We start from the raw sequence: 144179 nt of genomic DNA, 5'->3' as shown, positions 1-144179 counted from the left end.
ATTCACAGATGCATGAGTGAGCCCAAATTGCCAGCCACAGAATCTTGTGCTAAAATATATAGCGGTTGTTTTTAAGTTACACGCTTAGGCTGGTTTCTTAAACACACTAGATACCTAATGCAGCCATGGATTGGTCTTATCAGTCTAATCTCTCTTCCCCTTTCTGTTGGTACTAGCAACCTGCTTTTATATTGACCAACACCCTCCATTCTCAGTCTGTGCTACATAATTCTGCTGAAGCTGACCTGCTCTTCTGACTCCAGGGATGGTCATTCAGTGTATCTCTGGCCACCAGGATGGGCACATGGCTCAAATGGTCTAAGAAGACTTAGATCTTGGATTTTGTTGTAATTCTTGGAATAATGCTGTTTTTCCAGCAGGGTGGCTAAGCCAGGAGAAGGTCAGCCTTGAGTGCACACACAGCTCACACAGAAGAGAGAAGGACTAAGACAGTGAGTCCTGCTGACAGGAGTCCCTGGATCAGCCTGTGCCTGCAGGGAGATTCATCTCTCCCTTGATTCTTCAGTTATACAAACAGAAAAAAAAAAATCCTCTATTTCTATTTAAGCCAGTATGAGTGGGGTCTCTGTTATTTACAGTGCCAAATTTCTGACTGAGACACTCTTCAGATACTCAAAGAAACTTCATCTCCTGGCAAGAATGGAATTTCCTGTAGATTTGTGTGGGTGGTCAAGAATACTAACTTCGGGCTGGAGAGACTTGACCTCAGACCCTGGGTTTTTCGTTTGCTACACGTAGGTACCACATAACCCATGTTACATCTCCAAGCCTGGATGGAATGTCTGCTTTAACATCACACACCACACAGGGTTGTTGTGAAGAGTAAATGAAACTCTGTGTGTGAATCACGTGGTACACGTTTAGCAATTGCTATTTTAAAAAAACCCTGAAACTATTTCAATTATTCTGTACTCTCCTGATGGCAAGAATAATGGCTTCAATGGCTCTGTACACATTATTTGTTATGTCTTACATTTCTCTCTGTTCTCAGACCAGTGCACAGGGCTGTAAACATAGTCGATACATATATTTAATATGTGCGTTCCTTGGGCAGAGAATTTGCTGTTTCATCCAAACACTCGTGATGACTTTCTTCCTGGTCATCCAGTCATTCTGAGGTAGGAAAATGGCTGATATTTAGAAGGTGTCAGGCTGGAGGCTCAATCACCTAGCATAATTTTCCAGTTTTCTCCTTTGGAATCCAATGGGAACATAAAATATTATCATCTTTGCCAGTAGGGTAGCTTGGTGCTGGCACAGAATGGAGGCTCCACAAGTGGTCATGTTCTTCCTTCCTCTGAGCTCTGGGAGTGGGGAAGGCAATCCCTATCCCTTTCCAGGCAGCAGCTCCTCTTCTGTTGGCCAGCTGACTAGAAATTGCCCAGAAGGCCAACAGCCTTCTTTCCTTGTTGCAAATAACCTCATTTCATCTGGGTGGACAGAGGAACTCAGTGGAATGTATATTTGTCCCTGATCTCTGGTTTCTGATTGTCACTCAGGATGTGCCCAGCAGGCAGCCTGCTGTGTTCTAAGCACCACAGCCAGATGATAAATCTTTGATTTTTGCTCTTCTCTTTGGCTCGGGAATAATGGGTCCATAATGAATTGCATCCATAAGAATAGCTGTAATTGTAATAGTGTTGCAGAGGGAACTGGCAAATCAGCTCGACCGTGGAAATGTGCCTACTTTGTTCCTATCACTTTCTTTGGAATGGTGACCAACTTGGTTTTTCCATCCCAAACTTTTAATAAGCAGCAGGCTTTCTGTGAGAAGAGGAAAATAAAAGCCATACATCTGGGAGGTTTTATTCTTGGTTTGTTTGCTTAATTCTCTTGTCCGCACAATTTCCCTTAGAAAAAAATTTCCCTCAGGGAAAAAAAAACTCACAAAAAACAAACTTCTGAGGCCCTTCTTCCCAAATATCTTACCATCCTGACATTGTGTCAGGGAATTGACACCTTCCTGATATCAGCTGATATCTGGAGGTGTGGAATCATGTATATGCTGTCCAAGGTGTTGATAACTGGTATATATATATATTTTTTGTCTTTTTGTCTTTTCTAGGGCCGCACCCGTGGCATATGGAGGTTCCCAGACCAGGGGTCTAATCAGAGCTGTAGCCGCCAGCCTACGCCACAGCCACAGCAATGCAGGATCTGAGCTGTGTGTGCGACCTACACCACAGCTCATGGCAACACCAGATCCTTAACCCACTGAGCGAGGCTAGGGATAGAACCTACAACCTCTTGGCTCCTAGTTGGATTTGAAAACCACTGAGCCACAGTGGGAACTCTGATAACTGGGATAACTGGTATTCCTATGGAAATCCCAGAGGAGATCTCTCTCCTTTTTTTTTTTTTTTTTTTTTAATCTTTTTAGGGCCCCACCTGCATTTATGGAAGTTCCCAGGCTAGGGGTCAAAGCAGAACTACAGCTGCTGGCCTACAGCACAGCCACAGCAGTGCAGGATGTGAGCCACGTCTTTAACCTACACCACAGCTCATGGCAACACTGGATCCTTAACCCATTCAGCGAGGCCAGGGATCAAACCCGAGTCCTCATGGATACTAGTCTGGTGTGTTAGTGAAGAGCCACAACAGGAAATCCTCAGAGGAGATTTCAAATACAGTCAAGGAGATGAGTAGGGCAGGGGCAGGGGGCTGGGGGAGCAGAGCTGCATAGATTGGTAGAGAAGGGAGGTCCTTGGACATTCTGAGTTTTTTCTCATCTTGTCTTCTTGGAAGTTCATAGCCATCTTGACTCTCTGAGACCCTGGGATCCAAACAGAACAAACTAATAAGCAATAAAGAGTCAGGGTGGTAAATGTAACTTCCTAATGTTCAACTGGGGTTGTAGGTAAATATAAGAAGAATCGGTATTAAATATATTTAGTAGCTACTATTTTTGTATGCTTCCTATATGTCAGGCACAGTGCCAGGTACTTGGTATCTATTTTCTCATTTAACCCTTTTTTTTCCTGTCGCTCTTTTTAAATTTTTTTATTACTCAAATGAATTTATCACATCTGTAGTTGTATAATGATCATAACAATCTGATTTCGCAGGATTCCCATCCCACAGCCCGAGCATATCCCCCCATCCCCCAAACTGTCTCCTCCGGAGACCATAAGTTTCTCAATGTCTGTGAGTCAGCATCTGTTCTGCAAAGTTCAGTCTGTCCTTTTTTCAGATTCCACCTATATGTGATAGCATATGATGTTGGTGTCTCATTGTATGGCTGACTTCACTTAGCATGATAATTTCTAGGTCCATCCATGTTGCTAAAAATACCGGCTATTTCGTTCTTTTTAATGGCTGAGTCATATTCCATTGTGTATATGTACCACATCTTGATCCACTCCTCTGTCGATGGACATTGAGGTTGTTTCCATGTTTTCGCTATTGTAAATAGTGCTACAATGAACATCGGGGTACAGGTGTCTTTGTGAGTCACGATTTTCTCTGGATAGATGCCTAGGAGTGGGATTTCTGGATCAAATGGTAGTTCTATTTTGAGTTTTCTGAGGAATCTCCATACTGTTTTCCACAGTGGTTGCACCAATTTACAATCCCACCAACAATGTACTAGGGTTCCTTTTTCTCCACACCCTCTCCAGCACTTACTGTTTGTAGACTTTTGGATGATGGCCATTCTGGCTGGTGTAAGGTGGTACCTCCTAGTGGTTTTGATTTGCATTTCTCTAATAATGAGTGATGCTGAACATCTTTTCATGTGTTTTTTGGCCATCTGTAGGTCTTCTTTGGAGAACTGTTTAGATCTTCTGCCCATTTTTGGATGGGGTTGTTTGTTTTTTTGGTATGGAGCTGCAGAAGGTGTTTGTAAATTTTGGAGATGGATCCCTTGTCAGTGGACTCACTTGCAAAGGTTTTCTCCCATTCTGTGGGTTGTCTTTTTGTGTTGTTTAGGGTTTCCTTTGCTGTGCAGAAACTTTTCAGTTTGATTAGGCCCCACTGGTTTATTTTTGTTTTTATTGTCAATACTCTTAAGAGGTGGATCTGAGAAGATGTTGCTGTGGTTTATGTCAGAGAGTGTTTGGCCTATGTTTTCCTCAGAGTTGGATAGTGTCTGGTCTTCTATCTAGGTCTTTAATCCATCTGGAGTTTCTTTTTGTGTATGGAATTAGGGAGTGTTCTAATTTCATTCTTTTCCATGTGGCTGTCCAGTTTTCCCAGCAGCACTTATTGAACAAGCTGTCCTTTGTCCATTGTATATGCTTGCCTCCTGTGTCATAGATGAGTTGGCTGTAGGTGTGTGGGTCGAATTCTGGGCTTTCTATCCTGTTCCACTGATCTATATTTCTGTCTCTGTGCCAGTACCCTACGGTTTTGATGATTGTTGCTTTGTGGTCTAGTCTGAAGTCTGGGATCCTGATTCCTCCAGCTCCATTTTTCTTTTTCAGGATGTCTTTGGCTCTTCTGGGTCTTTTGAGCTTCCAAATAAACTTTAAAATATTTTGTCCAAGGAGTTCCCGTCATGGCGCAGTGGTTAACGAATCTGACTAGGAACCATGAGGTTGCGGGTTGGATCCCTGCCCTTGCTCAGTGGGTTAACGATCCGGCATTGCCATGAGCTGTGGTGTAGGTCGCAGACGTGGCTCAGATCCCGCGTTGCTGTGGCTCTGGCATAGGCTGACAGCTACAGCTCCAATTAGACCCGTAGCCTGGGAACCTCCATATGCTGTGGGAGTGGCCCAAGAAATGGCAAATAGCCAAAACAAATTATTTTGTTCAAGTTCTTTGAAAAATGTCTTGGTAATTTAACAGGGATTGCATTGAATCTGTCGATTGCCCTGGGTAGTATAGTCATTTTGATAATATTAACTCTTCCAATCCATGAGCATGGTATATCTTTCCATCTATTTGTGTCATCTTTGATTTCTTTCATCAGTGTCTTCTAGTTTTCAGAGTACAGGTCTTTTGTCTCTTTAGGTAGGTTTACTCCTAAGTACTTTATTCTTTTGGATGCAGTGGTAAATGGGATTGCTTCCCTAATTTCTCTTTCTGATCTTTCATTGTTACTGTATAGAAATGCCATCGATTTCTGTGTATTAATTTTGTATCCTGCGACTTTGCCAAATTCATGAATGAGTTCTAACAGTTTTCTGGTAGAGTCTCTAGGATTCTCTAGGTATAGTATCATGTCATCTGCAAATAGGGATCATTTTACTTCTTCCTTTCCAAGTTGGATTCCTTTTATCTCTTTTACTTCTCTGAGTGCCGTGGCTAGGACTTCCAGAACTATGTTGAAGAGTGGTGGTGAGAGGGGACATCCTTGTCTTGTTCCTGATCTCAGTGGGAATTCTTTCAGCAGCTTTTCACCATTGAGAATGATGTTGGCTGTGGGTTTGTCATATATGGCCTTTATCATGTTGAGGTAGGTTCCCATTATGCCCACTTTCTGAAGGGTTTTTTTTAATCAGAAATGGGTGTTGAATTTTGTCAAAGTCTTCTTCCCATGTCTTTTGAGAGGATCATATGTTTTTTTTCTTCAGTTTGTTAATGTAGTGTATCACACTGATGGATTCGCGGATATTGAAGAACCCTTGCATCCCTGGGATCAATCCCACTTGATCATGATGGATAATCCTTTGAATGTATTGTTGGATGCAGTTTGCTAGTATTTTGTTGAGGATTTTTGCATAGATGTTCATCAGTGAAACTGGCCTGTGGTTTTCTTTTTGTGTGGTGTCTTTGTCTGGTTTTGGTATCAGGGTGATGGTGGCCTCATAGAATGAATTTGGGAGTATCCCTTCCTTTGAAATTTTTTGAAATAGTTTCAGAAGGAGAGGTGTTAGCTCTTCTGTAAATGTCTGATAGAATTTGCCTGTGAAGCCATCTGGTCCTGGACTTTTGTTTGTTGGAAGTTTTTAAATCACAGTTTCCATTTCAGTACTTGTGACCGGTCCATTCATCTTTTCTATTTCATCTTGGATTAGTCTTGGAAGAGTGTACTTTTCTAAGAATTGGTCCATTTCTTCTAGGTTTTCTGTTTCATTGGCATATAGTTGCATATGGTAGTCTCTTATGATCCTTTGTATTTCTATGATGTCCATTGTTACTTCTCCTTTTTCATTTCTCATTTTATTGATTTGAGTCCTCTCTTTTTTGCTTGATGAATCTGGCTAGGGGCTTATCAATTTTGTTGATCTTTTCAAAGAACCAGCTTTTCGTTTCCTTGATCTTTTCTATGGTTTTCTTTGTTTCTATTGCATTGATTTCTGCTCTGATCTTTATGATTTCTTTCCTTCTACTAACTTTAGGTCTTGTCTGTTCTTCTCTCTCGAGCTGCTTTAGATGTAAATTTAGCTTGTCTATTTGAGCTTTTTCTTGTTTCTTGAGGTGGGCTGGTATTGCTACAAACTTTCCTCTTAGAACTGCTTTTGCTGCATCCCATAGGTTTTTGAGTGTCATATCTTCATTGTCATTTGCTAGTAGGTATTTTTTAATTTCCTCTTTGATTTCTTCAGAGATCCGTTAGTTGTTTAGTAGCATGTTGTTTAGTCTCCACTTGTTTGTGTTCTTTTTGCAGTTTTTTTCTTGTTGATTTCTAGTCGTATAGCATTGTGGTCGGAAAAGATGCTTGATATGATTTCAGTTTTCTTAAAGTTACCGAGGTTGGACTTGTGGCCCAGGATGCGATCCATCTTGGAGAATGTTCCATGTGCACCTGAGAAGAATGTGTATTCTGTTGCTTTTGGATGGAATGTCCTGTAAATATCTATTAAGTTGATCTGGCTTAATGCATCATTCAGGGCCTGTGCTTCCTTATTGATTTTCTGTCTGGTTGATCTTTCCATTGCTGTAAGTGGGGTGTTAAAGTCCCCCACTATGATTGTGTTATTGTTGATTTGTCCTTTTAAGGTTGTTAGCAGTTGTCTTATATATTGTGGTGAACCTCTGTTGGGTACATAGATATTTAAAATTGTTACATCATCTTCTTGGAGTGATCCTTTGATTAGTATATAATGTCTTTTGTTGTCCCTTAAAATATTCTTCATTTTAAAGTCTACTTTGTCTGATATGAGTATTGCTGCTCCAGCTTTCTTTTGATCCCCATTTGCATGAAATATTTTCTTCAGTCCTCTCACTTTTGAATTTGTATGTGTCCCTAGAACTGAAGTGGGTCTCTTGAAGACAGCATATATATGGGTCTTGTTTTTGTATCCATTCAGCCAGTCTGTGTCTTTTGGTTGGGACGTTTAGTCCATGAACATTTAAGGTTATTATTGATATGTATGTTCTTATTGACATTTTATTAATTGCTTTGGATTTGTTTTTGTTGCTCTTTTTTCTTTCCTTCTTCTCTTGTTCTTTTCTGCCTAGAGAAGATCTTTCAGTATTTGTTGTAAGGCTGGTTTAGTGTTGCTGAAATCTCTTAGCTTTTGCTTATCTGTGAAGGTTTTAATTTCTCCTTCACATCTGAATGAGAGCCTTGCTGGGTAGAATAATCTTTGTTGGAGGGTTTTTCCTTTCAATGCATGAAGTATATCATGTCACTCCTTTCTGGCCTGCAGAGTTTCTGCTGAAAAATCTGCCAGTAACCTTATTGGGGTTCCCTTGTATGTGACTTGTTTCTTTTCCCTAGCTACTTTCAAGATTTTCTCTGTCTTTAATTTTGGTGAGTTTGATTAATATGTGTCCTGGTGTATTCCTCCTTGGGTTTATTTTATATGGTGCTCGTTGTGCTTCCTGGATTTGAGTGAGTGGTTCCTTTCCTATGTTAGGGAAGTTTTCAGTTATTATCTCTTGGAATATTTTTTCTGTTTCCTTCTCTCTCTCTTCTCCTTCTGGCACCCCTGGTGCATTTAACGTTGTCCCAGAGTTCTCTGAGACTCTATTCATTTCTTTTCAATCTTTTTTCTCTTTTCTGTTCTGCATCCATAATTTCCACTAATCTGTCCTCCACCTCGCTTATTCGTTCTTCTGCCTCCTGTAGTCTGCTGTTAGCTGCTTCTAGTGAATTTTTTATTTCAGTTATTGTATTTTGCATCTCTTCTCGTTTAAGTTGTATATCTTGTATCTCTTTGCTCAGTGTTTCCTGTAAGTTACCCATCTTTGCCTCCAGTTTATTTCCAATGTCTTGCATCATGTTCAGCATCAACAGTCTACGTCTTTTTCCTGGAGGCTGAGAATCTCCTCATGGCTTAGTTGATTTTCTGGGGTTTTTCCTTTCTCCCTCATCTGAGTTATAGTTCTCTGTCTTTTCGTTTTTATAGGTTTTTGGTGTGGTGACCTTTTTCCAGACAATAGAGTTGTAGCCTCTCTTACTTCTGGTGTCTGTCCCCCTGTGGCTGAAGTCAGTATGGGGGGCTTGCTGTAGGCTTCCTGCTGGGAGAGGCTGATGCCTGCCCACTGGTGGGTGGAGCCGATTCTAATCCCTCTGGTGGGTGGGGCTTAGTCTCTGGATGGGATTAGAGGCAGCTGTGTGCCTGAGGGGTCTTTAGGCAGTCTGTTTACTGAGGGGTGGGGCTGTGTCCCAGCTGGATTGTTGTTTGCCCTGGGGTTTCTCAGTGCTGACTGATGGGTGGGGCCAGATTTTCCCAAAATGGCCACCTCCAGAGGAAGGCACTGCTGCTGAATATTCCCAAGAGCTTTGCTTTCAATGTCCTTTTCCTCATAACAAGCCACATTCACCCCTGTATTCCCAGAAGCTCCTCCAAGAACTGCAGTCAGGTTTGACCCAGATTCGTATGGAGACTTTGCTTTGCCCTGGGACCCAGTGCACGTGAAAGTCTGTGTGCGCCTTTTAAGAATGGGGTCTCCATTTCCCCTGGTCCCGTGGAGCTTCTGCGCACAAGCCCCACTGGCCTTCAATGCCAGATGCTCCAGGGGCTCTTTCTCCCAGTGCCAGATCCCCACACATGAGAGTTTGATGTGTGGCTCAGGACTCTCACTCCTGTAGGTGAGTCTCTGTGAACCAGTCAGTTTCCGGTCTGCGGAGCTTCCTACCCGGGAGGTATGGGGTTGCTTATATCGTGAAATCACCCCTCCTTCCTCTTGATGTGTCCTCCTCTTTTTCTCCTGGAGTAGAATATCTTTTTTAAGGTTTCCGGTCCATTTGAGTGAAGAATGCTCAGTCTTTGGTTGTGAATTTTGTTGTTTTTAGGAGAGAAGTTGAGTTCCAGTCTTTCTATTCTGCCATCTTAATCCGTTCTCTACTGGGGTTGTGCGGCTTCCTGGTGCTTTGGCTCCTGGAGCCGCAGCCCAGTGCTGGCTCCACTCTCCTGTGGCTCGCTGAGGGAGTGCATGGCTGGCCAACCTCCGCTGTGCTGGGAATCTCCGCTGCTGCTGCAGATTTCCTGGCAAGAAGCAAACTCCAGCCAAGACTTCACTTCTCAACCTCCCCCTCTCATTTAATCCTTACAACAACCCCGTAAGTTCAGTATCACAGCAACACAGGATTTGAGCCATGTCTGCAACCTACACCACAGCTCATGGCAACACCAGATCCTTAACCCACTGAGCTAGGCCAGGGATTGAACCCACATCCTCATGGATACTAGTTAGGTTAGTTACCACTGAGCCACAATAGGAACTCCCAGTGAGTATACTCAAGACTACATTCTAGAAGACCCAGGAAGATCAGCCTCCAGCTCACTGGGTGACTTAGAAGAAGCAAAATTTCTCATCTGGGTTTGAATTCCCCAGCTCAATTGGTGGATCAGCTCTAAATCCTCCAATGAACCAGGTAGCCCTGGTTCAGTGGGCAGTCCCCTATCATTGGTAAGCCTGAGTCATAGCCAGGCAAGTCCATGGCAACTCAGGGGATTCAATCACAGGATAGCAAGATGGGTCCCCATGACCTTTACAGTTCTTTCCTGCTGAGAGTCTGAAGCCAATATGTTTTTTTTTTCATCTATTTTCAAATCTAAAAGGCCAAGATTTGTGCCCCCTGAAGCTTGGTCGTGCCAATTGCAAGGCAGTTCTCTTCGTTGGCTGCAATTTGCTCTGGTGACTCAGCAGGAGGTGGGAGGAGGCCCCCATCCACTCAGCCTTCCAGCTGAAGACCTTGCTTGGCCGAGCACAGGGCACTGGGTGGGAGAGCCACAACATAATTGCTCAAAATATGTTTGTTGCTGGTGCTCCCATTGTCTCGGTAGGCACTGCATTTTCCCACCCCTCTCAGGGTTCTCACTTGGTTGAACGCTGAATGCCCATTAGGGAAGCTTGTCACTTTCTTATTTGTGGGAAATGTCTGAAACAGAAGGGCAGGTACCACTTAAAATGTCAAGGCAGCAGTGCAACTGGCAGGTAAATTTCTGCATAAAAATCCACCTTCTGCTTTGGAGCAAGGAAATTCTGTAAGATTCTCTGATGGGAGTCAGACAAGAGGACTGCCTTCAGCCAGAGAGGAAGAGGTAAACAATTTCAGGAATTCAGCCAGTTCTTTCACCAGCTGAAGATTCCCATGCTGGCTGCCTCCATCCTCACATTCCCAGTCTTCATACAAGGCAGCCATCCCCCTTGCCAAGCCCCCTTCTGTGTTCGCCATTGATCAACACCTCCTCCAGCATGACTTCTCTTCCATCTCTGCTGCCCTGTCCTCTTGGAATAATGTCCTGACTTATCTTCCTGCCTCTAACATCTCCATATGACAATCCATTCCATAGGGAGATACCATGCGAAGATTTTTCAAGGGGAATTCTGAGGATCAGATTCCCAGCATGTAAAATTCCCATGGCTGGAGTTCCTGTTGTAGCACAGCAGCAGAAACGAATCTGACTTGTATCCATGAGGATGCAGATTTGATCCCTGGCCTCGTGCAGTGGGTCGGGGATCTGGTGTTGCCATGAGCTGTGGTATAGTTTGCAGACACTGCTCAGGTCCTGCATTGCTGTGGCTGTGGTGTAGGCTGGCTGCTATAGCTCTGATTGGACCCCTAGCCTGGGAACTTCCATATGCTGCGGGTGCAGCCCTAAAAAGAATAAAAAATAAAAAAAGAAAAAGCAATTCCCATGGCTTCTTGAGTGAAAACTATTAAACACCTATACTGCTCAACCCCCAAGACAACACTTTCCGTGTACTTACATGTGATAGTTGGGTCTCCCAATTTTTTTTTTTGTCTCTTTGCCTTTTCTAGGGCCACTCCCACGGCACATGGAGGTTCCTAGGCTAGGGGTCTAATCGGAGCTATAGCCACTGGCCACAGCCACAGCCACAACCACTCCAGATCAGAGCTGCGTCTGCAACTTACACCACAGCTCACAGCAACGCTGGATCCTCAACCCACTGAGCAAGGTCAGGGATTGAACACAAAACCTCATGGTTCCTAGTTGGATTTGTTAACCACTGAGCCACAATGGGAACTACGGGTCTCCCAATTTTTAAGTGCCTCACCCAGACTTAAACTAATGGTCGGCATTTCCCCCCCTTTTATTATTACTTTTGTTGTTTTTGTTGTTGTTGTTTTAGGGCTGCACCTATAGTCGGCTTTGTAACTTGCTGAGCTACAACGGGAACTCCTACTATTACTTTTAATAGACTTTATTTCTTAGAGTAGTTTTAATTTATAGAACAATTAAATGAAAAGTATAGTGTCCCCATATACTCATGATCTTTGCCCCTCCCCTAACAGTTTCCCCTATTATTAGCATCTTGCCTTAGTGTGGTACATTTGATGAGCCAATATTGATTCATGCTTATTAACTACAGTCCCTGGTTTACGTTAGGGTTCACTCTTGCTGTTGTACCTTCTATGGGTTTTGATAAATGTACAACGATAAGTATCCGCCATCCAGCATGCAACAGGCTAGCTTCACTGCCCTAAGAATCCCCTGTGCTTCACCTATTTATCCATTCTTCCCCCCTCTTACCCCACAATTTTTGGCAACCACTAATTATTTATTGTTTCCACCTGTAGACACAGCTGCCTAGAGACCCTCAGTGGTTTCTAGCTTCTTCCACTCCCTGAAAGAATAATGCAGGGCAGGATTCAACAAAGCCAGACCTTACTACTGCCACCATTAGTGGGAAAGGGCTTCTTCTTCCTTTGATTAGGAAAACTAATTGGGTTCGCGGGTGAAAACCCAGTGTCCATTTACCTGTTTCCACAGATTTGGTAGGTGGCTGGGGAGAAGAGGTGGGACTGAGAGTATCATCAGCAGAGTCAGGGAATTCCGCATCTGGAGCAGGTGATGAGATGTGGCAGCACAGAGCTGTTGGGTCAGGGGCTCACTCGGGCTGTGATGGAGAAGCTAATGCTTATTGTCCCTGCCTGTGGCGAGCATACCTGTAGCATGTCCTTTTGGAAAGCGCCACCTCCACCAAACATGTAGTGCAGCTTTTCTGAAGCTTTAGTATAAGGATTTTCTGTTTACTAAATTATAGTATACAGATGTTCTGGGCATCTTGTTAAAATGCAGATTCTAATTCAGTGGGTCTGAGGTGAGGCCTGACAGTCTGCATTTCTAAGAAGTTCCCAGGTGATGCTGAAAGTAGCAAGGATGTAGGAAACAGAAAATTAATTTATCTTGAGCTCATTACCTGTTTGTCATTGGGCTTGCTGCCTGATTTCCTTAAAATCTCTGATTGTTCCTTTTGCTTCAGAGAAATACTTGCACCTGGCTGAGTTCAATCCTAAGTTCCACCAGTAAGTATGGACATTTTCAACCTCATTGTGCTCTGATTGAGGCACCTGGGATGGATAATGAGGCCAATTATCCAATAACCAATTTAGTCTTTCAATAAATATCTTCCAAACTCCTAGAATGTGCTGGACACTATCCTCTTGGGACTTCCAGTCTAGCAGTCAAAGCAACCAACTCTAACCAAAGTCATTTAAAGTTGTGATAAATCATAAAAGGATGTTAGCAAAGGGCTGAGATGGAAACTAATGTGGGGAAGGGAGTATTTTGGAATAAATGGTTGTATAGTTTTCCTATCGGTGCTCTAACAAATCGACACAAACGGTGACTGAAAACAACACAAGTGTATTTTCTTATGCTACAGAGGTGAAGTTCAAAATGAGTCTAAATGAGCTAAAGTCATGTCTGGGGGCTGCTTTCCTTCTGGTGGTGCTAGAGGAGAATGCTTGCTTTTTTCTTTTCTTCTTTTTCCCTTTCTTCCTTCCTTCTTTCCTTCCTTCCTTTTCTTTCTTTTTTGCTTTTTTGGGACGCACTACCAGCATCTGGAAGTTCCCAGGCCAGGGGTCGAAACAAAACCATCGATGTCAGCCTGCACCACAGCCACAGCAACACAGGATCCAAGCCATGTCAGTGACCTACACCACAGCTTACAGCAACGCCAGATCCCTAACCCACTGAGCAAGGCCAGGGATAGAACCCGCATCCTCATGGAAATTAGTCGGGATTGCTACTGCTGAGCCACAATTCAGAGAATGCTGTCTCGCCTTTGTCAGCTCGTAGAGGTTACCCACATTCCTTGGCTCATGACCTCTTCCTGGAATCATGCCAACGTCTGTGTCTGTTGTCACATCTCCTCTCTGACTCTGGTCCTCCCATCTCCCTCTCATGGGGACCCTGTGACTGCACTGGGTCCACCAGAATAATTCAGATAATCTCCCCATCTCAAGTTCATCAATCATACCTGCAAAGTCCCTCTTGTCATTTGAGGTAACATGTTGACAGGTTCCAGGGAGTGGGACATTGGACATTTTATGGGGGCGGGGGTGGTAAGCATTATTCTGCCTGCAGCAGGGTCGAGAAGGCCTCTTTGAAGAAATAACACTGAAGCTAAAGATTCAGCACAAGTTAGAAGCGAGAAGAGTAGAAGTGGCAGCTTTCTCAGTGGAGCAAACAGCAAGGGCAAAGACCCTAAGTAGAGAACTTCTTAAGCGCAAGCACTGCAGACACCCCAGTATGGTGGAGCCCCAGAGAAGACAAGATAAGGAGGCAGCAGGCAACAAGGAGCAGGGCCTGCAAGGCCTCTGGGCTGGGGTCAGGACTTTGAGTTTTATTCCAAGTGTCATTAGGAGCCATTGGAAAGCTGAAGCCTGTTACTGACGTGATCTGATCTGTGTCTGAAGGGCCATACTTGCCACGCAGAAAAATGCATACAGCCCCAGGTGGTCAGATCTCCTGACCTCTCAGGGAAAACTGGAAACCTGGGCGTTTTTAAGGTCAGATTCCCAATTTTAAATGCCTGACAATATGTTGGAAAATTTAAAAACACACATACAAGTAAGATTTGACTGAGAGCTACCAGGCCACTATCTCTGAAAAAGTTCACTGCATGACCTGGGGTGAAAGATAGACACCCCTGGGCTTCAGGATCCTGGCCTCTACAGTGGAAAGGATACTGGTGGCTATCACAGACGGCTGTGTGGATTCAAATCTATTAATGAGAGAATCCATATAAATATTTAGTACAGCACCTGGAAGCATTCAGTATGTATGTATCCATGTATATATGTTTTTTCATTTGAGGGGACGAGATGAAGGTTTGAAATAGATGACCTTTAAAATTGCTTCTGGCGCTGAGAGTCTATGATGATAAAAGATTCCTCATTAATCAGACCATGGACTTAATACCAGAAGACCAGGGTTGTCTTCCTTTGCTTAGACTTAATTTCCTTACCCAGACAACGCGTGTCCAGGAGGATGACGACAGGCTCTAACACGACTACTTGATGCCCCAAACTGCCGTGGTCAGGAACAAGGCCCCCCCGCTGCTGATTATGCACAGTGCCAAGGAGTTAGAGCCCCGGCAATCAAGGGTTAGAGACCCAGAGCTCCTTTTTCTCAAGAAGTTTTTCACGTTAATACTTCCTAGGCTTCTGAAAATCCAAATGTGGTTTCTTCCTTTTTTCTTTTTAATTGAAGTATAGCTGATTTATAATGTGGTGTTAGTTTTAGGTGTACAGCATAGTGATTCACTATTTTTGAAGATTATACTCCATTATACTTTACTATAAGATAATGGGTATAATCCCCTGGGCTATAGTATATCCTTGTGTTTATTTTATAAATAGTAGTTTGTATCTGTTCATCTTTACCCGTAATTTGTCCCTGCCTCCTTCCATCTGCCCTTTGGTAATCACAAATTTGTTTTCCTTTTTTTTTTTCTTTTCTTTTCCCTTCCTTCCTTCCTTCCTTCCTTCCTTCCTTCCTTCCTTCCTTCCTTCCTTCCTTCCTTCTTTCTTTCTTTCTTTCTTTCCTTCTTTCTTTCTTTCTTTCTTTCAGTCACATCTATGGCATACGGAAGTTCCCAGGCTAGGAGTCAAATCAGAGCTGCAGCTGCTGGCCTACGCCATGGCCACAGCAGCACCAGATTCGAGCCGCATATGAGACCTACACCACAGTTCACGGCAACACTGCCTCCTTAACCCACTGAGTATGGCCAGGGATTGAATCCGCATCCTCATGGACACTATGTCAGGTTTTTAACCCACTGAGCCACAACGGGAATTCCCATAAGTTTTCTTTTTTTTATTTTATTTTTTTTTATTTCTGTGAGTCTCTTTCTGTTTTATGTATACATTCATTTGTATTATTCTTTAGAGTATACATGTAAATAATATATAGTATTTGTCTTTCTCTGACTTAATTCACTAACCATAATATTCTCTAGGACTATCCACATTGCTACAAATGGCAGTATTTCAGGAGTTCCCATTGTGGCTCAGCAGAAACAAATCTGACTAGCATCCATGAGGATGCAGGTTCAACTCCTGGTCTTGCTCAGTGGGTCAAGGATCTGGCATTGTTGTGAGCTATGGTGTAGGTCGCAGATACGGCTTGGATCTGGCATTCCTGTGGCTGTAGTATAGGCCAGTGGCTATAGCTCTAATTTGGCCCCTTGCCTGGGAACCTCCATGTGTCGTGGGGAGGCCCTAAAAAAGCAAAACAAACAAACAAAAAAAACCCCAAATGGCAGTATTTCATTATTTTTATGGCTAAGTAATATGCCATTTTATATAAAAACATTACTGCATTAAATTGATATTAAATATTAAATTATATATACCCCATCTCTTTAACCCAACTGTCTATTGATGGGCACTTAGATTGCATCCTTATTTCTACTCAGGGGAGTAAAATCTGGGGAGGGAATGGGAGAGTATAGCTTGCTGTCCCTAGGCAGGTGAGCCTGGAGATTGAAGGAAGGCTTTTGCTCAGGGGAGCCTCATCCTAGGACCATGTCATAGGTCACCCCACCTTCACGACCCTATTTAGAAAAGCACAGAGCAGAGTCAGGGCAAGCCTGGTCCCAGACAGAGCTCTAGAAAGGAGCGCTTGTCACCAGGCTCCAGAGGGTGCAATAGGTTTGAATTTTGTTAACAAGAGCAATGCTTGAAAATGACAATGACAAATAAATGACCCCATCCAAGGACACTTTGGCATATATACACACTCCCACATGCATAGATACCTCTGATTTCTTTATCAAGCATCATGGGCAGTGTGGAGTCAGAAGATAAAGAGACATCCCTGATCACCAACACATCTCTCTCTAATTGAACATCCCAGAAGGAGGTTGATGGCACAGTAGTGGCTGGGAGGGACCCCCTCTCTGCATCTCAACTTTATTAAAAAGCCCCCCTTCTCTGAATCTCTAGGGTGGGCAAAATGTCCCAACTGTGCAACTTTAGGGGGACCATGTGGGGAAATTGCCCAGCACTGTACAGATGGAGGGCATGGATTCTGGTGCTAGTTGTGCCTGGAGCTGGCAATCTTTTGCCTCAGCCTGGCATTCAAGGCTGTCTGGTAATGCTCTTTGAACACCAGGTTGACTCAGGCTGACTCAGGCTCACAGGGGCCTAATGGAAGGATGTGGGACTGAGAGAATTTTTAAAAAGAGGCTGAGGCCTTGGACAGGGCCAGCAAAGGCAGCCCTGGGATCCAGGGCAGAAACAAACTCCCTCTCTGGGAACTTTCTCTGGTGAGCTGGTGTCACAGTTGTCAGTCTTTGTGTCACTCTGCTCCTGGATTTAAATCCCCGAGAGATTCTGATGGTGTGCATTGCTCCTGGCCAGTTTATTTCTGGACCGACAGGCCCACCACTCTGCATGCTATGGGGAAGCAAGTTTCCCAAAAGAAATATTGATGTCCTGCTACCAGGAAAAAAGGGAAGAAAGCAGTCAGGCAGCAACAGCCACTATGTCTGCCACAAAGGCCCTGCATGCAGCAGTTCCAGCCACCCTGCTGGCCTACTTCCCAAGATTCCCAGCACACATTGCTCCCTCTTCTGTACCCCTCTTCTGTACCCCAGTTCTCCTGGTTCGTGTCCTGCTCACTCTGGGACCCCCTTCCGGCCTATATCTGTATGTTCCTCAAACCCATATCATGGGAGGTGGACCTCTCCTGGTCTCTGCTTGCCATGCATAGAGGTTTGGGTTCAACTGCATGTGGATTAAGAAACAGGTTTTACTGGGAAAAGGGAAAAATTCCATAGCTGGTGCTTCCATACCCTACAAAAAGAAACTATTGCTGGGCTCACAATTAGGGTCTAATTTCCAGAGGGACATGCTGACCCCTGCACACCTCTTACATACCGGGCAAAAGTAAGAAAACAGCTTTGGTAGTGGAACACACAGACTACTTGGAGCCATTAGTCCAAATGTGGAGTGCCAACCACTTATTGGAACAGTCAGGGATACCAGCTGCTCTGCACTTGAACTTGGGATTGATAGAGAAAGTTAGAGTCCTCCTTTCCAGTTGAAGGAAGCCATCAGTACTGTGGAGAGCTGAGTTTGGGCACAGCCCCTCTGGTTGTGTACACGGGGAAGAATCCTGGTTCTAACTAGCTTGTTCCCAGGCAACACACATACCCAACTCCAAAGCCACTCCCTTTATAGTTCTTTCACTGGTCCACACTCTTCTTCTTCTTCTTTATTATTATTATTTTTTTTGGCTTTTTAGGGCTGCACCCTTGGCATATGGAAGTTCCCAGGCTAGGGGTCCAATTGGAGCTGTAGCTACCAGCCTTTGCCACAGCCACAGCAATGCCAGATCTGAGCCCCATCTGTGACCTACCACAGCTCACGGCAATGCTGGATCCTTAACCCACTGAGCAAGGCCAGGGATTGAACCTGTGTCCTCATGGATGCTAGTCAGCTTTGTTAACTGCTGACCCACAATGGGAACTCCCTGGTCCACACTCTTAACATCCAAATCCCACAAACTAGACATCTCTCATTTCTCTAAGCTCTTTGATGAGGCTGCCTTGAGTATCTGACCTCTTTTTCCTGTGTCCATTTTTACCCATCTCTGCCCAGGTGCATTCTCTTGATTTTAGATGTCCATATCCCTGTCTCTTCTACAAAACTGTCTTCTCTCCAACGGCCTCTTCCATACCTCTCTGTCTCATATCTTTGCATTTCTGGCACTAATTGGAAACTTGGCCTAAATAGTCCCTCCATACAAATTCCTGTTGTGGCTCAGCAGATTAAGAACCTGACATAATGTCCGTGAGGATGTGGGTTTGATCCCTGGCCTTACTCGGTGGGTTAAGGATCCAGCGTTGCCACGAGCTCTGGCATAGGCCTGCAGCTGCAGCTCCTATTCCACCCCTGGCCCAGGAGCTTCCATATGCTATGTGTGACCCTAAAAACAAAACAAAACAAAAAACCAACCAAATAAAAATCTATATATAGGGTTAACAAACAAATGGTTTCAGCTGCAAGAGGGAAAACTACTCAGGTACAATATGAAGGTGAATGATCCCAAGCAGCTCCCTAGAAACTCAAAGAGGTGGCATGAAGGACAACACTACCTGGAATGGACTAATAGGGAGAAAGCCTGCATGGGGGTAAAGGATGGTAGAGGCGGAGTTAAAACCATTGATTCCTTCAACAAATGTATCTGAGCATCTAGGCAAAGCTGTGGAATACATCCATCCGTGGATAAGACATTAAGGGTCCCCGCCCTAAGAGAGGTAACTAGATGTTCTTCAACTTCCTCTAAACCCTGAGAGTGAATTTTCTTTGCTTCGCTAAATCCTTAATACTTCAAGGTAAACTGGGCTCTTCTTACACCCGGGTTTACTGGTGCAGAGCATTGAGTCAGAGAGAAAACTGGACCAAACGGTCCCTGTGTGTGTTAAGAGTTTTTTTAAGAGGAGAGAAAAAAAAAAAAAAAAAAAGAACCCCCCGTCTTTCTCTCTCCTTTAATCCCCATAGGTTCACATGGTTGCTTGGTAGTTGAGTGAAGATTTGCCCTGCTCAAGCCGGTTATTATGCCAGAGACACAGCAGGGGGTGGCATTGTTTTGACAAACTTCAAAGGCTTCAAAACCCAAATGGCTGAAATGTAACACGCTGTCTCTGTGAGCTGTCATTCAGAAATTGCTCCAACCATTGATCTGGGGAGAGTGAGGACGAATCAATGGCTGGGTAGGGAGAGGTCTGGCTTTCAAGTCCATGCTTCTTTTACTTGCTAGCTCCGGCCTTGGAGAGGGGTGGGGGGAAAAGGTATTCAGTTATTTTGAAAACCTTGCTGTAATGTTTTAAGGGAAACAAAAAACCCTCTTAGAGGCTATACAGCACAGAACCCTCACTCTACAGACATTAGAGTGAGGAGCCTTATTCCTGAGTTCCCTAATCACTTCCCTGGTCCATTCCCTCCTCACCTCGCCTCATTTGCTCACTGGGATTAAGGAGCCCCAAAGGAGGGGAAGCTCCTTTTCCTACTGGGTCAGTGACCTACAGAGGGAAAAGCTGAGGGTTATACAGAAGGGAAGAGGGAGATAGAAAAAGAGGAGAATAAAAAGGAAAGGACAATAAAAGAGAGGGACAGACGGCAAGCCTCCAGGAGGGAGACACAAACCTAGAAGGCAGAAGCTTGGTGGCTCTGAGTAGGATTCCAGGAAAACCTTGATCCTACCCTGCTGTTCCCTGGGGCTTAAAGCTGCCTAGTGGATTCCTGTTATCGCTTCTCTCTGAAGTGCTAATTAGAAGATTAGCCATTGTTCAGAGCTCTTTAGCCACTCTGTCTTCCCCAGTTCCACTCTGAAGGGGACAGCTGCAGGGGAACTAATTTTCCGTACTGCAGCCTAAAAGCCGGGGTACTAGTACAGCACTGAATGAAACCAGATTTGGCTCCTTGAGCTGGCTCACAGGGGTCTTCTTTGTCTCTCAGGTTGAAAAGCTAGGTTTTTTGCATCTACTCTGATCATCCATAGAACTGGATTTCATTCTCCGTACTCAACCACATCTGTCACACAGGAAAAGGAACTACAAAGGCAGAGGATTAGAAAGGGAGTTTTGGGGCCCCCATCTTCCATTTATTGGACGCTTACTCTGTGCCAGGCACAAACCTCAGGAAGTTACATGCATTACTTGCACTTAATCCTCACCTTTGCCCTAGGCACTTTTTTTTTTTTTTTTTGCTTTTTAGGGCTGCACCCAAGGCATATGGAAGTTCCCAGGCTAGGTATTGAATCAGAGCTACAGCGGCCAGTCTATGCCACAAACCCAGCAATGCGGGAACTGAGCCACATCTGTGACCTATGCCACAGCTCACAGCAATGCCAGATCCTTAACCCACTGAGTGAGGCCAGGGATCAAACCTGCATCCTCATGGACACTAGTCAGGTTCATAGCAGTTCATACTGGTTGCTGAGCCACAACTGGAACTCCTGTCCTAGGTACTTTTATCATTTCCATTTACAGATGAGGGAACTGAAGCTGAGAATAAACAATTAGCTCAAGATCAGATATCAGGTCCCCGTTAGAGCCCATATTTGAGATTCTTCGAGATGATATGCTGAACCCCACTCACCAGGAGGCACACGATCACAGGAAGGCAGGCGTGATGGTGATGCTAACAAGGACACGTGAAGCTAAGCTGGCATTACCGAGGGTTTATTTTGCGCCCACCCCTGTACTAAGTGATTCACATGACATCGGTCTACCTGACAACCCAGCGAGGTAGCCTTCATGATTTATTTGTAGAGGAGAAACTTGAAGCCCAGAGAGCTTCAAGTTCATTCAACGTTGCCCAGCAAATTTGTGCAGTGATGGACCTCAGAGCTGAGACAGGGCTACCTGGCTCTAAAGACGATGCTAAGGCTCGGAAGTGTTAAACTAGAGGACTTCCTCATGGACTGGACTTCACTCTGATTCTCCCTGGAGAAAGGAATCTTCAGGCGTCTTCTAATTCACCCCTCTGGCTTTGGGTAGGTAAACCACCATTATCTGCTTCTGATAGGTGCACTGGGGTTAGAAACTTTTTTTTTGTCTCTTTAGGGCCACACTCTCGGCATATGGAGGTTCCCAGGCTAGGGGTCGAATAAGAGCTAGCTGCCGGTCTATGCCACAGCCCTAACAAGGCCAGATCTGAGCCGCATCTATGATCTACACCACAGCTCACGGCAATGCCGGATCCTCAGCCCATCGAGCGAGGCCATGGATCTAACCTGCGTCCTCATGGATGGTCGTCAGATTTTTTCCCGCTGAGTCACGACAGGAACCCCTGGGGTCAGAGCTTTTTAAGGGCTTGCTCAAGGTCACAGCTCGTTTGATAGCATATCGATTCCCCCTAAGACTGTCAGAAGTCAGCTCCATCTCCCCGTGTTCTCTTGGTCTCTCTCCATTTCATTCCCCCACCTGGTACCCAATGTCCATTTGATGTTCCTGGGGTCCTTGGTGCCTTATTACTCCTGCCTTAGCTATATTTTTTTTAAACTCCCTTTCTCTCACTAGAATTTATCTTGCCGTGTCCCTCCTGACCCTACCAGGTGGCTAAAGTCATTTTGATCAAACTCATTTGCACTAAAGCATTAATGCCTTATTATAGCCATCCTTCCGGGTAAGTGCTGCATTTTAAAACACCTCATCTAAATCCTGGACCAATGCTGTACACTGCAGCATAGTGGCAGGCAGCCTGAGAGATGTTTCAGTGAAGTTTTCTTTCTGCTCAGGCAAATCACTTGATCTGCACACCAAGGCAAGTCTCCCCAGCATCTGCCAATTCAGAGACATCTTTCCTGGCAGAGCTTCAGTTGCTTTCATCTGTAAAATGGGAATGAGGATTTTTTTTGCCTGGTAAGAGGGGGTTGGGTCTGTCGCTCTCTTGTAGCGTTAAAATCAGTCTAATTCCAGAAATCTAATCCAGGAAGGCAGAGGCTGTCAGGCAGCCAGCAAAATTAATGAGAAAATTGGAGTAAACACGATGTGGGTTGAGTCGACTTGGGGTTGGGAGAAGGTGACTTGGTGCCAGCCTGCAGAGCCAGGCTCTCCGGGGTATGTGTATGTGGTCTACGTGCCTCTTCGGAAGTGCTGTGCTCCAAGCTAATGAATTCAAAGACACAGATAAGGACTTAGAAAAGAATGCCTACACCTGGATAGCTTTTGGAGAACCTTTCATTTACTTGAATCACATCTTAGATCTGCCCTCTGTGATCAAATTAATGAGGAGTAGCGCACACACAAAGCCCCTCGGTGTCGGATAAAAAAGACATCATGCTCAATAGGAATGGCAAGAGAGAAAAAGCAGTAAGTGATTGAAGAGCTCCTGTGATTCTCTGCCTGGGCATAAGCTTCACAAAGAGGGGTTTCTTCTTTGCTCTGGGAGATGCGAACGCAAGGAAGGAGAGAAAGTTGCCATTTGATTGAGTCCCTTGTAATGGGGAGATTCTTTGATAAAGGAGGTACACAGGAGGCACTGCTGCTTATGTGACAACCCATTTGCTTTCATCGATCAAATATTTTTATTTCTGGCTCGTTCTTTCAAGAGGAAATTTGCTTGGCAGAAAACAGGTACAAGGTGGGTGATGGGGACCCAGTCCATGGGTCTGTGCTCATGGGAGTAGAAAATCAGGGACAAGAGGAGTTTAGGGTGAGAATGGCTCAGATGTCTTAATGACTTCATGGTTTTGGGTGACCTAGAAGGTCATGTGTTACCTTTTAATCTTTATTATGGAGGAACTATAGTATAATGCAAGGTTGCAAAAGCAATGCCCACAGGGAGAAAACAAGTAATATAAATAAGGAAATAGGGCTTTGTAGAAAACTCAACAGGCTGAGCCCAAAGACTGACCCTCGATGTCTAGGATATAATAGGAAGTGGTAGGTACTGTGTTGAGCTGTAAAGCACTTGAACTGTCAAGGATCAACCCTGGAGACTAGTTGAAAGTATCCTCTATTGAATCAGAAAAACCTAGATGAGAATTTCAGTTCTCTCTCTTACTGGTTTTGTGACCGTGGGAAAGTTATTTAACCTCGTAAAGTGAAAATAGGAGGTTAAAAAGCAGCACAAGAGAGTTCCCTTTGTGGTGCAGTGGAAATGAATCTGACTAGTAACCATGAGGATGTGGGTTTGATCCCTGGCCTCACTCAGTGGGTTAAGGATCTGGCATTGCTGTGAGCTGTGGTGTAGGTTGCAGATTTGGCTCGGATTTGATGTTGCTGTGGCTGTGGTGTGGGCCGGCCACTGTAGCTTCGATTTGACCCCTAGCCTGGGAATTTCCACATGCTGGGGGTATGGCCCTAAAAAGCAAAAAACAAACAAACAAACAAACAACAAAAAAAAAAGCAGCATGAAAAAGGTTAGTGCTTTCTTGGTCAGCTTAAGCTAAGATGCATTGTTGTAACAAACATCCACTGTTATAGGTCGAATTATGTCCCCCTAAACGTCATATGTTAAAGCTGTAACTCCCTGGTACTCAGAATGCAACCTTATTTGAAAGTAGGGTCATTACATTTATAATTAGATAAGATGAGGTCATTAGGTGGGCCCTAATCAAATATGACTGGTGCTCTTATTAAAAGGAATACTTTTTTTCCCTATGGCCACGCCTGTGGCACATAGAAGTTACCAGGCCAGAGACTGAATCCAAGCTGCAGCTACAACCTACACTGAAGCTGTGGCAACACTGGTTCCTTTAACCCACTTCGCCTCCACAGAGACCCAAGCCTCTGCAGTCAGATGCTTAACCTACTGTGCCACAGTGGGAACTCCCTAAAGGGAAGACGTCTGGGCACAGACACGTACACTTGCAGGATGCCAAGTGAAGATGAAGGCAGAGATCAGGATGATGCTGCTACAAGCCAAAGAATGCCCAAGATCAATAGTAAACCACAGGCATCTAGCAGAGGGCATGGAACAGATTCTCCTTCACAGCCCTCAGAAGGCACCAAGCCATGTCAACATCTTGCATATTTGATCTTCTAAACTCCAGAACTGTGAAGCAGCTAAGCCACCTAGTTTGTGGTACTTTAATATAGCAGCACTAGCAAACATGTAATCACTGAATTCCAGTGGCTTGAAACAACAGTTTATTTCTTGCATAGGCTACATGCCCATTTTGGGGTAGGTAGGAGGCTCGGCTGTCATGTCATAATCTTTCAGGTACCTAGAATGATGGAGGAGCCAGCATCTCAACTTGAAGCTTCAGGGTTCACCTTAGCGACAGAAGGGCACATGGAGAATGGCACACAAGTTCCTTTCCTTTTTTCCTTTTTTTTTTTTTTTTTGGTCTTTTAGGGCTGCACCTTGCAGCATATGAATGTTTCCAGGCTAGGGGTCCAATGGGAACCGCAGCCGCTGGCCCATACCATGGTCACAGCAATGGGGATTCAAGCCGCGTCTGTGACCTACACCACAGCTCATGGCAACCCTGATCCTTAACCCACTGAGCGAGGCCAGGGATCAAACCTTCGTGCTCATGGATACTAGTCAGATTCATTTCCACTGAGCCACAACAGGAACTCCAGCAGACAAGTTCTTAAATACACTTGCTCACATTTCATTGACCAAATCAAGTCATAAGACCATGTCTAATATCAAGGGGGAAAGAAACCATAATAATTGTCCCACGTATCTGGAAGGAGAGGAGAACGAGGTAATGGGCATGAGTAATGCTGAATTTTGTTTATCACAATTATATAAGAATATCTGCATAGAAAAACAATTGCGTAGAGATTTGCCAAAAAGCACTTGTTGATGTTTGGATAATTGGATTATAATTTTTTCTAAATTTTCTATTTTTTCCACAAAGGATATACACACACACACACACACATTTTGCTTTTTGAAAAAAAAAATGAAGGTTATATCACTTAATAAATGGATGGACAAAAAAAAAAAAAAAACCCAAAACAGCTCCAACTCTAAATTTTTCACTTTTTCTTGCTGTAAAAGAAATGTGATGAGGTCACCATTATGTGCAGTGAAATTTCCTTATTTAAAAGGCTTTATCTGGAGTTCCTGTCGTGGTGCAGTGGTTAATGAATCCGACTAGGAACCATGAGGTTGCGGGTTCGGTCCCTGCCCTTGCTCAGTGGGTTAACGATCTGGCGTTGCCGTGAGCTGTGGTGTAGGTTGCAGACGCGGCTCGGATCTCGTGTTGCTGTGGCTCTGGTGTAGGTCGGTGGCTACAGCTCCGATTCGACCCCTAGCCTGGGAACCTCCATATGCCGCGGGAGCGGCCCAAGACACAGCAACAACAACAACAACAACAAAAAGACAAAAGACAAAAAAAAAAAAAAGGCTTTATCTAAGGACTTCCCATTGTGGCACAGCAGAAACAAATCTGACTAGTATCCAGGAAGATGCAGGTTCGATCCCTGGTTTCGCTCGGTGAGTCAGTGATCCGGCGTTGTCATGAGCTGTGGTATAGGTCACACACACGGCTCAGATCCCGCATTGCTGTGGCTGTGGCGTAGGCTGGCAGCTGCATCTCTGATTTGACCCTAGCCTGGGAACTCCCATATGCCATGGGTGCAGCCCTAAAAATTAAAAAAAAAAAATTTTAAAAGGCTTTATCTATAAGGTGAACATGAATACCGCTAGGTTGAGTTTATTATTGCCTAGAAATCTTCTGATAGAGTAGATAACTTTGAACAGTGACTTTCCTATTTACCATGCTTACATTCATGAGACAAATGTCCATAAGGGAGACTGATGCAGATGAAGATGATGTTTATTTAAGGGAGAAAGTCTGTGGGCATAGAGGAAGAGAAGGTAGATGATGGATGAGGGATGGTGTCTTAGGGCATGTTTCCCAGAAGGTGACCCTGAGATGATCCTGTTTTTGCATGTGATTTATTAACGGAGAGCTCCAAGGAGAAACTGGTAAGAGAGTGTGGGCAGCCAAACATGATGAGGAAGAGGCCAGGCAAAGGTGTGATTTCAGGCTCAATCCCAGTTTGCTCCCAGGGGAAGGTCGCATGTAAATGACACCTTAGAATTGGCCCTTACTTAATGCAATAGCTGGGTTTTCATCCTCCTGCCCTTGTCAGCCACTGGCTCCCGGGCACTTCCAGCTCTCTGAAAGTGAGGGCAGTGCAGAGCCAGCAGCCCAAGGCAGCCTCTGCAGAGAGTAGCAGGTGTGAGTGATCAGAAGCAGAGTACACAGAGGCTGCCAAGGGGCAGAGAAATGGTGAAGGGGACCTGAGGGCTCTGGGTGGAACACCGACAATGCCCACTGTGGACGAAGGCTCCCTGCAGACAGAAGTCCTGGCGTTTCTGGTAACATGGGCTTCACAGATTGTGTATGGAGCTTAAGTAAGAGCCCGAGGGGCAGGATTCTCATCAAGACAGACCACATGGCTCTTAATCTGCCCATTGCTGGTAGTGGTGGGAGTGACTTGTGGCTTTTGGCCACAGTCACCTTCATCAGCTGTCACTGAGAAGGACCGAAAAATGGTTTTAAATCTACATAGATGGCTGGGGAAAAAAATATGCATTGTACTGACCATGTAGGAATTTTTACATACGAGTAGAATGAAGAGTGACAATGTTGTTGAGTGGAGTGGGGGCCCTTATGAGGACGTGAAGGAATCAGGAAAAACCTGTTACCTTCTCTCAGTGTCATTTCCACCGGAATCCAGTCAGCCTGCTCCCCCCCCCACCCCGCCCTCCCTTTCTCCTGCCAAGTGCTAGAAGGTCGTAAGTCCAAGTTTCTGGAGGACCAAAGGAGAGGAAGCACAGGGAAAAGACCTGCAGAGAGTCAGCACAGGGTTCAAAACCTGACTCTGTCGCTAACCCTGAATCTCAAGTTCCTTAGACGTAAAATCGGGAATGATACCACCTATACCTATTAGGACTGTATTGAAATTGCAGACTATTGCCTTCGGGATGGATCAGCAATGGGATCCTGCTGTGTAGCCCCAGGAACTCTGTCAAGTCACTTATGATGGAACATGTAATGTGAGAAAAAAGAATGTATACATGTATATGTAAATGGGTCACCATGCTAGACAGTAGGAAAAAAAATAAAATAAAAGATTAAAAAAAACAAAAACAAGAAATTAGAGGGACTGCAACCTTTTAGAGTCGTAATTGCTTCATTATACCGTAAAGTGTAATACGATGTTGACCACTCCTGCCTCTCAGGATTGATGTGGGAGTGGGGATATTAAAGAACTAAATACGGCAGAGTGCTATAAATAGGCTACTGCCCTTGGCCCATCTCGGGTTCCCCTCCACTCTTAGTCTCCGTAAATGAAAGAAGAATGGCTCTTTCCACTCTTGCCACCACTGATCAGAATATTTTTTATATAGGCTTGGAGCCCATTTGAAGGGCTGCCTCTTGTGTTTTCTAATAGAAATGCTAGTCTTTTCCTTCCAGACCTTTGTGAGCTTATGACCATGGTTGTCTCTGGGTGAGCAGACACGGAGCCCTCCAGAGGGAGAGAGCGCCCACTGGGCTAGAGGGAATAACTAGAGTGAGAAGATTTCGAAGCCTTTCTCTTTCTCCTGGTAAACACCCTGGACCAACCTGGACCTGTTTAATTTCTAGGCCAGAAACACAATCTGATTCCCGAACCATATGCCTCTGTCTCCTCTCCTTTTTTTCTGCAGGAGTCTAGATGGGGATTAATAGGCTCACTCCAAGAGGGAGAGATGTAGCAGTGCCATCAAGTCTTTTGTGTTTATAGGGTTTGAAAGGATGGATCTCTAACAAGTCTAATTTAGTCTTGGCTCAAGTGAAGGTATGGTGAGTTCCAGGCCAGGAAGAATAAACTGAGATGTCATAGAACGTTAGAGATAATTTGATTCAACTCCCTCACTCAGTAGACAAGGAAACTGAGGCTCAAGGGGTGAAAGGGGGGTACAGATGTGTCCATGGCCACACCAAACTGCTCCTGGCTGGGACTAGGGCCAGGTTGCCTGAACCCTGGGCCAGTGCTCTGGGCTCTGTCATTCATTTCTGCGCTGTTGTCATGATTTTTGCCATATTTAATACTATCTGTATCTTTATCAGCATGATTTCTTTAATAATTTGACTTTTATTCCTTCCTAAATTTATTTTGGAAGGAAAGTGCTATAAAGGGAAAGCAAGGATCATTTGCCACAAATAGAAGGCAACCGTCAAAATAAATTCTATGAAAGGAATACGGTTAAATTTTAGCAAGGTCGTGCTATATGTGAAGAGGCCACTCTTTCTTTCTTTTAAAAGGGAGAATTGTAATGTTAAAGAGAATTTTAAAAGGAATAGCTTTCTTACCATAGGAGAGGATTTTTTTTTTTTTTAATGTGCTGTGGACCACCTAAAATTCTCTGTCATATCATGAGTGACTAAGTTTATCAGGAAAGAAAATTGGGGTGAAAGTTTCTACTGATGTTTCTATGGAAGTCTAATACTTCACACTACCTCTGCTGGAATCTCAGTTGTGTCATGTACCTCGAGCAAGTTTACTTAGCCTCTTTCTGCCTCAGTTTCCTCACTCATAAAAGGAATAAATGTGTGTGCATGTGTGTGCACACACACCATGATTATTGCAAGTATTAAAGTAGACAGTACACATAAAGTCCTTAGAACAGTACTTGGCACAGAGCAAACACACAATAGCATCAGGTATTACTGTAATTACCATTATTAAAACCTACGTGGTATTTACTCTCTAGTAGGATTACAAAGTTTATTTGTAAAGGATCGTATAGTAAATATTTTAGCCTTTGTGTTCCCTTTGGTCTTTGGTGCAACCACTCAGCCTCTGCCACCGCAGCGAGAAAGCAGCCATAGGTAGTACATAAACAAATGGGCAGGGCTAGGCTCCAACAAACCTCAATTTAACAATTAGGCCGCAGGCTGGATTTGACCTGCAGGCTACAGTTTCTGCTGGAGGCTTATAGGCATGGAAAACAAAAATAGGCCAAATGCCTTGTAGATTATTTTGAATAATATCTTGAATATCTACCACACGAGGTACCATCCTATCTCATACCTTACCCAAATCCCAAAAATTTGAAATCAGCTTCACACACCTGAACTCTAAGTCCCATTTTTACTTCCTGCCATCATTTTAACTGTTCCCTAAATGACATGGGACTGGACAGCCTCTGAATCTGAGGTAGGATCACAGTTAAAACTACAGGCTTGGGAGTCACAATGACTTTACTTTGCTGCTCACCCTGAAAGGGGTGTCATTTTCTTTTTACACAGGAGGAAATTGCAGCTCAGCAGGGTGGAGTAATTTGCCCAATGTCACACAGCCAGCAAATTGGTATCTATTCCACAAACGCAAAATTTGGTTCTAATCCAGAAACCCCAGGGCCAGCTGCATTTCATCATGAGGCTTCCTTTTCCTGTTTCTAGTCTCCACCATAAAGGAGGGGAGATCTTGAGACGGATTGATAGAGCTTTGGAAATGATGCTGATGGCTTCAGGCATGAATGTGACCCCAGGCAGAGGGAGCATAGAGTCCTTGGAGACCATAAGATAGAGTGGAAAGTGCACAGGGCCAGATGTGCTCTCTCTCATCAGGGAACCCTAGTTGTGTACCTGGGCAGTTAACTTCTCTCTGTGTCTCACTTCCCCCAAATGTAACAATAAGAAGCAGCATTGACTAGCTTTCCAATACCTTTGTCTCATTTTTTCCTTACTTTTTTTTTTTTTGGTCTTCTTAGGCCACACCCACAGCATATGGAGGTTCCCAGGCGAGGGGTCGAATCAGCTGTAGCTGCCGGCCTATGCCACAGCCATAGCAACTCTGGATGTGAGCCTCATCTGCGACCTACACCACAGCTCATGGCAGCGGCCAGATCCTTAACCCACTGAGTGAGGCCAGGGATCAAACCTGCGTCCTCATGGGTACTAGTCAGGTTCATTTCCACTGAGCCATGACGGGAACTCCTCTCAACCCAGGACACTCTTGAGAGGGAAAGGCACTATTAATAATTCTGCCAGGAACCAAGCAGGAAGAGGGATGTGTGGTCATCCCAGCCATGGATCCCTAGATTCTCTGTCCCTCAAGACCACTATGGGTCATGATGACATGGAAAGGAAATCTACTACAGCACGTAGCACCACCATTTTTATTACTACACTTATATGATCTTAGGAAGAATTTTAGGAAAGAGGTTAAATCCTATGGAAATAAAGCATTTGGGGTTTGGTGCCTAAGACTTTTGGAAAGGGTGAACTGCCTCTAGAGTTGCTACAAGGAATAGTCAGAGAAGATTCCTTCCCTGACAAACCTTTCCTTCACTCTCTGACTGCCGGCACTGAGTGAAAAGGGGAGACAGATTAAAAGAGTGCTCCAAGGAAATGGAGATAAACGACTTTAGATTTGGTACGATAAGAAGACCAAGGACTTCTTAGATCCAGAAATGAGACCAGACCATTATCAGGCTGTCGCTTGAAACCACACAAACCTCTAACTCAAGGCTGGTATGGCATGGGGCAGTGGGGTGGCTGTCTCCACTGAACACTGGGAGGCATGCTGTGGAGAACTTTCTGCATCTGAATTCTACCATAAGGGCCTTTTCCTGTTGGGTAAAGGTTTCATTCCTCTAGGAGCCCAGTTTTAAAAATAAACAAACTTTGGACCATCTGAGTTCATGATCCATCATAAACATGATGCTCAGCAGTGATGGGGAAGATGGCACTAGGAGGGGAAAGTCTACCACAGCAAGCCTTGACCATGCAAAGCTCCAGGGTAACGAGCCCAAAGGGAATAGCAAGGTCATGGGAGTCAAAGAGGCAAGGGAGCCAGGACCCTGAGGTGCTGCGGCAACTCTCCCAATATGAGACTCCAGGCAAGTTAATCACCCTATGATGCTTCATCTACCAAGTGCAAAGCCTGGCTGAAAATGAGACGATCTCTGAGGTCTTTCAGCTGTGATACTAAGTGCGAGTCTAGACTGCATCGCTAAGTGAATCTTGCTGTGCTGATGTGGGCTGGCTTAAAACTGGAGGCTCTTGACTGGAGTGCAGGCATGACCCAAACCATGGATCTCTCTCCTCCGTGTTTAATTCTCTCAATGACCAAGGGAGATTTAACTTCTTGTACTATTCTTCTCTTTGTTCCATGGAAAGGGGGCAGAAAAAAGGGCCACCAAGAGAGAAGGGTAGCTGGGCAAAGGCTTCTGATAGGACCTGCCTCCCAGGATCCTGCCTTGGGGGGATCAGGAATTGGCTCAGAGGGAACTGAGAGAAGTTAAGATCCTTGACTACCAACTGCAGCAAAGATTAAAATCTTATGTGGAGATGGCCCAGGGACTGACCACAGAGTCTGGGAGGACATGTTGGGAAATGTCAGCTGAGACATTTAGCTTCTCAGTGCTTTGGTTTTTCATCTTTAATAAGGAGTCAGAGCTGGAGTAATATTTAATAGACATCTACTTTCGTAGGAACTGGCTGGGTGCTTTATATGTTATCTCATTTAATCTTCACAAGGACCCTTCAAGGGAGATATTCATTTCACAGAGGAAGAAACAACAGCTTAGAGAAGACAAATCATTTGCCCGAATGTGTACAGCTGAGAAGTAGCAAAGCTGGGATGCACACCAGGGCTCTCTGACCCTAAGGCCCAAGGCCAGTCCACCAGGATGATTTCAGTGTCCCTTCAGGTCACTGAACAGGCTCTGGTGTAGGAGCGGAAGGGAGCAGGCTGCCTGGGTCCTAATCTCATTTATGAGTGTGTCATTTAGGGCAGGTTTCTTAACCTCTTCTTAATTTCCTTATCTATATATATAGTGGAGGATTAGGATAGTTCTTATCTTTTAGATTTGTTGTAAGGATTAAATGAAATGAAGTATGTAATGGATTTACTGTCCCCAGGCAAATGTTTCATACTCTTTATCTATTATTAATATTGTTCTTAAATTTTGTGCAAACCACACACGACTAAGCCTGTAGCTCACTTGGATTCCACACTGGATGGGGGTCTTCTGATGACCCCTTGCTGGCTTCAAGTGCCATTTGTGAAAGCAGCCCCACTTTCATCAAAAAAATCATCCTGACATTTAAGTGGTTCACAAGGAGCTTTCACAATATTTTATCATTTGATCTGCACAACTAATCCATGAGACAGAGAACACAGATAAGGTAAGACTTGAGTCACACAGCTGGAGGTGGGGCACTTTTGCATGTGTGTGTGTGTGTGTGTGTGTGTGTGTGTGTGTGTTTAGAGCTGCACCCGCAGCATATGGAGGTTCCCAGGCTAGGAGCTGAATTGGAGCTATAGCCGCTGGCCTACACCACAGCCACAGCAACGCCAGATCCTTAACTGCTGAGCAAGGCCAGGGATTGATTCTGCATCCTCATGGATACTGGTCAGATTCGTTTCCACTGAGCTATGATGGGAACTCTTTTTTTTTTTTTTTTTTTTTTTTTTAGCTTCTAAGCCCAGAGCTTTTACAAACTATGTCATAGAGAATGAAAATGGGTTATCACAGGAGACTTCAGGTGCATGCATATATGTGTGTATGTATGTGTAGGTGGAAAGAGAGATGGCTATGTTAATGAGGGTGGAGGAAAGAGTGGCCTCTGGAACACCCCAGATCCAGGAAGGGATGTATTCAAGCTAGGCTCCTTACCTCCCCTCTCTGGAATTCTTGAGGATTTGGCTTTTGGATTTAAACTTGGAGTGACTACTACCCCACTCTATCTAATTCTGACCCTGGGCTGTGTCTACCTGGATCAGGCCATGTTTACTCCCTCCCTTCATCCTTTCCCCAGGAGCTAGTATCCATTAAACCCCCTTGGGGACTTGTTCAAATGTTTTCATCCTGATAGGTTGCCTTGCAAAAGCTTTCCAGATATGGCCTGCAGCTGATCTCCAGAAACGGCTCAGCTTGGTGTTGGGCATGAGGCTTTAGGAGGTGATAACAACATGTCCATGTCCCAGCTGGGCCTGTGTGGCCACCCAGGGGCCACTCGCTCTTCTATGTTAGGCACCTGGCTGTGGGGAGCAGAGCCCCTGTGAAGCTTCCCTCCATTCTGCGACACAACAGCGGCCTCTTGTGGCTATCAACAGAATAAGGCTCTCTGGTCTGGTTTTCTCAGTAAGTTTTTGGGTTTTCTTCATTTTTTTTTCCCCCCCGTTTCTATGTATTGAGACCTACTGTGTGCCAGCCATGGTTGTAGACACTCTGGTCATATCAGTGAACAAAACAAATTCCTTTCCCTCATAAGGTTTACATTTTTGTGTGTGAGTTAGGGAGGACAGAAAATATACACACATAGGTATAAATATATGTTGGATGTTTAGACGAACTATGAAAAAATAAAGCAGGGAAGAGGGTTCTGGAGGGGGAGGAGGATAGCACTTTTCAATAAGGTGCAGAGCCTCACTGCTTCGGTGACATCTAACGGACTTGAGAGAGATGAAGGAGGGACATTCAAGCAGATGCAACAGCAAGGACCGAAGGCCTTGAAGCGAGAGGGCACCTGGCTGTTTTAGGAACAACAAGGTGACCAGTTTGGCTGGAACGAACTGAGTAGGGAAAGAGCAGCAGGAGATGCTGTTTGAAAGGTTGTGGGGCCAGGTCATATAAGGCACAGGGCCTCCAAATGTGGCCTCAAGTCCAACGGCATCGATGTCACATAAGAACTCGCTAGAAACGCAAATTATTGGGGCCCTCCCCAGACCTACTGGGTCAGAAACCTTGGGAGCCAGTTCCAGCTGTCTGTGTTTGAACAAGCCCTCCAGGTGAGACAGATGCTGTGGCAGTATGAGAACCACTATTGGAAGGCCTCCTGAGCCATTTCATGGACTTTTACTCTGAGATGAGAAGTCATTAGAAATTTGGGGGCAGAAGAGGAACATGATCTGACTTAAAAGGAAAACAAACAAACAAACAAAAAAACACGTGTGCCCTGTCTTACCCCCAGAGATTCCAATTTAATTAGTTTGACATATGGGCTGGGCATTGAAATTGCTAAAACTTTCCAGATGATTTTAATGTGTAGCCAAGCGTGATGTCCCTCTGGCTTCTGGGTTGAGAATAGACTGCAGGAGGTCAAAGGAAGAAGAAGGAAGCTCAGTCGGGAGGCTATTGTTGTAATACAGGTGAGGAACGATGGTGGCTTAGATCAGAGTGGCAGCAGTGGAAGTAATGACTACTCAGATTCTGCAACTATTCTGAAGTTAGATCTATCAAGACTTTCTGATGGATTTGATGCAGGGTGTAAGAAAAGGAACTTGAAGGATGCAGTTTCCATTTGCTAAGGTGGGGGAGATGTGGGGAGCAAGACGTTTCCCCAAGGAGGGGGATCAGGAATCTGCTTTGGAGCACGTTAACTATGAGATGCCTCTTTGAGATCTAAATGGAGATGCTGACTGGGTTCAGGGGAAAGGCTGGACCTCTAAGTGCATGAGCTATTGGTGATAGATGCTGTTTAAAGCCCTCACATCTCTCTCTCTCTTTGGTCACACCTGTGGCATGTGAAAGTCCCCAGGCCAGGGACTGAACCCGAACCACAGCAGTGACAACTTTGGATCCTTAACCTGCTGAACTCCCATAAACCCCTCAGATCTCTTAGGAAGGGAACGTAGATGAAAAAGAGAAGTTCAAGGGAGACCCCGGGGCACTCCAATATCAGAAGGAAGTAGAAAGAGTGGTAAAGGATTTCAAGAGAAAGGGAGGAGTCAGCTGTCCAAGTGGCTGACTGCACAAGGAACGTGAGGACTGAGAATTCACTGCGAATTTAGCAGCATGGAGGTCACGGTGGACCACACTGACTGAGAACAGTGTTAGCAGAGGGGTTGGGAGGGGCAGAGGCCTGTTTGTGGAATGGGAAGACAGGAATTGGGGACACAGGACAAACAATTCTTTTATGAAATTTTGCTGTAAAGGACAGGTGTTGGAGAATAGAGTCAAGAAAGATTTATTTTTAAATATGAGAGAAATAATCACATGTCTCTGTCTTTGTTGGGAAAGTTCTTCCAGCACAGGAAAAGATTAGTAGATATTTTAATAGCAACAAACATATATTAAGCACATTTTTATGTTCCTGGCATTGTTTATTATCACACATGAATTACTCTCATCCCATTTTCTCCTCACCACAATCCTATGAGGTTTCTATTATTATCCCCAATTTATAGCCAAGGAGCCTGAGCTCTGAAAAATGAACTAATGTTCCCAAAGATACACAGCCAATAAGAGGGGAGAGCAGAGTTTTCATCCTGAAATTGCCTCCAGAGCTAGAGCCCTCGATCCTTGCTCTGCAAAGCCCAGCTATTGGCTGTCCTACATGTGGGCCACCCTTTTTAATTTTTTTCCCCTTTTTTTTCAGCTGCGCCTGTGGCATATGGAAATTCCCATGCCAGGGATGGAATCTGAGCTGGAGCTGTGACCTGCGCCACAGCTGTAGCAATGCCAGATCCTCAACCCACACTGCCACAGAGGGAACCCCAGGGCCACCCTTTTAAATGGTTGCATTTTGGGTGCTCAGCTAGGAGGGAAGAAGTGACTCAAAATAGTGCCAAAGAAACTGACAATTAATTAGAAGTCATGCCAACAGTACTGCTAGAAAGTCTCCCAGTTATAACGGGGGGCGGCGGGGAGGGGAGCTTCCAGTTATCTTTTCCTTTACACTGTGATCCTTGACATGATGTTGCCGTTGCTCAAAACTGTTTACTGCTTGGAACGTCCTGGGTGCACAACCTGGCTGTGCTTTTCCTGTCGTACTTGTCTGCAAGGCACAGTCTCTGTCTGCAAGGCACAGTCTGTCTGCAAGGCACAGTCTGTCTGCAAGGCACAGTCTCACAGATTCCATTAAACAGGTTTCCTTCCTCGGTTGCCAGCCCTGATGCTCAGATGTACTCCTTTCGTCTTCCTCACAAAGTGCCCTCTCTGCACCAGGCTGCGTGACCTCTCCAGCTCAGTGTTGGTAGACCCTGCTGTAATGGTCCATAGCCTTGGTGGAAGCAAAAGGATATAGGATCCATACTAGGTTGAATAGTGTTCCCCCCAAACTTTCTGTTGACTTGGAACCTCAGGATGAGATCTCATTTGAAAACAGGGTCTTTGCAGGTGTAACCTAGTTCAAATTAGGTTATACTGCATTAGGGTGGGCCCTACTCCACTGTCTGTTGTCCTTAGAAGAGAAAACGGAGACACAGATGGACCCTCAAGGGAAAGGCCGTGTGATGACCGAGGCAGAGGTTGCAGTGATGCAGTAGGGACTGCTGGCAACACCAGAAGCCAGGAAGAAGCATGGAAGGATTCTTCTGCAGACCCTTCACAGAGGGCATAGCCCTGATGACCTTGACTTCAGACTTTAGTTCCTGGAACTGTAAGAGCATAAATTCCATTTGTGATAATTTGTTATGGTGGCCTGAGGAAACTAATATCATACTCACTGGTCAAAACTTGGCAGTACTTCTGTGAAGATTTGGTGGTACCCCCATGTGCCATGCATAACAATTAGTGCAGCACTGCGCTGAGATCACCATGAAGAATGCATTGAGAGGCACAGAATGATCCATCTGGGAGGATCCTTGGAGATAATGTAGTTCAGCCAGCTTCTTTTAAAGATGTGGAAGATAAAGTCCAAGAAGGGCAAGAGTCTTGTCCAGGGTCACATGGCTATTTGATTGCAGGCCCTGTATCTGTTTGGTTTGCATTGCATCCCCTGTAACCTGGAACCCTGCTTGGTACCTAGCAGGTACTCAATAAACATTTGTTGAATGAATGAATGAGTGGATGGATGGATGCACCCTAAACGTCTGATTATGTTCTCACGGCCTGCTATGATTGAAACCGACACTAGTTTGTTTAAATTGTCAATTCTTTTCCTCCAAATGCTTAGATTAATACCTACCAACTATGAATTGATTTTTATTGTTGAAAATGTCAAGGCTTCTTGGAGATCTAGCGAGAGAAAATTTCCAAAATTGAAGTATATTGCTCCATAGGGTTTCTTTCACTACCCAAGAAAATTTTCCTGTTCCATTGGACATTCTTCTTCAATAAATGGTTGAATTTCATAAAAATAGTGCCACCTAAAATTTGCTAATATTATACTAAACTATTGACTCTAGTTATACTTGGCTTCAGGCCTTGAAGATTGCTCCTTCACCTGTTGTTCACAAGCATGAAAGCATCATGACTAAGAGCCATCATTTATCAGGTAACTACAGCGTGTCAGATATTCATTAGAAACTTTGCTACATTATCACCTATCTTCACAGTAAAGATTACAATAAAGATAACACCTTTCAAGGTATTGATTGTACCTGTGTTGTCCAATAAGGCAGCCACTAGCCTCGGAATGAGCTTTTTTTAGAGGTCTGACGGTAGCAGTGACAGGCTCATGGCTTGGTGAACACACAGGAGGATGCTCTTCTGAGTTTTAAAACTCCTACTTATCTTACAGATAAAATTTCTCAAGTGTGCAAAGAAATATGTCCAAGAGATATTTGTTACAAAATGTTTGTAAGAGCAAATGGTTGGAAACACCTAAAATGCCCAACGACAGGGATTAGTTAAAGGGTACAATCCATTAATCGGAAGCCAGAAAGCCACTCAAAAGAATGAGGCAGGAGTTCCCGTCGTGGCGCAGTGGTTAACGAATCCGACTAGGAACCATGAGGTTGCGGGTTCGGTCCCTGCCCTTGCTCAGTGGGTTAACGATCTGGCGTTGCCGTGAGCTGTGGTGTAGGTTGCAGACGCGGCTCGGATCCCGCGTTGCTGTGGCTCTGGCGTAGGCTGACAGCTACAGCTCCAATTAGACCCGTAGCCTAGGAACCTCCATGTGCCGTGGGAGCGGCCCAAAGAAATAACAAAAAGACCAAAAAAAAAAAAAAATGAGGCAGATCCACAGGTATTCATATGGAAAAATATCCAAGATATAAGGTCTAAATGGTATCATCCCATTTGCGTAAAATAAATAAAATGATATACAAACGTACAGTAGGAAGGTGAGAAAGAAGGATGGTACAACCTTATTTGTGCAAAATAAAGATAATAATGTAGAATATATGTAGAAATGGAAGAAGGGAGGGAAAACATTTCTGAAAGAATGTATAAAATACTGTTCATATAATGGCATGTATAACTAGGGAGGAGAGGGTGGGAACAAAGAAAAGGTTTTTTTTAACCTAAAACCCTCCTCTACTGTTCATTTTTTTTTTTAACAATGTGCATGTATTAAGCTTATTTAAAACCCAGTTATTTAAAAATAATGACAAGTGGAGGGTGTATGACTTGTTATTAACACCCTTGGGGTCAACAAAGAGACCACAAAGAAACCATGCAAGCCTATTTCTGCACTGATGCTCAGAAATTAAGAAAAAATGTTGGTTTATAGAAGAATTTATACTAATACATGCAAGCTCAGGTAATAACATGCTCAGAATTAATAGACCAGGGATGGTGTCACTGAACACATTCAAAACAGAGTTTGGCCAAGCTGTCAGAGGAAAGATATTCTAGAGCACAAATATTGAACAGATGGATGGTGCAAGATGCTTCCCAAAATGTTACTAAGTCTCAAAAGGATAGAGAAAAATGTAATATGTGGCATGAGTTCTTAAATCACAAGGGGCCTCTTTTTTTCCTGCTTTAGTGGGCTAATGTGTGAGGCAACAGATATTAAGCTGTAAAATTACTGAGTCTTAATATTTTCTGATTGCTTTGTCTGTGCCAGGTGTTTAGCCCTCACAACCACCTGTGAGGTAGAGTGTTCACCAATGGGTAAACTGATGTTCACAGAAGTTAAGCAACCTGTCTGAGGGCGCTTGGTGAGTAGGTGATGGAGCATCCCCCCACCTTTGAGCCTCCTGCCTGCTCAGCTCTGTGCATCTCAGCATTCCAGGGGGAGGGGCTTGTTTATGCATCCTCTTACTCGGCAGGAGAGGAAGCCGAGGTCCATGGGTGAAGAAACATGCCTGAGACCATGGTCCAGGCAGTGGCCAAGGCAGGCCTGGAACTCAGGTATCCATTCCCAGGGCATGTTCATCCAGCTTAACAAACTTTTCTCTTAGGTCTTGGGTGTATGGCAGGTGTTTCAGACAATGTTGAACTGAATTAAATCTAGCTCTTACATGTACCATATTGTACGAGGCCTCTGATAATAAGGTTCCTTTGTGAAACCTGCACTTTCCCAGATCTGAACATCCTCTTCGCAATTTTTGCACTGTTCCTATGGGTCGTGAGCACCACCTGTCAATTCCGTAGTTTGTGGAGTTGATAACTATGGCACCGCTTAACTTCATCTAAGCCAAAAATATGTGCAAAAACATAGGTTTAGTGGTTTTCTTTTAGCACATATATATTTTGAAGTGTAATGATGATCGTATTACTCCCCTTTTTAAAAGAACTTAATTTGATTTTAGAATAACGCCTCAGATACCTAGCCTGGGCCTATGGGAGGAGGGGTCTGCAATTTGGTCTCTTGATGCTACAGGTGACTTTTGAGTCTTATTTTTTCTGCTCAAATGCACATTTGTCTCAACGTTCACACCCTTTGCACATGCTTTTCCATCTGCCTGGAGCATTCTTCTGGGGAGCAACTTGTCTGGGGATCAGCCTAAAGGCCCGTCTTTTGGGGAGGTGTTTCCCAAGCCCCAGGGCAGTCCCTTGAGATTCCTGTCACACTTGGAGTTCTTTGGTCACTGTAATATTTCCCAGCAGACCATGGGCTCCAAGAGGGCAGGAACCACCTTTCTCTTGTTTATTGGGGTAGAATCCTCAGAAGCCAGCCTACAGGTACTAGCTGTCTTATTGATTAAATCAATGAGAAAAGAGGAAAAACCCTATGCAATACAGAGAAGACATCTCAGGAAGTATAACAGGTTATACATAAGTGATTTCAGAATTTATCACTATTTTATACTCAAATATGAATGTAAGCTTCTAATGATATCCCCAGGTTATTGACAAAAGGCTCTGTTCAGTGTGCCGCCAGAAAAAGTGGCAGTGAAATTCATTTGAAAACTATTTCCTTTAACAGTCAAACTGAAAAAAATCTTACAATGGGGACATTAACGATCTGAAAAAACAAAAAACTTAGCAAAATACCTACTGATGCCAGAAAAACAAAGTGTTACCATACTTCGAGTTAATGTAAGTTGTATTTATGAATCTTTATATTACAAATGGGTATATTTCATTTCCCCCCATCTTATTCAGTCCCCAGGAGGTTCACGGATAATAAAACAAATGAATTTCTTTCTCCATTAGCCTGTCATTGCCACTTTCAAATGGCTCCTTGCCCATACACTCTAATATTTTTCTCATAATAAGTGGTAAAGTCTTCAGACTACTCATTTATCTTAACCACGTCCTTTGTGTTCCAGAAAAGACAAATAATATATTACCGTCTGTCTACACCAGAGAAGGAGGTAAATTGAGGCAAAGATGTGAAATAATTTCTTTAAGTTTATGCAATTAATCAGTATTTACTCGTCCATCTATATCAATGACGCAACAACTGTATAGTGATTGCCTATTTGGTACCAACTTCTGTTTTAGTTGCTGGTAATACAATAGGAAATAAAGTGATGTTCCAGTTTTCAGGTAGCTGCTATTCTAGCTGGGGGAAATAGACATTAAACAAGTAAATAAATAAATAATCATTATCTAATGGTGATAGACTGAATGTTTGCCTTCCCTCAAGTTCGTATTTTGAAATCTAACCCCCAATTTGACACTATTAGGAGATGGGGTCTTTGGGAGGTGATTAGGTCATGGGGGTGGACCTTCATAAAGGAGACTAGTGCTCTACTAAAAGAGACCCCAGAAAGCTCTCTTACCCCTTTCCACCACATGCGGACACAGCAAGACAGCCATCTGCAAGCCAAGAAGCAAGTTCTCACCATACACCAAATCTGCTGGCATCTTGGTCTTGGACTTTCCAGCCTCTAGAACTGTGAGAGATAAATTTGTCTTTTTTTCTGTTGTTGTTTTTTTTAGGGCCCCACCTGTGGCATATGGAGGTTCCCAGGCTAGTGGTCTAATTAGAGCTGTTGCTGCCAGCCTACACCAGAGCCACAGCAATGCCAGATCTGAGCCGTGTCTGTGACCCACACCATAGCTCACGGCAATGCCGGATTCTTAACCCACTGAACGAGGTCAGGGATTGAACCCAAAACCTCATAGTTCCTAGTCAGGTTCGTTAACCACTGAGCCACGACAGGAACTCCCAAATTTCTGTCTTTTCATCCACTCAGTCTATGATATTTTGTTATAGCAGCATGAATGGCCTAAGACAAATAGTTACAGGAACTATAGTAAAAATAACATTTACTATTAGAGTTATTTAGCTCTAACCCCAACCCTGGGGGCACCTACTGCTGTGTGGTCAGGGAGGCCTCTCTGAAATGGTGACAGCAGAGCTGAGAACTGAATGCCAAGAAGAAGCCAGGGAAGGCTAATCTGGGGGAGGATATTCTAGGCAGAGGCAACAATAAGACCAAAATTTTCAGGTGGGAGCAAGCTTGGTATGTTCAAGGAATAGCAAGGAGATCATGGTGGCTGGGATGTATGAGCGACACAGGTGGGCGATGAATGTGGACACAGGAAGGAGCCAGCTCAAACGGAGTCTTGTAGGCCATGGCGAGGAGTATGGATTTTATTCTACAATTTTCTTCTAGTTATGGTGACACTATAAACAAAAGCAGAGGATGACATGCGATTTATGCTCTTGAAAGTTCACTCTGGTTACAGTGTTGAGAATGGATCATCTGGGGACAACAGTAGGAGACATCAAGTGGTACAGACAAGAGATGAGTGTCTTGGGCCAGGATGATGTCAACGGAAGTGGAGGAGAGTGGATGGATTGTATACATGGTTTTTGAGCAAAACAAGAATTTGCTGATCTACTGGATATTGAAAGTAAGGCAAACCGAGTCAAAGATGACACTGATTTTTGGCTTGAGCGAATGACTAGATGACAGTGCCATTTACTGAGTGATGGTGGGGGTGGAAACTGATGTTTTCTTTTGGTATCAAGGGCAGGGAGTCAAAAATTCTGTTTTGGACATATTAATTTTGAGATGCCTTTTAGAGATGCTTGGCCAAGTAGTGATGCCAAGTAGGGAGGTGTTAGATCCACAAGTCTGGATGAGAGCATTTAGAGCTGGAAATCACCAGTGTGAAGTCACCAGTGTGAGGATGGTATTTGGAACTTGAAAGTCAATGATGTAACTGAGGAAGACAATGCTGTTGCAGAAGGGGCAGCCTCCCCTCCCAAGTTTTCTCTTCTAGGTCCCCTGTTAACCACTGTGGTTAACAGAGGGTGAATCTGTGGGCCATAGCTCAACAGATTCACCCTCCCATCCCATTATATTAAATAAACATTTACTGCTTCTTCTATATGGAAGATGTTACCCTAAGAAATAAGGGTCGTGGCTCAGCAGAAATGTATCTGACTGGCATCCATGAGGATGCAGGTTCGATCCCTGGACTTGCTCAGTGGGTTAAGGATCTGCTGTTGCCATGAGCTGTGGTGTAGGTCTCAGACGCAGCTCAGATCCCGCATTGCTGTGGCTGTGGCTGTGGCCAGCAGCTACAGCTCTGAATGGACCCCTAGCCTGGGAACCTCCACAGGCCGTCATGGGTGCGGCCCTAAAAGACAAAAAGAAAAAAAAAAAAAGAAAGAAAGAAGGGGCTACAAAAATAGGTGACTAAAACATGATGCTGTCGCTCAACTTGTTCATAAATCTGTAGGTAAGAGTAACTCTAACATAAAAGGTAGAATCTTAACATATTTCCAAGAGAGTGGAAGGGTCTTTAAAATGTAAATTTGGAAAGACAGGCTGGGAGCAGAACACAGAGGGTCAAGAAACTGGATTTTTTTTTTCTTTCTGCTTAGACAGCAGGATGCCACTGAAGATTTCTGAGTTCCATGACCAGATTAACACCTTTTCTTACCTGTCCAAGGATTATTCATCCTCCCTGGTCTAGCTCAAATCTCATCCCATCCACAAAGTATTGCCCACCCTCTGCTACCACTCACTTTTCTCTTTCTTTTTTGCTTTTTAGGGCTGAACCTGAGGCATATGGATGTTCCCAGGCTAGGGGTTGAATTGGAGCTGAGCTGCCGGCTTACACCACAGCCACAGCAATGTGGGTTCAGAGCGGTGTGTGTGACCTACACCTCAGCTCATGGCAATGCCAGATCCTTAACCCACTGAGCAAGGCCAGAGATCGAACCCACATCCTCATGGATACTACTAGTCCAGTTTGTTTCCACGGAGCCACAAAGGGAACTCCTACCACTCACTTTTCATCTTTAACTCCTTCAAGTTTTATTCTCTAGTGTTAATCCACTTAGCACTGTCTCTTTCAGGTGGTTTATTTGCAGGAACATCTTACTTTTCCAACTGGTCTATAAATTCCTTTTAAGCAGGGCTCATGAGTTAAATTCATAGTCTCTGGCTCAGGAGACAAACACAACAAGCCCTGAAGCCATGCCTGCTGCTTCCAGTGTCACTTCTTTGGGGAGGCTTCCATGACCTCTGATTAGATCAGACCCCTTCGTTCCAGGCTCTTATAGAATCATTTTCCAGCACACCTCTCAGGTTTTATCTATCCTATATGTGACTATTTGAATAGGATCCATCTTCCCATAGGCTGGCAGTTCCCAAGAACAGGGATCACCTCTGATTTTGCTCATGATATAGTCTTTTGTTTGTGTGCAACATCTGTTGAAAAACTGAACAGGCGTGGTCTTATGTGTTCAAAGGGTCAAGGGTCAAGGGGCTTGAGCAGAGTAGTTCTAGGCATGGTCCAACTGCCTGCAGTTTCTGCGGGAGCAATGAAATTCACACGGCAAAACTACCCCTCAGAGGAGGTTCCTCCTGATAAACTTCCCTTCTGCTTCGGGATAAACTATTTCCCAGAGGGTGGCTCTTCTATGGTAAGGAGATCCCCTTGAAGGCTGATTTATCATCACTTAGGACACTTGAGTCCTCCTTCTCATACAGCTGAGCAGGAGGCAGAGCAGTGTTCCCAGCTGTCAGGAAGCAGCAGCACGCTGGCAGCAGCCATGGTCATCCAGGCAGATGGAGCGACATGTATACTTACATATATAGTTCCTAATCAATAGGTTCCAGTGAAAACATGAAAACTCAAGAACATTATTGGAACTTAAGGGGCTCTGAAGGAGTTTAATTCCTTAAAGCAAATTAACACAATCAGGGTTTTTAGCTGCAGATGACTTCAGGGCAAAATGAACTGAATGATCCAACTTTCCTCCCTAAACTGGTAAATCTCTTCCAAATTAGGTACTGCTAGCAATTTTGCTAAGAAATGCATTTCTGGGGACAGCCAAGAAGAGCCCTGAAATCTTTCAATCTTAGGCCCCTGCCTGCTTCTTGCCACCCCGCCGCCCCACACACTTTTATAGCTACACGGGTTTCTTTCTTTCTTTTTCTGGGACGGGGGTGGGGGTGGGGAACGCTTTCAGGGCTGCACCCATGGCGTATGGAAGTTTCCAGGCTGGGGGCTGAATCGGAGCTGCAGCTGCTGGCCTACACCACAGCCACAGCAACGCCAGACCTGAGCCCCCTCTGCAACCTACGCATTTCACCGCAACGCTGGATCCTTAACCCACTGAATGAGGCCAGGGATGGAATCCGCATCCTCATGGTTACTAGTCGGGTTTGTTTCCACTGAGCCACAACTTCCTTGTGGCCCAGGCTTCTTTCTTCTCTTTCTCTAATAGGCCAAACTTCTTGTCCTCTAGGAACTTTGTTATTGTTTGCTCATAGCAGGTGGCCAGTAAATATCTGTTAATCAATAAATAGACTGATAATCTAATTATGTCCCTGTAAAATCCCATAACTTGTCTGTCTGTGCTTGAGCCACGTGTATTAGAGACAATATAAGTGGTGGCTTCAAGATTTAACCTAAGATTTATTATTTCTGATTCTTGCTTTATTCATGCATGTGTCAGCTGGGGAAAAAAAAGCACAAAACCTAAAAGCTGAGAATTATGTTTCATTCTGTGGATGTAAGCCTGGGAGACAGGTTTTCAGACAGCTCTGAGGGACTATTTTGAAGAAGGGAGGAGCCAGGGCACAGAGGCGTTTTTGCAACCAAGACCAGGTAGTTGGAGTATCAAAAGATTACTGTTAATTAAAGAAAAATCAGACATCTCGAGTTAATGAACTTAACACTTCTCTGTGTAGGGGAAGATGCAAGAGTCTGGGCTCATTGAAAGCATTCCTCTGACAGGCATCTTAACCAGCCAGGGCCAGTATCCAATTTTTCTCCATCCTCAATCCCCTCAGGGTGCGGTTAGGATGGCTGCGATGGCTGATGGCTCACTGGCTACAACATCCTTTGTTTATTGATATGATAGTGACATTCTTCATCCACACAGGTGGATATCTTCAAGGAACATGACTAGCCATTTTATCTAACACAAACCACATTTTGCTCCGTAATTCATGTGAAGATGGCCTTGTTGCCCATTACCAGTTGCCTACAACTTCTGTTCTTCCCTGCTTGCTTAGTACTAGAACCCTTTGGGGCAATGTATCCAGTGAAAAAATAGACAGTTTCATCTTCCTAGGCTTTCTCACAGCTACTGCAGGTAGTGCTGTAACCCAGTCCTGGCAGCTGAATACTGAAAGTCAGGTCAGGGTTCTGGAAAGCTACAGCCTTCTTGATAAAAAGGTACAGACTCAGCTGGTATGTCTTTTGCCCTTTGACCTTCTACCCTTTTCCCTGCCTGGAATGCAGACGTGGTGCTGAAGGAGAAGCAGCTGTTCAGTGTAGCAGGTGCTGTCAGTGCTCTGTCCGTAGCCCCTGGACACTCACCATTGTTGATATTCATCACAGGCTTCCTATTGAAGGCTCCTGTGACTCTGTTGGAGGGCTTGAGCTGGCTACAGGATCGTGCTTAGCCTATGTGTGTGCGTGTGGCAGGTTGGAAATGCCTTAAGAGTTAATGACCCTGGAAACAGCCTTCAATGACAGATGGCAGTTGGTGCGTAAACATCCAAGCTTCTTGGCTTTCAGGTGAGACAACTTTGAGGCATGAGCTACACATGCTGGGGGCAGAGAGAGTGCCCTGAGGTCCCTAGAGAGACTGAACCCCAGTTGCCCGCAGCAACAGCCCACTCATTAAAGCATCCTGTATTGGCTTTCTTTTCTGTCTCACTTCCATACTATCCTACCCTCCTGGGTTCATCTTCCAAATAAACTCCCTGCACATGAATCCTTGTCTCAGGGCCTCCGGGGGAACCCAACCTAAGGCGCCCTGCAACTCTGCAGATAAAAGCCACATGCTAAGGGTGGAAGCTCTGACCTGATTTTCTGTGGATTTCTTGTTATTTGAAAAAAAACACCTCTTATTTGGGTAGGCCACCACAATTGGGTTTCCATGGCATGCAGCCAAATGTAATTGTAACTGGGATCTGGAGGAGTTTTTAGTTGAGTTCAAATGCAACCAGTCATCAGCTGGATGTGGGTGCTAATAGAGCTGACACTACCAACGTGATTACCAGCCCCAGGCCACATTGCATGTTACAGCTTGCACAGTGCTTACTTACATGTTGCTACAGTTAATCCTCAGGTTACTTTTGTGAGGTAGGAGTATCACCTCCACTTTATTGCAGTCCAGAGAGTCCCACTGTTACATGGCTAGTGGCAGAATCAGGCCTCCAAGCCCAGTGATCTTCCACCATAGGGAGACAGGGGCCAGGTGTTCATTCTAAGGAGTCTGTGGCATTTCAGCAACAAGTTGACCTCTGCCTGTTCTTCTTGCCTGTCTCCTGAGATCCTGTGCCTTTCCATGCCTGCTTTCACTTCCATGGCGCTGCAGACATTTTTTCCTACCAGAGCTACCCCTCCCAGTGCCAAACCTCATCACAAACTTTATATACTTATCACAGGTTCTCTAAAACATGAGCTAAATCCTCTCATCGCTAGGCCTTTGCTCAAGCTCTTGCCTTTGCCAGGAACACTTTACTTCAGCTGTATTTGGGCCTAGTGAGGATGGTCTTGCTAGCTGCATCCTCATGGTAACTGGGCAGGTCAGCCACCTCAGTGCGGCTCATAGCACCAAAACCACATAGGTGTTTACTAAATATAAGCAAAATTTACATGGGTAGCCACAGGAGAATCCACATTGAATTCAAATTTACTCCTGTTTAAAATCATTAACGTCAAATTCCATCACACATAAAAATGAGTGTATCTCTATAGAAGACTTCGGACAAATGAAATATACTCCATTGAATATTTACTACATTACATTCAAGTACAACTTTAAAAAAAGAACAAAATTACAATTAAAATGGTAATCATTTAAACCATCATCTGAACCATATCAAATAATACTCATTTACTTGTATGAAATGTGTTGAGATCCTAGGAGCTTATTAGCACTTTTAACATTTCTGGTCTAGATGAGAAAAGATTGCTCTCTTAATGGTGATTCAGGAAATGTGATATACTTGTGTTAGAATGGCTGGTGTGTGGAGACAAGGCTAGCACCTATGACAGACTGGGCCCTGGAAAACAAGCATGCCATGCTCCCATGCTGCTCTGGGACACGGAATACAACGTCAGATCTAGGGTGGAACTGCATGCAGGGCGTGGAGAGGACTGTGCCAAGGGGTTCACTGAGGTTGGAGGACAAAGGGGAAAGCTGTGTATTTTGACTTTAAAAATAGGTGTGAAGTGAGGTGAAGATGCCAGGAGCCTTCTCACAACCATCGAGGTCAGCAACTCTCAAGATACTTATATCAAGGTAGTTGGTAGGAAAGATAACTGCTCATTGGGTCCGACTCAAGAATTGGTAGGAAATTCTTGGTAGGAAAGATAACTGCTCACTGGGCCAGTCTCAAGAATCAGAACAGATGCATCTTTGAGGATAGGCTTCTCAAATTGCCTATAAACAAGTGGCATTCAGCTCAGAAAATGCCGACCTGTCTGGTTTCAGCTGGTAAGGAATCTTTAAAAATGTTTACATGTCTATTTTTGGTAAATTTATTTCACAAAGCCACCATTTCATTTCATAAGGACAATAAGGTTCATTAAATCACAATACAAGACAAAATTTATAAATAAGATGACAGAACTATTTCAAATACATTTTGTTGAGTAAAGGCATTTTCACTAACTAAAAACTCCAGTGAGACAAAAGGATAATTACACCATTACTGTCAAAAGACTGTTAGACTGTAGTTTAAGTTCAAAAGGTTAAGGATTCTACAAAAAGATAACATGACTATTAATTACATATGAAGAGTATTTGATTAGCTACAGAAAATGTTAATAAATGTGGTTTTCTTCCTGTGAGAAATGGGCTTTAGAAAGTAATACCAACTCCACTTAAATTTTGACCTATTTTAATTCCTTATCAAGGGTACCATAACTTGCAAAATTCAAAGTAATCCTGTTACTGTGGCCACCAACTTAAGTCACAATTATGTTTCTAAAATAATTTATTCAGGATATACTGGAGTGCATAAAAAAAAAAAATCCCAAACCTGCTATACTGGGATAGGTCTGGAGGTGCTATCTAAAGCTCTGAGGGATATTCAGGGGACAGACGTCAGACAAACGATTTTGAAAATTTTTAAATTTTCAAGAGAAACATTCTGGGAAGGAAAGAAAGAAACATTCCTGGGAAGGAAAAAAGTGTTTTATAATCTAGGGCATGTTCAACAGCCCTTGCTCTCATAGCTAAATGTATGAAAACAGTTTTCTTTAAAGAGATACAGGTCTATGAGCCAAGACAAGCTTTGGCTAAATGATTGGTAGCTTTTGTTTGGCTCTGGAGGTTTCCATGGAAACAGCCTGAGAGACAGAAAAGGCAGCATTATCATCTTTATCTGTAATGCCATCTGATAAAACTGCACATTGATTCATTCATGCTATCCAGAGCAGATGTATCACTTCTGATAAGCCTTGACAAAGGGAGGCAGGAGTTCTATCCAGTCACACTTTGAATTTCCTGCCTTCCTCCATTTGAAACCTTAAATTAAAATCCTGATAAAACCTCCTCTGAACAGTTCCCTCAGGAACCTCTAGTTCAAGTAATGCTTCAGTGATCAGAAGCCAAATGAAGAAACGTGAAGCACATGGAGCTCCACTGCCAAGTTCTTAAAATTATACGATGCCAAGCTTGCTGTAGCTAAAGAAATTATTCTGAAGAGTATTTACAATTCCATTATATCAGCTCTCAGCCAGGCAAGAAATACTGTCTTAAGTGTTTATTATACACAGTGGAATCAGGTGGCATCGTTCATAATTTTTCTCCTTCTTCACATCTAGTTCATTTGTATGTGCGTCTATGTATCTATATATTTAATATAGTAACACATACCACACGCCAGTATCTAGTCTTATTTCAGGTTAGAGCTTCTCCGAAAGGCCACAAAAGCAGCTCTAGCTCAGAATTCTACCTCTGAAGTACACAAAAATAAAAACCTCAACAGGAATAAAATATAAACGAGACAAACAAGATACGGAGTCATGCATCCTTTAGCACCGTATGTAAGACCACAGAGGGCAAGAGTGTTGATGGAGATCTCAAGAGGAATTCAGCTGTGGGTTTTGCCCTGGAAGGGCATCCCAAACACAGAACCATCCTGTAAAGTCCAGTACTTTCAAAAAGGAAAAGCCTGAGAAACTCTATTAACAGAAATGTCAAAATCTGTAATTTATCAGACAGATGATTTGACATTATTTCTTATTCTAAAAACACTGAAGACACTACTCTTTAGGAATAAACTGTTCACTTGCGGGATCAGTTGGGAAATCACTGCCAGCTCAATGAGCTAAATGATGCCTCAGTAAGTTAAAAAGACATGAGAGACCCCCAAAAGGACCAATTTACTCACGGAAAACAGCTCACTAATGAGCAGTTAGCTCCCTGATATCTGCATAACACAGACATGGGCTACCCTGGGAAGATGCAAACTAGCACATACAATTGTATGTTCCATGAGCAGGACAACTGAAAAACACCCACACCCCCTGCACACAACTTTGGTGTGGGAATCCAAATCACAGAATAAAGTCTCAGCTTGGTCCTTCCCATAAAAAGGGACTGAAAGTCTAGGGAAGGGCTTATTTAGAATGGGGCTGAAGATCTTTGTGGTGTAAAGATAGCAGGTAAGAAGTTATAGGGCTTCGAAATGACTTTAGATATCATCTAGGGCAAATCCCTCAGCTTATTGGTGGGGAAACTTAGGCCTCAAATAAGTGTCAGCCCTAAACAATGGAAAAACCATGAGTAGAAGAGAAGCCATGAACTCTTGATGTGGTATTTTCCCCATTACACTGATCTCTCAGGCTCCTTTAAATCTCAGTGTGTATCATTTAATCAAGCTGGGGAAAATGACTGAGAAAGATCAGATAGGAAAAACGCTGAATCTTTAGAAAGATTTTGGTAATAATTCATTTTCTAGCATGCTTAATACTAACAAGGGGGAAAAAAAAACCCCACTTGTCTTTTGGTAAAAATGTTATTTCCTGCACGAAACAGGTTCCTTTTCTGAGAGCTGATTTTGTAGGTATTGGGATAGCTCACAGCTGGCAGTTTTCATATGCCCCATCCTTGTAGCTGGAGTTCGATCCGGCAGATCCTGTATCGTCAGGCGGGCTGAAATGACTGCTATCTTGAGAATCTGTGTCGATACTCTTGGTCTCTGACTGAGGGTGGACAGAAACCTGAACTGCTATCTCCTGGCCTTGTTCACTCAGAGAACCATCGTCCGAATCGCCTCCTGGTGAACTACTCCGGCCCATCTCCGTGTTAATGACGTAGATGCCGTCTTGAGCATTCAAGGCGGGTCTCTCTTTAATCCTTTCTCCCATGTCATCAGGGTCATCCACTCGCACAGCCTCAAACATCTCCTCTACGAAGGCCCGACAGTTCAGAATAAGGGGTGGCAGAGGGACACTTCTCGCCAGTTCTTCGATGTAACGGGCGAACTCCATGGTTTTAAACTGCGTGACTTTGGCCAGCTCCAGGGTCTTAGCCGAGGTGATGATGGGGATGCGTTTCGCGATCTCAAAGGCCTTCTGAAGCTTCTCTGCCCCTTCAGTTCGGAAGAATTCATTGATGGCTTTCTCGGTTTTACGAAGGTGGCTGCTCATCATGCACAGCCGTGTGACATTCAGGATGAGAGTGATTGTGAAGGCAATCAGGCAAACGATCATGTAGTACACGCTCATGTCTCCTGAGGTGAAGATAACGCGCAGGGTGACCGAGTAGGAGGCACGGATTGGAGAGGTGATAAAACATGTATAGAGCCCACGGTCCGCAAAGGCTACCTTGGTGATATTCAGGAAGTTATCAGAAACCAACCATTTTCCACCTGATGACCCAACAGAAATAAAAAATTACAGCATAAAGAATACTATCACTAAATATGCCCACTGCCTTATCACTAGTCTACCTTTTCATGAGACTACTTTAAATCAACGCATCTATTAGGTTTTGCTATTTGCTTAAATCACGTTAAGACAGGGGAGACTTTTATGTCCAGAGTCAGAATCAAGATCTTCCTTCCTGACACAAATGATTATCATAGCTGCCTTTTTATTGCTAGATGTTAAGAAATCTTTCAGGGAGACGGGTGTGTTGACAATGTTAAATGACTAATTTTTTTTTCTTTTTAGGGCCGTACATGTAGCATATGGAAGTTCCCAGGCTAGGGGTTGAACTGGAGCTGCAGCTGCCAGCCTACACCACGGTCACAACGACGTGGGATCCGAGCTTCGTCTGTAATCTATGCCACAGCTCATGGCAATGCCAGAGCCTAACCCACTGAGAGAGGCTAGGGATCGAACCTGCATCCTCAGGGTTCCTAGTCAGGTTTGTTACCACTGAGCCACGATGGGAATGCCCCTAAAAGACTAATCTTAAAAAAAGATGCTTATGTACATGTGTGTCTACACCACAATCTTTATCTATACAGTCTCATTAATTAGAAGGGTATGCCTCAGAAATAATAAAACAATGGTTATTTCTGGGGTAATGGGTATGAGTAATTTTTATTTTCTTTTAAACTGTTTACTTTCAATACAGAACTTATTAAAGAAGAAACAAAACCTTACTTTAAAAAAACGCTACCAATTTAAGGCATTTGTTTAATTTAAGTGGCTAAACTGGCATGCCTTGCACATGTTAATTTGTTTTGTTCGAAAAGTTGGTTGATGATATCTTGATTTTCTGGCAAGAGTAAGTGAAGCATGAGCCAAAGATATGTCTCACAAGTCAGGGTAAATGAACAGCTTGGCAGAGAGAATAAAGTTGCCCTTAAGATGTGTAGGCTTCTGTTTTAAACCTAAAACATGTTGCCTCTCTTTCATATATGAAGGTATCTTTGTTGGCAGAACATGTATACAAAAGTTTATGACTATGAAAAGCAAAGCACACTGATTGGTTCAACACAAGCCCCACCTTGATTCAATATCGTTTAATAACCTGGTTCTGCTTGCCCAATCCTCACCTTTTAAAAGTTCTGAGTGTACTCTGTGTTTTAACTATGAAGATCATTCAAAGATGAGACAGACGAGCCAAATATATACATATTTTGGCCACACTCATGGCATGGGGAAATTTCTGGGCCAGGGACTGACTCCATGCCACAGCAGTAACCATGTTAGATATTCAACCACTGGGCCACCAGGTAACTCCCTAGATGGGCTAATCTCAGGTGAAGGTGAATCCCAAGGACTAAAGGTCGTATCCCAAAAGAGGCTGGGTGACTGCTGTTAAGCATCACTTCACAGTCTAATCTTCCAGATCTCTTTCATCCCTGAGATTCTAGGATTCTGGACTATTTTAGTGACACAGCAATTAGTAAGTATTGTGGATCATGCCCATTTTAATTATCATCAAAATTTATCTAAATTCTACAGTTATATTTAAGAGCCATCACTTCACTAATGTAAAAAGAGGAGGAAAACACGTGGCTATGAATATAGTCATTGTTTTACAAGCTTCTGATCTATAAACTTAGAACTATGAAAAGGATACCCTGTGAAAGCATGGTATGGTGAACTACATAGACTTCATTAGTCAACCATTATACTATAACCACAATCTAAATTCTCTAGTTCACTTGCTGATAACAGCTCAAGATTTATGAACCTTATACTAGACTGACATGCTCTTTAAACTCTTCTGACTTGAGAGCCATAAAATTTAATACAGTTGTCCAGGGCTGCTGCTGAAAGCATCAATGATAGATGTTAATGGTTTTCAAAGTAAAGGCAAAATAGAAAAATAAAATGTCCATTCCACTTGGCTGGTCTCATTCTAATCTAAGCTTTGTTTGTACAGTCAGTCTGTAATAACCACACTGATTAATTCACATCTTACATGTGTTTGGTCAGGACCCTAGAGCCAAAGGAGGCTGGGAATCTAGTTCAATGGATCCAAACAGGGAACCCTAAATCATATGCAAAATTCACATTTGGATACCACTCTGGAGATTCTGACTTAATAGGCTATATTCTAAAGAAGCTCTGTTCTTTCTAACATTCAAATTCAAACTCTTCAATCCCTTAGTGGCCACTTAGTTTGTAAAAGGTTAAAATGTTTAGCATACACTTTATTTATTTACTTATTTGTCTTTTTGCTATTTCTTTGGGCCGCTCCCGCGGCATATGGAGGTTCCCAGGCTAGGGGTTGAATCGGAGCTGTAGCCACCGGCCTACGCCAGAGCCACAGCAATGCGGGATCCGAGCCGCGTCTGCAACCTACACCACAGCTCACGGCAACGCCAGATCATTAACCCACTGAGCAAGGGCAGGGACCGAACCCGCAACCTCATGGTTCCTAGTCGGATTCGTTAACCACTGCGCCACGACGGGAACTCCAGCATACACTTCACCTGTTTGCTTTTCTGTTTTCTATTCTAGTATGAATAGTCAAATACCCTTAAATTCCAAGAGATTAGGCTATTTTTCTACCAAAAAATATAAGGGGCCTTTTCCAAAAATGTAGTCTGTGAGGATCCCAGAATCTAATCTTTATCCCATTAATTTTTCATGGAGATGTCTTCTCTTTCTTTTTTTTTTTTTTGGTCTTTTTAGGGCGGCACCCTTAGCACATGGAAGTTCCCAGGCTAGGGGTCAAATAAGAGCAATAGTTGCTGGTCTATACCACGGCTCACAACAACACTGGATCTTTAACCCACTGAACAAGGCGAGGGATCAAACCCACATCCTCATGGATGCTAGTTGGGTTCCTTACCGCTGAGCTACAAAGGGAACGCCTGGAGATATCTTTTTAAGGTATTTTAATACCTTTCAAAAAAATCTTCCTAGCAGAACACTCTTAAAGTACACGCTGGTCACATTATCATGTTGGTATGGTTTTTAATACTGAGAGACAGGAGTTCCCGCTGTGGAAATGAATCTGACCAGGAACCATGAGGTCTCGGGTTTCATCCCTGGCCTCGCTCCGTGGGTTAAGGATCTGGCGTTGCCGTGAGCTGTGGTGTAGGTCACAGACGCAGCTTGGATCTGGTGTTGCTGTGGCTGTGGTATAGATTGGCAGCTGTAGCTCCGATTAGACCCCTATCCTGGGAACCTCCATATGCCGCGGGTGCGGCCCTAAAAAGCAAAAAACAAAAACAAAAACAAAAACTGAACATTTCCACAGAAAAGAAAATCATGGACTTGGAGAATAGACTTGTGGCTGCCTGGGGGGAGAGGGGGAGAGGGAGGGAGTGGGAGGGATCAGGAGCTTGGGGTTATCAGATGTAACTTGGAATGGATTTACAATGAGATCATGCTGAGTAGCATTGAGAACTATGTCTAGATACTCATATTGCAACAGAACGAAGAGTGGAAAAAAAATGTATACATGTAAGTGCAACTTGGCCCCATGCTGTACAGCGGAAAAGAAATTAAAAAAAAAAAAAAATCCTTATCAACTCTTCTTAAAAGATCCAAATCCAAAAAAAAAAAAAAAACCCCTGAGAAACAAAGAAATGCAAGAGAAACCCTCCTGTTTTAACTAAGGTATAGAAGAAAGAAATGAACTGGAAAGGCTTATAAAGTTCCTCCCCAGTGTCCTTCTGATTCTCAGAGGGACTTAAGTTTTATACACAGATCTTTATAACCATTTTAAAAACCATCCTGGATTTCTTCCAATATTTTTAGTAACTCACTTCTGATGAAAAAAAATTTTAGGAGTTCCTGTCGTGGCTCAGCGGAAACGAATCTGAAATGATCCATGAGGATGCAGGTTCGATCCCTGGCCTCGCTCAGTGGGTTAAGGATCTCATGTTGTGAGCTGTGGTGTAGGTTGCAGAGGCAGCTCAGATCCCACATTGCTGTGGCTGTGGTGTAGGTTGGTGGCTATAGCTCTGATTTGACCCCCCCCCCAGCCTGGGAACCTCCATATGCTGCAGGTGTGGCTCTAAAAAGACCAAAAAAAAAAAAAAATTATTTATGACAAGTTTACTTAAGTCTAGCCCAAATCCTTCTTGCTGTATTCACACAGGGCCACTACCCCTCCTACACACATTACACTTTAGGTGGGTGGAGCATCTGGAGTTGTGCAGTACATAGTCTGCATGGCTGTATGCAACAGCCCTGATGGAGTCTACCTTCAATGAAGAAGGAAATTTGCTCACCAGGAGGAGAAAAAATAGCTCACCATCATTATGTGAACACGTTTTACATTTCTAACCATTCTTTATTTTTTTTTCTTCTTCTGATTAAGTAATTACCATTATTTTGCTTTCTCTGATAGGTATAATAATTCAGGCCTTTCACAAGTTTTAAGTATGTACCATAGTACCTCATCTTAGAGATTTCTTGTTAAAAAGTGCCACAAAACCAAAAGAGAGAAGTAATAAGAAATGAGTAACCTTGATTAATTATACTCTGGAATAGTTACCTCTGTCTCTGTCATCCAGCTGCTGTCCTTTTGAGTTGTACCAATAGACATCTTCATAGTGGTCGACTGTGAGAAGACACTCAATTGAAACACTACTTCCTTCTCTGGCTATGATGACATCATCACCTGAGTGGGAATCTGTTGAAAATTCAAAACTTGGGAGAAATGATGCATTGAAAGAACTATGATTTACTCCCAGTGGGGTCATTTGGTTGAAGCCTACATCTTCCAATGCAAAAGCAGCTGGTACAGTAACAGTTACCACTAAAGTGAATAAACAACAATGTGGCTTCATGGGAAAATGGGAGAAAATCTTATTTAAATTTGGAGAATTCAAAAGCTTCTATATTACAACCGGAGCACAGTGGGTCCTTGATTGCTTGGTACTGCAGTTTCCCCCCAAAAATGATAGATCCAGGTATATTTTGACGTCTTCAAGATTAAAAGATATCAATGGTGACCAACCTAAAAGAAAGCAGGATAAAAAGTTTAACCAACAGGCTCATAATGGGGTGAGGCTTTACGTTCTGGAAAGAAATAGTGTGAAGCTAGTGAAAAGTGAAAATAACTGGCAGGAACATTAGGGAGTGAGGACATTCTCTCGTGGAGTGTGGGCTAAGGATCTGATGCTGCCATAGCTGTGGCGCAGGGTGCAACTGCGATATGAGTCCAGTCCCTGGGTTGGGAACCTCCACATGCTGTGGGTATGGCCAAAAATAAAACAAAACATTAGGGAGTGAAATAGAGAACATCATCTAAAAATCTCTATGGAGCTGGTAGGAAGAGCCCTGAATTGGGAAATGGCAGATCTAGATTCTGGTACTAGCTTCGCTACCAACTAGCTGTAGGATCTTGGCAAGTAGCTGGGCTTGTTTTCTCCATCTGTCAAATGAGGGACTGGATGAGACAATCTCTAAGGGCTCTTCTAGTTCTGAAATGTTGCGATTCTATTTCACTCTGACAAATTCCATGCAACAGGGAGCCAATGAAGACTAAAATATTTAGCTTAATGATCTTTTATTCCAACTTGCACCATTACCATCTGCTGTTATATCAATAATGTAAATCAACTGGAACATCATAATCATAACCATGGAGCTCAAAATTTGAGTAATTCAAGTATACAGACATACTAGATATAAATAATGCAGGGCCACTTGAAGTAGTTTTTTAATATTAAAAAGAAAATTGTACTACTACATATACATAATTAGTTATTGTCTTCCAAGGCCAGAGAACCTCCCTCTTGGGCAAGAATGTTAGGCAAAATAATTTTAATAGTTTTCCTTCACTGTCAATAAACAAAATACAGCATATTTACGTTTGTAAGAATACCGAATTTCTGGAGTTCCCACTGTGGTGCAGTGGGTTAAGGATCCAAATGCAGTGGCTTGGGTCGCCGTGGAGGTGTGGGTTTGACCCCTGGCCTGATGCAGTGGGTTAAGCATCTGGTCTTGCTGAGGCTGTGGTGCAGGTCAAAGCTATGGTTCCAATTCTATCCCTGGCCCAAGAATTTCCATATGCTGTGGGTGTGGCCAAAAAGAAAGAAAGAAAGAAAGAAAGAAAGAAAGAAAGAAAGAAAGAAAGAAAGCAAGCAAGCAAGCAGCAAAGTCTACAAAATTAGCTATGGCAGGAAGTGACATCTTAAAGGTCCAGTTGGTAGAAATGCAAATAAACTTACAGGGAAAGACTGCCAGACAAACTTAAGAGTAAAATACCATGAATAAAAAGCAAAATGATATCCTAGGCTGGGAATCTATGTGATTGTGATCATCTTCCTAGCAATGTGATTTCTCTTTCAAAATACTGAGTCTTGAAGAAAAACGTCATCTTCTATTTCTATAAAATATGGGATGAAACATGTAGCTTTCTTTCTTAGGAGGACCCAGAACAGTTAGTTTTGGAGATGACATTTATTCGCATGAAGCCTGCCTGCTCATATAACATAAAAAGCAATGGAGCATTGTATTTTGCTATTAAACTGCTTAAAGTCTAAATTACAGTAAGTTGTAAATGTCACTTAATTTTCATCAGCCCTTGAAAGGAGAGTTGAATGAAGACAATTCATTTTCTTTTTCAAATTTAAGGATGGACTATTTAGAGTAAGACAAAGAACTCCATACCTTGCTTTACGTGATAGACGTAACACACATGCTTATGTCCATTTCTCCCTAAAAGGCCACTAAAATGACACTAAAGGAAACAAAGCACTTGGGCATTGGAGAGGATTTCAGAAGTGATCTGATCTAACCTCTTCACTTCACATGACCTGCTTTTTAAGATTATACTGTAAGTTAGCAGGAGAATCCTGGGCTCTGTTAGGAGGGAGTAGAGGGTGGAAACAGAGGAAAGAACATTTATTAAAAAACTGAAATAAGCCAGGCACTGTGCTTGGGCTTGATATGTGTAAGCTCCCAAATTCTTTTTCACTACAACTGGCAAATGTGACTTTTTGTCCTTTAATCTAGCCTAGTGGGTCTCAATGGTGACAGGAAATGAGTGTGCTGAAAAAGTATTCCGGGTTTTCTCCAGGACTTTGATAAGGAGGCCCTGTACCTTCATCAAAGGCAGCATTTCCCAAATTTCATTCATTTTTTTCTACTTTTTATTTTACTTTTTATTAATTTATTTTACTTTTTAATTTTTTTCTACTTTTTATTTACTTTTTATTAATTTATTTTACTTTTTAATTTTTTTCTACTTTTATTTTACTTTTTATTAATTTATTTTACTTTTTATTAATTTGGGTTTTTTTTTGTTTTTTGTCTTTTTAGGGCTGTACCTGTGGCATATGGAGGTTCCCAGGCTAGGGGTCGAATCAGAGCTGTAGCAGCTAGCCTATGCCATAGCCACAGCAATGTCAGATCCGAGCCATGTCGGATACCACAGCTCACTGCAATGCTGGATCCTCAACCCACTGAGAGAGGCCAGGGATCAAACCCACGTCCTCATGGATACTAGTCAGATTCGTTTCCACTGAGCCATGATGGGAATGCCACTAGAACCACTGTTTTAGACTAAAGGTATACATTTTCATCTATTCAAGATTATCTACTGTGTGCCAACCTACTGTACTACAGACACCATCTCTGCCTTCATGGAGCTCAGTCTGGCAGAGGGCACAGACACTAACTAAATACACACGAAATACACTAAGTGCTATCCAAGAGAAAGTACAGATGCTACAGGAGCACCCAACATGGACAGTTAAGCAGGTCACAGAAAGCCCCCCCAAGAAGATAAGGTGTGCGAAAGGACCTGAGGGACACCAGGAATGGAGGGTGGGAGACAGATCTAGGTAAAGGGCAGGGAGCAGGGAAAAAGCAGAGGGGTCACTTGTTAGATGTCCAGGAAAAAGAGCTCTAAGTTGTGGTAATGAGAGGTGGTGGCCAGGGAGTGCTGGGTCTGACTCCTGATTCAGAAGGGGTGTAGTTTGGACCAACAGCAAAACTGGAGGTGGACTTTTGGAATTGAAGTGGGAGGCTGAAGCGAGTGAAGGAAATATTTGTCCAAGGTGAAAGGGTCAAAGAACTGAGAGACGCAAGGTGAGGGAGATCACCTGTGCGGTGGTGATGGCCCCAACAGGAACAAGGCAGCTAAGGCAGAGGACGCTGGAAAGAGGAGAGATGGACTCACTCTCCCTGCTGTGGGATGCAGGAGCTTCAGGGCAATGAACAGGCTCTGTGTGAGAGGGCAATAGTGCCCTGGCAGTGTTGCTACGGGGATCCCTTCTCTGTGCAGCTTTCCCGAGCCTCCTCTCAAGGCCTGGCTCTCCCTCCGACATGGATTTAGAGTACACCTGGAGGCAGGATGGCTCTTCCTTGACCCCTGTAGCCCTAGCCATTACACTACTCACCTGGAGCTGGTATATGCTGCTCTGTACTACCAGGCAGTCTACCCCACCTCACCTACATGCCCCTTAAGCACAGGGACTGTGTTTTCTATTGCTATAGTTCATAACTAACGCATGTTCAATAAACACTTCCTGATGGAGAATAAACCTGACAAAGTATGTGATGGATCTTTGCAACTTGAAGAATGTTAAACAACAGGGATAGAATTATTCACACCCACAAGCCTTTATTGGCACTTACATTCTCTGAGAAAAAAGAGACAATACTTGTCATCTCGAAAGATCGTAAAGGCATAACGCCTAAATGCATTCTGTGAACCAACCACTAACCCCCAAAGTCTTCATTTACCATCTTGTCCTAGAAGATAACCTTGGGAATAAAGGGTTACCAAGTCCAGGGTTTCCAGACCAGGATGAATAACACCATCATCTAGAGAACTTGTTTTTAATTAGCTCCCTGGGTGATTCTGAGGCAGAGAGGCCATGGACTAGCATCCAGAGAGACTAACATACTTCCTCATTCCCTCTACAACAGCCCTGACTCATGGTGCTCCAGACTGTCTGAACACTTGCAATACCAGAGAACTATCACTCACATTCCATTCTGGATTAAGCTAGAACATTGTAATTGCAGGCCTCTGAGAAAGGCAGGGAAGCAGAGAAAATCAGAGTACAGATTCTGGAACTAGGTTCCCTAGGCTCAAATCCTGGCTCTGACTCTAACCAGCAACTTTTGCTAATGACAATCTTTCTAAGCCTCAGTCCCCTCATCTTTGAAACAGGGAAAATAATAGTATCTATTCTCAGAGGACTACTGAAAGGTGTGAATGAGATAGTGTATATAAAAGAGAGTCTAGCAAGAGTAATTACTAAATAAGCTCTAGTTATTATTATGGTTGATGGTCCTTTCAGGTCCTAAAATCTATACCTCACAGCAAAAGGTATAAATTTTAAAATTTAAGATAAAACAGTTTACTTATTTAAGATAAATAAAACACTTTTACTTGGAATACCGTGGAACCATTTAAAAATATTGGAAGGGGATTTCCAAAAAAGGGGAAACACCATTATGCAATTTCAGTCTTTAATTTTTAGATTTCACACTTCTCTTTTTCTCATTGCAAATAAATATTTTGTTATACGGATCAAACAGCCATTATAAACTGACCTTGGTGCCCATCCACGATATTACATTGTTTTTATGCGTCCTGAGTTTGTGGTAGAAAATCTTTGTTGTGATCTACCTGGCATCGTGGTTCCCTTTTTTGAGCCCTGCCTTCTTGGGCCCAGGAGGAAGTTAACCCATTGGCTGACTAAGAAGAATCTTGTTCTTGAAATCTGGATTGAGACACTATGGGTTAGGGCCATTTGAGGAAGAGGAGGCATACAAGGGGCTGAGGCAATCGGGTTAGAAAAATGACAACAGGGATGGAGAAGGGAAAGAGAGCATGGTGAGAGAGGGGATAGGAAATGAAGTAGGCGCAAGAGTGGTGCTAGGGGGAGAGTTTCAGAGTGGAAAAGAAAGAGACTCACACATGCTACTCTAGCTTCTGCCAGAATTCTACTTCCTGGCTGCAATATGACTTCTTTTTTTTTTTTTAAGTAAATAAACATCTTCATTCACCTTTCTTAAAAATTAAAAGCACAAAAATAAAAGACTGTGTAGGAGTTCCCATTGTGGCTCAGGAGGTTACGAACCTGACTAGTATCCATGAGTATGTGAGTTTGAACCCTGGCCTTGCTCATTGGGTTAAGGAGAGCTGTGGTGTAGGTCGCAGATGTGGCTTGGATCCGGCGTTGCTATGGCTGTGTGTAGGCCAGCAGCTGCAGCTCCAATTCAACCCCTGACCTTGAACTTCTATATGCCACAGATGGGAACGGAAAAAAAAAAAAAAAAAAAAGACTAAATGTCCAAATAATGGACATGGAACAATGGTGATGTGGGAGAAAAAAGATTAAGTTCAGCAAAAGTGACTGAACTGTGGCTGTAGCTACCAGGCAACCCTCATTGTGCACCTCCAACTCCTCTCTTACTCTTACACTGGGGCACAGCACATAAACTGCCAGCGAGGTCAAGATCTGTGGTTCTTTTCCTGTAAGACAACCATCTGCCTCTACTAGAAGTTAAGAGAAATCTACAAGACAGGGGTTAGAAAAACACTACGAACACCCTAAAACTGCTCTTAGGTCAGAGGTGGCAGGAGTAGCCTGGTACACTGATTTCATGCCAGGAGAGCAACAGGGCCAATAATATCCTTCTAAGTCCAGTCAATAAGACAGGCTCAGTCTGGCACTTATACCATGGGCAACCTGAACACAAATGACTTCTAGTCTGAGCTACTAAAAGACAACCCACTTGCAGATAAGAGGGTGATGAGCAGTTGTGAGAGAAAGCACTGGCAAAGGTACATGTCCAAAATGACAGAGGCGGAAAAGAGGAAACAAATCACCCTTGGGGTCAGAACGCCTCTGACTTATCTCTTCACACCACATTTCCTTTCACTTAAGTTAGTGTGAACTAGTTTATAACAAAAACTACACTGACCATGACCTTTGTACTCATTCTGAAGTAATGACTATAAAAAAGCTGAACTAAGCCAGGGACCCATCATGCACATGAAATACCGTCCCAAATCTTCAGAAATTTACAAACTAAAGTGGAAGGTAGAGGCAGAAACAGCTTAACTATATACAAGACGGTGTGAGAAATAATGCAGAGAACTATAAGTGTGCTCTGAATGCAAAAGAAAAAGGAGGATTTCATGAATTTTAGGAATGCGATTCACTTTTAAGTTTGGGACCTCGCATAATATCATGCCTGTTATTCTCAATGCTGCAGCTAACAATTGGAGGCTAAGAAGAAAAAGTTCAAAAGGGAAAATCACAGTGCCATCCTATAAAAAGTTAAAAAGAGCAATGTTATGCATGTGGAAGAAGTTACTTGGCAGAATTTTTTATTACCTTTCTCCAGCATAAGTAACAGAAAAGTGTGATATTCAAGTTTAATCTCTTTTTTCATCTTTTAGGTAGAGTAAAATGTAAGCTTTTCTAGGATCATGAATTAGAAATGTAGATGGTTTTATCCAATATAACCATTCTGAATATTGGTTTTATCATTAAAAAAGAAAAAGAGAGAAAGAAAAGTGCCTCAGCTGTCATCCTAACAGATTGCCTTGTTGCCGTTCCTGCCAACCTGAGAGAAGAAATATTTCCATTCTGTTCCAATTCTCAACAGAAGTAAATAAGGAAGTAATGTGGCTGGTTTCCATTCTCGTGGCTCCATGTTAAGTTGGCTGAGGAAACTGCTGTTTGCAAAAATAGTTCTGGGATAACTCAAAGGGAGGAAAAATACTGATGTCCAGATGGTATTGGTTTTTGCTCCAAGTATAACAGGATATTAATGCTTCATTCTCTGTAATTAAATGTGTTTGAAGATGTATTTACAATTCGTCCACTCTTCTCTGCACTATTATACTTGAAAAATGGAGACGTTCCCCTACACTCAGCCCACAAATTGTCAAAGTGGCATTGTGAATTGGCAAAGGGGAGAAAAAGCAAATGAAGAGCAGACTGTTAGCGCTCCTCTGTCCTTTTCAGAGAACATAAAGCTGTTCTGCTTACACTTCAAGCATTATTATAGGGATAGTATAAAAAGGATAGCAACATTCAGTAGAAATCACCATTTTGAGGGCCACTTTCCACAAAGTTTCTAATTAAAATAGCCCTATGCTCCCAATAGTATCTTGGAGCCATAACACACCTCATCACTGGCATTTGGGCCCTCAGCTCAAACGTCGACGTATTTTCCAGCATACTTGAGAAACACCTTCTGTGTTCTGCTGGAGCTTTGCTTCAAACCCAGGATTATTTGTTATATCCCTGACTTTCATCCTTTTTGCCATAAGCATTTGCTGAAGCTACAACAAAGACATTGATATAACAGGCTTAGATTTATGATCTCCTTGACCACTTTTTTTTTTTTTTTCTCTCCATAGTCTGAACCACCCCACCCCTACTGGTATTTCAAACTCAGTAAAAATAAAACAGAACTCCTCACTCTCACCTTCAGATCGATCTGTCCTGCCTGTATGTAGCTTGGATGATAGCCACATAACACCATTCATCCAGTTTGGCAAGATCAAAGTGACAGTATCATCATGGCTGTATAATCAGGAGCATGGACTCTGGAGTTGAGTGCCTGATCCTATTCCTATGTAAAGCTATGGCTCAAAAGGCCTTAGTATACACATCTACTAAATAAGATTATTAACAGTAACTACCTCATAGGGTAGTTGTGGGCATTAGATGAATGAATGTGGGTACGTTATAAATACATGCCATTATTATTATTCTACCTCCTAGATGCTTTTCAATTAAGTCCTAATGTCTCTTCCCTAGGTCACAGTCCTTTCATATTACCTGGGTACCACACTACCCTTTTAATTTCCAAATGGGTCTCCTTAACTCCAACTACACCTCTTTGATGTCCCAAACATCGCTCTTCTCAGAATTGGTCCTAAGCACAAAGACAAGAAAGTCAAGGCAATTTTAGAATCTACTGGTTAGGAGTTCCCATTGTGGCTCAGAGGTAACGAAACCAACTAGTATCCATGAGGATGCCAGTTCTATCCCTGGCCTCACACAGTGGGTTAAGGATCCGGTGTTGCCATAAGCTGTGGTGAGTTCACAGATGTGGCTCAGATGCTGCACTGCTGTGGCTGTGGTGTAGGCTAGCAGTTGGAGCTCTGATTTGACCCCTAGCCTGGGAACTTCCATAAGACATGGGCATGGCCCTAAAAGACAAAAAATAAATAAAATAAAATAAAATCGACAAAAAACCCCACAAAAAACAAAAAACATGATCGAATTCCCATTGTGGCGCAGTGGTTAACAAATCCGACTAGGAACCATGAGGTTTTGGGTTCGATCCCTAGCCTTGCTCAGTGGGTTGGGGATCCGGTGTTGCCATGAGCTGTGGTGTAGGTTGCAGATGTGGCTCGGATCCTGTTGTTGCTGTGGCTCTGGCGTAGGCTGGTGGCTACAGCTCTGATTGGACCCCTAGCCTGGAAATCTCCATATGCTGTGAGAGTGGCCCTAGAAAAGGCAAAAAGACCAAAAAAAAAAAAAAAAAACTATTGGCTATTTTCCACTATCCATGAGATAAACTTCAAATTCTATGGTATCCATATTTCTCCAGGAATTAGATTCAGGTGGCAGAGGAGATGCAGCTGGCGATGGAGTCTAGCTGTGGCTGCATGCACACTAATTGCTTGCTAAAGGAATGAAAAGATTTAGAAGTCAAATTTGGTCTTTAGTTATACCTCTGTAACTAACTAGCTATGATCTCCGAGGTCTTACTTTCCTTATATACAAGCTGATTACAATTCCTATCTTTGCTTAAATTCTGTAATGTTCCCAGCTTCCCCGTCATGGTTCAAAGCTTATTTTACTCTCTATTTTCTCCGAATAACTCTTCACTTTAAAGTTCCGGTCCTGGTCGTTCCCTCTGCTCAAAACTTCCTGCTCTCTCCACCAACTGTCTGGTGGAAACCTGACCTTCTCTACAATATTCAACTTGCCTTTAACCTTATTCAAGAAGCCTTCACATTTAAGCTCTCGCCTCTACCGTCTTAATGTCAGATGAATTTCTTTTGCCCTGTCCCCTAGCACACTGAGACTACTTGATTGTTAAAACTTCAGTATCCTTTTATCAGCTATCTACCTATCCAAAAGATTGTTAGCTTACCGATGAGAGTCTTAAAAAACTCAGTCCTTGGCAGAGGGTTGGAGGTAATGTGGTAGCCAGAAAGATACCTGCTACAAATTTCTTACTAACTTCTCAGTCTCAGGCTCTAGAAATTGTTAAGGGAGAAATACGACAATGTGGAAACAGACCTTTCCAAATTTTAGTGGACAGAACACTCTAGAGTGAATTTTACCTATAACTGATTTTCTCAAACTTCATTTTTCTGACCACTTAATCTGTGGTGCTTGTTAAAGGCACAGGTTTCTTGGTCCCACTCAGACTTACTGATTTGGCAACTCTAAGGGTGAGGTCTGGCCATCTGCGTTTTTAATGTGCTTTTTTTTTTTTTTCCTTTTTAGGGCCATACTTTTGGTATATGGAGATTCCCAAGCTAGTGGTTGAACTGGATCAGAGTTATGGCTGCTGGCTTACACCACAACCACAGCAACACCAGATCCAAGCCGCCTCTGCAACCTACACATCTCACCACAACGCTGGATCCTTAATCCACTGAGTGAGGCCAGGGATTGAACCTGCATCTTCATGGATATTAGATTTGTTTCTGCTGAGCCATGATAGAACTCCTGAATGCAGTTTTAATGACCTACAAACGAAGCCTATATATCTTTTGACTGTTATAACCATATTGTAATTCAGTGATTCTTAAAGTGTGTATAGGAACCTCTGGGGGTCTGGGAGACTTTTTCAAAAGGATTTTCATAATAAAACTAGAATACTGTTTGCCTTTTTCACTCTTCCACAATATGGCGCAGGTTTCTGGAGGCTACATAATGAATATCACAAGAGGATGAATGCAGGAGACATGAGAATCTAGCTATGTTCTAATAAGCCAGATATTAAAGAAACTTGTAAAAATGTAAAACAATGCTGTTCTGTTCAATAACTTTTTTGGGGAAAATACTCTTTTTCTTTTTTTGCCTTTTCTAGGGCTGCTTCCCACAGCACATGGAGGTTCCCAGGCTAGGGGTCTAATTGGAGCTGTAGACGCTAACCTACACGACCTACTCCACAGCTCACGGCAACGCCGGATCCTTAACCCACTGAGCAAGGCCAGGGATGAAACCCGAGACCTCATGGTTCCTGGTCAGATTCGTTAACCACTGTGCCACGATGGGAACTCTGGGAAAATAGTCTTCATAGAACTGCTACTTATGTTAACATGTAATTCATTCATCATTTAAAATAAATTAATAACTTTTTTGAAAGTTGTTTTGATATCTAAAATGGCATACTGATGACTGAAGCTATGCAAAACCTCTTTGACATTCTAAATAAATTTTACAAGAGTCAAAGAATCCTAAGACCCAAAAGTTTGAACTTTTTTTTGCTATATTATCAGCAGTATTTTAAAGATAAGGTTAAGACATAGTAAAGTGGCTTACTGAGATTCAATTCTTCTTCCCTGCCCCTTGCTTTTTAGAGCCACACTAGCAGCACAGGGAAGTTCCCAGGCTAGGGTTCAAATCAGAGATATAGCTGTCGGCCTACACCACAGCCATAGCCACGTGAAATCTGAGCCACGTCTGTGACCTACAGCACAGCTCACCGCAATGCTGGATCCTTAACCCACTGAGTGAGGCCAGGGATCTAACCAACATCCTCACGGATCCTAGTCAGGCTCATTAACTGCTGAGCCATGAAGGGAACTCCCGAGATTCAACTCTTGAACCCCCGATTCTATGCATTTTCCATTACAACAGAAAACCAGAGAAAAACACCTACTTTATACTTAATGTTTTTGGGTTTTTTGGAATAGGTATTTTTAACATGCTCCCAGGTGATAACGATGGCCCTATATTTAAAAAGACACCATCGGAAGCAAAGGAAACAACCAAAGGGTTTTAGGAAGTGACAATTATTACATACAGACATTAAAACGATAATTCTGAAAGCATTAAATGGAGTTGGAAGACTTGAGTTCTTAAAAGGCCAGGTCCTTTCACCTCTCTGGGACTCAGTTTTTCACATCTGTATAATGAAGGCACCCCCAGTGAGGTTCTGGCTGTCAGTTTGGGTTTCATGCATTCTCCCTGCTCAAGGGCAACTGAAGAAATACATCTTTCTGAAGAGGGGTCAGGAGTGGTTTAAAGTCATAAATCTGAACATGTCACTTTTCTGCACAGAAACCTTCAATGCTTTTCCACTGCTTTCCAAAAAGTCAAAATCCTCATGCTGGTTCGTAGACCCTACAAAATTTGGCCACTTTAAGTCTCCGGTCTCACCTTCCTCTTTTCGCTCCACTCACAGTGGCCTTTTTCCTTTTCCTTGACCTGGCTCAGTTTGTTTCCACTATACGGGCTTTGCACTCGCTATTCCTTCTGCCTCTTAGACTCTTCTGCAAATCTTCATTAGGTTTACTCCTTCGCTTCGTTTCGTCACTTTATCCTGTTTCATTTTCTTTAAAGCATTCACTATCATCCTAGATAATCATGTTTGCAGACTTGCTTATGGAAGGCCTCCTCCACTAGGACGTCAACTACTTGTGAGCAAGGCTATAGTCGCTCGTAAACCAGGCTATCACAAGCGCCCAGAGTGGTGCCTGAAGAGGAACTCAGTAAACATACGATGGCCGAACGCTTGTAGGCCAGGCTTAAAAAGGGCAGCGATACCCCAGCATCCTTCACGTCGTACCCCGTCCCATAGGTTCAAACCCATGCCTCGGCACGCCCAGGAGCTCCCCAGCAGTGACCCCGAACGAGCCCTCACTCACCAGACGGGTGCGGAGCTTCTTCCGGCCCGAGAGGCTGCTTGACCCGGAAGTTCTCTCGGGTAGGCGAGGCCGTCTCCTCACTGAAGGAGGACTTCCGGGGCAGTAGGAGCGGCCCCTCGGCAGCTGTGGCAGCGGTGAGGGAAGCGGCGGGTGGCGTGTGGGGCTTCGCGGGAGGAGGCTGGCGGAGTGTGGGGCCCAGGGGTCGCCGGAGAAGGGGAGGGAGAGGCCTGGGGCTGGGAGGCGGGCGCCTCGCGGTGGGCGCTGAGACTGCGGAAGCGCCTTGGTTATTGAAGCGCAACGCTTGTGTGGGGAATTCTCGTCAGGAATTCTTAAGTCGGAGAAGTTAGGAGCGGAGCTTTACTCTAGATCTCCCGTTTGGCACCTGTTGTTGTAACTAGGAAGAAGGCAGAGCGAATTTTGTTCGTCTAGAGACAAATCGTTGTTAATAACGATAGTAATGATCCGCACAACCACCACGTACTAACGGCGGCTGTTACCCGTGAGCGTTTTTGTGCCAGGCTCTGTTCCGAACCCCTCACACATTCAATTTCGTCTTTCTCGGAGCTTTGGCAAGTGGTGTTACTCGCACCATTTTACAGATAAGAACACGAGAGGCGCAGATAGGTGAACGAACTTTCCCGAGTCAGTGCAGTACAGAGTTGGAAGAAAGTCAGTCTAACTACAGAGCCCTTTATGTTATTTATTATGTATAACGTATTCTCTATATGGCTTCTTGTTATGTGTTGTAGCTTGGAGAGTGTAAGGAGAACCAAAAGGTAACTTTTTAAAAGTGTGCATTTACTCAGCTACACAAGAAGTGGATTGAATTTTGTGCAAGCACTGTGTAGTCTTTCCTATTAGGCCTCTGGAATAAATGGGGCAGAAATTGTTTAAAATTAGCTTTCAGTCTCCAGAGCTTGGCATATAACAGGTACTCAAAAAATGTTTGCAAGTAAATGAATGAATATTTCAGAGTTGTTTTGTCTGTCTGTAAGTAGTTGTGTACAGATTATTTTTTCCTATGTGTTTTGAAAATGTATAATGTATGTATATGATATATGGTTTGATAACTAGGATCCATGATGTTATATAAATCTGCTTTTCTTGCCTTATGCTTTCCCATTATTTTTCCTGCTGTATTAACTACTCTTGGCATCTGTCTGTATTCCACGTGGTCATACCAGACCTTTGAGCTTTCCTTATGTGTTGTTTCCACACCCTTGAATTCTCTCACTGACCTCTTCATCTGTCAAAATCCTAAGTGCCCTTTTAAGGCAGGTGTTGCATGTTCAGATGCCCATGGGGGGTAATCAGGTAACCTAAATGAGTCAGGTGGATGTGGGTGCAGATTATGAGGAACTAGAGAGCACTACCCTATCTAAAAGATATCAGCAGCTATTTGGCATGAGCTAGTCATTAAGTCAGATGTGGGCCGGTTGTTGGCAGATCTTTCAGTTTTACAGTGTAAGTTGGAAATCTCTATTTGTATACAAAGTTTCATTTTTAAATGTTAGCAATTAGTATTAAAAAAATTTAGGAGTTCGCGTTGTGGCTCAGTGGAAATGAATCTGGCTAGTATCCACGAGGATGCAGGTTCGATCCTTGGCTTTGCATAGTGGATTAAGGATCTGGCGTTGCCATGACCTGAGGTGTAGTTTGCAGTTGCAGCTTGGATCCTGTGTTGCTGTGGCTGTGGCTAGCAGCTGTAGCTCCGATTGACCCCTAGCCTGGGAACCTCCATATGCTACTGGTTCGTCCCTAAAAAGACAAAAAGACCAAAAAAATAAAAAAAAGTCTAAACACTGTGCAGGCGAAATGAAAACATCTGTATGCTTGATTTGGGACTCAAAATCCCAGTTTGTGGTCACTATTTTGTGCTTTTTTTCAGATATGAAAAATCCATGAATGTTCTCTTTTGATCCTGGCATACTTTTCCTTGCTCTCTGTTCTTTTAACAGTTTGGGTGTACCTCAATTATAGTGCTACTTCCAGTTAGTTACTAATATGTCTCTTTTCTAGTATGTTAGAAACATTTTGATGACACTGATGGATTGGGTCTAATTATATACTTTATTACATAAATATTGGAACAAAATAATGTGCTTGTTTATATCCAAGGTCTGTGTGTGTGTATGTATGTCTGAGATACATTTATTTCTCCCCTGGTAATATTTGGTTACCTGGAAATCAGCATCTGCTCTTTGTAAAAAGACCAACATTATTTTGGCTTTAATTGCCAAAGAGCTGAGCTCCTGGAAGGAATTGAATTGGTTACCATTGCTTTTTAAAAGCTGGTCTGGGAGTTCCCAGCTGTGGCACAGTGGGTTAGGAATCTGGCTGCAGAGGCTCAGGTTGCTGAGGAGGTGCAGATTTGATCCCTACCTGGTGTGGTGGGTTAAAAGGGTCTGGCACAGCTGCTGTGTAGGGCACAGGTGTGGTTTGGTTTCAGTCCATGGCTTGAGAATGTCCATATGCCACAGATGCGGCCATTAAAAAAAAACAAAAACAAAACTGATGTAAATCCTATTCTGATAGCTTAGATTTCATAATCTCTGTAAAATAATTGAGGTAGGAATGATTCAAGATTAATAAGATTTTTAAAAAGATGTCAGGAAAAGTTGATAAATTGGATTCACTGAAATTAAGAACTTTTGCTCATCTTTAAGAAAAGGATGAAAAGATAAGCTATAAACAAATCACATATCTGACAAAGGACTTGAATCTAGACTATAAAAAGAGCTCTCAAAACTCAACAGTAAAAAAAATCCTATTAGAAAATGAGCAAAAGATCAAATAGTTCTTTCACTGAAGAGGGTATATAGATGGCACATAAGCATATAAAAAATGTTCAGTATCATTAGCCATTAAAGACATGCAACTTAAGCTCAAAGCCATAGTTAGATATCATAATACACCTACCAGAATAGTTCAAATAAAAAATAACATCAGCAAATGCTAATGAGAATGAAGAGAAATTTGATCACTCCTACATTGCTGTTGGGAATGTAAAATGGTTTAGCTGTTCTGGAAAATACTATGGCAACTTCTTATAAAATTAAACAAGTGCTATCGATTGCACTCTGGTCATTTATTCCAGGGAAATGAAAGCTTATATTCCTGTAAAAACCAGTATATGAATATTCATAGCCATTTTATTTGTAATTGCCCTAAACAGGGACTGGCCTAGACATCTTTCAATAGGTAAATGGTTAAACAACTGATAGATCATACCAGGGAACATTACTCAGCAATAAAAAGGGAGAAACTACTAATACAACAACTTAACCGATCTTGAGGGACTTAATGCTCAGTGAAAAAAGGCAATCTCAAAAGGCTACAAATTCTGTGACTGCATTTATACAACATCTTTAAATGACAAAAGTATGAGATAGAGAATATCAGTAGTTGCTGTGTGTTAGAAGGAGGGTGGGACATGGCTAAAAAGGAATAATAACAGAAGGGATTCTTGTAATCGAATTTTTCTGTGTCCTGATTGTGGTAATGGTCACATAAATCTGTGCATGTGATAAAATTTTATAGAACTAATTACAAGTGCACAAATGAGTCCATGTAAAACTAGTGAAATCTGAATAAAGCTGGTGGATTGTATCTATCAGCATCCTGGTTGTGATATGCTATAGATGCACAAACTTCTACTGTGGGGGAACTGACTGAAGGGTTTGTTAGACCTTTCTGTATTATTTCTTAACCTGCGTGTGAATCAGTTATCTCAAAAGTTTAAACAAATAACTTATGTCAAAAAAAGCTTGTATAATTAATTGGGGGGGGAATTTTATTTTACCAGGCAATGATCTAATCATGTCGGATAAAGATGACATTGAGACTCCAGTGGTAACTGAAGCAGCCCCCATCCTTGAAGATGAGAACTGTGAGCCAGCCAAGAATTCTGAGTCTCTTGATCTAAGTGCCAAGCCAGAGAGTAAATCAGAACCTGTAGTTTCTACTCGGAAAAGACCAGAGTTCAAACATTCCAGTGACCTTGAGACTTCAGAAGTTCTCCCTGTTCAGGCATCAGAGGCTGCAGGCAAAGTAGAGTATCTATTAAAAATTGAGATTAAAAAAATATTAGGGTTAAAAAGAAATATTAAGTAGATGCAAACTATTGCATTTGGAATGGGTAAGCAATGAGATCCTGTATACCACAGGGAACTATATCTAATCACTTGTGATGGAACATGATGGAGAATAATGTGAAAAAAATATATGTATAAATGTATAACTGGGTCACTTTGCTGTACAGCAGAAATTGACAGAACATTGTAAATCAACTATAATAAAAAATGAAAAAAATTCGAGTATTAGGATCAATACCAAATAGGGATTGTACCTATTTCTTTCCTTTTATAACATAAAATATAATTTTCTCAGCTGTATTAGTGCTTTTATAAGTCGTTGCCTTTGCTATGTGATGCTTATGTGCAGGTAGCATACATCTGTCAAGCAGTATGTTTCTTTAGCCAAATAGTATACTTTGTTCACCTGTACTTTTGGCCAATAATTATCTCCCTTGAATATACACTCTTATTGTACTTAAATTTTTCCATTTTCCTTTGTCTTTTGTTTTTCTTCCTACGGGGGAAAATAGGAGGCTGTTTCCAAAGATGTACCCCAAACCGGATGGGGCTATTGGGGCAGTTGGGGCAAGTCCTTACTCTCCTCAGCTTCAGCTACAGTTGCCACAGTAGGTAAGGTCATCAGTCATTTTACTAATTTCTATGTGTATTTTGCTACAAATATGTGTTAAAAATTACTTTGTTAATCAGTCTTCTTCCATGATTACTCAAAGGCTTCATAGTTTGAGGATGCATTAGTAATGATGGGCTGATTTATACTGCCACTAGAGTTTGTAAAATTTTCTCATTAGAAGGTTAACATTTAGGAATTGTTAATATAAAATTATTCTTTGGTGATAATCAATTTTTATTTTTATTTTTTGGTAAGGATACACTCCCAAAGATTAGTTATATATGGTCAAAATAACATGTCTTGTGGCCATAATGAATTTCAAAAACTGTAGGTTTAACTTTTGGTCTATTTCTTCAGTTTTGGTATCTAATGGTAAATAATATTCACATATAAAAATGTTACCATTTATCTCATTAGGACAAGGTATTTCAAACGTCATTGAGAAAGCGGAGACTTCCCTTGGAATCCCTAGTCCCAGTGACATTTCAACTGAAGTCCAGTATGCAGCAGGTCAGTGTGTGGAAATGTTAAGATTCAGAATTATAGATGGAACATTTTTCCCTTAGTATTTATTGAGTGTCTGATATTCAGGGCATCATGGGACTGGTGAGAAAGGAGATTTGGAATCTTTAGCTAACAGGTCTGTGTCCTTTAACCATTCAGGTGTCTCTTCACTTTTCTCATCTATCGAATGGGGTGATATTTTATATTACAGAGGACTGCTGTAAACATTAAATAAATAAAGCCATAAATGTAGAATGTAAAAATTGCCAAGCTTTGTGCTTGGCACAAATGAACAAGGACTCAGTAGTAGTTAGCTGAGTTTGAATCTACTGGGGCATGAAAAAATATTTTAATGTGGTTGTTTTGGTGTTGTCCCACAGTAACTAAGGTTTGGTTCATTTTTTTAAAGGCCTTTTTTTCTGTACTTCAGTTTGGGTAGTTTTTTTTGTGTCTTCAGACTTACTCATCTTCTGCTGTGTCTAGTGCTGATAAATCCATTCAATGACTTTAAAATTTTAGATATATTTTTCGGCTCTAGAAATTCCATTTGTCTTTTTTATATCTTTGATTTTTCACCCTGTTTTCTGTTTTAGTGTTCTTGTCTGCTAATACTATTACTGTCTGTCATTTGAATCTGTTTCTATTGACCAGTTTTTTCTTGGTTATAGATTACAGTTTTCATTTCTTTGATTGGATGCTGAACACTAGGAATGTTACATTGTTGAGTGGATTTTTTTTTTAAATTTTTAATTTTTGTCTTTTTAGGTTTGCATTTGTGGCTCATGGAAGTTCCCAGGCTAGGGGTCGAATTGGAGCTGCACCTGCTGGCCTATACCACAGCCACAGAAACGCCAGATTTGAGCCATGTCTGCGACCTATATCACAGCTCCCCGACTCACTGAGCAAGGCCAGGGATTGAACCTGTGTCCTCATGGATACTAGTCAGATTCGTTTCCTCTGAGCCACGATGAGAACTCCCAATTTTTTTTTTTTTTAAAGGGGGTGTGAGTTCTGTTTTGCAGGTAGTTAAGATATTTGTAGATTGATCTTTTTAAAGCTTGATTTTAAGCTTCTTTAGGGTAAATCTAGAGTAGCTTTTACTCTTAATAAGTGCTAGTTTAGCTCAACTACTAAGTTTCTGACCCTTCTGAGGGCTCTACCTAATTCCCAGGTATTTAACTAGTTTTCTCTACTTGATTGGTTGGAAGTCAGATTTCTCTCAGCCTAGCATGAGCTTTGGGCATTGTTTAGTGTACATCTCCATGGTAGTTCTTTGCTCACCATCATGGAATCTTCTAACGCATGAGCAGCTTAGTATTCAGCCAAAGACTTAAGCACACATCTACGTAGGTAGCTGGGACTCTTTACCTCTGTAGCTCCCTGTCTACTACAAGCAGACCTCAGAGACATTGTGGGTTCAGTTCCAGACCATGGCACTAAAGTGAATATTGTAATAAAGCGAGTCACACAATTTTTTTTTGATTTTCCAGTGCCAATACAAGTTATGTTTATATTACATCATAACCTAGTAAGTTTGCAGTAGCATTATGTCTAAAAATGTACATACCTTAATTAAAAAATATCTCAATGCGAAAAAATACTATTATCTGACAGTGGAGGGTTGTACAAACCTTCAATTTGTTAAAAAAAAAATATCTGCAGAGCTCAGTAAAATGAAGTATAATAAAATGATGCATGCTTGTACTCTGACCTGCAAATTCCAGGTGTTTTGGTTTCCTGGACGCCAATCTCTGTCTCTTATACTTCGTAAGACTGCCATGCTCTGCTTAGGTTTCCCCTCCCTGTGCTGTGATCTAGCAAGCAAGCCAATCATAGAGTTCCCTTCTTTTGTTTCTCTTCTTTCCTGAACCATAGTCCTGCATGCTCTGTTGTAAAGTCTGAAGACAGTTGTTTCTTATATTTTGTCTAGTTTTCTAGATGCTATGGTAGAAGGGCAAGACTGATAGATACTAGATAATCCGTCATAGCTGGAAGTGGAAGTCCTCCTTAAAATAGATTGTTTGTTGATCTCCTGTAAGAGATTTCAGTGTTAATAAAATAGAACGAGGTTTTTTTTTTTTTTTTTGTCTTTCTAGGGCCACACCCTGTGGCACATGGAGGTTCCCAGGCTAGGGGTCTGAACAGAGCTGTTGCTGCCGGCCTATGCCACAGCCACAGCAATGCCAGATCTGAGCCGTGTCTGCTACCTTTACTACAGCTCATGGCAGCGCCAGATCCTTAACCCACTGATAGAGGCTAGGGATTGAACCGGAAACTTCATGGTTCCTAGTTGGAGTCTTTGCTGCTGCACCACAATGGGAACTCCAGAACAAGGTTTTTTTTTAAATTAAAAAAAGGTTTTACTGGAGTATAGTTGATTATAATATCATGTTAGTTTCAAGCATACAGCACAGTGATTCAATTAGACAAATAGAACAGGTTTAAAAAAATACTTGGTAATGTATGTGTGAATTCTATGAAGAAATATTTTCTAGGATAGAGTTTAAAATAGCCTGGATTTGGAGTTCCAAATGTGGTTCAATCCCTGGCCTTGCTCAGTGGTTTAAGGATCCAGCATTTCTGTGAGCTGCGGTGTAGGTTGCAGACGCAGCTCAGATCCAGTGTTGCTGTGGCTGTGGCGTAGGCCAGCAGCTGTAGCTCCGATTGTACCTGTAGCCTGGGAACCTCCATAAGCTGCAAGTGTGGCCCTGAAACAAAACAAAAGAAAACAAACAAACAAAAAATAGCCTGGATTTTAAAAAGTCAGATTTGTTGAGTTATAATTAATATAAAGTTTACTCTTTTTAGGTACAGTCATCCTGTGGTATCTATGAAGGATTAGTTCCAGGAGCCCCCCCCATGGATATCAAAAGTGTCAGATGCTCAAATCTTTTACATAAAATAGCATTGTATAGGGGGAGTTCCCGTTGTGGCACAGCCGAAATGAATCCTGCTAGTAACCATGAGGTTACAGGTTCCATCCCTGGCCTCGCTCAGTGGGTTAAGGATCTGGCGTTGCCTTGGGATGTGTAGATCGCAGACGCACTTCAGATCCTGGTTGGCTATGGCTGTGGCGTAGGCCAGTGGCTATAGCTCTAATTGGACCCCTAGCCTGGGAACCTCCATATGCCACAGGTGCAGCCCTAAAAAGCAAAAAATAAAATAAAATAGTATTGTGTAGTTGGCTCTCTGTATCTGTGGATTCTGCATCCATGGAACAGGGGGCCAAATGTATATAGTTTTACATGTTTTGACAAACATACAGTCCTGTTTATGTTGATAATCACAGTTCATTGTGATTATACAGTTGTAGAATATTTCCTATATCTGTATAGGCAATCAAAACACAAGACTGTTTTAATCCCTGCCCCTCCCCCCAAAAAAAGAATCCCCTCATGGCCCTTTATAGTCACTCCCCTCCACTTGTTCTTAGCTTTTAGCAACCACTGATAGGTTTTCTGACTCTGGTTTTATCTTGTGCAGAAGATCATGTAAACAGAATCATGTAGTATATGCTCTCTTATGTTGTGAGCCACACGGGAAGTCTGATACTCTCTTGTATATATCAGTACTTTGTTCAAAAGATTGGATTTAATTTTTGAAATGAAAATGAAAAAAGTTATCTTAGCTTTTATTTTAAAGTAGTCAAATGGTTTAAAATAATAAAACAGAAAGGTCTAAGGACTTGTGTGTGGGAAGGAGGGTCTAATTTTTAAAAAATCATGTAGATGTTGAAAGCAAACTATTTATGGACTGTCTCCTCATATTTACACATCCCTCCCTCCTATAGGAGAGACAAATGCCAAAGAGAGTGAAAACTCCTCTCCAGTGAGTGGGCCATTTGGGGTATTCTCAACCATCTCTACTGCTGTTCAGAGCACAGTGAGTAAAAAGTAAAGGTGCTTCCTTCCATGATTGTAATGGGTTTTTGTCTCTTTCTCCCTCTTTTCCTTGAGAAGTCATGGAACTGGGAATCCAGATTGTCTGCTCGTTCACTTTAATCTTAGGGGTAGAGTGAGAGTACTCGAAAACCTTCTTTGAAAAAGTAAGGGGTAGAGCAGGAGTAGAGTAACAGAGAAGTGGTGTACATAATATTTTATGGACTAGAAATTCTTGGTTTGGTGGCTCTAGGAAAACTCTGCTTTACAAAAGTATTTTTGCGTTTTTTAGTCAAGAGGAAATGAGATGTTTATCATAAATACTTATAAATCTATGGATAATTAGAAACACTTTTAAAAGGTTTATATAGGAAGCTTAATATTTTTCCTACATGAGTATAGTTAGGTAGTACTTTTTAGTTTTAACTTTTTACTGAAGTATAACCTATATATAGAAAAGTGAATCATAAGTCTTCAGTTTGAATTTTCACGATGTGAATATATTCAGACTAAGAAACAGTATAGTGGTGCATCAGATGTCTCCCCTGTGCCCTCTCCCAGGGTTTTCAGCCTGCCCCTCTTGCCCACTGAGGTAACCACAATCCTGTCCTCTCCCTTGGCAGATTAATTTTGCCTGCTGTGTAAACGGAATCATACATACTCTATCTGCCTTCTGTCACTCATTATTATGTTTGTATAATTTTTTCTGTAGTGTAATTAGTGTAGTATAGTCCGTTTTCTTTGTTGTATTCCATCAAGTGACTGAGTCACATATAGTCATTCCAGAGTTGATGAGTATTGGGGTAGTTTCCAGCTTTTAGCTTTTATTTTTTTATTTTTTATTTTTTTAAAATAGCACTGCTGTAAGTGTTCTTGTATGTCTTTTGATGAACCTCTGTGTATTTTTGTGGAGTATATAAATATGCGTGGAGTTGCCAGGTCAGAGGATATTCATAAGTTCGACTCTTGTGGATACTGACAGCTTTCCAAAGTGGTTATACTGCTTTCCATTGCTATAAGCAATGTATGATTGTTTCAGTTGCCCCACAATCTTGCCAGTGATTGGTATTATTAGCTGATATTTTATGTAATCAAAACATACAGGTGTCTTTTTTCAGTATTGTAATGAGGATGCATGTGTTTCTTAGGGAAAGAGTGTTATCAGTGGGGGTTTGGATGCCTTAGAATTCATTGGGAAGAAGACAATGGATGTAATAGCAGAAGGGGATCCTGGATTTAAAAGAACCAAGGGTCTGATGAACCGGACTTCTACTCTGTCTCAGGTACTGTTTGCCTTTGTTTACTTCCTGTTTCTGTTTTGATCTGTAATTTTGCATGTGGTAACTTGAGACCTTGTTAGTATCCTCTTGGGAACTTTTCAGTGACTTTTTTTTTTTTTGATGGGGGGAAGCACACTGAGAGTCCTGATGCTTAGTTCTTTTTCACTCCTAGTTCCTTTCTGCAGGAGCCCCCTATCAGTGCAGTGTAAGATGCCCAGCCCTTTCAGGGTTGTTTATTAGATTAATGGTAAGACCACTTGCAGAGAAACACCTGGTTCCTGAGGTGTTATTTACCCTGTCTACAATCAGATTATGTGATCATTTTTTTTCTGCAATGCCTGAGCCTCTTGGATTTGAATCACAATTCCAAGAATGGAAGGGCAGTGTTACCCATCTCAGTTTTGCTTCCCTTGACTTTCAGAACTCACCCATAAGCTCTCATTACCTGTTGCAGTGTAATACCTCCTTCTCTCTTTTAGGTTTTAAGAGAGGTGAAGGAGAAAGAAGAGCTATGGACTTCCAATGAGGTAACCATAGAAACAGACAAGAAAACTCATTATGGGTTACTCTTCGATGAATTTCAAGGCCTTTCACATCTAGAAGCTCTGGAGATACTCTCCCGAGAAAGTGAAATAAAGGTAATTCTAAACTGAAAATTTCATTTGGAGTAGTCTTTAAGTAAAAGCACACTGCATCATTTCTTTTTTTGCAGTTAGAAGATGAAATGTATGTCAGATAGAGATTTGAGACTTTCTGAAAATATTGTACCAAAACAAACCAAAAAAACTAATGTTTGTTCTTATTGCTAGAAATAGAACGTCAAGTGTTATTTCTTTAAATTTAAACAAAAATGGAAAGATTAACAAAGAGGTCTTAATAGCACATCTGTTAATTTTCCTTCATCTTGGCCTTTTTTTTTCTTTTTTTAGTTTCTTTGGTTTAAGCTGCCGATTTGAATAGTTACCTTTAGCTTTTGATTCAAGGCTATTTCATTTTCCCTCATTTCTAAGCCACTTTTAAGAGCTAATAATTTCGAGACATTGCTGGCTTATGTTATTTATTTATGTTTTGCTTTTTAGGGCTGCGACATATGGAGGTTTCCAGGCTAGGGGTCCAATTGGAGCTGCAGCTGCCAGCCTACGCAATGGCCACAGCAACATGGGATCCAAGCTGTGTCTGCCACCTACACCACAGTTCATGACAATGCGGAATCCTTAACCCACTGATCGAGGTCAGGGATCAAACCCGCAATGTCATGGTTCCTAGTCAGATTTGTTTCCACTGCGCCACAATGGAAACTCCTGGCTTACGTTATTTTTGAAAGCACAAATTCTCCCTACCTTTCTGTGATAACCAGCTTCTTGTATTAAGGTTCTTAAGGAAGAACTTGTGAATTAATAATTTTAATTTTAATTTGATCTTTGGTCTCGTCTCCATTTGAGTATGTTTTTCTTTTTCTCTCATACTCTTGCTTACCATTTTGTATCAATTCAGGTGAAATCTATTCTTAATTCTCTAAGTGGAGAAGAATTAGAGACTCTGAAACTTGAATTGGAGCAACTCAAAGAAGCCTTTTCCCTAGCAGAGTTCTGTGAGGAAGAGGAGGAAGAGACGAAAGGTAATACAGAAATCCAGCATCTTAGTGGGAATGATGTAGTGTGTTTATATGCAATGACCTTGAAACTAATCTCTCCAATTACATTAGCCTGATTTAACTTTTATTTAAGAAATCGAAGTATAGGAGTTCCCGTCATGGCTCAGTGGTTAACGAATCTGACTAGGAACCATGAGGTTTCGGGTTCAATCCCTGGCCTATGCTCAGTGGGTTAAAGATCTGGCATTGCTGTGAGCTGTGGTGTAGGTTGCAGACTGCTCAGATCCCGCATTGCTGTGACTCTGGTGTAGGCCGGTGGCTACAGCTCCTATTAGACCCCTAGCCTGGGAACCTCCATATGCTACAGGAGCGGCCCTAGAAAAGGCAAAAAAAAAAAAGACATCGAAGTATAGTTGATTTCTAATATTGTCTGAGTTTCAGGTGTACGGTGAAGTGATTCAGTTATATATATATTTTTAGATTATTTTCCATTATAGGTTATTATAAAATATTGAATATAGTTCCCTGTGTTATACAGTAAATTCTTGTTGTTTTATCTATTTTATGTATGGTACTTTGTATCTGTTAATCCCATATTCCTAATTTATCCCCCCCATCCCTTTGGTAACCACAAGTTTGTTTTTTATGTCTATTAATTTTTTTTTGTATATATAATCATTTGTATTATTTAAACATTTTTTGTTTTTCTTTTTTTTAAAGATTTTAGTTGATTTGCAGTGTTGTACAATTTCTGTGTACAGCAAAGTGACCCAGTCACACATATGATATTGTATAGTATTTTTCTTTCTCTGTCTGACTGACTTCACTTAGTATAATAATCATTAGGTCTGTCCATGTTGCTTCAAGTGAGGATATTTCATTCTTTTTGTGGCTGAGTAATATTCCATTGTATATATACATATACTGCATCTTCTTAAACCAATCATCCAGTTATATAGTATCTTGCTAAATGACAGCTAACTCCATGTAGAGAGAGTCCTGATATGGAATGGTTCTTGAATATAAATTTTTAAAGCTGGGAGTTGTTGTTATGGCTCAGCAGTTACGAACCTGACTAGTGTCCATGAGGATGTGGGTTTTATCCTGGCCCTGCTCAGTGGGTTAAGAATCCGGTGTTGCCGTGAGCTATGGTGTAGGTTGCAGATGTGGCTTGGATCCAGCATTGCTGTGGCTGTGGTGTAGGTTGGCAGCTGCAGCTGTGATTGGACCTCTAGCCTGGAACTTCTATATGCTGTGGGTATGGCCCTAAAAAGCAAAAAAAAAAAAAAGAAAATTAAAGCTGTTCTGAGACATTGAGAAGTCAGTAAGCATGGTGGAAAACAGGATGGGTTTTGGAGTTAGACCTGGGTTCGAAATCAAGATCTGGAGTTCCCATCCTGGTGCAGTGGAAATGAATCTGACTAGGTACCATGAGGTTGCTGGTTCAATCCCTGGCCTTGCTCAGTGGATTAAGGATCCGGTATTGCCGTGAGCTGTGGTGTAGGTTGCAGATGAGACTCGGATCTGGTGTTGTGGATGTGGCATAGGCTGGCAGCTTTAGCTTCTGTTAGACCCTTAGCCTGGGAACCTCCATATGCTGTGGGTGTGGCCCTAGAAAGACAAAAACCAACCAACTGACAAACAAAAAAAAACCCCAAATCAAGATCTGCCATTTACTAAGCCATGTGACTTTTGGAAGGTACTTAACCCTGAACTTGTATTCCTCATCTGTGAGTAGAGGTGGCTTATTCCTCTCAGGTTGTTACAAGGACTGAATGAAACACTACGTTTAATGTGTGGCTCATAGTAAACACTCAACAAATCGTGGCTGTTATTTTCATTTTTAGGGTGACATAAATAACTAAATAGGGATCTGCATTTTCAGAGTTTCACTTAGGAAACCCATATATTAGTTTCGATTTGGCTTAAGTTGCTCTTTTGTTCCTAACCAAGCCCTGGTATGACAAGCCCAAGTTATTTATGAACTTAATTTATTGGTACATTGTGGCATTAACAGTGTTTGCTTAATTTAGTGAACATCTGGCTTTACATAGTAATCAGAAATCCCGATCTTTAAATACCGTTCAGAGGACACTGAGGGAGTTTCTGAACAGATGGATTTATGTCTATGATATTTTTATTCCCTACCTGTTTGCCAGAGATCAGGATTCTGCAAAGTTACCACTGGGTTGCTGCATGCCACTGTTTCAACAGCAGTCCCCAGTGGTTTTGGTTGAGAATTCAATACTGATCTTGGTATTTAATTGCATCTTGATGAAGTTGTTTTTAAGAAGGTGGTAGTCATGAGGAGAAAAAAATGCACAGAACCTAGTTCTCATGATGTTGATCATCTTCAGTTTCTATCAGTATCCTTAACCCTGGCCCCTCTATCTTGTACACCTGATCCCTTCACTTTGGAAGGAGACATCCTGATTGAGATGCCAGCCTCTCTCCTGAGTTCCTCCAGAGCACTAACCCTGCCTTCCTTCTATCCTTACATACTTTTATTCTAATGTAGCAGTTGCTCTTTACCCTCATGTCTGTGGGGATACTGACAAGGATCTCCATTTTCCCCTTGTATTTTATTTTACCTTACTTTTAAATATTTGTTTTATTTTTTAGATTTTACATATAAGTGGTGACATACAGTTTTTGTCTTTTTCTGTCTCACTTATTTCACTAAGCATAATACCCTCCAAGTCCATACATGTTGCAAATGCAAACATTTTTTTTTTTGGCTTTTTTTTTTTTGGCTTTTTGCTATTTCTTTGGGCCGCTCTCGCGGCATATGGAGGTTCCCAGGCTAGGGGTCTAATTGGAGCTGTAGCTGCCAGCCTATGCTAGAGCCACAGCAACGCGGGATCCGAGCCGCGTCTGCAACCTACACCACAACTCACGGCAACGCCGGATCATTAACCCACTGAGCAAGGGCAGGGACCGAACCCGCAACTTCATGGTTCCTAGTCGGATTCGTTAACCACTGCGCCACGATGGGAACTCCAAATGCAAACATTTTTTGATCAACCCTTAGGAGTAAAAAAATTTTTTTTGTCACTGAGACCTAGTGTGTGTACATTTGAATGTGTATAAATTAAACACAGGTACCATATAAAACATAATAACATTATTTACATTCTAAAGTACATCCTAAAAAAAGAATTTCTTGAAGAGTGGGATAAATGTCTCTGAGTAAAAGTTTCATTTTTTTTTAAACCTTCTATAATCTATTGGATTATTTTGTGAACCCTTTGAGGTGCTTGCATCTCTCTTGGATTTGGATTCATCTCTTGCTTCCAAATAATTTAGAGCTTAGTTGGGAAAACAAAATCTCACCTAAGAGTTGGGTTTTAGACAGTAGGTTATGATTAGGAGTTGTTTAGATGAACTACCTAGGTTAAAGTTGTATTGTTTAGTGAGATCAGATTTCCCCAAACTATGTTACACCTGGGTGGCACTAAACCATTTGAATTTCTGCCTTCAATGCCAAGAGAAGATAAAAGGATAGCAGATGAAAAGAAGAAAACCAGGTCAAATTTTTTTTCTTGAGGATTTTTGGGAGAAAGCAGGTATGAAATAGTAATAATTTGCTCTGATAACTATGAACTGCTAAGAAATACTCATGTAGATTATAAGTGCTAGGAGATTTCTGTGAACAAAAATTCTGTCTATAGTCTTCAGTGCAGAGAAGACTTGGTCTGGGCTTCAAAGAAATTGAATAGGAACTTAGGTAAGTCGAACAGAAAAGAATATTTCTGGTCATTCGTTAGGATATGTTGATTGTTTTTGATCTTTTTTCTTTTTTTTTTTTTGTCTTTTTTCCTTTGCTAGGGCTGCTTCCCATGGCATATGGAGGTTCCCAGGCAAGGGGTCTAATAGGAGCTGAAGCCGCTGGCCTATGCCAGAGCCACAGCAACGTGGGATCTGAGCTGCATCTGCAACCTACACCAGAGCTCACGGCAATGCTGGATCCTTAATCCACTGAGCAAGGTCAGGGATTGAACCCACAACCTCATGGTTCCTAGTCGGATTTGTCAACCACTGTGCCACTATGGGAACTCCAGTTGTTTTTGATCTTGACTCACCTGTATGCTTGCATGTTTCTCAGGTATTAAATATTCCAAGTTCCACATCATCTTTCATCAAGCTTTTTCTAACAGCTTCCTTATCATTCTTCCAGCATTTTGGAATCGTTTTCCTCTTCCTTTCTTCTTACCTACCATTATTCTTTCCTGGATCTTGGATTATTGCCTCAGTGTTCCTTCCTCCCTTCTTGTTTTCCTTTCAGTCCATTCCCAACCAGGAGCTAAAGTGATCTTTCTAAAATTTAAATTGGGCTGTTTAAAATCTTTCAGTGGCTCCCCACTCTCTTAATAAAAAGTTTGACTTCCTCTCCATGGTTTATACCACCCTTTATTATCTGGATACTGCTTACTTTCCTAGCTCCATCATTCTACCCCTTTGCTCCTTCCATTAAGTTATTCCCAACCATATTAAACTTCTTGCCATGCTTTCATGCTTTCTTTTACCTCTGGGTCTCTCTTTTTTTTTTCCTTAGTCTTTTTAGGGCAGCATTCTTGGCATAATTAGGTTTCCAGCCTAGGGGTTGAATTGAAGTTGCAGCTGCTGGCCTACACCACAGCCACAGCAATCCCAGATCCGAGCCTCGTCTCTGACCTACACCCCAGCTCTGGGCAATGCTGGATCCTTAACCCACTGAGCGAGGCCAGGGATTGAGCCTGAGCCCTTATGGATGCTAGTCAGATTTGTTTCTGCTGAGCCATGACTGGGACGCCTATCTAGATCTTTGTACTTGTTTTCCCTGCCTGAAACTCTGGCTAATTTGTACTTGTTTTTTATGTCTCAACCTAAATTCCACTTCCTTGGAAGCACATGCCTAGTACCCACTTAGTACTCTGCCTTCGTCAGTTCTCTATTCATACATCTAGGATGTAATCCGAAGGATACAGGGTATGGATTAGGGGCGGGAAGGCCAAAGTTTGACTACTAATTTGTTATGAGATTTTGGGGAAATAAACTAACCTCTTCAAGCTATAGTTTCTTCATCCCTAAAATGAGATAGTGACAATTTTTTATAAGCCTATTGAAATAATTCCTTAATATAGTATATATATACAAGGATTCTGTGAGCACTAAAGCACCTTGCTCGTATAATTTGCTTCTGCTGTTATTACTACTACTGCTGTTCCTACCATTCCTCTCCCCTCCCAGACCCCTGCAGTGATTCTCATGAGTTTTCTGCAGTGTTTTACATGGAGCTTGTTTTCTTAGGGGATGAAGACTTCACCAAAGAGATAACAGAGCTGTTTTCCCAGCTGCATGTCTCCTCCAAACCAGAGAAACTTGCCAGGGTAAGTTTTTCCTTCTTGGTGATTTTCACTTTTTTACTTATATGGATTTAATGGATATAAAACACAAGATTGTAAATTTCTGGCAAAGATGTCACCAAAATTGAGGGTATATTCTGAGTTCTGTACCTCCTGCCTGCCTTGTGTTCTTGCACTCACACTGCACCCTCCTGCCCCCAGCCCCCAACACATCTGCCATCCTCGCTTGCTTTTATTTGAAATGCTCTGCTTGCCTGAAATTTTAAATTAAGTCACGGTGTTGGTCAGGTAAAGTTAGCAGTGCTCACGAGCCATTGTGGTACCAATGGGCTAGTTCGGTCTTGAGATCTCACTGTTCTTAGGACTCTGAGTGATTCAGAGATGATGGACATGGCCCCTGCCTTTAGGTAATTGGAGGTTGTCATTTTCCAGAACCCAGTAATTCAGGTGATGAACATTTGGCTTGTAGAAATAAGAGACTCCATGGCCTAGACCTTAGCCTTTGGTAGTGATGCCTGAGCTGTCTTCACACATCTGGTATATAGAGGGACTTTGGTCATAACTCAGAGTGGATCGAGAGAGAGTGTTTCAAGAGTGGTACCCACCTGGCATATACGGCAGTGCCAGCTTGTGGGACACTCTTCGCTGAGTCTTGGACTGCTTGCTGCCTTTTCACCTTTGTCTCCTAAACTCAAGAAACATTTCAGGCTCAGTTAGCAGCAGGCACACTTTGCTCCCTGGCCAGGAAGAGCTGATAGCCATCGTACAGTCATCATAGTCACCTCTTGCGTACCCCTGGATATGGAATGTGATGCTTGAGGGATGTTCTGCCACTCTCCCATACCCAGTAAAAATGCGGCATTTTCCAAGAAAGCTTTACAGAACCTTGCCTCAGCAGCTTGTCTCCTTCATCTCACTTATGGAACTTTAGCTATAGCACTTTCTAGCTTGTATCATGGTATTTTATGTTTTGGAAATAATATCAAACTAGAGAAAATTTGCAAGTATACCTTTTTTTGCAGATGCACCTATTAACATTTTATTTCATTTGTTTCATCATTTGTGCTCGAGCATATGTTCTTTCTTCCTATCCGTTTTTACTCCACCCTCATATACACGTTATTATTATTATTTTTTTAAATTTAAAAAATTTTGTTTTTTAGGGCCGCACCTGTGGCACATGGAGGTGTCCAGCCTAGGGGTCCAATTGGAGATAAGGCCACCAGCCCATGCCACAGCAATGTGGGATCAGAGCTGCGACCTACACCACAGATCGTAGCAATGCCAGATCCTTAACCCACTGAGTGAGGCCAGGGATTGAACCTGCAACCTCATGGTTCCTAGACTGATTCATTTCCACTATGCCATGATCAGAACTCCATGTTATTATTATTATTGAAACGATTTTTGAGAGTAAATTGTAAACATTATAGCTCTTTACTCCTAAATATTTCACTGTATGTCTCCTAAGACTATGGATAATGCCTTTCATAACAGCAGTAGTTATCACATGCAGTAAATTTAACATTGATACCATACTTTATTTAATCTGTTGTCTACCTTCCAGTTTTGTTAATTGACCTGATAATGTCCTTCGTATTCAGTTTTTTCATTTAACATTGGAACCAGTTCATGATTATGAATTGTATTTGTCATGTGCTTTGTCTTTTTTAATCTGTAAATTTTTGTTTTGTTTTTTGTTTTAGTCTCTCTTAATCTAGAATAGTTCCTCAGCCTTTGTCTTTTATGATTTTGACATTTTTGAGAAATAGAGACCCTTTTCCCCTTTATAAAAATAGAATATTCCTCACTTTAGGGTTATCTGATGTTTCCTCATGATTAAAGTCAGGCTATGCATTGTCAGCCAAAAGATCTCATGAGTGATGTTGAATTCTTCGCAGGGTATCATACATCGGGGCACATGATGTCCATCTGGCCCTTACTGGTGATGTGTTGTCTGATTTTGCACTGCCTGGTTATGATTTTGTTCCTGTGCTGCTAATGAGCTTTATGTGGGGAGACATTTTAAAACCATGCAAATATCCCACTCATAATTTAGCATCCTAGATTTAGCAACTATTCATGATTCCTGCTGCGCCAGTCTTTACTGTGATGGCTGCAGAATGATGATTTGTTTCAACTCCAGGATGTGGTCCATGTGTACAAGTTGGCTCTTGATATTCTATTTATAGTTAAGAGCTCTCTCTTCTCCACTTAGCTTTTCATTTATTTTCTATTTGTTTTTGGTATAATCACATGGATTTCTTTTTTTTTCCCCTATTGGTTTGTAATCCATTACTGTCTTTAATTATTTTGATGTTTAAATTGCCCTTCTAAGCTGATTCTTGTGTGACATACCCCATTAGTTTTTGCAGGTGGAGTGGATGGAATTGAGAGAGAGTGACACTTATTTTCTGGCATAACAAGATCTTGTACTTCCATATTTCTTCCCCTGGAATCAACCTGTTCTTCAGGGAGCCCTTTGGTATACCTGGATGCTAGGTGTGCTCATTGCTACTGGGCTGTCTGCTTCTAGGCCCTTTTGGCAAAGCTAGGAAGTATATTCAGGTATACACAATGCACCTATACGTGTTTATGTATAAGTGTGTGTGTATACACATGTATGCGCGCATATTTTAGAGATTGTGAGTTTACAGTGATAACTTCTGTTTCATTTCCTATAGGTCCAACCTATAGGGGTCCTCCTTGCCTTTCCCCATTATATGTTTATATTTCTTTTTCACAGTAAGAATCCTGTCTCCAAACAAGATTATTGTATTTCCTAATTTCCTCAATCCTATAATGCATCTGAAAGGATTTCATTGCTTTGCCCATACTACTATAAAACCAACCTACAAAAAATATTTTATTTATTTACTATCTCCTCTGTGTTAATTTAATTTTATCTTTGAATATATAGACTATTAACATGTTTTCAGATGTCAAAATTGTATCAAAAATATACTCAGAGAAGTGTTACTACCTCTCAATTCCCATCCACTCCATCTCCCCTCTCCGTTTATTATTATTATTATTATTATTATTAATTAATTAATTAATTTATTTATTTTTCTCTTTAGACCCGCATATGCAGCATAGGGACGTTCCCAGGCTAGGGGTCCAATTGGAGCTGCAGCTACCGGACTACACTACAGCCACAGCAACGCTAGATCTGAGCCTCATCTGTGATCTGTGCCACAGCTCAAGGCAATGTTGGATCCTTTAAAACCCACTGAGCAGGGCCAGGGGTCAAACTCGCATCCTCATGGATTCTAGTTAGATTCTTAACCCACTGAGCCACAATGGGAATTCCTCCCCTCTCCTTTTAGATGTTAAACTTTCTTGCTTTCCAGCATATCTTTCCAGTGTTTCTTTTTTAGACAAGTAGATATATTTTAAAGATAAGCAGATAATTTTCTTACCTCTTTCTTATATAAAAGCTAACATACTGTATATATTCTTTAGCACTCTATTCACTTAAACCATGTGCAAATGTATTTTCATAAAATTATCATAGGTTTTTGTTTTTAAATGTATCTTACCTCCCTTTCTAAAACTTAGATTTCTTCAAGGCTGGATCTGTGCTTTATCAGTTCTTAAAATTCTAGCTCTGCCATCTTTTTACTTTTTGTGTGGTCTTGAGCAAGTTGCTTAACCTCTGTCTGTGCCTCAGTTTCTCTACCTGCAAAGTAGGAATAATATAGGGTTCTGTGAGGATTTAATGTGTTAATACACACAGAGTTCTTAAAAGTGTCTGGCCCATAGTAAATACTGTTTATGATCCTCAAGATGCTAATTCATTGTGTTGTACATTTAAGATGTTCAATTGATATAAATGCAATAAACCTTTATTTTGCTAGATGCTAGAGAAGCAGTAATGGAAGAGACATTGTTTCTGTGCTGAAAGAGATCATCATAATAAATACATTACTTTTAAAAAGTTAGTAACTAATAATTTATGTGGTAGTCCTAGTCATTCTCTGAAAAGAGTCTTCATATTGTTTACATTTTGGGTGTTGAGGCTTAAGATGTAGAATGGTTAAGGATCAGGGCCTGATTATTTCCGGGGATTTATATGAGAGTCTGTGTGATGCCAGGGAAAAGCAATGAAGCAAAAGTCTGAGAACACAGTTCTAATTCTTATTCTGATCCTCACATATGAGGTGGTCAAATCCCATTTTTTCTCCAGGCCTCATTTTTTTCAGTTGGAAAAAAGTAAATGGTTAGAGCAGCTAAACTCAAAGGTGCTTTTTAATTCTTAAGTCTCTAGATCTCATCATTGAGATGTTTCAGACTGATTTAAATATCAATGCTAATTGATATTTTTTGAAAGGAATGATAAATTACATTGAGTTGGCACAATAGATCATAGTAACTTCACTTAATGTATTTATTACTAGAGATGTTATTTTGAGTGTGTATTATGCCTACAAAAATATCTCTAGTTATGTTAAATTTATAGTATCAGTTTTCTTTTTGTTTTATGTGGCCTTATCCCTTCGTTTTTCTTTTTTCCATCTCAGATAATTCATTGTCTTTATTTTTCTCTCATTTTATCTCTTCAAAGAAATTGTGAGAATCTCACATATATTTAGACTATTAGTCAACTGTTATGGTTCTTGACAGCCCCATCTCTCTCTATTCTGTTCAATGTAAATTTCACCACTCAGACCTTATCTTTTAACATGCTTCTCTCATATTGGCCTTTGTTCTGTTCCTTGAATATACCAACCTGGTTTCCCTCTGCTTACAATTCTCATTGTCTAAATATTTTACATGGTGGGCACCTCAAATTTCATATTTCAGCTCAAATATCACTCCTCAGAGACTCTTCCCATCTAAACTGAATTTGCTTTCTACTTACCCAGTCTACACTCTCCATCACTCCATTTTATTTTCTTCATACATTTATTTGTTTACTTGTTAATTGTCTTTACGTACTAGAATAAAGATTATCAGGGTCATAGTTTGTATTAATCACCACTCCTATAAGACCTAGGATGGTGCATAACATATATTTGCAACAAATAAATGAATAAATAAATGTCTGCACTCTGTTATCTAGTCTTGCCAGTTACCTCACAGTTTTCTCAGCACATTCTGTGTTTTCTTTCTTCTAATCCTTTATATAGTTAATTCTTTTTTTTTTTTTTAATTTGAGAGGTTATGCGTAAGTAATAAGAAGGTTATAGATCAGAGCCAGATTATTCCTGAAGGACTTTGTGGGAGGCCCCACGTTACAGAGGAAAGAACCTTGAAATGAATGTCTGGGTATATAGATTCTACTGTGGCTCATTTATATTGTACCCTTGGGTATAACCCCTCTTATTGATCCTTAAAGGCTCAGCCCCAGTACTGTGTCTATAATAAAACCCATGATTCTCTCAGTTCTTGGTTGGAATGACCAAGGCCAAGGTCTTCTCTGGATTCCTTTTGTCTGGTTACAGCTCTGAGCACATTCTGTCTATATGAAGTTACTCAAGTGGATACCTTCATTTAATGACTAAACATTTCCTTAGAAACCAGGACTTCTCAGTTGCAAATGACAGAAATTCAAGATTCAGACTGGCTTAAGAAAAAAGGTGCATTTATTAGCTCAAGAAACTAGACAATTAAGGGGCAATACTGGCTTCAGCATGGCTGGTCCCCACCCGGGAATTTGCCCCCTCTCCATCTCTTGACTCTGCTTTCTTCTGTTTTTGCTTCATTCCTAGGGAAGCTTTTCCACATGGTGGTAAGATGACTACTGACAGTTTTAGGATAACCTTTTCCATTTGAGTAACTCCAACAGAAAGAGAACTTCCTTTTCCCAGTAATTTTATGAGGTGTCCTGTGGCTAATGTCCATTGACCAGGCCGAGGTCACTTTTCTATCTATGAACTAATCACTGTATGGACAGGGGGATTAACATTCTTAGTAGTTAAACCTGAATCATTTGCCAACCCTTGGAGCCAGAGAATGGAACTAACCCCCATCCAAACCACATGAGCTAGAACTTACTACCAAAAGAAAGGAGATGTTGGTTAGGTAAAAACAGTAGATGTCTCTCTACACTGTAGAGAACATTTGAGTGCACTAATCCAAATAAGACACCATTGATGTCTTATAATAATATAGTCTATTTAAGAGATAGCCGCGTAGTTAACTTCAGTGTCTCTTTTTAAGTACTAAGTTGGAGGGGTGCTTAGAAGACTGTGGACATATGGAGAGGGTTGTTGAAGTACTCAGTCTCCTGGAATGCCTTTGAAAGTTACTTGGAGGAGACAGTGTCAAAGTGGAGGATTGAAAGAATATTAAGAGTTGCCTTAGGAGAAAAATGGGAAGGACATTCTGGACTCTGAGAATAAGATGAGCAAAGATCAGGCACATTTAGCTCATTGTTATCAGATCATAAAGTGGGAAGTGGTAAGAGATAAAGCTGGAGAAGTAGGTAGTGTCTAGATCATTTTTTAGGTCATGTGAAAGATCATGATCTGGTTGATGGGAAGCCGTTGGAGAGAACAGTAATGATCAGCTAAGGGCTTAGATAGATCACTGGTAGCATTATGGAGGATGAATCTAAGATGAGCCCTATCAGAAGCAGGAGACCAATCAGAGTGGTGCTGCCAGAAAGTAGATCTGATCTCAAGTGGTGGCGATACAGAGCAAGAGGAGGGGGAGTTTGGAGAAATACATAGGGTAAAATCAGGCCATCTTTGTGACTGGAAAGGGAAGAATCTAGGATGGGTCATGTATTTTGGCTTGGATGACTGGTATATAGTAGTTCTTCTAAAGTTAAAGTGAATAAAGTGATGAAAAATTTAGGAGTAGAGGGAGAAAGATGACAAATTCAAATTTTGTACATGTTATATGTGAGACAGATGCCTATAGAATATCCTGATAGTATGTCCAGCAGAGAGTTGGAATATGTTGTTTTTAGGAGAAGTTAGCACTGGAAATAAGGATTCAGGAGTAATCAGCAGGTAGGGAATAGTTAAAATCACTGAAATAGGGTTGTTGGAGGGGAGAGGGAGTAGGGTGAGGTAAGTAGAGAGCCAAGGCTACTATTTGGTTTGAGCAGTGCTGACTAGGGAGCAGTATGGGGGACCTTTTAGGGTGATGGGAGTATTTTGTGTCTTGATCTGAGTCACAGTTACTTAGACATACACACATGTGACCGGTCATGGTCTGGAGACTTGTGCACTTTACTGTATCTAAGTTATTCCTCAGTTTAAAAAAAGCCAAAGGATTAGAGAATTCAAGAAGGAATGAGTGGTCACAGATGTTACGTGTTGTAGAGAGATGTATTAAGTTAGGTAGTGAAAAGCTAGATGGTATGTTTGGGTGGGACCAAGAGCACTGACTTCCATGGTGCTAAAATGTTCCTGGCAGGTGTGCATTAATTGAATGAAATTGTTGATGGATGATATAGTCGTCCTTTGGTATCCTCAGAGGTATCTGGTTCCAGGAGCTCTCCTGTTGATACCAAAATCCAGGAATGCTCAAGTTCCTGCTATAAGACAGTGTAGTATTTGCATATAGGCTACACACATTTTTTGGTGTACTTTAAATCATCTCTAAGTTACTCATACCTAGTACAGTGTAAATGCTATCTAAATAGTTGTAAATACAAAGTAAGTGCATTTTAAGTTGCCAACCCTGGCAAATTAAGGTTTTGCCTTTTGGAACTATGTGGAATTTTTTTTTTTTTAATATTTTCGATCCATGGTTGGTTGAATCTGAAGATGTGGAACCCATGGATATGGAGAGTCAGCTGTAATCTTTTTCTTATTTAGGCAAGAAATACAGCCTATGAATGGATTAGTACATCTCTGGCCAAACCATTAGAAAAGAAGGAAGAAGGAGAAAAACAGTTGGAAGCAGAAGAAGCTGAGCAAATCAGTAACAGTTCGATAGAGGTAATGAAAGTAACTAAGGTTTGTTTGTTTTTTAAAGATATGAGATGTGGGTATTGTAATTAGGGACCTCAGCGCCTTCTTTTTTGTTGTACTGGTGCTATCCATAATTTCTACCTTGTGATCCAAGATTCCAACATCTTGGTTCCAGACTATAGGATACAAGAAGTGAAGGAAAAGAGACAAAGGGTCCGTATGTGTGGTGTCATGAGAGGTTCTCAGAAGCTGCTGCATGACACTTTTTATTCAAATCTTTTGGCTAAAACTTAGTCACATGGTCACACCTTACTTCAGGGGAACCTCTATTTTTACAGCTATGAGCCAGTTGTAAATTACATCACTGATATGAAAGGAGAGAAGTTTTATTGAAGGGCAGCTTTTAGTCTGTTGCTTTCAAGATGTTGAATCCTTTAGTCTGGGAGAAGCAAGGTGGTATCACTTCTTCTTATATAAAAATCAACAACAATGCTTTGCTTTGTTTTTCCATCCAGGATATCCATGCGTTTGCAATCCGGAGTCTAGCAGAACTGACTGCCTGCTCAATTGAACTGTTTCACAAAATTGCAGCTCTGGTTCTGCATGGCCGGAACCAGGAAGTATCAGCCATAGAAAGGAGCAGAGCCCTTTCCCAGTAAGTGTAATGAGTACCCCTCTAAATGATGGAGATTGCTGAAAGAGTTTTCTCAGCTTCTTTCCAAAGTTTTAGAACTTTCCTCTCAATGAGATGCTATTCATGGAGTTCTCATTGTGGCTCAGTGGAAATGAATCTGACTAGTACCCGTGAGGATACAGGTTCGATCCCTGGCCTCACTCAGTGGGTTAAGGATCTGGCGTTGTCATGAGCTGTGTTATAGGTTGCAGACGTTGATCGGATCTTGCATGGCTGTGGCTGTGTTGTAGGCCGGCACTACAGCTCTGATTCTACTCCTATCCTGGGAACTTCCATATGCCTTGGGTGCAGCCCTAAAAAGACAAAAAACAGGAGTTCCCGTCGTGGCGCAGTGGTTAACGAATCCGACTAGGAACCATGAGGTTGCAGGTTCGGTCCCTGCCCTTGCTCAGTGGGTTAACGATCCGGCGTTGCCGTGAGTTGTGTAGGTTGCAGACGCGGCTTGGATCCCGAGTTGCTGTGGCTCTGGTGTAGGCCGGTGGCTACAGCTCCGATTGGACCCCTAGCCTGGGAACCTCCATATGCCGCGGGAGCGGCCCAAGAAATAGCAACAACAACAACAACAACAACAAAACAAAAAAAGACAAAAAAAAGACAAAAAGCAAACAAACAAAAGATGCTATTTACATCTTAGAGATTTGTTCATTTGGGTTTAATTAAATAAGTAGCCAACTTTATTTGTTATTTCTTTTCATTGAGCCATAAATGTACATTATAAATCTGCCCTTTTTATTAACCAACTCATACTCTAAAAACTAGTTTTCAGATTATTGGTCCTCAGATTATTGGTCTTAATAGGAATAGAATTTTGCATAAGTAAAAACAGAAAATAGTTCTCAATTCTTAATAATATTAGTTGTTGAGTGCTAATCATATGCCAGGTATCATGCTGAGGAATTTACATGTATCATTTCTAATCTTTCCAACAACCCTCAAGGTAAGTGACCAGTCCAGCTTTAAAAATGAGGAAAAGCAGACATAAGAGAAGTTAAATAATTTGCCGAGGTAGTGCAGACTGGAATTGAAACCCAGGTCTAAACTCCAAATCCCTTTTTTTTCCCCCTCCATATTGCTGATTTTGAAAAAAAATTTCAAAAATAATAGAAAGTTGGTATTCACAGGAGGAAAAAAAGGCCTACTAATTTATAAATAAATCTCCCAATTAAAATGAGAATTTTCTTTGAGAAAACAAACAAACAAACATGAATGAGGAGTTCCTCCTGCAGTGCAGTGGGTTAAGAATCCAACCACAATGGTTCAGGTTGTTGTGGGGGCATGGGTTCAATCCCTAGCCCCAGGGCAGTGGGTTAAAGGATCCAGCATTGCTGTAGCTGTGGCATAGGTTGAAGCTGCAGCTCGAATTCAGTCCCTGGCCTGGGAACTTTCACGTGCTTCTGGTGTAGGAGAGAGAAAAAAAACATGAGTGAGGGGGTCCAGTGTGTTAGGATTGGAAGAGGTCCAGGCCTCTTCCTCACCTACCATTTCCATGTTCCTCTATAGCATCCCGTAAGGAGGGACCGGGATTTGTCTTAAATGTCCTTAGGGTGAGGGATTCATTGCCCCAAAGCAGCCTATTCTGTGGAAAAGTAGTTATTTATACTGCTTGGAATGCTCTTCCAGTCATGGCTCTTTCTCTCACTAAATTCAGGTTTCCACTTAGATTTGCCTTTTTTCACTGGCCAACCTAAAATACTGCTTCTCCTATTTTCTCATTTTTTTCCCCCTAATTCTAATATGCTATCACATAGATCAATTTAACTTCCTCAAGGGTGGGAGTTTTATTTTATTTTTAAATTAAATTAAATTAATTTATTTTGTTTTATTTTTGTTTTTTATTTTTTTGTCTTTTTAGGGCCATATACATGGCACATAGAAGTTCCTAGGCTACGGGTCGAATTGGAGCTGCAGCTGCTGACCTACACCATAGCCACAGCAGTGCCAAATCTGGACCTCATCTGGCACCTACACCATAGCTCAAGGCGACACCAGATCCTTAACCCACTGAGCAAGGCCAGGGATCAAACCCATATCCTCATGGATATTAGGTTTGTTACCACTGAGCCACAGGGGGAAGTACAATTTTATTTTATTTTATTTTTTATTTTTTATTTTTTTGTCTTTTGTTGTTGTTGTTGCTATTTCTTGGGCCACTCCTGCGGCATATGGAGGTTCCCAGGCTAGGGGTTGAATCGGAGCTGTAGCCACCAGCCTACGCCAGAGCCACAGCAACTCGGGATCCGAGCCGCGTCTGCAACCTACACCACAGCTCGTGGCAACGCCGGATCGTTAACCCACTGAGCAAGGGGCAGGGACCGAACCCGCAACCTCATGGTTCCCAGTCGGATTCGTTAACCACTGCGCCACGACGGGAACTCCCCCAATTTTATTTTTTTAACTAAAAAATTTTTAATACAATTTTTATAGGTCACCTTCCATTCAGTTATTACAAAATATTGGCTATATTCCCCATGTTGTATAATACATCCTTCAGCCTATCTTACACTCAGTAGTTTGTACCTTCTATTTCCCCATCTCTATATTGTTCTCCCACCCTACCCCACAGGTAAACACTAGTTCTTTCTATCTGTGAGTCTGCATCTTTTTTGTAATGTTCACTAGTTTGTTGTATTTTTTAGATTATACCTAAAAGTGATATATAGTATCCATCTTTTTCTGTCTGACTTATTTCACCTAGCATATTGTTCTCCAAGTCCAAGCATATTGATGCATATGGCAAAATTTCATTCTTATGGCTGAGTAGTATTCCTGTGTGTGTGTGTGTGTGTGTGTGTGTGTATACAACATCTTCTTTATCCATTCATCTGTTTTTTTTTTTTTTTGGTTGTTGTTGTTTCTGCTTTTCAGGGCCACACCTGCAGCATAGGGAAGTTCCTAGGCGAGGTGTCAAATCAGAGCTGGAGCTGCAGCTGCATCTGCTGGCCTATGCCACAGCAACACCGGATCTGAGCTGCATCTGCGCCTACACCACAGCTCACAGCAACACTGGATCCTTAACCCACATCCTCATGAATACTAGTTGGGTTCATAACCCGCTGGGCCACAATGGGAACTCCATCCATTCATCTGTTGAATGACACTTAGATTGCTCCCATACCTTGACAATTTTAAATAATGTTGTTATGAACATTGTGATGAATGTATCTTTTTGAATTCGTGGTTTGTTTTTTTTTTTAAGATATAGACCCAGGTGTGGAATAGCTGGGTCATATGGTAGTTCTGTTTTTCGTTTTTTGAGAAACTTCCGTACCGCTTTTCATAGTGGCTGCAGTAATTTATATTCCCACCACCAGTGTACAAGGTTTCCTTTTCTCCGCATCCTCACCAACATTGTTATTTGTGGGCTTTTTAAACTTTTTAATGTTATCCATTCTTACAGGATAAGTGTAAGTGAAGTGATGTCTCAGTGTGGTTCTTTTTTTTTTTTTTTGTCTTTTTGGTATTTCTTGGGCCGCTCCCACGGCATATGGAGGTTCCTAGGCTAGGGGTCCAATCGGAGCTGCCACTGCCGGCCTACGCCAGAGCCACAGCAACGCGGGATCCGAGCCGCGTCTGCAACCTACACCACAGCTCACGGCAACGCCGGATCCTTAACCCACTGAGCAAGGGCAGGGAGGGATTGAACCCGCAACCTCGTGGTTCCTAGTCGGATTTGTTAACCACTGCGCCACGACGGGAACTCCTCAGTGTGGTTTTGATTTGCATTTCCCAATGCATTTTCTAATTCTTGCTTGATTTTCTTAGCTCATATCACCATTTAGTGCATATTGTATACATGAATATGTATATACATTTATGTATATATGTATATACATATAACTATATAACTATAAACATATACAATCATCCATCTCTTTATGTAGTCTTCCCCTTAATTAGCATGTAAGTTGGTATTCATGAAACTTGGACTTTGCTTATTTACTAATATATCCCTAGTGCTCAGAAGTACCTCGTCCATAAAAGAATTTCAGTAAATATGTGTTGAATGAATAAATATTTAATTTAACTGTATTTCTTTTCTCTCTCTCTTTTTTTTTTGGCCTTTTATTTTTTTTTGCTTTTTGGGGCTGCACGTGCAATGTATGGAAGTTCCCAGGCTAGTGGTTCCCAGTCTACGTCACAACCACAGCAATGCTAGATGTGCGCTGCGCTGGCGACCTACACCACAGCTCATGATGACACTGGATCCTTAGCCCACTGAACGAGGCCATGGATCTAACCCACATCCTTGTGGATACTAGTCATGTTCATGACCTTCTGAGCTACAACAGGAACTCCCTAATTTAACTATATTTCTAAATGGAACGTAGTACCTTGTCTGCTTAAAATGCTTCTTAGTTGTTTCCTTTGATTTAACTTGAGGATTTGGTAGAAAAATGTTTTTTCTCTAAGGACTAAACTTTTTCTTCCTATAGCACAGACCCCTAAATGTATTATGTAGCTTATTTAACATATATGTACTACCTTTATTTTTATTTTTTAATTTTTTTATTTTTTGGTCTTTTTGCTATTTCTTGGGCCGCTCCTGCGGCATATGGAGGTTCCCAGGCTAGGGGTTGAATTGGAGCTGCAGCCACCAGCCTACGCCAGAGCCACAGCAACGCGGGATCCGAGCCGCGTCTGCAACCTACACCACAGCTCGTGGCAACGCCGGATCGTTAACCCACTGAGCGAGGGCAGGGACCAAACCCGCAACCTCATGGTTCCTAGTCGGATTCGTTAACCACTGCGCCACGACGGGAACTCCAATATGTACTACCTTTAAAAGCCTTCTTTCACATTTAGTAACGGGAGTGATTTGTTTTCTTCTGACAGTTGCTTTATAAAAAAGAGCAAAAACGAAACAAAAGAAGAACCCTCCTGACTTTTCCCTCTTCTTTTCTAGGATGACAGTTCTGCTCTGTAAAGAGTTGTCCTCTCTGTCTAAAGAGTTTACCACCTGCCTAACAACTGCTGGGGTAAGAATTCATGACTCCTAATGGGCTGATGTCTTTTGTTTTTAAAACAGTTTTATTAAAATATAGTTTATATATCATATAATTTTCCCATTTTAATTGTACAATTCAGTGTTTTTACAGAGTTGTTACAACAGTCATCATAGTAATCTATTCTAGACTATTTTCATCATCTCCCAGAAATCTCATACCATTAGAGGTCACTCACCATTCCCTTACTTACCCTCCGTACTTTTCTAGCCCTAAGCAACACTAATTTACTTTCTTTCTATAGACTTGCCTATTCTTGACATTTGATATAAATGGGATGATACAATATTGTGGTATTTTCTCTCTGGTTTCTTTCATTTAAGCATGTTTTTGGGATTCATCCACAATGTAAAAGTATATCTTTATTATTAGCAAATAATATTCTATTTTATGCACATATACCACATTTGTCTTTTCTTTTTTCTTTCTTTTTTTTGCTTTTTAGGGCTGCACATGGCATATGGAAGTTCCCAGTCTAGGGGCTGAATCAGAGCAGAAGCTGCTTGCCTGCAACACAGCCACAGCCACAGCAATGTGGGATCCAAGCCACATCTGTGCCATACACCACAGCTCACAGCAAAGCCAGATCCTTGACCCACTGAGTGAGGCCAGGGATTGAACCCACATCCTCATGTGGATACTAGTTCATTTCCACTGAGCCACAATGGGAACTCCACATTTATCTTTTCATAGTTGATAGCAATTTGGACCGTGTAAACTTTTTGGTTGTAATGAATAATGTTACTAGGAACATGCATGTATGTTTTTATTTCTTTTGGGTGGATAGCTAATAGGGAAATTGCTTGTTCATTTGGATGATACAGACCATTGAGGAACTGCCAAGCTGTTTTCCAAACTGCCTGCACAATTTTACATTCCTGCCAGCATCCCTGAATGAGAGTTCCAGTTTCCTCCACATCCCTCCTTGACACATGCTGTTGTCTGCTTTTTTTGATTATGGTTTTGTTTTTATTTTACCCATCCTGGTAGGTAGGAAGTCTTACCTCATTATGGGTTATATTTGCATTTCCCAGATAGCTGATGATGTTGAACATCTGTCCATGTGCTTGTTAGCCATTTGTATGTCTTTAGAGAAATGTCTTTTTGCATCCTTTGCCTATTTTTAAGTTGGGTTGTCTTTTTATTGTTGTTTTATAAATTGGGTTATTTATTATTATTTGTTTTATTTATTTTGATTTTAATTATTTGTTTTTTTATTATTTACTATTTATTATTGAGTTATGGGAGTTCTTTATTTTTTCTAGATAAAAGTTCCTTATCTAGGAACTATAGGCACATATTTCCCCCCAGACCATGCATGAGCTCTCCTTTCATGTTTTTTTTTTTTTTTTCTTGCCACACCTGTGGTATGTGGAAGTAACTGGGCCAGAGATCAAACCTGTGCCACAGCAGGGACCCAAGCTGCTGCAGTGACAGTGCTGGATCCTTAACCAGCTGCACCACAGGAGAATTCTGCTTTCACTTTCTCGATAGTGAAGAGTGATAGAGTCCAGCTTGTCACTGTTCTCTTTTATCACTTGTTCTTTCCATATTATAGCTAAAGAAGCCTTGTCTCACCTATAATATGAGGATTTACTCCTGTGTTTTTTTCCTAAGAGTTTTATGTTGTAGCTCCTTTTTTTTTTTTGTCTTTTTAGGGCCACACCCATGGCATATTAGGCTCTCAGGCTAGGGGTCAAATTGGACTATACTGCAGCCACAACACCTTGAGATCTGAGCCGTGTCTGCGACCTACATCACAGCTCATAGCAATGCCGGATCCTTAACACACTGAGTGAGGCCGGGGATCAAACCTGCTTCCTCATAGACACTAGTAGGCTTTGTTACCACTGAGCCACTATGGGAACCCCTATGTTGTAGCTCTTATGTTTATATCTATTATCCATTTTGAGTTAATTTTTGTGTAGGGTGTGAGGTAGCAGCTCAGCAGATTTTTTCACATGTGGATATATAGTGTCCCAGCACCATTTGTTGAAAAGTTTTCCTTTGTTGAATTGTCTTGGCCCTTTTTATCTAAAATCACTTGACCATAGGCATGGATTTGTTTCTAGGCTCTTATTTCTGTTCCACTGATCTGTGTGTATCCTTATGCCACTACCATATTGTCCTGATTACTGTAGCTTTGTAATAAGTTTTGAAGTTAAGAATTGTAAGTCTTCAAGCTTTGTTGTTCTTTGTCTCTGTGGGACCCTATGCCTTTCCATGTGACTTTTAGGGTCAGCTTATCTAACTGAATTTTGCAACTCATTTTTGTTCTCTCTTTTTGTGCAGTCTTTGGTATATCTTGAGCTGCTCTCTTGAGACCTGCGCTGAAAAATATAGACCTTGAAAAGATAAAATCTCCAAAGTTTGACTCTATTTTTAAAGGGCAATGCCTTACTTAGACTATGGCAACTCATATTTTGCAGTTGCTGGCCAATATGAGAGTTGCAGTTAAAGCTAAATTTTTGTTTTGTTTTGTTTTGTTTTAAGGGATTGTAAAAAAGTGATGATTGTGTGAACTATGGAAAATGATAATATGTAATTATGACTTGGGATAAAATAAAGGGCTTTTTAAATTTTTAATTAATTTATTTTTTTAAGGGCTGTACCCGTGGCGTATGGAAGTTCCCAGGTTAGGGGCTGAATCGGAGCTGTAGCTGTTGGCCTCCGCCATAGCCACAGCAATGCCAGATCCTTAACTCACTGAGCAAGGCCAGGGCTTGAACCCACATCCGCATGGATACTAGTCAGGTTCTTAACCCACTCAGCCACAAGTGGAACTCACAGAGGGCATTTTAAATGGATAAATAAAAATTACTTTGTAGCAAACCAAGCTCATACATACAGAGAACAGATAGGTGGTTGCCAGAAAGGAGTAAGGGAGTAAGGACAAAATGGGTCAAGGGAGTCAATAGGTACAAACTTCCAGGTATTAAATAAATAAGCCATGGGGATGTAATGTATTGTGACTGTAGTTAATACTGTTTTGCATATTTGCAAGTTGCTAAGAGAGTAGATCTTAAAGGTTCTAATCACAAGAAAGAAAATTATTTAGCTATGTATAGTGATGGATGTTAACTGGTCTCATTGTGATCATTTTACCGTGTATGCAGGTAGTGAATCATTATGTTGTATATCTGCAATTAATGTTGCTACGTCAATTATATCTCCATTTTAGGAAGTTACTTTGGAATAAGTATGTTTCAATGTGGCAGCAAAGTTATTCTGGGCCCTTAAATTTATTTCAGTTAAGAGCATGGCTCAAATTAATTTTCCTCGCTTTCAGTTCAGATTGTTTCCTGTAAAGGGTAATTCTGTGATGTAGCTTCTATTTTTTTAAGAGAGTTTCTGAGATCCTGAAGTTAATCTGAGGCTAAATCTTTCCGTGTGTTTCATAAAGATGCTTTAACCCAAGCTAGTCAACTCTGAGGTGCTAACACGTGCGAGTATTAAATTTGTATTATTTATTTCCATGTTTTACAAGCAACCTTTCTTAAAAACCATTGAGTACTCTGAGCACATGTTCCATAGCTATATACTTGTTTTAAAATTTTTTCTAACTTTTTTGTGGTCAGATGTACCATTTATGCCCCTTTTTCCAAAATGAAGATACTTTTTAAAGTCAATAAAAACTACAAAGGAGGGAGTTCCCGTAATGGATCAGCAGTAATGAACCCAACTAGGATCCATAAGGATGCGGATTCAATCCCTGGTCTTGCTCACTGGGTAAAGGATCCGGTGTTGTCATGAGCTGTGGTTTGAGTTACAGACGAGGCCCAGATCCTCAGCTGTGGCTGGGGTATAGGCTGGCAGCTACGCTTCCAATTCAACCCCTATCCTGGAAACTTCCATATGCCATGGGTGTGTCCCTAAAAAACAAAACAGAAAAAACCCAAAAAACAAAACTACAAAGGAGTACACTCTCAATTTGGAGGCACAGAAGGATATAAAGGAGGAAATTTAAAGCCCTTCTTGAATCTGGCCCAGACTTTTTCTATGCTTATATTTATGTATGGCTCTGCCTAAGTGTGTGTTTCAAAGTGGGATCATATACTTTGCTTGCTTTTTTTTTAATGTGCTATGCTCCCTTAACACATTATTTTTTGTTCTAGGTCAAAGAAAAAGCAGATGTCCTTAATCCATTAATCACAGCAGTATTTCTAGAGGTTAGTAGTAGTAATTGTTTTTTTTAAGTCTCTAACTTCTAAGACTTTATATATTAATTAAGTCTTCTTAAGTTTTAATCTTTTGGCTTTTTGGGTCTTTTTTCAGTAGATTAGTAGTTTTGCCATATTGATGCAGATATCACCAAAGTGGGGTATATTTAATCCATATTTCCTATTCATTAATACAAAGTGTAAAGATGAAGGTGCCAGGTAAACTACAAAGGAAGAGGCAATAGGCTGTCACTACTTAGTACTACTCCTTGGTAGTTAATGGACAATTCTTAGTAATGAGACATCTTTGGAGACCAGCTGGCCAACATGAATGGCTGAATATTACAAACAGGCAAGCACTACTTCTTAAAAGACTGAGGTTTATGCAGAGGAAGTTAGTTAAAAAAACAAACAAAAGAAAACAAATCGTTTTGTCATTTCCTTGCCAAGAAATTTGCTTTATTTTGTCAAAGAGGTACCTGTGTTTACATAATCTTTGTCAGTTCATTAGATTTAAGGAAGTGGGTGGTTTAAGTCCAGAAAAAAGTGGGGGCGAGTACAGGAGGATCCCATGATGGATTATGTTGCTTCCATGTGCTATGCTCTTGGGAGTCCATGTTTTAAGAACTCTTATCTTGCAAATTAGTTGTGCGCAAAATTTAAATGTTTAATGATCTGTTCAAAACATATTTATGTAAGTCTGAGGGGAGAAAATAGATTCGATAATAAGGTATATATAAAATATATATATATATATATTTATTTTTTATTTTTTATTTTTTGTCTTTTTAGGGCCTCACTTGTGGCATATATGCAAGTTCCCAGCTTAGGGGTTGAATTGGAGCTGCAACTGCAGGCCTACACCACAGCCATAGCAATCCCAGATCCTTAACCCACTGATCGAAGCCAGGGATCAAACGCACGTCCTCATGGATACTAGTCAGATTTGTTACTGCTGAGTTATGATGGGAACTCCCTTAAATATAAAGTGAAAAAAATATTTTTGCTACTAGACTGTTACTTTTATAGTTTTACTTTCTTTTAAAATTACCACCAAGGAAATGCCTTTAATTTCTAACTGCATAGTTTTCCTGTAATAGTAAGGAAAATTATTCTGATCACTTAAGCACTTAAAAAGAAAATCGTGATTTAGTAGATCACAGAGTGGTACAGGTGAAAGAAGTTTGCAGTATAGGAGCCTGGTCCTGTCCTGGATCTTCCCTGATTTGCTGTATGATCCTGGACCTGGTGTTTACCTTCTTAGCAATATCATTATGTGCAAAATAAGAGATTTAATTAGATTTTTCTCTGTGGTCTCTCTTGGTTGGGGAAATTTGGTATGAAATATCATACTGAAGTTTAAATAGAAGTACTTATTATTTAGAAATCAAAAAAAGGTAGACTGACTTGATATGGGGACCCTGCTGCTGTTTTGTTTTGTTTCCCTTGCTTTATAGGGTCGCACTTGCAACATATGGAAGTTCCCAGTCTAGGGGTCGAATTGGAGCTACAGCTTCTGGCCTGGGCCACAGCCACAGCAACTCGGGATCTGAGCTGTCTCTGGGACCTACACCACAGCTCATGGCAACGCCTGATCCTTAACCCACTGAGCAGGGCCAGGGATTGAACCTGCATCTTCATGGATCTTAGTCAGGTTCATTAACTGCTGAGCCACAAAGGGAACTCGCCCCTTTTGCTGTTTTGAGTTGGTTGTCTTGCTTCAGCTTTGAAACACTCTTAAACTTGAAATTACACATTTATTTATTTAATATATTTTTTTTGTCTTTTTTTGCTATTTCTTTGGGCCGCTCCCGCAGCATATGGAGGTTCCCCGGCTAGGGGTCTAATCGGAGCTGTAGCCATTGGCCTACGCCAGAGCCACAGCAACTCGGGATCCGAGCCGCGTCTGCAACCTACACCACAGCTCACGGCAATGCCGGATCGTTAACCCACTGAGCAAGGGCAGGGACTGAACCCGAAACCTCATGGTTCCTAGTCGGATTCGTTAACCACTGTGCCACGACGGGAACTCCCACATTTTTATTTTAATGAGCTCTCTGTTGTTACTCCTCTGGAAGGTCAGAACTTGTCAGATATGAATGAAGTCTGTCAAACTCAGAACATAGTGATTCCAAGCTTTTCGTAAATGAGTTGAACTAGACAGAAACCTGCCTATACTTAATCATCTTTGAAAGCAGTTCCTTGTTTATATTTGTGAGCACCTGTCTCATATTCACTGACAGTGTTGAGTCCATGGAAGAAGAGTAGTCACAATGGACCAGAAATCCTATTGATGTGGGATTCATAGCCTTCTGAAATCCTCTTTGAGTAATTAGCTAAAATGTTGTGACAGGATCTGCCCATTCAGTCAAGGAATAAATAAGCTTTTAATGCTGAATTTGAGCAGGATGCCAAAGAATGGCTATCATTTCTGAAGGGAAAGTGGGACAAAAATGTTTCCTTTTTTTGTGCTATCATTTTAAGAGCTAGGTAATTCTTTCCTTTATAACTCTATTGAAATGGTTAAGTTCGTACTCTCATTTGCCAGGCTACAAATTCATTTAGTTTGTAAAAATTAATTTGACTTTTGTTATCTTATATTTTCTCTTTTAAGTGACTGCAATGTTTTCTTTTTCTTATCTTTCAATCTTTGTCCTTATAGGCATCAAACAGTGCTTCCTACATTCAGGATGCCTTTCAGCTACTTTTACCTGTGCTGGAGATCTCTCTTATTGAGAACAAGACTGAGTTACCAGAGGCATAAGCTGCAGGTCCAGAGGCCTTTGTCAGAACATTGAAGAACAGAGAAGATTCTACCCGATACTTAAGATGGCCAAGAAATGCCACTCTCTTCTGGGTACCCCTGCAGAAGTGAGGGAGGAAGGTTATTTTAGTATTAAAAATCCAGGCAGTAGAGCAGGTGTAAAGGAAGTTTGCTGCCTTCACTGCCTGGCTGAAGTATTCAGGTCCTCACACTGCTCTTCTCAGTTGTTATAATTAATAACTTGAAAAAAAACTTCTATAGAAAGTTCAAAAATAAAGGCTCTAGTTAAAGGTTAATGGGACACTCAGGCAGAAATATTGGTCTTTCTTTGACAGGGTATAAAACACTAAAAATTTTGTCATGGATATAATTTTGCATTCCATGGATATAACTGGTTGTTAATCAAAAGGAAAAATAATTTAGTATTCTGGAATTCACGTGCTTGAACTATTAATGCCATTTTCTTTCTCCTTTCTATAGTAAAATCTTTGGCTTTAAGAAAACTGAGTCAATGTAAACTCTGTAAGGATTACCTTTTATTACATGAATTCTTAGAATTGGCTAGAAAGTCTCATCTGCTCTTTAATTTCAGTGGATGTTTGGCATTGAGGAGAAGCTTAGAGAATATACTGACAGCCATGTGAGTTAACTCTAGAAAAGTGCCCTTTGACTTCAGATTGCTTTCCCACCCCAAGATGACAAGCTTCAAGTTGTAATTGACCCTCATTCTACTGGATTTTAGACCAGTAAGTGCAGTTTAGAGAAACAGTTTGATGTTTGCAGATATTCTGATTCTCCAGGATGTTTTCCATGCATACGATATATGCAGGATAAATTCTGTAATAGCCAACTCCAAAGGAGTGTTGAAACTCTTTTCAGTGATGGGGTGGTGGTGTGTGAATATTGTTGAAGTGGACTGTAGAGTCCTATAGAAACGATGTTGATGTGTGACAGGATTCAACCTATAAGACAGTATATTTTTCCTCTTTTTTTTTTGGTTTCTTTTAATATATTCTTTAGCATGTTTATAAATATAACTTTTATCCTTAAGCTCTTAAGTCGTCTTTTGCCGCCTTCACCAATTTAAGAGACTTACAAGTTGTAATGTTCTTAAAAGTTATTTTGGTATCCACTCTTAAAAAAAATTCTCCAACTTTGTGGTTTTTAATGATTCAGGTAACTTTTGTGCTCTCTGCCCCTCATCTTCTAAAACCTTTAAATAAAAGGTAATAATTGTGTCAGTTTTCATTTGCCTTTCCAAATATGAGCCGCCATATCTTCTCAGACCAAGAAGGAGCTAAGTGAAGCTATAACATTGATTTATATCAAGACTATTTCTATATGATCACCATATTTGGGGTAAGGGGCAGTTTGCTAGCAAGGAGGAAAATAGGTAGATTTGGACTAAAAAGGTACACCAACAGCACTAAAATGTTACTTTGCTTTTATTTTGTTCTAACATGATTGGAATAGTTTTTTTGTTGTTGTTTTAGGGCAGCACCCTCAGCATATGGAAGTTCTCAGGCTAGGGGTCCAATCAGAGCTACAGCTGCCGGCCTACGCCGCAGCCACAGCAACAGCAATTCGGATCTGATCTGTGTCTGCAACCTACACCACAGCTCATGTCAACGCCGGATCCTTAACCCACTGAGCGAGGCCAGGTATCAAACCCACATCCTCATGGATCCTAGTTGAGCCAGGAAGGGAACTCCTATAATAGTTTTTGAATATTTCTTTTTATAGACAAATTTTATCTGAAGTGGAGTAATTCTAAAATTTCAGAAAAATAGTTGTGGTAAATAAAGCTGATATCCCCAGTCATTTGTGGCCTCAAGCTGAGTTGCTGTGTTGGAACCTGTGTCCCTAAGCATGGTATTTCTTGAGCAATGTTTAGGAACTGGTCACACTGCCTACCACCTGTTTAGACTTGAGTACAAGGGCAGTATGTAGTTTTCATTCCTCAGTCTGTAAACATATGTAATGTCTTTCTTTCAGGAAGAGGGATATAGCTGTTGGGGACAGAACAGTGACTCTTTTTATGCACCTGTCTAGATTGCAGCCTTGAATTTGACCTATTTTAGATTAGACCTTGTAGAAAGCCAGTGTCACTCACCACCTTTTCTTTCTCTCTCATCCTTATCAGCTTCTCCTACCTTCCCACATGTGTTTCACTGGAGTTAGGACACCACCAGTGAAATGATGAAAGGACCAATTAATTCTGAGTAACAGTTGCCTGCCTTTCACCTAGAAGATAATGAAAAAAATGAAAGTTTTTATTTAGTAGAGATAGGGAAATAAGAGCATAAACATTCATTGATAGGTGAAATAGATTCAGGGGTCTCTTTGAAACCTGTTGGGTTACGGTGATGATTTTTGAATGGTGCATGCTTCATCGTTCCATTTGGGGTGTGTACATGATGTAGTTTCCTGATGATACCTACTCTTCTGGTGCTATTTCCTTTAAATGTTCTGGCATCTAAATTTTTTTTTGGTCTTTTTTTTTTTTTTTTTTGCTATTTCTTTGGGCTGCTCCCACGGCATATGGAGGTTTCCGGGCTAGGGGTCAAATCGGAGCTGTAGCCACCGGCCTATGCCAGAGCCACAGCAACGCGGGATCCGAGCCGCGTCTGCAACCTACACCACAGCTCACGGCAACGCCGGATCGTTAACCCACTGAGCAAGGGCGGGGACCGAACCCGCAACCTCATGGTTCCTAGTCGGATTCGTTAACCACTGTGCCACGACGGGAACTCCTCTGGTATCTAAATTTTAACGCTGTGTCTTAGTATGTGCTACCCTCCTTCCCAGTTCACTCAAAACCTTGCTATATAAAACATTCAGTTATTACTGGGGTAAATGCTTCTCTTCCTTCTATTGAGATCTTTAAAGTCTGTGATTAAAAGACTTTATTAGGAGTTCCCGTCGTGGCGCAGTGGTTAACGAATCCGACTAGGAACCATGAGATTGCGGGTTCGGTCCCCGCCCTTGCTCAGTGGGTTAATGATCCGGCGTTGCCGTGAGCTGTGGTGTAGGTCGCAGACGCAGCTCGGATCCCGCGTTGCTGTGGCTCTGGCGTAGGCTGGCAGATTAGACCCCTATCCTGGGAACCTCCATATGCCGAGGGAGCGGCCCAAGAAATGGCAAAAAAAGACAAAAAAAAAGACTTTATTAATTTGATATAAAAGAAATAGAAGTGTCCACAAAGTAATTTTTTTTTCCTTTATACATTATCTTGGAAATGTGTTAAGGACAAGCTATATTTTTCTTACTCGCTTTTGATTGTGTGTGTGTGTGTGTGTTTAAGATAAGGTATAGATGCCTAGATTGACAGGCCTCTGAAATATGAAATTGTAATTCATGTAGGTGGCATTACCACAAATCTGAAATCAGGGCTGATGCACGGATTTTCCCATCCTCCAATCAGGAGACAAGATTGTGGGTTCCTCTGCTTGAAGGAGGACCCTCTCTTTTGTGCTTGTTTTGATCTAAAGACATATTTGTAAGTAGTTGCTTTTGATGTCATCAGCTGATAAATAGAGATTTCCCTATACTTTTAGATGTGTTCTAAATTTTAAAGGTGAGCATATGCTTCAGGTTGGAAAAACCCAGAATAAAATTGTACCCACAGTGGGCCCTCAATAATCATGGTATTTAACAAATGTCAAAGGTTGAAATATCTCATTACATCTTAACAATATAATGTGATGCTCATTTTCATAAATGATTTTAAATGAGGCATTTGAGAAATGAAGAAGTTCTGAAAATAGCAAACCTCTTAATTAATGTGTCATCAAGGCCTCTGGCTAATACATGAGAAGAATTTTTAAAACTTGCTCATTAGTGTCACTTTTCACCTGCAACCTGCTGTTCCTCAAGCACCAACCAGTCCACTTGCTCCTCCCTGTTTTACTTGCAGCTCTTGTTACTACATCCTTTCTTGTCATTACATCATCTGGCCAAATCCCAAAGTTCCTTCATGTCTAACAGTCACTTCTCCAATCAACTCTTTGGGAAAAATTGTTTTATAAATCAGAATATTTTATGAACTTACATGTCCTTTAAGATAAAGGTAAAGTGCAGTGATTGATCACTTCACCCTCACACATCACTGTCGAATTTTCCAGACATTTAAGTTTCTGACGGGCCTACTCTTATAAGGGGCAGATAAAGAGGCTACAAATAGAATGAAGTTATCACGTGTATCTTCTTGTCAGTCCTACATTTCTCTCTTTCTATACACCTGGCCATTGCTGTGCCTTTTTTTTTAGGGCAGCACTTGTGGCATATGGAAGTTCCCAGGCTAGGGGTTGAATCAGAGCTACAGCTGCTGGCCTTCGCCACAGCCGCAGCAACACCAGATCTGAGCCTAAGCTATGAGCTACATACTCCACAGCTCACAGCAACACCGGATCCGTTAACCCACTGAGTGGGGGCCAGGGATCAAAGCCTTGTCCTTGTGGATGCTAGCTGGGCTCACCTCCCCTGAGCTACAAGGGGAACTCCCCCATTGCTACGCTCTTAAGCTAGTTCCAAAGAGGAAATCATTTTCCCAGCTCAACAGTGTGTGCACCAGTATGGTGAATTTTTAATTTTAATTTTTATAATTTTTTTTTCCCATTATAGTTGGTTTACAGTATTCTGTGAATTTTCTACTGTACAGCAGTTTTTTAAAGCTGGAATGGGAGTTGTTTGTCATAGTGTTTCTACCAGCCAGTCTCACTTGGGTAACTGGTGCACTGACTTGGCAATTTCAGCCCAAGCCCGTTTAAGCCTGAATTGTCTACATAATTATAGTTGTTTATGTCAGAACTGAAGGGTTTCTCTTAAGTGTTGAGTGCAGCCTGATTTTCCTTTACTTCCTTCCTTGACAATAATGAGAACTGCATGGTTAGCATATGTGTTAAAAGTTTCAAAGTACAAATTGAATATTCTTATGCGTTTAGAGCATTAAGTAAATCAAACACTTAAGTACCTTTTTTCCGTATTTATCTTGCTCACATTGAGTCCCTGGCTTCTGGCATAGAATTTGGCACGTGGCAGGAAATATTTGTTGTCTGACTAAAAGAAAGAAGGAAGGAAAAAGGGGGGGAGAAGGAAAAAAAGAGAAAAAAAGGTATTTAGTGCTTTGCTGCTAGTAGAGAATATGGAGCTGGGACTCAAGTGTGTAACGTGGAAACCCCTCATTTCACATTTGGGGTCATTAGAGGATGTGACCCTTGAAGTGACGTGGCTGATAGGAGGCTCGGTGGAGAACTAGACCCAGGTCTCTGGATCCTGGCCCAGTCCCTCTGTTACACCAGAGCCTCCATGGGTTCTGCACACATTTACTGAGAGGCTATCCCAGACCCTGGGGTAAGAGCTGGGGAAAAATTGCAGGAATGTGTGGCTTCTGTTCTGGAGGAGCTCGTACTGGTGCCTCTGTCTGAGCAGTCTCTGCGTGGTAGCTTCCAAAAAGAAGTGAGGTAGCTGCTCTGTTGTAATGGATTATGACTGAGTTGGATGGACTTGTCCCAAATCTGATTGTGACTGCTGGGGCTGGTCAGCTTTGGGAAGGTTTGCAGATTCATCTGTCAAAACTCTCAAATTGTTACTTCTGTTTTGGTGGTTTGTGTCTTAAGAGGCCAATTTCTGCTCTGAACTGCAGAATGATCTATTGTTCATCAACCAACAGTAGTTAAAAGGTACACTAACACACTTGGAGCAGGTTGAATATCAGGCACCATGGGAGACACTTCTGTGTAAATCCTCATAACTTCTTTGCCTGGCAGGGCACTGCCACCCCCAGTTCATGGACCTGCAGGATGGTATAGAAGTGAGGAGCAAAGAGAGACTCAAAATTGAATCTCAGCTCCCTCGTTTTCCAGCCCTGTGATCACGAGCAAGTGACTTAATCCCTTAAATTGCAATTTTGTCATCTGTAAAATCGATTGCAAAATAGCACTTGCATTATAAAGTCATTGATAGGAATAAATAAAATAATCTGTGTAAGTACTTAAAATAGTGCCTGCCACATAGTAGTGGGAGCTAATGCTTAGTAAATACTATGTGCCAGGAGCTGTTCTAAACACGAGTGTGTGTTAACTTAATCCTCATGTGGTAGGAACTGTTAGCATACCTATTTACAGATGGAAAAACAGGCATGGGGAGGTTAAATAACTGGCCTGAGGTTACATACCCAAGAAGTGGTAGAGTCGGGATTCAACCCCAGGCAGTTTGGTAGCAGAGTTCCTGCTTTTAACCATTACCTTACACTGCCACCACGAGATGCTGATAAAGAAAACTTAACTGTCAGCCATGTTAATATGATCATGAAACAGATTCAGAGTTGAGTGACTCGTGTGAGACTTCACCACTACAAATGGCAGAGCCCAGGTCGTCAGGCTCCCAAACCCATGTTTGTTCTGTTTTATTTCCTTTAGGGGAAATGCTTGAAGGTGCCTGTCTAGTGATAAGTATCTGTAGGGGAGCATCTGGGCAGATTATCCAAAGCCACTAGGAGTTGGCATAGAAAGAATGGTGTGACGACAACTCTTGTTTGCAGCAGCAGGAACAGAGATATCAGTGAAGTAAGAGCATCTGTATCAATTAATGATCAAAAAGGAGAGAGGAGTACAAGAATGTTCATGGCAGCTTTGTTTGTTAACAGCCCCAAATTGGAAACTATGTCCTTCAGGGGGTGAATGATTAAACTGTGGTCCATCCACACCATGGGTTACTAGTCAGCAGTCAGAAGGAACAGACTTGAGTCATGTGAAAACTTGAATGAATTTCAAGGGAATTATGCTGAGTGAAAAAATCCAATCCCCCTAAAACTACCTAAGATATATAATTCCATTTATATATACACTGAAATGACGAAATTATGGAAATGGAGAACAGATTGATAGTTGCTGGGGGTTAGGAATGGGAATGGGGTAAGAGGTAGGTAGGTATGGTTTTAAAAGAGCAGCACATCCTTGTGATGGAGTAACTTAGTTGTGGGATTGGCTACATGGACCTACTCAAGTAATAAAGTGTATAGAACTAATGACACAGACAAGTGAGGTATAAGGAAACCTGGGGAATCTGAATGAGATAGATTGTATCCGTGTCACTGTCATGGTTGTGAAATTTTAGTTTTGCAAGATGTTACAATGGGGAGAAATTGGATAAAATGTACACAGAATCCCCTTCCTTCCTTCCTTCCTTCCTTCCTTCCTTCCTTCCTTCCTTCCTTCCTTCCTTCCTTCCTTCCTCCCTTCCTCCCTTCCTCCCTTCCTCCCTTCCTCCCTTCCTCCCTTCCTCCCTTCCTCCCTTCCTTCCTTCCTTCCTTTTTAGGGCCACACCTGCAGCGTGTGGAAGTTCCCAGGCTAGGGGTCAAATCCCAGCTGTAGCTGCTGGCCTAACACCACAGCCCCAGCTGCAACCTACACCAGAGTTCACAGCAACGCCAGGTCCTTAACCCACTGAGCGAGGCCAGGGATTGAATCCATGTCCTCATGGATCTAGTCAGGTTTGTTACTGCTGAGTCACAACAGAAACTTCCAGAATCTGTTTCTTAAAATTCCGTGTGAATCTACAATTATCTCAATACTTATTTCAGTGGGAAAAAAAAAAAAGAGGAGGACTTTGGGCCAAGGGAGCCGAAGAGTCAAGAAATGTTGCCCACTTCCTGGGTTTGACAAAGACCGAGGGTCCCTCTCTTCTAGGTGAGCATCCCTGTCACAGGCACTTGGAAGCAGGAATGGTGACAAGTGCAGCGCTCTCTGATTTCTCTTAATAAGCAGGTACTTGGGTAGGAGGTCTTCAAGGGGAAGGGGTTTGAAAAGATTTCCTGGGTGATTCTAATTCATTGCTGTTCACTGAAATCCACCAATTTAGTGGAAAAGATGATTATGGAAATGTTTCCAGCATCATTAAAGCCACGTTGTGCATCACACAAGTGAAGATAGCATTATAGATGAAATAAAATCATTTACAAAGTTTTTGACAGCCGCTACCCAGGACAGCTGGGTTCTAATGCTGGTTTAGTCCCTAACTCACAAGATTTATACAGAGACCCTTTCATTGTATTAATCTTGATAATGATAATAGCTTATGTTAACCAAGTGGTTACTGTGTGCCAGGCCACTGTGCTGAAGGTCTTAAATACATTATCCCAGTTATTTTTACAGCAGCCCAACAAAGCTGGGGATGTTCTTAGCACCTGCAGAGATGAAGACGACAGCCTGGGGGCCCATGGTGTGAGGCAGGGCGAGCAGATGCCACCAGCCCTGCCTGCGCTCATGGCTGCTGCACTGACTGCCACTTGGTTCTCAGCCATGAAAAGAGGAGATTGTGCCAGTGGGTCTGGATTCACCATGGCTCCCATGGATCCTGAGCCAATTAGCTAATTCTGACCAAGACCTAACAGGGAGCACTAAAGAAATAATTTAAAAACTACCAATCTTGCCCTATAGGGAGAAAGATAAGCCTGGGCAGGCTGAGGGGCAGAGAGAGTAACGGAATGATTTTTCAGCCTTCAAAGGGATGTGACTTACTTAGGACTCCCCGTTATATCCTGGTTGAATGTAAAAAATAAGCCCTTTCTCTGCAATAGACTTAGGGTCTCTAAAGAGTCCTGATGGTTGAATGCATATTATTGCCTATCTCTTTTGATTAGCTAAAATAGAGGCAATGGGAAGATAAAGTATCTGTGTGCTGGCTCATTCAAGTTTGCAGTAAGCCCTCCAGGAAAAGCAACTGGTGCTGTTAATAGACTAGAAAGGAAACCAGGACAGAATGCCTGCAGGCCATGGTGAGAAATACCAAGATCCAATGGGAGAGGAGAGAAAATACGCAGTTGCACAAATAGAATACTGCTGAGGTGTTTCCTTCTGCATCTAAAGTTTCTTGGGGTCTAAGGAGACCACCTTTGGGTGGTTCTTGGTTCTCTTACGTGCTCAGGGTCGGCATGGCTTAAAAGGAGGGCCACTCAAATGGAATTGGAGTGAGGGAACACTGCCACCTAGAGTGGGCAGACCCATCAGCTATCAGTGGCCATTTAAAATCTCCTTCTTTCAGTCCTTAGCCTGCTCACGTCCCCTGAGGAGGCCAAACCGCAGCACGTTTAGGAGCAGGGTTGAGCTCTGGAGTCGGCCTCGGTTCACATTCCCAGCTCCACCTCTTACTGGCTGTGTGACCTGGCAAGCTGTTCAACCTCTGTTTCCTGACCTACAACATGGGGATGTCACCTGCCCCACAGAGTTGGGCAGGAGCTTGGCATGGTGCCTGGCCATAGTAATCCCTCCATGGATGTGAGCTCTGATGCTTATGACTCTAAGACGTCTGGCCTCTCAGAGCTTCCTGATATTCTGTAAGCGTGATTCATTTCTGTCTTCTTGGTGAGGCTCTGGAACCTCATGGGGCTGAGAGAGGAGAAAAGGGGCTTCTTTCCTTAGTCCTTTGGCTTTTCTTTTTGAGTCTCAGTTTCCTCACCCATAGTGTGGGAATACTGACATCTTCCTCTGTTCACCTTGTGACATCTTGTACATCTCTTAGGATAATGTGTATGCTAGCACTTTTAGGAGAATAGACACCATAAGACCTAGAATGTTAAAAGAGATTCTTGAGTAAATAATTCCCATCCTGAGACTCTTTCTTCTGCTGTGGAATATAAGTAGTAATCCCTAACTCTCAGAGTGAGGACTCAGCTGATAAAGCCCTTGGAACACAATTCCAATCTAGAACCTGCTTCCCGCACTGTCCCTGTCCATGGCCATGTTTCCTAGTTTAGCACGCCAACATTTCTGGTTTGTAAGCTTGCGAGATGCAGCAGGGTAAGCTTCATTCTGGCTGCTCTAACCACTTTGAACTTCCTGGATCTGCTTATTTCCTTCATCCTGAAGTCCAGGCTGCTGGATGGTCTTCGGTTCCCCACCCGCCTCCATCCGCTTTGTGGATAGTGAGATGTAATGTAGAGACTGGCAGGAAGGGGACTAAGATTTTGAACGAAGCATTTGGAGGCCAAAAGAGGGTCCTCTGAACACTGGGCTTCTATGAAGGCTTCCCTACCCCAGAAGATGCCCTGGCTCATGTTTCCAGTCCTAGAGCCCACGCAGCCCCCTGACACTCCTGTTCTGCATTGTCTCCTTGGAAAAGTTTGATTTTTCCTCTCCTTGTCACACAGAATATCAGGGAAAAAGATGATCAAGAAAAAGAAATGCTTCAATTAGTTTTAGGAACAGGCTGACATGGGAGTGGGGAGCAGGAGCTCAAAAGGGATTGGAGAAAGGGCGCTGAGGGAGGGGCAATGAGAGAGGAAGGTCACACAATGAAATTGCCTGCTTATGCTAGTCGGAGCTTCCTGTTCTTCTTTATTTTATTGTTTCATCTAGGTCCTTCTGGACATAAGTGTCCTAGCAACCACAAAGCCCTAATATTTATTGAGCACCTACTCTACCACAGGCATGGCAGGCAGAGCTGTTCTCCATTATTTAATGTCATCCGCCAAACAACCCAATAGGTCTGCAGTATCACCATTCTAAATTACAGATGGGAAAAGATGTTTAAGGAGCTTAAGAGTCTTGCCCAAAGTTCACACAGCTGTGCGGTGGGTGGGTGTGGGGAAGAGAGCTTCACATATGAGTGTGTTTGGCCTTACTGCCTATCCACACGTGAAACATAAGAACTCCACCCCTCCTCTTAAAGGTTTACTGTATCTCCCACAGGGTCATCCCAACTCATCAGCCCAACACAACTGAGCTGCAGCTAGATCAGGGCATCTTGGAACAAAGTTGGCTGGACCAGAATCCTGTGGCATAAGCAGAGAGGAGAGTTGGGTAGAAGGATCCTTTCTAACCCCAGAGGCAGGAGAAGGGTGTTGGTTCCCAGTCCTGCCACTAAGCAGGTGGGGTGCCTTGAGTGCATCTCTAACTGCCTTTGTGGTTTAGTTTCTGCACCTGTAGTTCCAGAGAGAAAAACTCACGACCAAGTAAAATTTGGTTTCCTGGGTGTTTGGCTCCATCTCCTGGTCAGTTCTAATCACTGCAGCTTTTTGCAGTGTGGCCATCCACTAGACATCAGGTAATGTTGACGTTTTTAGGAAACCTCTGGTCGCTGTGGGGTTGTGGGGTGCAGTGGAGTGGAACCAGAGCTGACCTGAAAGTCCAGGGAACTTTTGTGACCTCTGGGTGACACTGGCCCTTTGCTGCCAGTGGCTGGGTGGAGACTCAGGAAGGCAGCCTGTGGGAGAGAACCTCCTAGTGCCAGAATAGGAGGGACACTGGAGAGCACAGAGTCCAATCCCATCAAAGGACAAATGGGGAGAAGCAGGGACTCCTCCAGCCACACACATGGGTTCCAGGTCTCCTGACACCCACATCCACTGGCCTCCTCTCTGCCTAGCTGCCTCCCCCTTCTCCTAGGATTCCATTCCCGCTGGTCACTTATTCTTGTCCTCCTGAGAGCGGACCATCTGCTTAATCAGCTCCTGCTCCAGCAACTTGCTCCCATGACAGTTTATTTTTTATTTTATTATTATTATTTTCTTTTTACAGCCACACCTATGGCATATGGAATTTCCCAGGCTAGGGGTTGAACCAGAGCTGTAATGCCAGATCCTTAACTCACCGAGCAAGGCCAGGGATGGAACCCACATCCTCACAGACAGTATGTCAGGTTCTTAACCTGCTGAGTCGTAACAGGAACTCCCCATGACAATTTACTCTCTCCTGGATCCAGTGCCAGCTCTAATGGGCTCGGGTGGAGTCTCCACCTCTCCAAGCTAGGGGTTTCCTGGAGAAGTGGGGGAGCATGCATCTCCTCCAAATCTGTGTGCCTTCAAGCCCAGCATCTCTGAATCTCGGTTTCTCCATCCAAAACCTAATACAGCAGATTTCCTGAGAAAGGCATGGATGGTTGATGTGAAGGTGCTTTGTGAATTCTTGAGCCCTCTCTCAAAGGATTAAATTTCCAGATCTGGAAGTTCCCATTGTGGCACAGCAGAAACAAATCTGACTAGGAACCATGAGGTTGCAGGTTTGATCCCTGGCCTTGCTCAGTGGGTTAAGGATCTGGCGTTGCCGTGAGCTGTGGGGTAGGTCGCAGACGCGGCTCAGATTTCACATTGGTGTGGCTGTGGTGTAGGCCGGCAGCTGTAGCTCCGATTCGACCCCTAGCCTGGGAACTTCCATATGCTGTGGGGTGTGGCCATAAAAAAGACAAAGAAAAAAAAAATTCCAGACCTGCCTGTGTCTACCCCAAGCCATGTAAGGACTCCAGGTACTAATTGGAACGCAATTAGCCTGGAGGCTGTGGGACCTCAGAGGAAGGGGAGGAGCCTTTCTTCTGTCTCGTGGCTTTAGGATCTGGGTTTCCCGGCAGAGTACAGTTGAGTTGCCTCCTCCTACCCAGATCCTGCTTATTATTGGAAGATGAATGAGTACATGCCCAAGAGAGTATCTTAGAAGATACATCACTGACCCAGAAGCTGGCCTCCAGGAGCTGTACTGGCAGAGGCAGAGGAGGGTCATTTCTCCCTAGTGTCTCTCCTTCCCTTGTCTGGATACAGGATCCATGGCCCCCAGTTTGTATGACTGAGGCCCAGATAAGCAGCTTGAGGGGGAGGGGAAACCTTGCCCCACTTGGGTCTTGAGCTTCCAGTGCAGTCATGATTCTGTTTTGACTTCAGGGTGTTGGAAACAGGAAGCAAGAGGGGATGGTTGAGGTCATCCAGAGCAGCCCTGCTTTTCTTGCTTGCCCCCAAGGGTGGGGCGATCTCTATTTTTTTTGGCAGCCCATTTCCTCCTCAGGTAGATCTAACCCTTTGAAAAGTCCCATTCAGTGATCCTAGAGGGTGGTTCTGAGCCCACCTGTACCACAGTCATCTGGGACTGGCTGGATCAGGCCACCTGGGACAGCCCTGCAATTTGCATTTTCAACAGTCTCTGCAGGTGAGGAGGCATGATGAACTTCAGGGACCATTGGTCCAGCGCCATTGTGCTGGGAATGGCAGCCCTTTCAGCTCAGTGCCTGCACTGGAGACAATTCTACCAACTCTTTCTAACAGAACATGGTTTTCTCTTTTTTCAACATTCTGCTCTGTCACTTTACATGTTCTTCTCTCTTTTTCCTAGTCTCCATGACTCTTTTGTAAATAGAATTTGGGGGCTGCAAGTGTTCTTAACAGAACACCTTATCCAACTCTTCATTTTGTAGATGGGGTATTTGAGACCTCGAGAGGGCAGTGTCTTCCCCCAGGTCGCACAGCTGTTCCACAGGAGCTGCTAATAGGAGACCCAATCCCATGACTCCAAGTGAGTGCCTTTCCCACTGGGCAGTTCTTTCCAATGTAGGGTGAATACCCACCCCAGACCCCTTCCCAGATGACGTCATCTTGGTGTCATCCCAGGACCCTCCCTGGCCAAAACTAACTGGACCGGGAGTGGTCACCTGACTTCTGAGTTGGATCAGTCAGACCGTCTCTTGAAAGAGAGTTGTTGGTGAGGCTCACATGCTATGGAGCACTGGGTCTGAGAGGTCAAGCAGACTCTAGGGTTGGGAGGGTTGGGGTGGCAGTTTGTGTGCAATGTGTGCTGAGGAGCAGGTAGAGAAAGATGACCTGCAGAAAGAAACAGACCAGAGGAGGGAGACTGTGCAGTGAAGTGGGGAGTGGGGGGAGGAAGGGGGAGAGAGAGGCACTTGGCGAAAGACATTTTGATAAAGATCAGAGAGAGACAGGAGTTCTCGTATGGCACAGTGGTTAACGAATCCGACTAGGAACCATGAGGTTGCGGGTTTGGTCCCTGCCCTTGCTCAGTGGGTTAACGATCCGGCGTTGCCGTGAGCTGTGGTGTAGGTTGCAGATGCGGCTCGGATCCCGCGTTGCTGTGGCTCTGGCGTAGGCTGGCAGCGGCAGCTCTGGTTCGACCCCTAGCCTGGGAACCTCCACATGTCGTGGGAGCGGCCCAAATAAATAGCAAAAAGACAAAAAAAAAAATCAGAGAGAGACAGAGAAACACAGATGGAGTGAGACAGAGAGACACAGACTAGAATAGAGTTGTATGCATGTAAGAGAGAGAAAGGGACACACAGAGAGAGAGAGAGGAAATGAAAGAGAAAAAGAGAGACAGAGACAGAGCCCTTGGCTCTTGGTATTTTTCCAGTTTCTCCCAAAGTCCAGCTGACCCCCCGCCGTTGCTCGCCTTCCCCGAGACGCCCAGAATCCTCCCAACCCCCTTGACTCACACTTGAGCGAGCCTCACTGGGTTTCCACCTTTTGCGATGATGTGATTCCTAACCAGCATGGCCCTGAACGGGGCTCTGGGGCAGGTGGGGGTTCACAGATCTGCCCAGGAAGCAAAGGTTGCAAGCTGGGGAGGCAAAGGCTGCATTCTGCTCACCAGACCACCTGTCACTTTTCATTACCTCCAGGACCTGGGATGACTCTGTTCCTCCGCAGAGAGTCCCATGGCCGCCGGCTCCCAGTGGTTGGCTGATCTCCCTTCAGAGGCAGTCTTCCTGCGAGCTGACTCCCTGCTCACCTAGAGCCGTGTTAGTCAGGCTCAGCTCTGCTCCTTGGCACCCCCAGGCCTGCACTCACTTGATGCCCTTCCTTTCTGGTGGGACTGTTCTCTGCCCAGGCCAGCCCTGTCATCTTTCCACTCCTCCAGGAAGCCTTCCTAATGGCTGGTCCTCCGGCACACACAAATCCTCCGCTTCTAGACGTTTCCAGTACCTCGTATCACTCTTCTGTCCTTTAGTGTGTATTGCTCCATAATTATGTCACATAAAGGGCTATGGTACTAAGTTAGAAGCCCATCAAGTTTACCGTGCAAGTGGAAAAGGAATCCACAAACTTTGTATGTTTGGGATACGCTAGGGCTATTCATAATATGGAAGGTAATTTGGATGCTATGACTCTTCCAGGTTTTGTATTAAGTAATTAATTTGATAGGACTGTTTACAGAACAGGAACCAGGGGCACAGAAAAGCCCCTTGTTAAATGGTCACATTTATAGGCAAAGATGTGGATGGAGTTCCTGTGGTTAATGAATCCGACTGGGAACATGAGCTTGCAGGTTCCATCCCTGGCCTCACTCAGTGGGTTAAGGATCCGGTGTTGCCATGAGCTGTGGTGTAGGTCGCAGACGAGGCTTGGATCTGGCATTGCTCTGGCTGTGGCAGACAGCTGTAGCTCCGATTCGACCCCTAGCCTGGGAAGCTCCATATGCTGTGGGTGCGGCCCTAATACACACACACACACACACACACACACACACACACACACACACACACAGTCAAAGATAGAGGGCAAAGGAAATTTCATGGCAGATTCTTCCCCCTTCCCACTTGGCTGGCTGGTGCCTAAGAGTCCACCAGGGGAATTTTGTCCTTTTGTTTTAAAGCTGTAATTCCTATTATATATATAATATATATTACTATTATATATATATATTACTATAACATGTATATATATATTTTTGCTTTTTTAGGGCCGCACCCAGGTGTCATATGGAAGTTCCCAGGCTAGGGGTCGATTCAGAGCTACAGCTGCCGCCCTACACCACAGCCACAGCAAGGCCAGATCCGAGCTACATCTGCGACCTACACCATAGCTCACAGTAATGCTGCATCCTTAACCCACCGAGCAAGGCCAGGGATGGAACCTACAACCTCATATATCCTAGTCAGGTTCGTTAACCACTGAGCCATGAAGGGAACTCCCTATATTTTCTTTTTTAAGAGGAAGAAAAAATTCATAAATTGCCCCCTTGAAAGACAGATATCTGAATAACCAACACCCTCCTGTTTTCTGAGTGTGTGTCTTATGGAATGCTAGTTCATTGTCTTGTTAAATAGGTTTTACTATTAAAAAAAAAAAAAGGCAATTCAGTGTGAGAAGCCCTAGGTTAAACTGCTATCTTTGCAGCAGGACTGTTCAGTGCCTTAGCGTGCTGGGGGGCACTGTAGGTCTGTAAGAGAGGGAGAAATATGCTGTGTTCATTAGACACTGACTGTGGCCTCTGTTCTTACAGACTACCTATCCAACTAGCCTTCCACGAACACTTTTTGTAGAAATGCTGTCCGAACTCACTGGATAACCTAGTCACCACTGACCACAGTTTCTAGTTTTTCACTTCTTCCTGTGGATGCATAACTGGCTGTGCTTCCTTTGCATTGGTGGTGCTGCCTGCCAGGTAACTTCTCGGGGAGACAAGATAGGCTGACCCAAACAACTCACATTCTCCTGCCTGGACAGTCTGTCACCCAGCAGTTTCCTTTATGGGACCAGGACTGTGGGGGCCGCTGGCCCTCCTGTCCTTGCTCAGTGCCACTCATTCACTCATTTAGAAAATGTTTTTAGTGCCTCCAGGGTAGGCTCTGGAAGGGCCCTTGAGGGGATCAGAGCCTGCCCCTGTCCTGGGGTCTGTTTGGGTGGATCAGATGGCCATACAGGGAAGACGGAAAGACCAAGGATGACAGGGAGCTCGTTTCCAGCTGCCAGGTGGGGTGGGGGAGCTGGGATCCTGGGAGATCCCGCAGGGAGGGTCCCTCAGAGCTGGCTGGGGGGGGTGACAAGAGGTGCTGGGTGGAACTTGCTGCTGAGAGTTGGCAGAACACTTAGGGTATCTTGACAGGTGCCTTGACTGCCATCCCCACTAGAAGCAGCTGCTAGAAGGGGCTCCAGGCGGGGGGATGGTCAGGGTCTCAGGGTGGCCTCCTGTGCTTGCTCCCTCCATGGCTACCCCTCGGCAAAGTGTCTGTGTCTGGGACTCCAGGGACTGGGGCAGCTTTGTCTTGTGCTAACTGTACCCCCAATACCAGCAGCGGGACCCTCAGGCTGTGCTGAGGGGATGGACGTCCCCCTCTTCTCCAGCCCTTTTTCCCCGCTGTGCTTTCCATTTGTCCAGGGCCTCGTTCTGGCACCGCTCCATGAATCTACTGAGGGGCGCGTCCTTTCAGAAATAGTGGCATTTTCATGTGGAGCTCTAGAAGAGCACAAGGACTTGGAGGGCTGCAAGTGACCTGTCACAGGATCAGGCATCCTGGACTCTGTCAGAGTCACCTGTGCAGCAAGAGGGGCTCTGGGTACCCAGAATGGCAGCAGGTCAGGACCATGGCTGTGAGCCACACCAGCAGTGGGGGGGACCTTCTGGATAAATATTTCTGAGTAACTTTGTAAATAATACATCACTTGTGTACAGCAGTCCCTCCTTATCCTTATGCTTGGCAGTGAAAACCTCCATGGGCAGTGGAGGTCCGAAAATATTAAATGAAAAATTCCAGACATAAATTATTCATGCATTTTAAATTATGTGCTGTTCTGAGTTGTGTGAGGAAATCTTGCGTTGTCTCCCTTGGTCCTGCCCGGGTCCTGGACAGGACCTCTGTCCAGCTGTCCCACCCGATGGTCGCTTAGTAGCCAACTTTGTCATCAGGCCATTTGTCAAGGCATCACAGTGCTTGTGTCCAAGTCACCCTTATTTGACTTCCTCATGGCTCCAAAGTCTCAGAGTAGTGATGCTACAATTCAGATGTGACCGAGAGAAGCCGCCAAGTGCTCTACTTAAGGGAAAACAAGTTCTCGATTGAGTGAGAAAAAATCAGAAAGTGTATGCTGAGGTTGCTATGATCCGGTAAGAGTGAACCTTCTATCTGTGAAATTGTGAAGAAGGAAAAAGGAATTTGTGCAAGTTTTACTGTTGCACCTTAAATTGTGAAATTTATGACCCTAGTGTGTGATGAGTGCTTTAGGATGGAAGAGGCATTAAACTTGTGCAGTAAGATATTCTGAGATAGAGTGAGGCCCTACTCACATAACATTATTGTACATTGTTTTAATTATTCTATTGTATTATTAGCTGTTGTTAATCTCTTAATGTGTCTAATTTTTTTAAACTCCATCATAGGTATGCATATATAGGGAAAAACAATATATATACAGTTCAGTGCTATCCGTGGTTTTAGGCAGCCCCTGGGGGTCTTGGTATGGGTCCCCACAGACGGTGGGATGGGGGTGGGGTGGGGTGGGGGGGGTCCTGTATGAGAAAGCTCACAGATTGTGGAATCTACTTTTCTTCAAGTCCCAGGCCCACTATGGGCAGTAGGAACCTTAGATTAGGACTTACTCCAGCCTTTGAGTCCTTCTCCGTAGAATGAGGAGACTGTCTATCTAAAAAGATGATTGCGGAGTTCCTGTCATGGCTCAGTGGAAATGAATCTGAGTAGCATCCATGAGGACGCAGGTTCCATCCCTGGCCTCGCTCAGTGGATCCGGTATGGCTGTGAGCTGTGGTGTAGGATGCAGACATGGCTCGGATCTGGCATTGCTATGGCTGTGGCGCAGGCCGGCAGCTACAGCTCTGATGGGACCCCTAGCCTGGGAACCTCCATATGCCGCACATGCAGCCCTAAAATAAAAAGACAATAAAAATAAGAATATGATTGTCTAAGTGACACCAGGCCTGCCCAAGTCCTGTGCTAGTTAACCAGCGGTTGTCACACAAGAAAAATGACCACCCTGTCGCATTCTGGACCCTGTGGGCCTGTGACCACAGGCACTCCTGGGGTTTTAGTTCCATGTTCTTTCTATGTTGCTCTGAAACCTGCTTCCCTGTAACACTCTCCCCACTTCACACTGGGTTTTACTATTTCCCCTGAGACTTATCTTCAGGATGACAGCCTCAGATAAACTCCAGTGCATTGTGTCAACAGTCTGAAGCTTGGTTTCATCATCGGTTCTTGCCCCATGGGGAGTTTTGTGGATAAGAGAAGGAGTGTGTATACAGGTATAGCATGGACACAATATAACACAGTATAACACAGGGACAGGCGTTTCCGAGCACTGTGCCTGGCTCACCTGCTCCTTCATTAAATGGCTGTCGTTTTTGACCTCATTGCTCTGCTCCACACTAAGTTCATATTATTTCTCACTGGGGGGAACCATAGAAGTCTTCCTGGAGCAGGTGGGACTTGAGCTGGCCTTTGAAGGTCTGGATAGTTTCTAAAAATATGGGCATGAGGTTGGATGGGGCGGAGGGAGGTTTGGAACAAGAAAACAAGTGGAAAGCTTTGAGGTTTTCTCAGAGGGCAGGGAGAAGGCCTGAGTATTTGATTTGTTGAGGGAAGTAGAGGGAAAAAAACTTGAAAGAATAGAGAATGGTCTTGGGACCATAAAATGTAGGACTGGAGGAGGCCTGGTGGTCAGCTGGCTCAGTGTCTTCCCTGCAGTACAAATTCCAATGTAGGACTTGATGAGCGAGCCTGGTCTGAGGCTCAACTCTGTTGTGTGTTCTTGGATAAATTATAAACCATCTCCTATCTGGATTGCTCCTCTGTGTGATGGAAATACTAATCCTTACCCTGCCTACTCTGTAATTGTCAGGAGGATTTAGTGAGGATTCACTAACAGAGGCTGGGCAAAGGGCTCTTCATCTCCTCCGTGGGCCTTGATTTTTACTGTCTGCACAATGCAGACCCCATCTGTCTTCAGGGTGCAGGGAGGCTCTGAGTCCAACTGGGAGATCAGCACCTCAGAAGGGAAAGAAAAGTGACTTGGGAGGGCATGGGGGAGTGGGAGGGGCTGCTCTAGGCCTAACCCGGTTCTTCTCCCCTCCTCCTACTGGCTTCTTAGAAAGGACCAGCCTACTGTGGTGGCTGCTGGGGGGCCCAAGGCTGGAGTTCTGTCTCTTCCCTTTTACCTGTTGGGAAGGGTTACACAGCTCACAGTGACCAGCTCCTGTGGGGTTGAGAGTCAGGGCTTCCTGCCCTTTGCTGGGGGAGGGCCAAGGAGCCGTGCTGCTCCTCCTCTGTGTGCATCACCTCTCTCCATCCTTGCTGCTCTGATCACCCCTGTCTCGTGTCAGCACAGGCATCTGTGTCCAAAGTACATTCACTCTGCCCCCCGCCGCCATTGTGAGGTTCACCGGTAAGACTCGGGGATGTGGGCAGGGAAACCGAACCTGAGAGAGGCCGGAGGACACACCCTTCTCACAGAGTCAGAACCGCAACTCCCACCCTGGTGTTCTTTGCACTGTGCTGGTGACTCTAAATCTTGGAGTATGAGACTCACAAGGGACTGCGCTAAAATGCAGACTCCTAGGCCATCACCCCCAGAGAGCAGATCCAGAGCAACTTCAGTGGGGCCTGAACATCTGTATTTTTGACAAGCCCTCAGAATGGATGACACACTCCAGACCTAGACCCTTACACTGTGTCTTAACTTCTAAGTCCCGGCGGTGTGGTGTTTTGGGAGCAGTCCAGAGGGGAACAACCCGTTATTGAATTCTCACTGTGTCAGGTACTTTACATGTATTATCACCCTAGAAGGAGACATTGTTATTCCCATTTCACAGATGAAAAAATTGAGGCCTGGGCAGGTGAAATAGTTTATCCAAAGCCTTACAGCTGGGTAAATAGAGGATCCGGGCTTTGAACATGAATCTTAGCGCTCCGGAGCCCAAAACTCTCCCACCCAAACCTTTTCAATGGAATTTATCTACACGCACCCCACCCCCATCCCTAAGGCTCCCATTCCATCTTTTCCAGTTGGAATTAAAGATCCCCAGCAGGTTAAGAACATGTCTTTTCCTGCAAAGCTCCTTTTCTGACAGCAGGTGGCAGTGCTGGACTAAGTATGTGGGTAAGGGGAGGGTGAAGCTAATTGGAGGACTATCGACTATTGTTTTTCCCAAGTGGTTTTACAGCCTTTTTCCCTCCCACATTCTAGCCAAACTAGGCTATTAGATTTGCAGTTGCTGGGCTGGTGCTATTTGTTACCTCAGATCTGATCATCCAGGTTGGGCTGCCCCAGGAGTTCCCAGCCTCCTCCTGTCTGGTGGACACCAGCCGCAGTTGTACGTATTTGTCAAGGATTCCCTTGGCGCCCCTACGTGCTTTCCATGCCTTGCCTTGTTCAATTCTCCCTACCTCGCAAATCCTCTCTGAGTGAGTGAGTGATATCCTGTCACCCATTTGTTCAGAAGGGGAAGCTGGAGCTCTGAGAGGCTAAGCCCCTTGGTGGAGGTCAAGAGGCCCGTTAAGTGGCAGAGCCGGGCTTGGACCTCCACGTTTCTGGCATTGGGTCTGTGCACATAATCATAACACTCTCATTTATGCTGGTGGGGAAACTGACCATGTGGAGAAGAAAGGAACTTACTCCTGGGAATTGGTGGCATTGTTGGTACGTAATTCCGGGCCTTCTCTTACCCTTGCCTTCCCCAGCTGTGGATTAGGCCTGGGTGGTGGGGAGTCACTGCCACCACCCTCTTCAGGGTACAGCATGCTTGGCAATGAGCACCAAGGCATTGTGGGGCCATGACCCTGGCAGTCCTGTCACCATGTGGTCCCCAGCTCCTGGCGTTCTCTGGCCTACGTTTGGTGCTCAATTAATATTTATGGAGGGAACAAACATTCCCCTCTTTGGCTGTCTTCTCAGGCCCTCTTTTCTGGCTGCTCAGCCCACAGGTTCTCTTCCTCTGTGGGGTCCTCTGGCTCTGCTGAGGGTATGCATTTGATCTCAGCAGAGACTCTCTTGGTTCCTTAGCTTTCCAGATTGGTTCTTTAACTGTCCTGCCTCCACTCCAGATGGAAAGACCCTAGGGGACAGTCTTTATGTGCCTGTGTGTGTGCACCACAGCGTCTAGCCCAAGGTTGAATAAAACTAAGCTTTCAGAGTTCCCGTCCTGGCTCAGTGGTTAATGATCCCAACTAGTATCCATGAGGATGCGGGTTTGATCCCTGGCCTCACTCAGTGGGCTAAAAATCCAGCATTGCCATGAGCTTTGGTGTAGGTTGCAGATGTGGCTTGGGGCCTATTTGCTTTGGCTGTGATGTAGGCCAGCAGCTACAGCTCTGACGACTCCAGCCTTGGAACCTCCACATGCTGTGGGTGTGGCCCTAAAAAGGCGATAAATAAATAAACTAAGCTCTATACTAAAACAACAGTCTCTCTTTTATCCAAGCAGTTGCCAAAGAGAAAATAAACCAAAGGAAGAAAATTAAAATCACCCCCATGATAGTAGAATTCTTTTCTTCCTTCCTTTCTTCCTTTCAAAGGATTTTACTGAGGTATATTTGATTTACAATTATAGGATACTTTTCTTCAAGGACATTTTAGTAGAACTGAGTTTTTCCTTCTTTTATTATGCAAGAAATACATATTTATTGTACAAACATAAGAAACACGAATAAGCAAAGATGTTTTAATTTACTTGGAATTCCACTTCATCAGTCTGTCAACAATTCTATTAACAATCAAAATGGCAATAAGTGCCTCTTTATGCTGAGGGTCTGCTGGCTACTAGCTACTTCATATAATTTTTTAAGAAATTTATTGAGATATGATTTATATATCATAAAATCCACCTGTTTTAATTAATGAGCCGTTTCATGCAGTGACTTTTAAGTAAATTTATGGAGTTGTGCAATCACCAGCATAGTCCACTTTTAGAATACGTCCATCACCCCCGTAAAATCCCTCAGGCCCAGTTACAGTTAATCCCCATTCTTAACTCTCAGGCCCAGGCAACAATTAATCTATTTGCTGTTTCCATAATTTTGTTTTTTTTTTTGGACATTTCCTTGGAACAATGCACTAGGTGGTCTTTTGTGCTTTTTTTGTATGTTGGTTGATGATGCAGCTTCTCATTTATAGATGAGGAAACTGAGGCTTTGCAAGGGTGAGTGACCGGCTGGAAGTCACCATGGGAGAGAGCGTGGAGTAGCCAGGACTCAGCTGAGGTCTATCTGGCCCACACCCTCCACCCCCTTGTCATTGCGACATGATTTTTCACATCCTAGCTTCTGCAACACTTGTTCATATAAATATTTATGTATTTTTTTCCTCCCCAAAAGATTGTTCTCTATGTATTCTTTTGCCACTTTCTTTTTCACTTAATAATAGATTGTGAGCATGTTTCCATGTGAACAAGTATACAGTAACAATTGCCCCAGTAGATTCTTGACACGTATCCGGCAGGGTTAAGGCTTTGGAACCTCCTGCTGGCTAGGGTTCAATACCACTTCTGCCACTTATTAGCCATGTGACTTGGGAAAAGTTACTTAACCACTTTGTGCCTCGGTTTCCTCGGTTTCCACTGCCTCGGGGATGGCAGTGTCGGGCTGGGTGAGGATTGAATGAGCTAATACAGACAGCTCACCTGGCGCCAACTTGGCTCAGTCCCTGCCAGTGTGTTTGCTGCCCTTGTTGAACTAATAAATGAACCCCTGCTTTTGTACATTGATTTTAGCCTGGAAGCTGGCTTTGGGCCTGGGGAGTCTCCTCACTCCACCTGCCAGCAGAGAAGGTCACGCCGTCTCCCTGCTGTCTCCTCTGTGGCTGGAATCTCAGTTGTCTCTGCGGATTAGTGGAGGAAGGCCCTGCTGAAGTCGGAAGATGAGCAGCCTTATTCCAGCTGGAAGTCCCTTCCTGGAGAGTTTAGGAACTGAATTCTGGAGCTGGGGAATTGTTTGCATCTGCTCCAGCCCATGAGGGTAAAGGACCCCAGGGCTCATGGAGCCAAAAGGGAGTCAGCTCCCTGTCCTGGCCCACTTGGGTCCAGGCAGTGCCTTCCTGAGGCTCCAGACTGGTTTCTGCTTGCTGGTACCTAGGAGCCAGAACGCTGTTCCAGTGCCATCCGTCAGCCTGCAATTAGCAAAACAGAGGCACACATGCTGGTTTGCTGATCGTGGGTGGAGGACAGGATGTGGTGGGGAACAGCTCACCAACTCACAGGCGGGGGTGGCATTTGTCTGTGTTCACTGGTGATTTGTCAGCGATGCTGCTGGGCACTCACATGGCGTTGGCAGCCTTTGAAAAACCCTGTGGGGCCCTTTCCTTCTGTTGGGTCAGAGGTGAGGCCACCAGCTTTACCCTCTGGGCAGAGGGGTTGGTGAGGCCAGAGTAGGGCACCAGGCACAACCTGGGGATAGAGCTGAGGACAGTGGTGTTGAGAGGAGGTGAGGAACAAGGAGATGGGCAAGGGACCTGAGCCTTGGGGGGTGAGGAGCTCAGCCTGCAGGGCTGCGGTTGGTGGAGCTCAACCCCAGGGACTCAGGGGAGAACCTGCTGGTGTGTGAAGCTGATAGGAATGATCTAAAGAGTTCCCATGGAAATCTAGGTTTCTGACTCCTCTTGTTAAACTCGAAATTCTGCAAGGCAGGCCCCTGTCCCTGCTCCACCAGACCATGCACCAGCTGTCCCTTTTGGAGAGGGCATCCACTCTCTGGTCTGATACTGTCCGCGTTACTCACTATCGTCATCCAGCCCAGTGCCATAGCCATCCATTCATCTAGGCTGGGCCAGTTCCATCCTGTTGAGTTGGTGACCTTTGGCCTGGGGATGCTGCGCTTAGGACCTGGCTCCCTACTTTGGTGGCTCTGGTGGTGATGACTACAAGCTGAGACCTGAAGACCCAGCCTGTCCTATGATGAGTGCTCCAGGCAGAAGGGACAGCAAGTGCAAAGGCCCTGAGGTAGGAGAGGACTTCTTGGGCTCTTAGAACTCCTGAAATGGAGTGCTCAAAACAGATTATACATCCAGAAGAGGAGAGAGAATCTTTTGGAACAGAAAGCTATCCCAGCTGGGATAAGATGGGGAGTTCTCATTGTGGCTCAGAAGGTTATGAACCTGACTAGTATCCATGAAGATGCAGGTTTGATTCCTGGCTTCGCTCAGTGGGTTAAGGATCCGGCATCGCCATGAGCTGTGGTGTAGATGGCAGATGTGGCTTGGATCCCGCCTTGCTGTGGCTGTGGTGCAGGCCGGCAGCTTCAGCTCTGATTCGAGCCCTAGCCTGGGAACTTCCATATGCTGCAGGTGGGCCATAAAAAAGGAAAAAAAAGAAAAAAAAAATAGGGCAACCAAGAAGAGCCCACTGTAGATGCAAAGAAGAGGACAGGGCTGTGGGAGGCTGAGTGGGATGGGTAGCCAGTGGCTCCCAGGGTGTCTCTGCCCTGAGGCTGACCTGGTCCTCAGGGTGAAAGTTGCAAGGCTCTCCCCACACCTGTTTCTGACCATCAGGGAAGCTTCTGTCCTCCTTTCTCAAGGGGGTTTTCAGCAAACAATTCCTACTCAGTGCAGTCTGAGCCTCGCTCACCAGTTCTGGTCTTTTTTGCTGGGATCCAATGTCAGCACCAGAATTGGGTTGCCCCCCAGCCTTCAGTCTGCAAGCCTGAGAGGCCTAGGAATCCACCTGCCCAGTGAGCTAGCAGTTTCAGGGCGTGGGCTCTTGGGGGTGGGAGGGGAAGCAGAGCACCTTGGAGCTGCTCTTTGGGGTCCCTTTCAGACTATCTGAATGGAGAAGATTATTCAGCTGACTTCTGTGTCTATGTAGCTTTCTTCCTGGGTCCCAAAGAGGCGGCTGGGCTCAGTCCTACTCAGGGGGAACTGAGCAGGGTCCTGAGCCTGGTGGGGTCGGGGTGGGTATGGGGGAGGGGGATGCTGTGGGAGGACTTGCCCTCCCTTGGGGCTGTTCTGAGCTTTGGGAGCTTCTTGGGACCTCAGGGGATACAGAGCCCTCTCCTGCCCCTGTTTTAAATATAAACTAATTTTCCCTAATTATGAAAGAAATTCATGTTTATTACACAAAATATGGACAAGAACACAAAAAAATGATTACTGTCAAAGTCAGTCCATATAATTCTGTGAGGTGTACTTGCATGGGTGTGACATTGGCAGTGGGGGCTGAGGAGGGAGGGGGACTTTAGAGTTGGACAACCTGGGTTCAAAACTTTGTTCTTTTTTTTTTCTTCCTTCCTTCCTTCCTTCCTTCCTTCCTTCCTTCCTTCCTTCCTTCCTTCCTTCCTTCCTCCCTCCCTCCCTCCCTCCTTCCTCCCTCCCTCCCTCCTTTCCTTCCTTTCTTTTTACAGCTGCACCTGCAGCATATGGAAATTCCCGGGGTTGGGGGTTGAATTAGGACTGCAGCAGCCAGCCTATGCCACAGCCATGTCAACACCAGATCTGAGCTGCATCTGAGACCTACGCTGCAGCTTGTGGCAATGCCAGATCCTTAACCCACTGAGTGAGGCCAGAAATCAAACTCCTTTCCTCATGGAGTCTATGTCCTGTTCTTAACCTGCTTAGCCACAAAGGGAACTCTCCAAACCTTGTTCTGGATGGCCTTCAGAGAGCTGCTTGATTTCCTCATGCCTCAGTTTCCTGATCTGTGAAATGAGGATCATGGCATCACTTTCCTTGTAGGATGATACAGGTCACACTATTCTGTGACCTGTATTTTTTTCACTTTGCTATTACACTCAGTATTGATTTTATTCCATGAATCTGGGCATGTGAGAAGAGGCAGATTAGCTCTTTAAGTCAAATCTTTTCTCACTCTGTGTATTCACCTTGTTCCACCAGTGGGTTCCCCATGTCCACCGCTTGGGTCTCCCTAGAACTGGCCTGGAAATAGCGAGTCCTTTGCATGTGCTAGGCGATGGGCTCATTGCCATATAGTCCTTGACGGCCTGCTGCAGGTTCTGTGCTGGGTTTGGCAAAAGGATCTTTGTCAAGATGGGGACAGGGCAGGGGCTGGAACTTGGGTCGAGCCCCCAGGGGTAGAGCCCCCTGGGGCAGGCTGCTGCCATTCCTCTGGGGCCACTATCTGCCTGTGTTGAGGTCAGGGGATGGGAAACTGGTGAAGAGGGGAGGGGCAAAGAGTGGCTGCAAACCAACCTTTCTCCACCTCTCTCTTCTCTCACCTCTTTCTCTCCCATCAATAGCTTCTCCCTTTCTCCTGCAGATTGGCCCAGAGACTTTAGATTTAGAACTGAAACTCAGAAGGGAGGTTGCCTTGCAACAGCAATCTCCCCAGAGACCAGTGAGCACAGCCTTGGCTTGTGTAAGCGAGAGAAAAAACACAATAGTTCCAGTTCTCCCTCTATACCCTGACCACACTAGCAAATGTCTCAATTTACTATTCTGCTGTGACTGTTTTCTAAATGTAATGAAGAATTCTTTCTTACAGGGTAAACTTTATTAGCTGCAAGATATTCCAAAACGTAGATAATTCCAATTTCCTCAGGGCTTTCCTATTATGTGTAACTAGATCGAACATTCTTATGCCTAAAATGCAGATGGATCTCTGATGTTTTCTTAGAATTTCTGGCAGTGGGATTACTAAATCAAAGAGTCTAGCTTAACAATTACTTTCTCTTATTTTTTTATTGTGGTAAGAACAGATAACATGTGGTCTACCCTCTTAAATGTCTGTGTACATACAGTATAGTTAACTGTTTTATAGCAGATCTCTAGCAACTGAGAACTTTACATTTTCATAACAGAAACAGTACATGTACTGGACAGCACCTCCATATCTCTCTCCCATCAGCCCCTCATTTGGCTCGTTTTTAAGGTATTTGGTCTTTTCTTTTTTTCTTTTTTCTTTTTAGGGCTGTACTGGTGGCATGTGGAAGTTCCCAGGCTTGGGTTGAATAGGAACTGCAGCTGCCAGCCTATGCCACAGCCACAGCAACACCACACCTGAGCTGCGTCTGTGATCTACACCACAGCTCGGCTCGGATCCTTTAACCCACTGAGGGAGACCAGGGATTGATCCCGCATCCTCGTGGATACTAGTCGGGTTCGTTACCACTGTGCCACGACAGGAACTCTGTATTTGGTCTTTTTTGTCTTCCAGATGGTTGTGCGAATTCTAAGTCAATCAGTAACATACAAATTGGAGGGGCCTTTGGCCTAGCTCCAGAGACTTGACCGACTTGACTTAAGGGATACAGGGGTGTCTTTCTGTGCGGTGTCCTGAAAGCTTCCTAGAGCCCAGCAATGAAATCCTCTGGTCACACAGCACCTGGAGGAATGGGCCTCCTTCCCTGGCTGGCTTCCCCCACAGTAGCACCTGGAGCTCACCTCGCCTGGGCCTAGTGATAGGGAAGAGGTGCATGTTAGGTCCTTTGGAGGATGATGCTGTAGCACAAACCTGGACTGGCCCCTGGGGAGGGGAGAGGCTCTTGAAGGACGAGCTTGTCTGCTTCATGGCAGGGAAAGGTCACAGTCAGGCTGATGCCCTGGAGTTCTGGTGGCCAGTTTGGGGCATTGTAGGGAGGGTGGGCTTTCTGAACAACACATGCTCATTCCTTCATTCTTAGAACTGGCTTTTTCCCTTCTAACATTTTTTCTCTGCAGTTGCTTCCATTTGCAAACTGGAATGGGTCTGTGATGGAATTTTCATTTGTCTGTGGCAAACTGAGAAAAAAGAAAGGCACTGTGAGTGAATTTTTAATGAGGCAAAGTTTATTTAATTTCAAGGACTGTCCTTTATTCTGAGGCAATGACCTCCCTTTTGGTGTTAAAATGTTCTTCCTTTTATGAAATGATCATGAAAGTGCATTTTCTATCACTCTCCTCACTTACCAATTTAAAAGGCTGGACTTTCTATGTGGGGGCTTTTCTGTGCATGACCCTTGTCCCACTCCCAACTCGTGTGTTTGTAAGTTTATCTAGTCAATAAAAATCCCCCATTTCCAAGTCCACTGGGTAAGTGCTTTCAAGGGCAAACCTAATGCCTGCCTTCACGTCTCATCACGTTGGCTTTTACCCAACAAACTCTTCATTCAGCAGATCTCAAGAGCCTACCATATTCTGTGCCAGGCCATGCATGTCCCAGGAGTTATGGTGGTGGGTCTGGCTGGGTGGGGGATGCGTTACACTTGGCCAAGCTTCCCAAGGCCTTGACCCTGCTGTGGTAGGCTGATGATGACCTTTCCCAAGATATCCACCTCAACTCTCTGGAACTTGTGGATGAGACTTATTTTGCAAACACTGGGATTAAATTAAGCCTCTCCAGTGGAGGTGATACAGGCACCTCATACACCTGAGAATGAAAGTTGTATTCCTGGTGCTTCTCCCTGGCTTAATTGCACCCTAAACACAATCAGGCTACCTCTTTTGTTCTTCCTGTCCTTCTCTTAATCTAACCTCTTTTCCTACCTCTGAAACCTTTGACGATATTTCCGTTTAGCCCTAAAACCAGAGCAGGGCCCTGGGGGGGCTCAAGCATGCAAAAGCCTTTCTGTGTTCCCCATTTTTAGGAAATAGACCTCATCCAGCCTCCTTGACCTTCCCTGAGTTCCAAAGGGCAGGTTCAAACAGTTGCTAATCAGGAAGGGAGGGGACGCAGAGACCAGGGAGGAGCCGTCAAACAACCGTGTAGCCTTGGGGCAGGTCCTAGTCTCTCCTCAAGGAATACAGAGATCAGTATCTTCTGCACAACTAAAACCCCCAACAATGGAAAATGTTAATGAAGCATTCTTCATTCTGGAAAGAAGACCGCCAGACCACTGAACACCAGCTTTGAAAACAATACAAGCTTGCCTCTACCCTGATCCTTATCTGCAGTCCTATTTTCTCCTCCCAAACTATAAAACCACCTCCCAATCTCCCCCAGAGCAGGACACATTCCTTTTTTTTTTGGTCTTTTTAGGGCTGCACCTGCGCCATATGGAGGTTCCCAGGCCAGGGATCAAATCAGAGCTACAGCTGCTGGCCTACCTTACAGCCACGGCAAGGCAGGATCCAAGCCAAATCTGTGACCTACACCACAGCTGACAGCAATGCTAGATCCTTAACCCACTGAGTGAGGCCAGGGATTGAACCGCAACCTCGTGGATACTGGTGGGGTTCGTTAACCACTGAGCCACGACGGGAACTCCCGGGGCACATTCTTTAAATCTGCCTTCTGTGACCCTCCTTTGTCAAACAATAAAGCTGTTTTTTTCTTTTTTGCCCAAAACTCTGTCACCACATTTCTCTTTGGCACTGCGGAGCAGAGGCCGAATTCTGACAACAGAGGTGTTGAGCCTGGATAATTCCGTGGGCTCTCTATCCAGTTACATGTATCTTTATAGGAGCGATGAAGAGGGGGCTTTGAGACAGACACACAGACGAAGAGGCCATGTGAAGGTGGAGGCTATGATTGGAGTGAAGTGGCCTCAAGCACTTGCAGCCACCAGACTCCAGAAGAAGCAAAGAACAGGTTCTCTGCTGGAGGCTGTGGGGGAAGGGTGACCCTGTCAACACCTTGATCATGAACTTCTGGCCCCAGAATTGTGAAAGAACACATTCCTATTGTTTTCAGCCACCAAGTTAGTGTAATTTTTCACAGCGGGAAATTAATACTGCTTCTACTAAGAGCAAGAGAGCGGCTAAGCCAGGGTGAGTTCCTGGGCTGGGTTGTGCCAAAGGGAGTTAGCATCAGTGATGCTGCTCATTAATACACATCACCTGCTGGGTGTCCCCCAGTCTCTTCCCCCAGATCTGGACCTGCCCTTGGAGGCTTTACCTCCTGCTCTGCTCCCCATGGATTCTTCCCCAGCCACGGTGAATGATGTCATGTCAGGTGTGACAGCGCCTCCAAGAAAAGGTGTGTGCCATAGCTAGTTTATGTCTCTAAGACAAGTTGAACCTGCTGCAAGGTGTCATGGTCCTGTGTGGTGGGGAATTCCGTTTCAGTCATGCCTGTGGCCTGTCCTTGTTCCAGGAAACGTCCTGAGGTCTTGTGTACGGGGGGTGGGGGTGGGGGTGGGGGTGGGAGTGGTGGCTCAGACCCTGTGTCCACACACTCATGGCTGATACCTTCCTTGTCCAAGTAAAAGACTCATGGCTCTGCATCTTCTCTGCCAAGCTGGCCCCTGGGAGTCACATGCAGTGCAGCCTCACGATGTGTCACAAGGCAACCCCTTTGGTCTCCTATGACTTACCAGCCTGCGAGGGGTTGGAGGCACCCAGAGACCACTGGATCCACTCAGCCCTGGAGGACGATTTCTTTTGCTTTCTTCTCTGACTCTTTTTGTTTTTCAAACTCCCCAACTCATCTTGCTCTCCCGCTCTGAGTAACAGTCCAGAGGAATCCCCCTGTTAATGACTGAATAGTGTCCCACCCTTACATTCTCAAGTTGAAGCCCTAAGCATCTCCCAGCATGCGGCGTTGGTGCCTTTAAGGAGGTAATTAAGGTTGAATAAGGTCATTAGGGTGGGGTCCTAATGGCATCCTTATAAGAGAAAGAGAAACGGGGGACTGTGAGCACAGAGAAGAAGCCAAGTCAGTACCCAGGAATAAACCCACAGTTTGCAACCCCAGAGGTAAATTCTCATCAGAAACCAGCCCTGCTGGCGTCCTGACCTTTGACTTCCAGCCTCCAGAATGGTGAGAACATGCATGTATGTTGTTTAAGCCAACCAGTCTGGTATCTTGTTATGGCAACTGTGACAGATTAATACACCATCCCAGGGATAGGTTTTTTTCCCAGTAGAAGTCAATGATGGCCTCCCTGCTCTTTCTGTTCATCCGGAAACACTCATGGCCTGAGGAAAGGGACTGTGTGGTGAGTGGTGTTCAGAGATGGGAAACACCTGTAGCTTAGATGGTGCCCAAAACATCCACACACAGCTAATGCGTCATCCTGCCATTTTAGCTTTGGCTCTGTCTGCAAACACATGGCTATCCCAGGGCTGACAGCATGCTGCCCCGTGTGCTCTTTTAAGGACAGGGGTACCTCCAGCTCCCAGGGTTGGGGTCACCCTCTACATCCTGCTGTGACTGGACAGCAGGGGCCACATGAGGACAAAACCCTGGAGGTGGGAAGGGAGGAGGTAGAGGATATTACACGTCAGTCTTTCCCAAAATACATTCCATAGGGTCGTGTACTACCTAAAAGAATTCTGTGATGAAGACTAGGGACCTGTTGGGTTGAGTGAGCATTTGCTGTTTTTTTGTTTTCCCTTACGATCTGGGGGAGTTCACATAGGCAGCATTTCCTGAACCTAGGGGACCACTGAACAGTCTTTCACGGAACATCTCGTAGGTTCAGTGTTGGGTGGGACCCCATTTTGGAAATTGCTGATAATCGTCAGAGAGTTATGACATAGGAAATCTGGAAGGATACTTGAGATTGGCTGGTCTGAATCCCGTGGGTTAATTGTGGGGACATTGAGGTCCAGGGAGGTGAAGAGACTTGCTAGAGTCATCCAGTTGTTGGTGGAAGAGCCAGGGCTATAACCCAGGTCTTCTGATTCCCGGCATGGAATTCGTTTCCCCTCCCCTGCTGCCTCCTGTGATGATTATATGAGAGGCACCTGTGGGAACTGCTGCCTCCAGGGAAATGCAGGCAGGCCTTCGGCCTTGACCTGACTCCTACTCAGGAACAGTGCCGGCTTTGCGGCACCTAATTCCAACAGAGAGTGGTCTAGGAGGGCACCAAGCATCTTGCCTTTTTTTTTTTTTTTTTGGACTGCACCTGCAGCCTATGGAAGTTCCCAGGCTAGGGGTTGAATCAGAGCTGCAGCCACCAGCCTATGCCACAGACATAGCACCTCAGGATCTGAGCTGTGCCTGTGATCCACACTGCAGCTCACAGCAAACCCGGATCCTTGACCCACTGAGTGAGGACAGGGATCCAACCTGTGTCCTCATGAATACTAGTTGGGTTCATTTCTGCTGTGCTACAATGGGAACTCCCTTGCCTAATTTTTTCGATTAAAGGAAAAAATCATTTTGCTTTTGATAAATCAAATCCAAATCTATTTTATCCAGCACATTTCCTGGTAAGATTGAAGGTCTCAAGGAAATTAATTCCTGAGTTTCTGGTTCATCTTCATTTGAACACCTTGATTTTTGTTCTCCAGGTTGTTTCTCTGGCCCAAGCCCTCTGAGACTTCTAATTTCTCTCCCCTCAGAAATAAGGCATTCTATTTGGACAGGTGGAACAGTTCCCTAGCCCCACATGTCATGGCCTCACCACCACCCCCCGCCCCTCCAAAATACCTGGAGAGTTTTAAGAAATTTTCAGAATGGAGAGTATATGTCAGAGGGCTGCGAAGAATCAGAAGATGGTTTGGGTTGAGAGCATGGAAATGATTAATAGCCTCCGAAATCAGGCCTGGAGAGACGGAATGATTTAGCCTAACATTTGGTCAAGGGGTAATGTTAAAATCTTGCAGAAGAGCAGGTCAAGTCTGGGGACCAGTTTCTCCATGAACAGAAGAGGAAGGGAGGGCCTGAAGCTCTAGCAGGAAGGAACTAGGTTAGACAGATGCAAAGATTTCTTGACGGAGATGGTCTTTAACACATTAATGTGGAGATGCAGGATTCACAGAGGCCCACAGAGGACTGGAAAGATGACCGGCTTTGAGGCTGAGAGTTTGTCTGATCAGGTTACTTTGGAGGTAGGCAAACTCGGGTAAGATATTGACCTTGAGACCCTGTGTCTGTATCTGAAAAAGCAGAAGTGGTATGCCCACTTCACAGCCTTGTCAGGAGGATAGGATAATATATACCATGTTCTTGGCCCACGTAAGGGGCTTAAAACTGGTGGTGCTTGGGAGTCCCTGTTGTGGCTCAGCATGTAGAGGACCCAACATTGTCTCTATGAGGATGTGAGTTCAATGCCTGGCATCGCTCAGTGGGTTAAGGATCCGGCATTGCCATGAGCTGTGGTATAGGTTGCAGATGCAGCTCAGATCTGGCATGGCTGTGGCTGTGGTGTGGTGTAGGCTTCATCTGCAGGTCCGATTTGACCCCTGGCCTGGGAACTTCCATATGCTACAGGTGCTACTGTAAAAAGAAAAAAAACTGAAAACAACCAAACTGGTGGTGCTTAATGTAGTGGTAGTCCTGATGATTCTGATGAGAGATCAATGAGCATTGGTTCCCCTTCCTCTACCCTTGCAGTCTCCTGGGGGTAAAGCCCTATGCTTACGTATTATCCGATAACCAAGGAAAGGGCAATGGCTACTGGGGGGCTTGAAAGAGCCATGTTTTCTGGGCATCAAATCTACTTTTCTCCCTCCTGGGGGGAACATGGGCCTTACTGATAGTGAGATTATTTCAAGGACCAGGAAAGCCTGATACCTAGAAATACTCTCTCACATGGAATGCTTACATGCACAGATTATTTGGGTAAATTCTACATGAATGGTGTTGTGGGGCTTGAATACAGCTAAAATTAAGTTTTTCAGGTCAGGGAAGATCCTAGCTTTGGTGGAGGAAGTCACGTGAGACTGAGGGTCCCCCCTGAGGGGATGTGCAGGACATCTGAGACATGCTGTGTTGGTTTATTTCTCTGCATGACCACTTGCCTTTGGCTTAAATTTCTCATTTGTTTTAGCAAATACCCAGCCATTTTCAGTGGTGTTAGTATGTGGAATTTCTTCCTGCCAATACCCAGCCCACCTGAAAAATGCTTAGCTAGAGAGGGCAGTGGAAAGTGAGGGCTACAGTGATTCATAAGCAGTATAGGCTGCTTTAGAGAAGGATAAGATCAGGATATCTAGAGTAATCATGGAAAGCTTCCTGTAGGAGTAGGACTTTGTGTGAAACTTATAAGGAGTGATGGTTCTTGAAGTGATAGAGGCAGAGGTGATGGGTGAGAAGCTGTTTGGGTGGGGAGAGATCCTGGACTCAGGTTTGAGTCTTAGGAATGGACCTCTGGTCAGGAATGATCACGTGGGTGTCATCAGAAAGAGAGTAAGATGTGAGGCAGGTCAGATGGTTGGGGACAGCTTATTGAGTCTTCAAAGTCATTCCAGCAAGGCATTTGAATTTAGTATCTTAGCCATTGGGGAAATAGAGGAGGATTTTTGACAAGGGAACGACATGAGAAGATTGGTGTGACTCTATTTGACAAACTGAATTTTTAAGTGCTGAGTAGAAAAACCTACCAAATCTAGAGGAGAAAATAGGGAAACATTCAATTATAAAAAGAATTTACCTTCATCAGGTTCCCTGGTGGCTGAGCAGGTTAAGGATCTGGTGTTGTCACTGCAGTGGCTCTGGTTACAGCTGTGGCGTGGGTTTGATTCCTGGTCAGGGAACTTCCACATGCTGTGGGCGTGGCCACACAAGTTTATCTTCATGGTTTGACATTTAGATAATACAGTAAAGTTTTATTGCTTATAAAATATTGCAAACTTTGAGAAGAAAAAAGTAGCTATAGTTACCTACAGTTCTGTGATTGACTTACTCAAAGATATTTTTATTTGGTCATAGTTTTTCTTACTTTCTTTTGCTTAATTTATATATATGTATAATTTGTGTACATAAAATGTACACAGTCAACTGCACGTGTTTTAAAAATGTGTGCATTATTTTGAACTCTTCATAAATAAAATATCCATTTTTAGTTTTCTGAGGAAACTCCATACTCTTCCATAATGGTTACACCAACTTACATTCCCACCAACAGTGCAGGAGGGTTCCCTTTTCTCCACACCCTCTCCAGCATTTGTTATTTGTAGACTTTTTAATGATGGCTATTCTGACGGGTTGGAGATGGTACCTCACTGTAGTTTTGATTTGCATTTCTCTAGTAATTAGCAATGATGAGCATCAATTCAAGTGCCTATTGGCATCTTTGGAGAAATGTTTATTTAGGATTTAGGTCTTCTGCCCCCCCCCTTTTTTTTCCTTTTTTTCACCTGTGCACCTGTGGCACATGGAAGTTCCCAGGCTAGGGATCAAATGGGAGCTATAGCTACTGGCCTATACCACAGCCACAGCAACGCCAGATCCAAGCTGCATCCTTGACCTACACCATAGCTGTGTCAATGCAAGATCCTTCAACCCACTGAGTGAGGCCAGTGATCAAACCCTCATCCCCATGGGTACCAGCTAGGCTCCCAACCCACTGAGCCACAAGGGGAACTTCTGTTTTTTTTTTGTTTTCCAGTTATAGGAGCTGTTTGTATATTTTGGAAAGTAAGCTCTTGTTGGTTGCATCATATGTAAATGTTTTCTCCCATTCTGTAGGTTGTCATTTCATTTAGTTTATGGTTTCCTTTGCCTGCAAAAGCTCATAGGTATAATTAGGTCCTATTTATTTATTTTTATTTCTATTGCCTTAGGAAACCGACCTAAGAAAACATGGGTATGATTTATGTCAGAGAATGTTTTGCCTGTGTTCTCTTCTAGGAGTTTTATGGTGCCATGGCTTATTTTTAAGTCTTTAAGCCATTTTGAGTTTATTTTTGTGTCTAGTGGGAGGGTGTGTTCTAGTTTCCTTGGTTTACTTGTGGCTGTCCAAGTTTGACAGTACCAATTGCTGAAGAGACTGTCTTTTTCTTCATTGTATGTTCTTGCCTCCTTCATCAAAGATTTGTAGGTTTGTGGGTTTATTTCTGGTCTCTGTGTTCTGTTCCATTGATTCTTATGTCTGTTTTTGTGCCAATACCACATTTTTTGATTACTGTAGCTTTGTAGTATTGTCTGAAGCCTGAGAGAATTATGCCTCCTGCCTTGTTCTTTTTCCTCAGGATTGTTTTGGCAATTCTGGACCTTTTATGACTCCATATAACTCTTAAGATTGTTTGTTCTAGTTCTGTGAAAAGTGTCATGGATAATTAGATAGGGATTACATTAAATCTGTATAGATATTTTATTTTAAAATTTCTATTTATAATAAACATGATTTGGTAAACATTTTGCCTGTGGAAGGATGGATGATAAACATTTTGTGAATATATATATTTGTACTTAGATATATTTTAAAGTACTATCCAAAGTAGAATATTGCATCAAAGTATATGAATAAATTTAAAGAATTAAAGATTTTTAAAAAATATTGCAAAATTGCTTTCTAAAAGGATAGTAGCACTTTATATGCCCATTAACAGTGTTTGATCATGTTTGTTTAAACACCTCTTACCTGTGCTGTGTTCTCAATTAAAAAAAAAACTTTGCTGTATTGAAAGGTATAAATATTTTAATTTTCATCTCTTTGATTTCTTGTAAAGCTGAATATTTTTCCATATGTTTATGTGTTATTTAAACTTCTTTTATGAATTACACACTGATATCCTTTGGCCAATTATTTCTATTGGAATTATGGTATTTTCTTATTACTAAGTGAGTGCTTTACGTAGTAATGATGTTTAATAGCTATTTTTTCTGGTAAGGTTGCTCTTTGAAAAGAAGTCAGAAAATAAAGACATATTTTTAAAAAAGAAAGCAATCTAACCACCCAAAGATAAATGTGGTTGATGTTGTGAATATCCTTGCAGATCTTTTCCCTCCTGATCATATATATGCATATAAATAGGAACCTATGTCAAAAATGAGAAAAATGGGATTGCCGTTTCCAAAATATTTTGTAACCCCTTTGTTTCCTGTAGTAGATTCTAGACACCTTTCATGCCAAAAAATGTAGTAAGATCTGCATTATCATATGTACTATTTAGGTAGTATTTTATTGTATAGATAGAAACTTTATTTGACTAATCTCTAAATTAATATGTTGTTGAAAAGTTCCATTTTTTTCCTGATGTAAGCATATCTTAGTGAATATGTAGTAGCTATGACCAAATGCCACTGTCATCCTATTTCTTGAGGAATAATTCTGAGAAGTGGATTTGCTGGGTCACAGTAAAAAAAATTTATTGTTTTGATATGTATGGACAAACTGCTGTCTATGAAGTGTTAAGAATTAGCACTCCTTGGAGTTCCCTGGTGGCTCAGTGGGTTAAGAATCTGGTATTGTTGTTGCTATGGCACAGGTTTGATCCCTGGGCAGGGAATTTTCACATGTTGCTGTTATGGCCAGAAAAAAAAAAATCCTTACTGCTCTTTATCATAGTGTGTTTCCCACCATGTCATCAATGCTCTGTTATTATTCTTCTATAACTTTGCCAATCTGATAGGTGAAAAGTGAAATTCTTACTCTTATTTATGCATTTTTTGTTATTAGAGTTTTTTGGTTTTGTTTTTTTTTTTTAGGTTGCACCCATGGCATGTGGAAGTACCTGGGCTAGGGGTTGAATCAGAGCTACAACTGCTGGCCTAGGCCACAGTCACAGCAACAGTCACAGCGACGTATGATCTGAGCCTTGTCTGCGACCTACACCACAGCTCATGGCAATGCTGGATCCTTAATCCACTGAGCAGGGCTATGGATTGGAAACTGCATCCTCATGGATACTAGTTGGGGTTTGTTACCACTGAGCCATAATGGGAACTCCTAGAGGGACTTTTAATTAACCAGTTAGCTATTTTATATTTTCTTGTCCATTATAGCTATTTTATATTTTATTGTCCATTATGTAGTCCAATTTTCTTTTGGGATGCTTATACTGAGACATTTATCATTTGCTATGAACTCCCTTTATTTTTCTTTTTAAATGGTCCATTCTGTCAG

The 144179-nt window shown here is 43.0% G+C and overlaps 2 protein-coding genes across 3 annotated transcripts; one reads left to right on the top strand and one right to left on the bottom strand.

The window, feature by feature from the left end:
* Nucleotides 1-47298: 47298 nt before the first annotated feature.
* Nucleotides 47299-68323, bottom strand: MFAP3 (microfibril associated protein 3). Its single transcript, XM_047772708.1, has 3 exons — nt 68280-68323; nt 55950-56414; nt 47299-51405 (listed from the first exon to the last, which is right to left on the bottom strand). The coding sequence occupies exons 2-3, from the start codon at nt 56242-56244 to the stop codon at nt 50612-50614; spliced, it is 1089 nt and encodes a 362-aa protein (XP_047628664.1). The 5' UTR covers nt 56245-56414; nt 68280-68323; the 3' UTR covers nt 47299-50611.
* Nucleotides 68324-68352: 29 nt separating this feature from the next.
* On the top strand, nt 68353-107327 carry FAM114A2 (family with sequence similarity 114 member A2). 2 transcript variants are annotated; one of them, XM_047772478.1, is made up of 14 exons: nt 68353-68413; nt 72085-72329; nt 72886-72985; nt 73404-73496; nt 77281-77372; nt 78517-78651; nt 79128-79286; nt 80143-80266; nt 85532-85611; nt 93363-93485; nt 93974-94113; nt 99056-99128; nt 103271-103324; nt 105978-107327. In XM_047772478.1, exons 2-14 carry the CDS (start codon nt 72099-72101, stop codon nt 106077-106079), a joined length of 1506 nt encoding a protein of 501 aa, XP_047628434.1. In that variant the 5' UTR covers nt 68353-68413; nt 72085-72098; the 3' UTR covers nt 106080-107327. The 2 variants fall into 2 exon arrangements, with proteins under 2 accessions (XP_047628434.1, XP_047628521.1); XM_047772565.1 differs by lacking the exon at nt 72085-72329 and having other exon boundaries at nt 68358-68413.
* Nucleotides 107328-144179: the final 36852 nt, after the last annotated feature.

The sequence above is a fragment of the Phacochoerus africanus genome, chromosome 1, assembly GCF_016906955.1.
Source record: "Phacochoerus africanus isolate WHEZ1 chromosome 1, ROS_Pafr_v1, whole genome shotgun sequence".
NCBI classification, from domain to species: domain Eukaryota; kingdom Metazoa; phylum Chordata; class Mammalia; order Artiodactyla; family Suidae; genus Phacochoerus; species Phacochoerus africanus.
Note: the sequence above shows the minus strand (reverse complement) of the source record. Positions and strands in the feature narration are given on the sequence as shown.

Coding starts and splice junctions, on each gene's coding strand:
- MFAP3 (XM_047772708.1), bottom strand. CDS start 56,244: ATGAAGCCACATTGTTGTTTATTCACTTTAGTGGTAACTGTTACTGTA. Junction 51,406..55,949: donor GCTGGATGACAGAGACAGAG/GTAACTATTCCA, acceptor TTGGGTCATCAG/GTGGAAAATGGTTGGTTTCT.
- FAM114A2 (XM_047772478.1), top strand. CDS start 72,099: ATGTCGGATAAAGATGACATTGAGACTCCAGTGGTAACTGAAGCAGCC. Junction 72,986..73,403: donor AGCTACAGTTGCCACAGTAG/GTAAGGTCATCA, acceptor TTATCTCATTAG/GACAAGGTATTTCAAACGTC. Junction 78,652..79,127: donor GGACTTCTACTCTGTCTCAG/GTACTGTTTGCC, acceptor TCTCTCTTTTAG/GTTTTAAGAGAGGTGAAGGA.